Source organism: Musca autumnalis, unplaced genomic scaffold, assembly GCF_047663935.1.
Source record: "Musca autumnalis isolate F117 unplaced genomic scaffold, ASM4766393v1 scaffold_4, whole genome shotgun sequence".
Lineage (NCBI taxonomy): Eukaryota > Metazoa > Arthropoda > Insecta > Diptera > Muscidae > Musca > Musca autumnalis.
The window spans coordinates 96,551,050-96,695,228 of NW_027411977.1; the positions used below are offsets into that span (position 1 = coordinate 96,551,050).

The following is a 144,179-nucleotide window of genomic DNA, read 5'->3' on the forward strand; positions in this document are numbered from 1 at the left end:
TCAAGCTGAAATAAACACAAAGATATAAAATGGAATTAATGATATGTTAGGCATTAACCCGGCGTTTACAAATGCCGGTATTGGCAAGACAATAGCAAAAATACAAACCTTTTTCACAAATACATTTATAAATTTTTAAATACATATGTATAGAGAAAATTATGAATGTTTGGTGAAAATGGTTTGTAACTTTGCTATTGTCTTGCCAATACTGTATGTGTGTAAACGCCTAGTAATAGGCAAACGTTAATTGATTCTCACTACACACGGTGGGCCTTAATTAATTTTAAATGGAAGGTGCTTACACCTCGGAAGTTTTTGCTGATCCTGAAACTACAATGCTCATAGATGAGAAATATCATGAAACAAAAAAAAAAAAAAAAAATCGCCGGAGGGATTTTAAAATAAATCGCGATTTAAGTTCACATTTTTAGGGGTTCTTTAGGTTTTCACGATTTTGCTTTGAAACCGCGAGATCTATGTAAATAGCACTAAAGCAAATGTTGTAGCAGAGAGCAGAGCACAAGATTGACCTTTATGATATTTTCGTAGGTTTTACCGTTTTTAAGATATGGAAGTTCAAATTGGGACAATGCACTGACTGTATCGTCCCCTTATAAAACAATATCATGCACAGTGTCCCTTAACTAACTTTTAATGAAAACGGCTTACACATGGGAAGATTTCACTGATTCTGAAACAGCAATGTTCATAGATAAGAAAAATAAAAAAATCAGAAAAAATCACCGGAGGGATTTTTAAATAAATCGCGATCAAAATTCAAAATTTTAGAGGTTTTTTAGGTTTTCACGATTTTGCTTGGAAACCGCAAGTCGTATCGAAATGAGTCTAAAGAAAATGTTGTAGCTGTGAAAATTCTCTCCAAGACTGACCTTTAGGTTTCTTCGTAGAAACCATTTTTGAGATATAGAAGTTTAGTTCAAATTTTTAGGTTTTTATCTTAAGTCTTCAAGATTTTGCTTGAAAATCGCAAGTCATACCAAATTGGGATTAAAGAAAATTTTGTAGCTGCGAAAATTCTCTATAAGATTGCCTGATTGAGTTTTTCTTAGGTTTTACCATTTTTGAGATATATACATACGTTTAAGTTGGGAAATTGCAGTCATTACATTTTTTTATAAGGAGACTTGTCCCAATTTGAATTTTCTCAATTTGAACTTCTATATCTCAAAAACGGTAAAACCTACGAAAATTTCATAAAGGCCAATCTTGTGGAGAATTTTCTCTGCTACAACATTTGCTTTAGCGCCATTTACATACAACTCGCGGTTTCGAAGCAAAATCGTGAAAATCTAAAGAACCCCTAAAAAAGGGAACTTAAATCGCGATTTATTTTAAAATCTCTCCGGCGATTTTTTTTGTTTCATGATATTTCTCATCTATGAGCATTGTAGTTGCAGAATCAGCAAAAACTTCCGAGGTGTAAGCACCTTCCATTTAAAATTAATTAAGGCGCACCGTGTACAGTTAGCATTCATGTCGCTGTGTTTATAGATGGTCTGTTCCTTTACTTTTAAAAATGGTAACAGTGGCAAAAAATGGTAAAAGTGGTGAATTGCTCTCATATAAATTGCGTGCTTTTTAAAGTAAAGGAACGCTTTGCAGGTTAAACATGGTAAGAAATGGTAACCTCAGGTACGTAAAGGAACAGAGCAAGAGCGTTTGCATATAACCGGATATAATAGACCAACCCACTTCGTTTAAAATGCCAATTCCATTGTATATAACGTTGTATATTGTATATACGTCAAAATAAATCCTCATAAAGAAGATTAACATGGCAAAATGGTTCTAATGCAAACGGCGTTTTATATTGATCTGTGATAACTTAATCGTCATCATCACTATTTTACACCAATATTGTAATGACTATTTCAAGGTCTGCAGTACTTTATCTGTATCAGATTCCCTTCATGTAGGTTTGGTGTTTTGCTTTCTCATGTGGATCAGGTCATTAGCTTTGTTTGTTGAATAATTATATAATGTAGTCTTAATTATATGTGTTAAATTGAACATTATTACGCTACTATACAACTATTTGTGTGGTGTAAATCATAATATTTATTTGAGTATCCAAGACAAAAATTACCGCATTCAAATGTTACTGATAATAATTGGTTGAAGTTTAACCCCCAGTTTATGTATTTCGAAACGAAAATGTGTGCGCATGAAAGACACCCAAACTTTAGTTTTTGAAATATTAGCTCTGTTCCAGAACTAAAAAGTTTTTACAATTTTTACCACTTTTACACATTTTGCGTTCCCGTACACAAAATTTATATGAAAATCGATTACGACTTTTACAACTTTTACGACTTTTACCACTTTATAAAGTACGGGAACAGGCCAATTATTTCATTTGCTTTTGCTTCAAAACAAAAAACAATTTAAAAATAAACGTCCAATCAAATTAATGTACAATTGTCAAATAAATACAAATTTACTTATAGCTATGTGTACATAAGGGCTATGTATTTTTTTTTTTAATTTTTTTGCAAATATTAGAAACAGCACCACATAGCCGTGTAGAACAAGGACAAATATTAAGAAATGCGTAGTAACTTCCCCTTCCCTTTCAAAAAGGTCCCAATTATTGCATACAGGTTACTTAATGTTTCTTTTTTCGGTCCATGTTTTGATATAGATAGCCACCGTAAAAATTACCGCCTTATTTCGGTATTGTAAAGATTTTAGCCCCATTAACAGGCAGAAATAGTATTTAGTTTCTTTGGGCCCTATATAACGCACTATGGGCCCAATGACAGGTTTTTGAGGCAACAAGTCACTGGACCTTTTTAATTTCGTCTCGATGTTTATAATGATCATAAAAATACATCTGCAAAATTTGGTAGGAATCGGTTCCGATATAGATATAGCTTCCATATATATGTTTTACCTGATTTTATCGGAATTTATATTTAAGCTGCCAAAAGGTCACAATTTGCATCCAATCGCTTTAAAATTTGATACGGTAAGTCCTGTTCAATTAAGAATCACGTATGTATATAGAAAATTCTTCAGGTATGCCATGATGTTCGAAATATAAATCCTCTGAAATGGCTGGACCGAATTTGATAAATTTTTGTTTGTAGATTCATTAGGTCTGAGAATATATCGTAAGGTTGTTTTTATACCGTGAGGTGAGGGCGAGGGACCTCCACCACAACGGGTTTTAGCTAACCGCGAAATCTCAGAGATTAATAGACGTGTTGGTATACAATACAACAGTAATTATGACTTCTATCATTAATTGAGGTTTTGGAAGTAGAATCCGTAATTTTGTTCTTCTTGTGATTGAATTTTATAAAATTTTACAATATAAGATGTACTATCTTTGACAGCTCGGTATGTCATCATAAAGCTTTGCCAGGTTGAAATGTTTTTCTTTTTGAGTGGTTCAAAGTGTTAAGAATCTAATCCCGTTACTTTTTATTCAAATATAACAAAACAAAACAACATTGTTCCACAACATCCCATACGGGACAAGGGAGACTTCTCTCATATCAATGAGTGCACCCCGATTCATATTAGCTCAATGATATGGGACCTACAGTTTATCGCCGAGTCCGAACGGCGTGTCCTACGACACCACTTGTAGAGAAGTTTTACATGGCTGAAATACTCAGGAAATGTCGCCAACATTACTTAGGGGTATTTTGCCACCGTTGAAAATTTGGTGTTGCCTAGTCGGGGAATCGAACCCACGACCTTCTGCGTGTAAGGCGGTTGTGCATACCATTGCACCACGGTGGTATCCAAATATTCAAATATATGACTTAAAAAATAGACCTTTTGTCTCAGAAACCTGCCATTGGGCCCATAGTGGAACGGTACCGTCCGATTTTAATTGTTTTCACGGTTTGAGCCACATTGTCCCATCGAAAGGTTTTAATTTGGTATATAGTCTTTGTTGGGTGTATAATACATTCCTGAGGAGAATAAGATCACGTTTTGATATAGCGCCCATGCACGGTGCCGGTATTTTGAAGTGGTCAGAAAATTTCTCCTCCTCAAATTGTTGTCATTGCCACTTTCGTAACAGAACAAAACTAATTATTTCATTTTAGTTCAGAACATGGAGGGTATAAAAGTTCGGCCCGGTCGAATTTAAAGGATCTTATGGTGGAGGGTATATAAAGCATGTCATTCCGTTTGTATTTCATCGAAATAATAATTTTAGACCCAACCAAATATATTTTCTTGATCAGCTTAAAATTCTAAGTCGGACATAGCTAAGTCCGTCTGTTGTAATCACGTTATCTTCCGAATGAATTAAGATAGAAAGCTTAAATTTTGTACAGATGTGTCATTGGTCTGAGCTAAGAGTTCCAAGATGGGTTATATCTCTCCACGTATAGCTCCCATATAAAGGAACTCAGGTAGGATTTCAGATATTTTAGCTCTAATTTGATATTTTAGATTCCCTGCAGTCAAGAAACTTCTCCACTAACTTTTGTGGTATAGCTTCCATATAACGCTACCTCTCGATTTTCGGAATTTTGAGCATTTTAGCTAATTTTTTTGAAAAACTACCCATAATTTGACATTTGAGGTTCTTAGTGGTCACAAAATTTCTCCACCTAAAATTGAAAAATGAAACTAATTATTCCGTTTTAGTTCAGAATATTTTTGTCGGAGGGCACAAAACGATTTTTTACTTGATAAAATTACGTATTTTCTTTCTATTTCTTTTAATTTTTCAAAACAAGGCCAGGAGAGTTAAAGACAACAAGTAAAAATTATCAGTCGGCTTCTTCTTCTTTATTTGCTTATTCGATTTTCGAATATTAGCGATCATACAATTACATAGTTTCTATTTTCATTAAATGTTATTTACACGCAGAAAAATTTATGTTAGAAATATGTTTGGATCCAAACAAATATATGTTTGGGACCGGCTGCAAACAAATATACATAATATGTTTGGGTCCAAACAAATATATGTTTGCAACATTTTGTAACATATCTCAAATTTATATGTTTGGGTAAAACATATTTTTTTATGTTAGAACATTTTTCTCATGGGTGGAGAGAGGATGTTTGTCAGCGAGAGTAATAACAGTGCTCTCGCGGCTGTGGACTGCTGTTTTATAATAAAGAGTTGTGTGTATTGTATAATAGAAGACGTAGAAGGGGGCTTTGGTGGCATGTATGCGTCAAACTCGTGTGTTTCTTGTTTAGTTGTTGTTAACCAACTTAGCTGGTGAAGAAGAAAAGATATGAATTATATTTTTTTCTTTCTTCAGTGTTTTAGTTGCCTTTGTAGAGTCAAGACGGTAAAGTGAGTGAATAAATCAGTGTTTTGTGTTTTCTTAAAGAAGTTGTGCTTTTTAGTAAATTAAATGCCCAATACATTTTATAATTGAATCGGAAAGTTGAATGGAATTATTTTATTGGACAAGGAAGAAATCGCATTTAATATTGGTAATTACATACATACTTATGTATATTTGAAATATGGCATATCCATATTTATTTATTACATTACATAATAATTTGATTCTAGATGCCGATTCCCCGCTGATGATTTCAACTATGAGGACAATTTGTTTTATTTCACAACTAAGGAGAAGCGTTCAACTACGTTTCTACACGCAGAAAAATTTATGTTAGAAATATGTTTGGATCCAAACAAATTTATGTTTGGGACCGGTTGCAAACAAATATATGTTTGGATCCAAACATAATATGTTTGGGTCCAAACAAATATATGTTTGCAAAATTTTGTAACATATTTCAATTTGATATGTTTGGGTAAAACATATTTTTTTATGTTAGAACATTTTTTTCATGGGTGGAGAGAGGATGTTTGTCAATGAGAGTAATAACAGTGCTCTCGCGGCTTCGGAATGCTGTTTTATAATAAAGAGTTGTGTGTATTGTATAATAGAAGACGTAGAAGCGAAGAAGGGGGCTTTGGTGCTTTGATGGCATGTATGCGTCAAACTCGTGTGTTTCTTGTTTTGTTGTTGTTAACCAACTTAGCAGGCGAAGAAGAAATGATATGAATTATATTTTTTTCTTTCTTCAGTGTTTTAGTTGCCTTTGTAGAGTCAAGACGGTAAAGTGAGTGAATAAATCAGTGTTTTGTGTTTTCTTAAAAAAATTGTGCTTTTTAGTAAATTAAATGCCCAAAACATTTTATAATTGAATCGGAAAGTTGAATGGAATTATTTTATTGGACAACGAAGAAATTGCATTTAATATTGGTAATTACATACATACTTATGTATATTTGAAATATGGCATATCCATATTTATTTATTACATTACATAATCATTTGATTCCAGATGCCGATTCCCCGCTGATGATTTCAACTATGAGGACAATTTGTTTTATTTCACAACTAAGGAGAAGCGTTCAACTACGTTTCTATATATTTTTCCTTTTTAAAAGTGTGACTATTTACAAATTATTCCAATCAGTTTTTCTTTTATTAACGTGTGTTATGTATTTCTTTAGAATTTTGTATGTACCTATGTGTTTGTTGTTCTTTTGTCTTTCAATAAAAAACCACAACATTTGTGTGTATACTATAGAGATAGCCAGTGAGTTCTTACTGAGAGCAAGTGAGCACACATTTTAAAGTGTTTTACATTCAATTTTACGCTCCCTGGCTCTCAGTAAGCGCCCACTGGTGCATGTGTTTGTTTTTTTTTGTGCCTTTTGGGTTTGTATTTTTGTGCACCCAAACATATAAAATGTTTGCACCCAAACATAAAATTGTTTCCACCCAAACATATATATCTTTGCACACAAAAATAAATATCTTTGCACCCAAACATATATATGTTTGCACCCAAACATATATATGTTTGCACCCAAACATATATTTGTTTCCACGCAAACATATATTTGTATGCAGACCCAAACATATATTATGTTTGGGACTGTTGCAAACATATATATGTTTGCTGCAAAATATGTTTGGGACATATGTTAGAGAGGCCGTTTTTTTTGCGTGTATATATTTTTCATTTTCAAAAGTGTGACTATTTACAAATTATTTCAATCAGTTTTTCTTTTATTAAAGTGTGTTATGTATTTCTTAGGAATTTTGTATGTACCTATGTGCCTCTTTTGACTTTCAATAAAAAACCACAACATTTGTGTGTATACTATAGAGATAGCCAGTGAGTTCTTACTGAGAGCAAGTGAGCACACATTTTAAAGTGTTTTACATTGAATTTTACGCTCCCTTGCTCTCAGTAAGCGCCCACTGGTGCATGTGTTTGTTTTTTTTTTGTGCCTTTTAGGTTTGTATTTTTTTGCACCCAAACATAAAATTGTTTCCACCCAAACATATCTTTGTTTGCACCCAAACATATCTATCTTTGCACCCAAACATAAATATCTTTGCACCCAAACATATATATGTTTCCACCCAAACATATATTTGTTTGCAGACCCATATGTTTGCTGCAAAATATGTTTGGGGCATATGTTAGAGAGGCCGTTTTTTTGCGTGTATGATTTGACTAAAGAGTTCTCTATTTCGTGATGTGTTTATAAGGTGGTCTGCGTTATGATATCCGGTCCATGGCAGGTTGTTTCTTTTCTACCTCTGGAATTTCTACCTTCTATATTTGCTAGGAGAATTAATTGGAGTTGTTTATATTTGGGATTCCTCATAATGTGTCCTAGGTATGCACTCTTTTGCTTTTTAATATGCGTTGTAAGTTCTCGGGTGCGGTTCATTCTTCTGAGAACCTCTTCATTCGATATGTGAGCTGTCCAGGGTATTTTTAGTATTCTTCTGTGAACCCATTTCTCAAATGCCTCGAGTCTTTTAATGTCTACAGCTTTAATGGTCCAAATTTCAACTGCATATAGCAATACTGACCAAATATAATTTTTAATGAATCTTGTCTTCGTTTCAATGTTTATGTTATGGCTTGTTAACACTTTTTTATATTTGGAAAACGCGTCCTTTGCCATATCTATTCTGCATTTAATTTCTTTGTTGTTGTCCCATTCCTCATTAATTAGAACGCCTAAGTATTTAGAACATTTTACTCTTTCAATAGTAGAGTTATGCATTTTTTAAGATGTGTCCGTGTGCGAATTCTTTCTACTAATCACCATGAACTAAGTCTTTTGGATATTAATTTTTAGTCCATATTTTTCGCTATATTCAGTGAGTCTGATCATAAGACTTTGTAGTCCCGACATAGTATCAGCCAGAATAGTGGTGTCGTCGGCGTATCGGATGTTGTTCATATATTTATTTCTGATTTTTATACTTTCTTGAATATTTAAAAATGCTTCTTGAAATATTTTTTCAGAGTATACACTCCACGTCAGTAGAATAGAACACCTACATTTTTGTTAATGTTCGCTTATTTATCCCAAATTGAATGAATCTTCGTTTTTAATTTTGTGGTGATTTAAAGTCTATGATGTTTTGTATCAAACACAGAAAAAATTATGTTTCTAGCTTTTCGCGAAATGATTTTCTGATCAATTTTCAGATAGTACTATGAAAAATAGGCATTTATTTTTGTTCATCAGGATAGAACAGTCAATTTATTTTCGCGAATTTGTGAGATATTAACGACGAAATTTCTTTCAGTCGATAAAAAAGGCTTTCTAATCATTTTCAGCCAAAGAAAACCTATAAATTACTCCGCGGACACTGAAATAAGAGCGTTGAAGGGTTTAAATTGACAGATATTTTAAACATTTCGGAATATCAATAGGAGTCGCGCAGTTATGTCATATTTCTTCACAATGAGATAGAATATGACACAGACAAGCTCGACGGATACAATCGAGTGCTTCGGATGGAATAAGATGGAACATTTTCAAAATAATTATGAAAACGTCAAAATTTCTCATAAAAAACCATGATGTTTTGATCAATAAAACGGGTTTTCCGCGAACAAGTCTGCCGTTTAAAGGTTTGGAAATATGCTCCACATTTAGAGGAAAATAATCTGATATGAAAACAACCGCTATTTTAATACACTGAGGGAAATTTTAGCTCATTTTCAAATTGAACACACCCTTTGGACTTTGAATTTTATATGTGTTCTTATTTCGGTGTCCGCGACTGTTCTCAACAGTGTTATGCTCCAATATAAATGGACCAGGTTATGCTCTCCATACCGGATTTTACGAATTAGTAGTTTTTTTAACTGAACTCGCAAATGTAAAAGACCCGTTTTCGCGGAAAAACACAGTCATGGAAATTGAGGTTTTAGGTTTCGTTTCTTGTTTTAAAAAGTACTACAATTTCTCTCAATGTATGAAAATAACGGGTGTTTTCGTATCAGATTATCTTCCTTCAAATCTGGAGCATATTTCCAAACCGTTGAACGGCAGACTTCTTTGCGAAAAAACCGTTTTATTGAACAAAAGTCATGGTTTTTATGATAAACTTTTAACGCTTTTCATAATTATTTTGACAATGTTCCATCTTATCAGCATCCGAAGCACTCGATTGTATCCGTCGAGCTTGTCTGTGTCATATTCTATCGTATTGTGAAATAATATAACATAATTGTGCGATTCCTATTGATATTCCGAGATGTTTCAAATATCTGTCAATTTAAACCATTTAACGCTGTTATTTCGGTGTCCGCGGAATAATTTATAGGTTTTCTTTGGTGGAAAATGATTAGAAAGCCTTGTTTTATCGACTGAAAGAAATTTCGGCGTTAATATCTCAAAAAAAAAAAAAATAAAGTGACTGTTCTATCCTGATGACCAAAATTAAATGTCTATTTTTCATAGTACTATCTGAAAATTGATCAGAAAATCATTTCGCGAAAAGCTAGAAACATAATTTTTTCTGTGTTTGATACGGAACATCATAGACTTTAAATCCCCACAAAATTAAAAACGAAGATTCATTCGTTTTGGGAAAAATAAGCGAACATTAACAAAAATGTAGGTGTTCTATTCTACTGACGTGGAGTGTATATTGAATAGTAGTGGAGATAAGACACATCCTTATCGAACTCCTTTCGATATCATTATTTCTTCTGTTGTATCTCCATCAATTTGGGCAGTTTGATGCCAGTATAAACTTTTTATGCATCTTATTTCTTTATCTTCTATTCCAATAGACTTGATTATTTCGATCAGCTTATCGTGTTGTACCATGTCAAAGGCTTTTTCGTAGTCGATGAAGCATATAAATACGTCCTTCTGAACTTCCCGACATTTTTGTATAAGAATTTGGATACAAAACAAAGATTCTCGTGTGCCTTTTCCTTCCTTAAATCCGAATCCTATTATGAATTATTTTAAGGAATATCTTTAATGTATGACTCATAAGGCTTATGAGTCTATAGTCACTGCATCGTTTGGCATGGCACTTCTTCGGTATTGCTATAAACGTGGACTTCAGCCAGTCTTGTGGAAATTGTCCTGTGTCATATATATGGTTGAAAAGTTTGGTAAATAGTTGTAGATTGTTTCCATCAATGAGTTTTAATATTTCTGAAGGTATCTCGTCAGGCCCAGCTGCTTTTCTGTCCCTCAAAGATTAAATGGCCCATTCTACTTCAGAATCCGTTATACTCGTTCCAGACAATATTTGCGTGGTTTGATTTTCGTAGCATGATCTTTTATCATCTGTAAAGAGCTTTTGTATATAGCCTTTCCAAATTATTTTTTCTCGCTAATTTCAGTCACTATTTCATTGCTCTCATTGTATAGTACAGCAGAAGTTGTTTTACGATATACACCAGCAGCTTCCTTTAATTTCTTGTGGAGGTTGTAATCATCGTGTAGGTTTCTCAATCTTTCTATTTCTTCGCACTGATTATTCAAATAAGCGGTTTTTGCAGCTCGTATGGCTGTTTGAATTTCTCTGTTGAGCTCCCAATACAGTTCGTAATTTGAATTTTTGTATTTTCGGCGTTCATCGATAAGGTGTAGAATTTCATCCGTCATCCAATACTTATTTTTTGGTTTTGTGTAGTTTCCCAGATCATGTTGAGATATGGTGTTTATGGTAGTTTTAACTCTTTCCCATATATTTTCAACCTCATCAGTATTAATTGTGTTCAGTTGCAAATTTAAGTTATGCGTTATATTACTTTTAATGAGGGGATTTGCAAGTTTTCCAATATCAAGATTTTTACGATGTGTTTTTTTGGATTTAGATATAATCTTTCTGCACAAATCGCTAGGATGTATAAAGTAAAAGACCTGATCTATATCTGGTAGATATATTTAGATGTGTAAAGTATGGACCAAATCTATCACTCCCTTCAAGAGTTTCCATGTGCACAAATTTTCCGAACATTTTTAAACTTTTGTGGTGGAGGTACACGAAGGAGTGGACCGATATGGCTCATTTTCGAAAGTAAGTTTGGACAAAATATTACGAAGGCCACATTTTAGACTGATTCGTTCGAGGGTTAACTGGCGCCCCAACAACTACACACGGTGTCATAGGAGTTTTTGTACCTTTCAGGCTATTTTCTCAGGAGGTATGGATTTGCCCCTGATAAAACGTGTACCTTCGTGTGGGAGGCAGTGAATATATGTTGTTACAACAAAAATCAAAGCGATTCGAGAGCAGGTCCTAAACCGAACTTTTCTAAAATTTTGTGTAGGTGGTACCCGAAGGAGGAAACCGATTGAGTCCGTAGTGGAACCTTAGTCCGTATTGGAACCTTGGGATTTTAGTGAAGTAGTTGAAGAACTCCCAAATAATTTTTTCTAATTTTTCTAATCAACCCAAAACATATATTTGGAACAATATTCCAACAGTAAGTTTTTATCTTTTGTTTTTGTTGTAATATGCAATTTATATACCCAATCTCTATAAATTGGGTTTCATACTTTTCTATGCATTGCCTAGATTCTTTAGATATTTTTAATTTATTTTTTAGATGTTTGTACGGAGAATGGAACAGGATAATTTGGATTTACCTCAAGATTTTTTTATTATTTGTTGATTTTTCGCGAAAATAAAAATAAGTTTAGTAAATATTTAAGCATCTACGAATTGATATGGAATGCTTTTAGCGATTTATGTATACATTTTCTCATACAAATAAATAAAATATTTAAAAATTATTTTTTCATTAAATGAGAATAATAACTGCTATAACTTTTGCGTGTATCAGGCTATTTTATGAACGCGAACGGATTTGAAAGCAAAATTTTTTTCTTAACCTCTATACCAAAAATCGCAGATGTGCTCGCAAAAAAAATTTTTAATTTTTTCAAATGAAATTACAAAAGAAATTTGCTTTTTTACCATATGCTTAGTTCTCCATATGAGACAAATATTACCTATCGGGCCAAAAAGTAAACAAATTTTCCTGGAAAAAGGAAAAATACAATTGAAAAATGTTGAAAATAATTACTGAATCATATTTAGATTAATGTTGGGGGATTCACTGGAAATGTCACTGACACCAACATGTTTTTTGTACACTTTTTTTAATTTGCCAATCATTGTGAGTGAGTGTAGATGACGACTCAGTGGGTAATATTAATTCTATATTTTTGATATGAATTTAAACATTTGTTATAATTGTTAGTTAATTCGGGTAATAATTGTGTCTACCATATCACATTAGTGAAAATTAGTCCATTTAATTGGATAATTCTTTCCGCAATGAAAAATATTTGAATATAAATACTGGTGTAGACATTGTAATTGTTTAACAGTTTCATTTTAGAACGCTAATAGACAATTTGTAAAATTAAGTGTAAAACAACAAAAATGTTGCCTATATTATATTTAACAATAATTTCATCACTCATAATGGTAATAAATAACAAAAATGTTTGTAATATTTAAATTAAATTTGTGAAAACAATTCGAAGGGAACATATAATAAACAAATGTGGACGACCGTCAAGTGTTAAAAAAACATTTTAATAATATATCCCAAGATAAAAGAGTGATATTTACAGTGACTGTCACTGAAAATGATGCAACCTGAAATAAAAAATGTAAACGTTGATAACTTGGAAACGAGTTGAGATTTTTTAACAATTCGAAAATCAATTCTTTAGCCTGAAAAGTTGTTTTTAAGATGGCATACAAAAATATTGCATTTACAGTATCGTTATACTAAAATTAAATTTAAATTGAGCATTGAAATTGATGTACCACAATAATGGATTAATAATTTCCAAATTTTTCGCTTTTTACGCCATTTTAGTAATCAGAACGGTGTAGTAATTGGTCCCCTATTGTAAAGAAGGAGTAGCAGGTAGTTTTCTCAAGAAGTATAGACTTGCCCCTGAAAAAACTTTTACTGTTGTAATTGAGACAGCGAATGCAAGATGCTTCAATAAAATGAAAATCCAAGTGATTCGAGAGCAGGTCCTGAACCTGAAATATATATGATCGGTCACTCCCTTCAAGAGTTATCGTGCGCACAATTTTTGAACTTTTGTGGGGGGTACTTGAACGAGTGGAACGATATGGCCTATCTTCAAACTTAAACTAAGCCTGTACAAAATATTACGAATCGGCAAATTCGTTCGAGAGTTATCTTGCGCACCAACCACAACACACGGTGTCATAGGGTTTTTTTGTAACTTTCAGGAAGTATGGAATTGCGCCTGATGAAACTTGTACCGTAGTAAAGCGGGTAGTGAATACAAGTTGCTACAGCAAAAACCAAAGCGATTCAAGAGCAGGTCCTAAACTGAACGAAATTTTGTGTGGGAGGTACACGAAGGAGTGGTCCATATTGGAACCTTATCTAAGTCTGGTAAAAATTTCATGATGTGCAAAGTATGGACCAAATCGGTTACTCCCTTCTATAGTTATCGTGAGCACAAATTTTTCGAACATTTTCGAACTTTTGTGGGGGAGGTACCGCAAAAATGAAAAGTTGGGTTGGATTAGCGACTATTGCGATATCTATGTTGTTTGACTTCCTACCTGCTTTACATCGTTGTGAACAGGGTTTCGGAGTCGAGGTATTTTCAACGGTGGCAAAATTCCCCCTCAGTAATGCTGGCGACATTTCCTGAGTATTTAAGCCATGAAAAACTTTTCTACAAGTGGTGTCGTAAGACACGCCCTTCGGACTCGGCAATAAAAAGTAGGTCCAATATCATTGAGCCAATATGAGTCGGCGTGCACTCATTGATATGAGAGAAGTCTCCCTTGTCCCATAGGGATGTTTGTAGAACAATTATATATATTAAACTAAAATTCAGCGCTCACATTTTGAACTTTGGAGTGGATAATTTTAGTGAAATATTTGAGATATATTGTGTACACCACTCAGCACGTAGGCAGATGGATGTTTTCTGGAACTGAAAAATTAGCAGGCGATGAGATTTCGTGCATGAAAATATTCTACAAAAAATGTTGCTAGGAAAATTTTATGTAGGGTCGGTCCAGTAGCACGAAAATCGAAATTGTCAAGTTTTCATTGTCCTTTATCAATTTTACCCGATCCTTCCTCATGAAAACTCTATGATTATGTATTTCATTAAATTTCGTATAAGCTACTGATTGTGTAGAAAACTCGGATACACATTAACTACATCTGTTTCTGGCGGATCCGGTTATTTGAATGTCTAGATGTAGACATCTATCATTGAGTATATAATGAATCCTAGAAGAAAGTTTCGCCGTTTGTCAGATTTCTGAGTTATGGCGGGATGAATCTGTCGTTGAACAACAACTAATTCAGAAGCGTAACCATTCGATTTTTTGCGAAATTTACCGAAATACATAAACATACGGTTTTTTGAGAAAGTAACGAGTAAAACTGATGAAAGACAATGAAAACTTGGCAATATCGATTTCTTCGAAATGGGAAACCTACATGTAATTTTCGGTGGATAATTTTTGTAGAAAATTTCATTTGGTTTTACTATTTGAGTTCAAGAACAAAAAGGATATGGAAGGAACTGAGCTAGAAGGACAGCATATTCGATAGAACGGTTCCTCATTCCATTTAACTGAAAACATGTCATCTAAAAATGATGAAACAATATCTCCAAACAGATATATAAAGCTATTTTCTCAATGATTGATGGGGGTCAATCAAAAATTCATTATTTCATAACTCAGAAATTTCAGCTATGGGATCCTTTGGGGTTCTCAATTGGGGCTTTCATTCCGAAAATGAATTTTTCCTCCCCCAGATTTCCAATAGAGACCACAATGTCTTTAATAGAAAACAAGAATGACTTCTCATAAAAAACAAGATAAGAACACCAATAGACCTTAGTGAGAAGACCAGTAAGACTTCTGACAAAAGATGTTAAAGGTCCAATCTTAATTCGATTGTCATATAACTTTACCTTTGTTTGCAAAAATGTAAAGAATCAATTGGATCAACAAAATAAGGATAAATAGACTACACTTCAGAGGATAGTAAATATCCTATGAATTGTCCTTTAAGTTAGTATAATATACCGTTTGCATATATGTTTTCTTATACCTTTCTTCTAAAATAAATAATGATTTGTAAAAAATGTACTTGTTCCAAATTTAATGTTGTATTTCTATAACGTGAAAAAATTTCGCCCGGAGTCGGAGTCGAGTTATTTTTTTCGACTCAGACTCCGACTCCGGCAACATTGCTCGACTCCGTATCGTAGACTCCGACTCCGAAACCCTGGTTATGAAAGTGATATTTTCTACTTTTATTGCTAGGTATTGGTATGCCCCCTTATAGAAGACGAAATAAAACGTTAACTTTGAAATAAAACGTTGACTCTGCCTAAAAATAAGTTTTTTACACATTCCGACCCCTGAATATTATCCAAAATCAATAGGCTTCTTCCCCTTCGGGACCCCCTCAACACCCAAAATTTGGCGTCGATACGATCACCTGATTACAAGGTTTAGATGGACAGACGGATGGATACACATAACCAGATCGACTAAGGTCGTCGAGATCGACTCTGAATCGTTATGCTCGTAGCCATGTCCGTCTGTTAAAATCACCCTAGCGTCCACAATAATTCAACTAGAACGCTATATCTTTGCACCCGATTATATCTTTTCCATATGCAGGTCAAGGTCGAAACTGTGCTATATGGTTTGGAATAGACTCCATACAACGGCACTTCCCGATTTTCGGTAGTTGGGGATTTTAGCTATAATTTGACATTTAAGATTCCCTGCAGTCACGAAACTTCTTCGCCAAAAATTGTCAATATAGGTCCATGTTTTGGTATAGCCCCCATAAAACGGTACCACCCAATTTTCGGAAATTGTGAGGATTTTAGCTGCATTTTTTGACCGAACTATCTGTTATTGGTCATATGAGGTTCCCAGTGGTTACAAAATTTCTCCGTCAATGTTTTGGTATAACGCCAGATTTGTAGTATTTTGGTATAATATTTTCAGACCGAATTAGTTACAACTTGGCGTATAAGGTTCGAAGTGGTCAGAATGCTTTTCCAGCAAAAAATTGTTCAATATCCCCCATATAACTGTACCACTCCATTTTGGGTATTTTGAAGTTTTTAGATACGTTTTCAGACCGAATTACGTATAGTTTGGCATTTAAGGTTTGAAGTGGCCACAAAACATATCCACCAACAATTTTAGTAATATGTCTACGTTCTGAAATATCTCTAATATCACGGTACCACCCGATTTCAGGTGTATTGACGTTTATATCTAAATTTTTAGACCAAATCAGCTATAATTTGGGATTTACGGTATAGACCAGTATCACCTGAATAGCCCTCATCAAATGGTACCGCCCGATTTAAGGTTTTTGGATGTCAATTGGGATTTTGGGTTCAAAGCGGGTAAAAAACTTCTAGACCTAAAATTGTGGGCATTAAAACTTTCGTAACAGAAAGAAAACGAATTATTTCCTATAAGTTCAGATAAATAGTTTATCGTGGAAGATATCAAAAGTTCGACCCGGCCAAACTTAACGTTTTTTCTTGTTATTCTTCTGGCGTTTGCCTTATCTATGGTGGAGGGCAGGGCTTTGGAGTCGGAGTCTAGCAAATTTTGCTGGAGTCGGAGTCGTAAAAAATGCTCGACTCCGACTCCGAATACATTTCCTATTTTTGAGATAATTATATCTATTTTTTTTTTGATATGTTGATGCAGAACAAAATGTTGGTCAAAATTTACCTTTTTATTTGATAGATCAGTGGTAACTGGTTATGTGCATACATCAATGTATAGGTTGTGAGCGTGAATAAAGAACACAAGGGAGGCCCAGCCTTATATTGGCATACATACATATCTCTCTGTAAACAGTTTACATCATTGGTGCTCGCTTCCTTACGGTAGCGTAAGAACAAACCTCACGTATTCTCTCTTTATTTCTGATATGCCATTGCTTAGCAATGGGGAGAGTGTCTTACCACTACAAATACACCAACGATTCTGAGCACCCGTGGTTTTCTTGTACTGAAGGAGACGAGTAGAGAAATCTAAACAAATTCAAAACACACATTCTGGGTTTACGAACCACAGTGTAAAAATACTTATTTACCTATAAATAATCCTTTAACAGATCGAGAGGGATCCCATATTCATAGATCCTTTTACTGAGTCGGAGTCGTGAAAAAAAGTGGCCTGGAGTCGGAGTCGTCCAATTTTTACCTCGACTCCAAAGCCCTGGTGGAGGGTATCAAAAGTTCGACCCGGCCGAACTTAACGTTTTTTCTTGTTATTCTTCAGGCCGTTGCCTTATCTATCTAAGAGATGTAATTTCAGTTCCATATTCATATCGATACAATTGGATGCAACATCTGTACCAACACATGCGTTTGATATTTCAATCTTTGGTACAATTATCGGATTTTATTCAGAGTTCAGTACATCCCGTCTTATGGGTTCCTTGATGTAGGCTTCAAGCCTCCTCCGTTTACGTGTGGTGGGTAATATTTTTAGCGTGCTGAGGAGTGCATCCATGTAGCAAGTTGAGTGAATTATTCTGCGAAGGTCAGTTGTGTTTGCAGCTTACCAATGTCTAGATTTCGTTTTGCGACAAATAATACTTTATTATTCACGTTCAACAGTTTGCTAATCTTAGCTGCAGTAAAGAACTGTTTCGAGTCGTTGTTTGATCATTGATCGATCGAACGTCTAATATACTTAATAGGAGTTTTCAATCTCTCTTTAGGTATTGTTGTATCGCCTTTCTCGTTCCATTACATTTCCTGCAAGGAACATCATAAATTGTATATTCTCTATAACGAGTCATTCTAGACTATGATTGGCAGACCATTTGTCGTCTTTTTTTTAGTTTTGATAGTATTGTGTTTTTAGTTAGGCTGGTTTTCTAACCCAATGCCAAACCCCAACCGATCTCAAGGATAATAGGCTGTTGGACATATTCCCGATACTACATTACTCGGATTTCCACCGTTCTCAATTTGTGTATGCGCCTGATATCACACAACTTTGCTTCACCTAGAGGCTTTATATATATTCTAGAATGTGAATGAATTTTTCAACTCTAACATCTAAATTCCTAAAAAAGTTATGATTGGTCTGTTCCAGAACTGCAAGAATATACTATTTTTTACTATAATTTCCGATGACATAAAGGAAAAAATTTTATCGTAGTAAAAATTAGTAGCTTCTTAGAGGTTCTGGAACCGAGCAGATGACTTTTTCACTGAAAAAGTTATCTATCATTCATTTCAACTCAATTGTCATCAAAAGAATATTTATTTTTGTCTCTTTGTTTATTTTTAGCCTCTGCACCTAGAGGCTTTATATATTTTCTAGAATGTGAATGAATTTTTCCACTCTAAAATCTAAATTCCTAAAAAAAGTTATTATTGGTCTGTTCCAGAACTGCAAGAGTCTACTATTTTTTACTATTATTTCCCATGACATAAAGGAAAAAATTTTATCATAGTAAACATTAGTAGCTTCTTAGAGGTTCTGGAACCGAGCATTTCAACTCAATTGTCATCAAAATAATATTTATTTTTGTTTTTTTTGTTTATTTTTAGCCTCTGCTGTCGTATCACAGACCACCTCCTCCTCCATTTCCCATTTATGTAACACCGCCATCGTTTGAGAAGGTGCCAAAATTTGCAGACGTAGGGCCATCAACATATTCGACCACGGAAACACCATTGTCAGTTTATTATCTCCAGTATAAGCAGAAGATGCGTATCTGGCCGTATGTTATTGATTCTTACAGTGAAAATGTGCCTGTGCCTCAAATCCAATACCCTTATCGACCGCCAAAATATGCGTATAATGGTAAAAAGTAAAAATAATAATAATAAACTTAATGGAATTTTTAGCTTAGTTTGCAGTAGATTTGCACCTTTAAAAATAAATGTAAACATTAAAAAATCAAATAAAACTAAAAATAAATTTAAAGTTTTATGACAATATAATTTTTGGTAGTTTGCAATTTTTGCATATTAAATTGTTACTAAGGCTATGACAAGATTGAGCTTTGATTTCATTACACTGTACAACACAAAAAATAATTACAAGATAATTCGGCCAGATTATGAAAGAGGACCGAAAAAAATGAGACACGTGTATCGGCGTTTTGAAAGTTTACGTCGAGAAGTAACCTAAATAGGCGTGGCAAGTTCCGCCCATTTCTATAGGTTTTGAAATATTCGACTTCAGATTCCTTGGAATCCTTGCATTTTAGGTATAAAGTGTCTTTGGCAATATTACTGACAAAAATGCGAGGTATCTTGTTATGAAAAAAATTAACCCTCATGCGAGTCACTAAAGGGGTCTTTTTGGTCCATTTTTTCAAAAACGTTTAAAAAGTCCTTTAAAATGAGATCGTATCAGATCAAAATATTCTACAAAATTATTTGTCATAATATTTTACTATAGGTCCCCGAATACACCAAAACTCTAAATCGTACCTAAAAGCCAGGAATCTGCCAAAAGTAAAATCACGTTTTAGGGTTAATGTTGTACTTTATCTGAGTTAATTAAGTTTTGTCCCACAAAACTTCATTCTAGATAGAAGACGTCAAAGACAAAAATATTCTCCATCAAATTTCAATATAAGTCGCCGAATAAATGAAATATATATTTACAATACATATCAAGAAAATATATACATCAAGTTTGCCAACAAAACACCCAAATATTTTTTGAATAAATTTCTTTTGTTCTTTTTTCGGGTTGATGCATGAAAGTAACATGAAATTTAGTTTTAGCCGAAAGTTGTTAAAAGGATGAATATTCTACACAAAATTTGATTATAAGTCCCAGAACAAACTATATATCTAAGTAAAACACTTTGTTAAGAAAATGACGTTATAAAATTAGATATTATAGGTAGAAATTATTTGTTAAACTTTTAGGGCCATTATTATACGTCTTCTTTTACTATTGGCTGCATTTGAAAACACAAAATAAATCAATTTGTCGGCATTAGAAACATAATTTTCACATTAAAAAATAATGCCAAGAAGGTCCTCCTTGAAATTGAATGATCACTTTTAATTTTAAGTTAACCGGAACGCTATAAATTTGTTCGAAAAATCCAAACTATAACAAAAGAATACTTGTAATAATGGGGGTTAGACTGTTAATTAAAATTTATTCCACACTGAGTCAAAATCTCCTAAAATATTCAGTCAATTGTATCAGAGCAGGAGTAGCTGCCATCATTAGAGTATGTATTTAGGACCATGCCAAAACCATGGATGTTAGGACACGTATGTTAGATATATTCACTGGACAATAGCCGTAGACTATCCCCACATTTTCACATACAATATCAGGAACCTATCACTTATCCTGATGACGTTATTTTAGTTTATAGTACTAAAATACGTAATTTTACAAAGTCCGATCTGGGTTGTCAATATTTTCCCTATATATATTCACCATAGGTATTTCAAAAACAGTTTGGATCGAGCACACATAATCTTCTGAAAGAATTTATTACCAAAAAGCATCAATAAAATATATTTTGTGACCGCAGATAACGAAAATGTGAATAAAAACGGTAGAATATAATATATAAAAAGCAAAAGCTTCGGGAGATGTTAAATATTATAGCTACAAATTTCTTTTGTTCAGAGACTCATCAAGAAATTTGATTTGGAATATTTCTTCTTTTGACACAACCCCCAAAAAATTAAGTATTTTAGGAGATTTTGACTCAGTATGGAATAAATTTTAATTAAGAGTCTAAAAGTTTAACAAATAATTTCTACCTATAATATCTAATATTATAACGTCATTTTCTTAACAAAGTGTTTTACTTTGATATATAGTTTGTTCTGGGACTTATAGTCAAATTTTGTGTAGAATATTCCTTCTTTTAACAACTTTCGTCTAAAACTAAATTGCATGTTACTTTCATGCATCAACCCGAAAAAAGAACAAAACAAATTTATTCAAAAAAAAAATATTTGGGTGTTTTGTTGGCAAACTTGATGTATATATTTTCTTGATATATATTGTAAATATATATTTCATTTATTCGGCGACTTATATTGAAATTTGATGGAGAATATTTTTGTCTTTGACGTCTTCTATCTGGAATGAAGTTTTGTGGGACAAAACTTAATAAACTCAGATAAAGTACAACATTAACCCTGAAACGTGATTTTACTTTTGGCAGATTCCTGGCGTTTAGTTACGATTTAGAGTTTTGGTGTATTCGGGGACCTATGGTAAAATATTATGACAAATAATTTTGTAGAATATTTTGATCTGATACGATCTCATTTTAAAGGAGTTTTTAAACGTTTTTGAAAAAATAAACCAAAAAGACCCCTTTAGTGACTCGCATGAGGCTTAATTTTTTTATAAAAAGATACCTCGCATTTTTGTCAGTAATATTGCCAAATACACTTTATACCTAAAATGCAAGGATTCCAAGAAATCTGAAGTCGAATATTTCAAAACCTATAGAAATGGGCGGAACTTGCCACGCCTATGTAGGTTACTTTTCGACGTAAACTTTCAAAACGCCGATACACATGTCTTCTTTTTTTCGGTCCTCTTTCATAATCTGTGCGGGGTTTCTTGTAATTTTAAAAAAAAGTTCAATTTTGTTGTACAGTGTTATTAATCCATTTGAAGATTTGCATTGGAATGTCAATCATGTGGTTGCGGAAACTTTTAACGGTTTCGAGTTTTCCTAATATATTTTAAGCAAACCGAAAGGTGATACCATTTCACAATGGTTATAATTATTTGTAAAAATGTGTGTATGTACTTAGCATAATTTTAATTACGATCATAGTACAATTTAAACAAAATGTTATTTTTGTTAAAAAGTAAATAAATGTTGTGGAGACCTAAACATAAAATATATATTTACCCTAAAATGTCTTGTAATAACAATAAAATAGACCACTATAGTCTAAATTATCAACAAAAAAATTTAATATCATCGTCGTCTTCGGTTGGGTCAAATCTTGTATAACAGTGTGAGGAGTTTGTTTTTGTTTTTATGCCCTCCACCATAGTATGGAGGGTATATTAAGTTTTTTTTTCAGTTTGTAACGCATTGAAATACTCATTTGCGACCCTATAAAGTATATATATTCATGATCAGGGTAAAATTCTGAGTCGATTTATGCATCTCCCTCCGTCTATGGTAATCACCCTAGGATCCGCAAAAATGGTGATATGACGCTGAAATTGTGGGAAAATTCGTCTTTTGTTTGGAGGCAGGTCCAGTTCGATGATGGGCTATATCGGTCCTCGTTTTAGTATAGCCCCCATATAACGGTACCCCCCGAATTCAGGTATTTTGACGTTTTTAGTCACATTTTTAGACCGAATTAGCTATAATTTGACATTTAAAGTTCCTAGTGACCACAAAACTTATATTCAAACAAGTAAAAAAGTATCAGTCGGCTTTGCCGACAGAGATATACCCTCAGCCACCCTCAGCCTATGTGAATTGAAACTTTCATCTACGGTCAGATCGAATGTACTTATGGTTTTTCATTTTTGGCCTTTCTTGGACATTTGGATTAGGATTGAATTTCAAAAGTGTTGCAGAGGAGGTACTTAAAGGAATGGACCGACAAAGTCCATTATGGAAATGGATCTTAATTTGGGATATATCGCCCACTAGTCATTTCAGTGGGTCATCGTATAACTTATGGACCAGTATGCCAGAAAGCATGGACTCGTCCACGGTAAACAAAATACCGCTGTAAGCAGGACAACAGCGAACAGCATCGGTATACATTTCCAAAGGATCTTCGAACAGACCTTAAACTGCATTTAAACACAAATGTTGATCTTTTGTGGAGAAGGTACCTCCATTTTAGAAGTTGAACTAAATTTGGACAAAATATTAGGAGATACGAAGTTTTGACCAAATTTTTTCAAGAGATATCGTGTATGCCATTTAAGTGACATTTTTTTAAATATTCGGGGGAACTACCGGAAGTTGTGGGCCTGTATTGCCTATGTTCGAACTGAAAGTATGACAAAATATCAGGAAGGCCAAATTTTGGACCAAATCGGTTGGGTCGAGAGTTATCGTGCTCTCCAGCCCTACATATGGTGCCATAGGGTTTTTTACACCTTTCGGGCTGTTTACTCAAGAAGTATGGACTGGCCCCTGCAAAAACTTTTACCGTTGTAATTGGGACAGCGAATGCAAGTTGCTTCAAAAAATCAAAGTGATTCGAGAGCAGGTCTTAAAATGAACGTATCCGTAATTTTGTGTGATAGGTACCCGAAGGTGTGGACAAACATAATCCATATTCGAACCTGATCTATATCTGGTAGACATATTAGGATGTGTGAAGTATGGACTAAATCGGTCACTCCCTTCAAGAGTTATCGTGCGAAAAAATTTTCCGAAGATTTTTGAACTTTTGTGGGGGAGATACCTGAAGGAGTGGACCGATATGGCTTAAACTATATTCGGACAAAATATTACGAAGTCCAAATTTTGGACGAACTCGGTTGATCCGTTCAAGAGTTGTCTTGCGCTCCAACCACTACACACGGTGTCATAGAAGTTTTTGCATCTTTCAGCCTATTTTCCCAGGAAGTATGGACTTGCCCTTAATGAAACATGTACCGTCGTAGGCAGGGCAGTGAATACAAGTTGCTAGAACAAAAATCAAAGAGATTCGAGAACAGGTCCTAAACTGAACTTTTCCGAAATTTTGTGTGGGAGGTACCCGAAGGAGTGGACCGATTGAGTCCATACTAGAACCTCATATAAGCCTGGTAGAAATTTCACGATGTGCAAAGTATGGACCTAATCGGTTGCTCCCTTCAAGAGTTATAGTTCGCACACATTTTCCGAACCTTTCCGAACTTTTCTGGGGGAGGTACCGGAAGGAGTGGACCGATATAACCCATCCTCGAACTTAAACTAAGTTTGGACAAAATATTACGAAAGCCAAATTTTGGACCAAATCGGTTCACCCGTTCGAGAGTTATCGTGCGCACCAGCCAGTCAGACAGACAGAATCGACTCCAAATTGTCTGAAACACATTTCGTCCAAACATACTTGGGGTCTAAAACCATTATTTCGATGAGGCACATTTTGCCCGTATGAAAGTGTGTATAACCTCGTTAGCATAAACGCTGAGGGTATAAAAATTATGGACATGGTATCTCTTGATTTTCGGTATTTTGAGAAATTTACAATTTTCAACCGAACTAGCTGTAATTTGACATTTTAATTTCTTAGTGGCCACTACATCTCTCCACCAAAAATTGTCGAAATAGGTCCATGTTTGGATATAGCCCCATATAACGGTACCTCCAGCTTTACGGTATTTTTAGAAATTTACCTACATTTTTCAACCGAACTAGCTGTCATTTGACATTTTAATTTCTTAGTGGCCACTACATCTCTCCACCAAAAATTGTCGAAATAGGTCCATGTTTGGATATAGCCCCCATATAACGGTACCTCCCGATTTTCGGTATTTCGAGGATTTTAGCTATAATTTTTAACCGCACCAGCTGTAATTTGACACTTGAAGTTCTTAGCGGTCACCACACCTCTCCATCAAAAATTGTCAACATAGGTCATTGTTTGGATATTGGCCCATATAACGCTACCTCCCGATTTAGGTAATTTTAGGATTTAAGCTAAATTTGTTTGAACTACACGCAATTTGACATATCGACGCCTCCAAACAATAGTATGCTAAGTCGACTTAGCATGTTTTCAAGTTCTTTACATTTTTATACCCTCCACCATAGTATGGAGGGTATATTAAGTTTGTTTTTCCGTTTGTAACGCATTGAAATACTCATTTGCGACCCTATAAAGTATATCTATTCTTGATCAGGGTAAAATTCTAAGTCGATCTGAGCACGTCCGTCCGTCCGTCCGTCCGTCCGTCCGTCCGTCTGTGGTAATCACTCTAGCATCCACAAAAATGGAGATAGGACGCTGAAATTTTGGGAAAATGCGTCTTTTGTTTGCAGGCAGGTCAAGTTCGATGATGGGCTATATCGGTCCACGTTTTGGTATAGCCCCCATATAACGGTACCCCCCGATTTACGGTATTTTGACGTTTTTAGCTACATTTTCAGACCGATTTGGCTATAATTTGACATTTAGGGTTCTTAAGTATCAATAAACATATATAACAAAACTTGTGGACATAGGTCCACGTTTTGGTATAGCCCCCATATAACGGTACCCCCCGATTTGCGGTATTTTGACGTTTTTAGCTACATTTTTAGACCGATTTAGCTATAATTTAACATTTAGGGTTCTTAAGTATCAATAAACTTATATAACAAAAGTTGTGGACATAGGTCCACGTTTTGGTATAGCCCCCATATAACGGTACCCCCAGATATACGGTATTTTGACGTTTTTAGCTACATTATCAGACCGATGTAGCTATAATTTGACATTTGGGGTTCTTAAGTGTTAATAAACTTATATATTAGAAGTTGTGGACATAGGTCCACGTTTTGGTATAGCCCCCATATAACGGTACCCCCAGATATACGGTATTTTGACGTTTTTAGCTACAGTTTCAGACCGATGTAGCTATAATTTGACATTTAGGGTTCTTAAGTGTCAATAAACTTATATAACAAAAGTTGTGGACATAGGTCCACGTTTTGGTATAGCCCCCATATAACGGTACCCCCCGATTTGCGGTATTTTGACGTTTTTAGCTACATTTTCAGACCGATGTAGCTATAATTTGACATTTGGGGTTCTTAAATGTCAATAAACTTATATAACAAAAGTTGTGGACATAGGTCCAAGTTTTGGTATAGCCCCCATATAACGGTACCCCCCGATTTGCGGTATTTTGACGTTTGTAGCTACATTTTCAGACCGATTTAGCTATAATTTGACATTTATCGTTCTTAAGTGTCAATAAACTTATGTGACAAAACTTGTGGACATAGGTCCACGTTTTGGTATAGCCCCCATATAACGGTACCCCCCGATTTACGGTATTTTGACGTTTTTAGCTACATTTTCAGACCGATATAGCTATAATTTGACATTTAGGGTTCTTAAGTGTAACTAAATTTATATAACAAAAGTTGTGGACCTAGGTCCACGTGTTGGTATAGCCCCCATATAACGGTACCCCCGATTTACGACATTTTGACGTTTTTATCTACATTTTCAGACCGATTTAGCTATCAATTGACATTTAGGGTTCTTAAATGTCAATAAACTTATATAACTAGTGGACATAGGTCCATGTTTTGGAATAGCCCCCATATAACGTTACCGCCCGATTTCAGGTATTTTGAGAATTTTACCAACAAGTTTTAACCGAATTATCTGTAATTTGAACATTTGACATTTGAAATTCTTAGTGGTCACCACACCTCTCCACCAAAAATTGTCAGGAAAGCCCCCATATAACGGTACCTCCCGATTTTCAGTAATTTGATGATTTTAGCTACAATATTAAACCGAACTAGCAGTAATTTGACATTTGAAGTTCTTAGTGGTCACAACACCTCTCCATCAAAAATTGTCAACATAGGTCCATGTTCGGATATAGCTCCCATGTAACTGTACCTCCCAATTTTCAGTAATTTGGCCATTTTAGCTACAATTTTCAACAGAACTAACTGTAATTTGACATTTGAAGATTGTAGTGGTCACCACGCATCTGCATCAACAATTTTCAACATAGCCCCAATATAACGATACTTCCCGATTTTCGGTACTTTGAGGATTTTACTTAAAATGTTTAACCGAACGTAGGTCCATGTTTTTGTATAGCCCCAAAACAAACCTCCCGATTTTCCGTACCTTAGCTTTATTTTTGGACGAACTTTCTGTAATTTGAAATTTAAAAGTCAACAAAAATTCTGCAACAAAAATTGTTCATTTAAGTTCATATTTTCGTATAGCCCAGATACCTCCGAACTAGCTGTTAATGACATTTGAAGTTCCCACGTTATGTACCGATTTTGGATATTTTGAGGATTCTAGCTAAATTTTTTTAACCGAATTAGGAGTTATTTTACATTAAAGGCTCCCATCAAAAACTCTCAACATAGACCCATATTTTATTATAACCCCTATATAACAGTACCTCCCAATTTCTAGCCCACCAAAAATTGTCAACAGTTAGATATAGGCACCATAAAAAAGGGCCTCCCGAATGAAGCATTTTATGTACATTATCTGACATTTTAACGTACTCACTTAAAGTTGGGGACAGGAATGAATATTTTATGGTGGAGGGTATGAAAAGTTCGGCCCGGCCGAACTTAATGCTTTTTCACTTGTTATATTTGACGTCCTTTAACTTAAATTCTGTCAAATTTTGGTAATAATCGGACAATCCGAACAGAAGTTATAAACAAATATTTACTTAGCTTTGTACTGAAGGTCAAAGAAATTTCCAAACTTTTAGAGCTTGTCCTGCAAAACTCACTGTTCAGAATTAGCAAACTATTATTTGGAGGTGTCGAACGTCCTTTAACTTAAATTCTGTCAAATTTTGGTAATGATCGGTCAATCCGAACAGAAGTTATAAACAAATATTGACTTAGCATAGTACTGAAGTTCAAAAAAATGTCCACACTTTGAGAGGTTCTCCTGCAAAACTCACTTTTTAGACTTAGCATACTATTATTTGGAGGTGTCGATATGAGGTTCCCTGCATCCATGAAACTTCTTCATCAACAAATGTTAAACAAAGGTCCATGTTTTGGAATAGCTTCCATATATCGGTACCTACTGATATTCAGTATTTTGAGGGTTTTGGCTACATTTTCTGACTGAATTACCCATAATTAGACATTTAAGGTTCCCTACAGTCACGAAACTTATTAACAAATTGTCTACATAGGTCCATGTTTAGGTATGGCTCCCATATAACGGTACCTACCGGTACCTATCTGACTGATATACCCGTAATTAGACATTTGAGGTACCCTACATTCAGAAAACTTATTCACAAATTGTCTACATAGGTCCATGTTTAGGTATGGCTCCCATATAACGGTACCTCCCGATTTTCGGCATTTTAAGGGGCTTAGCTAAATTTTTTAACTGAACTACCCGTAACATGACATTTGAGGTTTCCTGCAGACACGAATTTTCTTTAAAAAATATGTTCAACATAGTTCCACGTTTTGGTATAGACCCCACAGATCGGTACCTGCCGACTTTCGGAATTTTAAAAATGTTAAGGTTCCATGCAGTCACGAAACTTCTATACCAAAAATTGTCGACATCGGTATAGCCGCAATTATCACTGTAAAAAATTGTCAACATATGTCCATGTTTCGATATAGCCCCTTTAAAACAGTAACTGCCTATTTTCGGTATTTTTAGAATTGTAACTAAATTTGTTAGCTAAATAGCGGCAGTTTGATGTTTGAGATTCCCAGTGGTCGCAAAACTTCTAAGATTGTCATCGTCCATCAAACTCCATGTTTTGGTATAGCCCCCATACAAACCTCCCGAAACCTCCCGATTTTCAGTATTTTGAGGATTTTACCTTCATTTGTTGGCCGAACTTTCTGTAATTTGAAATTTCAGAGCTAACAAAAATTCTACAACAAAAATTGCTAATTAAGGTCCATATTTGCGTATAGCCCGGTACCTCCCGATTTTCGTTACTATGAGGATTCTAGTAACAATTTTTAACCGAACTAGCTGTTATTTGACATTTGAAGTTCCCATTGATCACAATCCACAAGAAATATTAACATTGAGTCTATGTTTTTGTATAGCCTCCATATAACGTTAATTACCGATATTCGGTATCACTATGCAACACTGAAAATGCAAACAACTTCTAGTATGCATTTTTTGAAAGTACATATTTAGACTACAAAAACCCTAGTAGGGTTTTGTCCTGTCAGATCCAGTTCGGTTTTTTGGCCTCATCTAAACCGGGCTAAATCTACACTTGTTTGCATTAATCAGGCCTTTATCTCAGAAACGAATAGGAATTTGGCCTTGCTGTCTTCGGTAATATTGTAGCCCTAAACTAGTAGAACTTATCTTTTGAACAGACCATATAAGAAAAACTACACCTAGGTCATCAAAATCTATAAAATATAGACAATTTTACATAATTGCTGAAAATCTGGTCAGTATCGGCTAAACTATTGGGAGTTGAACAAAGTAACCTTTTGCAAAAATCTTCTAAATAAAGTTCTCAACAATTCTTTAGAACAATCTGAAACTCTAAAATGTTTACTTCATGTTGTTTCAGCTGTATTTTGCATCATATTTTTTACAACACTTATTTCAAACACAGTTCACACCAACAGTTTATCACCGCATTTCGAATTTCACTACATTATTGACATTTTTATTAAATCGTTGTTGAAAAATGTGCTGAAAACAGCGACACCGAGGCATTTTACAACAATGACATATTCTGAAGAGTTGTGTATTATATTCCAGGGAATAATTTTCCGAAAGAAAATATTCAGAAACAAGTGAGCCAAGGCTATAGTCGGGTCGGGGCCGACTATGTGATACCCTACACCACTACCCCTGTTCATAAGCTTTTGACTAATAAAAATCAAAATATTAAAATTGGGATAGCTTAGCGCCTTTGCTCTGAATGTCTACATTAACACAGGTCAATTTTTTTGAAACTCATTTAAGTGCATCGACAGTACAACCCAAATAAAAAATGGAAAAGTGGGATGTATGCCAACCATCAATAGGCTTCTTTTTGTGTTAGACCCCCATCAACCCCCAAAATTTCGTGAGGATCCGATCAAAATTTCGTAGTGTGATTGCACAAAAATGGAAAAAGGGATGCATTACCGACTATTGCGATATCTCTGTTGTTTGACTACCTATGACAACCTACTCCACATCGTTGTAAAGGTGATATTTTCTACTTTCCTTGCCAGGTTCTGCTTTCGATATACCTCCTACAGAAGGGAGATATTAACTTTGAAATAAAACGTTGGCCTTTTTTCCAAATATTTTTTTTGTCACATTCCGACCCCTGAATAATATCCGACCATTATCAAAAATCAAAAGGTTTTTTCCTCTGTGGGACCCCCAATAACACCCAAAATTTCGTGACGATCCAATTAAAATTGCGACCTGTAGCGTGATTTCCAAAAAAGTGGGAAAATGTCATGTATTACCGACTTTTGCGATATCTCCGTTATTTGGATACCTACGCCAACCTGCTTTACATCATTGTAATGATGGGATTTTTTACTTTCATTGTCAGACTTTGCTTTTGGAAGGTCCGGAACCAAAGCTGTGATATTCGTCATTATTATTAAAATCGCAAAAATGAAAAGATGTGTTCTATTAGCGGCTTTTGCGATATCTTCGTTGTTTGACCACCTACGACAACCTACGTAACATCGTTGCAAAGGTGATATTTTCTACTTTCATCAGCAGGTTTTGCTTTTGATATACCCCTTTTAGAAGCAGAGATATTCGCTTTCAAATAAAACGTTGACTTTTTCTCCAAATAAGTTTTTTGCCCATTCCGACCTCTGAATATTATCCGACCATCACCAAAATCAATAGTCTTCTTTCTCTGTAGGATCCCCATTAGCCCCCAAAATTTCGTGACGATCCGATTAAAATTGCGACCTGTAGCGAGATTACAAAAAATGAAGAAAATGGGATGTATTGCCGACTATTGTGATATCTCCCTTATGTGGCCACCTACGCCAACCTACTTTGCATCACTGTAAAGATGGGATTTTCTACTTTCATAGTCAGACTTTGTTTTTGGAAGATCCCCAGCCGAAGCTGTGATATTCGTCATTATTATTAAAATCGCAAAAATAAAAAGTTGGGTTCTATTAGCGGCTATTGCGATATATTCGTTGTTTGATCACCTACGAGAACCTACTTTACACCATTAGAAAGGCGATATTTTCTACTTTCATGGCCATGTTCTGCTTTTGGTATACCCCATATTGAAGCTGAGATATTCGCTTTGGAAAAAAACGTTGTCTTTTTCTCCAAATAAGTTTTTTGCCCATTACGACCCCTAAATATTATCCGACCATCACCAAAATCAATAGGATTCTTCGTCTGTGTGACCCCCATTAACCCTCAAAATTTGGTGACGATCCGATCAAAATTGAGACCTGTAGCGTGATTTCCAAAAAAGTGGAAAAATGGAATGTATTACATACTATTGCGATATCTCCGTTATTTGGTCACCTACGCCGACCTAGTTTTCATCATTGTAAAGATGGGATCTTCTACTTCCACAGCCAGGCTTTGCTTTTGGAAAGTCCCCAACCAAAGCTGTGATATTCGTCATTATAATTAAAATTGCAAAAATGAAAATTTGGGTTTTATTTGCGACTATTGGGATATCTTCGTTGTTTTATCACCTACGAGAACCTACTTTACATCATTAGAAAGGCGATATTTTCTACTTTTATTGTCAGGTTTTGCTTTTGGTATACCCCGTATAGAAGCTGAGATATTCGCTTTGGAAAAAAACGTTGTCTTTTTATCCACATAAGTTTTTTGCACATTCCGACCCCTAAATATTATCCGACCATCACCAAAATCAATAGGCTTCTTCCCCTCTGGGACCCACATCAACATCCAAAATTTCGTGACGATCCGATCAAAATTGCGACCTGTAGCGTGATTACAAGGTTTAGATGGACAGACGGACAGACGGACGGACGGACGGACTGACGGACGGACACACATAGCCAGATCGACTCAGCTCGTCGAGACATTCATTTTGGTATATATAAGTATTTCGATGCGTTACAAACTTTTTGGCCAAAACCAACTTATAATACCCTCCCCACATAGTGGTGTAGGGTATAAAAATTACGGGTTTGGAGATACGGTGCGAAATGTATAAAAATTGTGGAATTTTTGCATTTATTTTGAAATTTGAGGCAATAAATGTAGTTTTCCGAGTTCATTATTTCTCCAAATATTTTATTCTTGTCCATATCTACAAATTTGCTTCAGAGGTCAGAAGAAGATTCGCATTGGTTTCAGAGATATAGCCCCGAATTTCTTTAAAACTCAATATTTAACCATGTTTAGATGGGGCCATAAAATCCGAGCTGGATCTGACACAACAAAACCCAACTAGGGTTTCTTGTCGTTTGGGTCTGTACTTTCAAAAAATCCTCAGTTCGAATTGTTTGCACAAGATCACTTTAAAAATGTTGCACAGTGTATTTTTAGTATTTTAGCTACAAGTTTTAACCGAACTAGGAGTCATTTGACACTTAAGGTTCCCAGTGTTCGCAAAACTTCTCCACTGAAAATTGTCAACATATGTACGTCCGTGTTTTTGTATAGCCTCCATATAACGGTATCTCCCGAATTTCGGTATTTTGAGGACTTTAGGTACAAACTTTAACCGAAATAGCCAGATTTGTGCTACATTTTTCAACCAAACAACCCGTAACACTATGCGACACGAAACTTATTAATCATATTTTGATACCGCAGCGTCATAGAATATCAAAAATAAGAAGACACGTGTCTCGGCGTTTTTCCTTATCACTTCAACTTTCGCGGTTATGGCCCCCAAAGACCTTAGGCTTTGATGTCAAAAGGGATCATTTTGTCAGGCACATATCTTCTAAACCGCTTGGAATTTGGGATTACTCGTGGAGGCAAGGTTGTAGCTCTCGCCCTAAAGAATAATAATTGTGAACACATAAAATCCATTCAATTTCATCTTCAAGGTCAAAATCGTCAAGGTCAAATTTTCATTATATTTTTATTCTCGGATTTTAGTCTGCAGATATCAAACCGATCAATCGATCGAATGAAGCAAACAACCAACTAGTAAAATGCTCCTTAGATATCCATAAACAACTTTCTAGAACATATGAACTCTGTAGAAAAGGTTCCTAATTTCCAAAATAGCTAAACAAATCCGATTTTTATCCCTTTTTCTCGGTTTCCGCTCCCTAGATACTAAACCGTTCAAAATTCAAGAAAACAATTAACAACAATAATGTAGCAAAGATATCAGCAAACAACTTTCTGGAACATTCGCAATGTTTATGAACGGTTCTTAAATGCGAAAATAGCCAAAAGCTTTTGAACATATTAGATTTTTAAACTTTTTTTCTCCTATTCTGGTCCACAGATACCAAACCGCCCAAAAATTAAGGATACAGTCAACTACAAAAATGTACCTTAAAGCAGGTCGTGTTGTGCGTGAAGGGCGGAGCTGATACGGCTTCATACGAAAAAACAACACGATTGATTTGAAATAAATGCTTTTACTCTTGTTTAGGTATTATTTCCAGCTTATGAATCTATGTACATATATCCATCAACTTGGGCAAGCGTGGTAGATTATAAACTTTCAATGTTTGCGAAACGGATGAGAGCGACTTTATTGAAATTTTGATTTACTTAAGTACTTAAGATGAGAAGCGAATAGTATTAGTTGTATAAAGTGTGGTATGATCAAAGATGTAAATTAATAGTACTATTTACAAAATATGAACATGGCTGCATTTTTAACCGTTGAATTCAAATAGTTAAGTCCAATTTACATATGCACATTAAATGATTTCGTTTTACGAAATCCTAGAAACAAATGAAGTGTATTTACATCTGTTTTTTTGCGTCATTTGCTTACGCACACAATCGCACATACACACGGATACAATAACACATACACACGCACACAATAATTTTAATTCCAAAAAATAAGAATTTCACAACACTAATGTTTACCAAATAACTTGACTTAATTCAAAATGGAAAAAAATTAATTTTTGCAAGTTTTTTAAACATTTATTTACACTTTTGTCATCGTTTGAGTATTTTTGTTTTTCTACAACACACACACACAAACAAAGACATCATAAAACAGTTGCATTTTTTGGTAGTTTATGACGAAAAAGCAGGGTTGCGTATAATATTATGGTGTTTTCGTGCGTTGTTTAGAATAAATGACGCAGCTATCGTCATTTAATTTTGTATGGTAAATGACGCAAAATGTTGCCTGTTTTAGCAAATAAATTACGAAAAAGTTGCTAATGTTAATTGGACATTAAACATATGTTGCGTAATACTAATTGAATTAGTGAAAACGTATACGTAAGGTATTAAAATAAAATATATACATAAAAATAATTTTATTGATTGCAAATTTTAGCTTAAAAAATCATTCCTAGAACCTTTGTATGTTCTAGAAAGTTGTTCATTGAAATCTTAGGTACATTTTTGTAGTTAACTGTATCCGTAAGTTTTGGGCGGTTCGGTATCTGTGGACCAGAATAACAGGAAAAAGTATAAAATATAATATTTTTCAAAATTTTTGGCTATTTTCGCATTTAAGAACCGCTCATACCCCCATTATTATAAGTGCTCTTTTGTTATAGTTTGGATTTACCGAACAGATTTATAGCGTTCCGTTTAACTTTAAGTTAAAAGTGATGATTGAATTTCAATGAGGAGCTTCTTGGCATTAACTTTGAATGTAAATATTATATTTTTAATGCCTCCAAATTGGTCTATTTTGCGTTTTCAAATCCATCAGATAGTAAAAGACCACATGTAATAATGGCCCATAGACATTTTGTATGTTCCAGAAAGTTGTTTGCCGATATATTTGCTAAGTTATTGTGGTTGATTGCTTTCTTGAATTTTGAAGGGTTTAGTGTCTATGGTCCGTGTGGAGTTATTTTTTTCCTTTTCTCTCCCATCGGACGCTTCCCCAGGTGGTGGATAGGGGAACGCTCATCAGATATGGCGGGTACCGCAAAAATAAAATATGCGGGGCGAACCAAAAGAAAATAGAAGGCAGCGTCTGATCAACAGTTGGCGGCGGCAAACAGCGTCTGAACTCCAGGAGGAGCGGCTGAATATGTAGAAGGAAAACTATAAACCCTCCAGATGGCAAGGGGAACCCGCTGAAGTACCTCTCTCTATTTGATTGCTTTCTTGAATTTTGAAGGGTTTAGTGTCTATGGTCCGTGTGGAGTTATTTTTTTCCTTTTCTCTCCCATCGGACGCTTCCCCAGGTGGTGGATAGGGGAACGCTCATCAGATATGGCGGGTACCGCAAAAATAAAATATGCGGGGCGAACCAAAAGAAAAAAGAAGGCAGCGTCTGATCAACAGTTGGCGGCGGCAAACAGCGTCTGAACTCCAGGAGGAGCGGCTGAATATGTAGAAGGAAAACTATAAACCCTCCATATGGCAAGGGGAACCCGCTGAAGTACCTCTCTCCCTAAAAACTATACAATTATCTATTATGAATGATGAAATAAATACACGGCCCTTAGTCTCCGGCAACACAAGGGTGCTAAGAATCCCCGGAGGTAAAAAACAACATTTTAGAATTGCTACATGGAATGTAAGGAATCTATGAAGCAGGAAAACTAGCCAACACTATTATGGAAATGAACAGATTAAACATCGATATACTCGGAAAAAGTGAGACCTGGTGGCCACAAAGCGGCGAATTTAGCTCCCAAAACATGAAAATATACTTCTCTGCCAACTTCAGCGAAAATCACAGAAACGGTGTCGGGATTTTAGTAAAAAATAACATAGCGCAATGCGTAAAGGGTTCTATCTTCAAATCGGATCGGACTATGCTACTTAAAATTAAATGTAAACCAATTGACATGAACATAATCCAAGTATACGCACCTACTGCGGACAAAGGTAATCATGAAATTGAAGCTTTTTACGAGGAAATTGAAGACTTACTAGGAATGACAAAGAGGCACGAAATTACAATAATTCAAGGCGATTTTAACGCTAAAATAGGAGCAGAAAAGTGCCAAGGCGTAACAGGAAACTATGGCCTAGGCGAAAGAAACGACAGGGGTGATAGACTAATTCAGTTCTGTCAAGAACATAAAATTATGGTAACAAACACAATGTTCTGCCTTCCCCCAAGACGATTATACACATGGAAATCGCCACAGGATAGAAGGGACAATATTGTGAGAAACCAAATAGATTTTATATTAATTAATGCCAGATTCGGATCCTCGGTTAAGAAATGCTCAACATATCCAGGCGCTGATGTTCCTTCAGATTACAATCTTCTGATAATGCAGTTGCGCACAAAAATTGTTACAAATAGAAAAAAGAATATCCGTCGTAAACTCAATGTGGAAAAACTTGAAAATACCACCTTGAAAGCAAATCTTCGAGATAATATAAATCGAGAACTAAGAAATATAAATACTGAAAACATTGACGACTTGTGGAACGCACTGAGGACTACGCTCAAACCCCTAGCAGATAATACCCTCGGATACGGCAAAAAATCCACACAGAAGGAATGGATGACACAGGATATTCTCAACATGATGGAAGAGAGACGAAAACATAAAAACATGAACTTTGAACTGTATTGGGAACTAAACAGGGAAATCCAAGTCGCTATACGCATGGCAAAAACAATCATATAAATAAGCAATGTCAGGAGATTGAAAAGCCGAATTTAGCTCCCAAAACATGAAAATATACTTCTCTGCCAACTTCAGCGAAAATCACAGAAACGGTGTCGGGATTATAGTAAAAAATAACATAGCGCAATGCGTAAAGGGTTCTATCTTCAAATCGGATCGGACTATGCTACTTAAAATTAAATGTAAACCAATTGACATGAACATAATCCAAGTATACGCACCTACTGCGGACAAAGGTAATCATGAAATTGAAGCTTTTTACGAGGAAATTGAAGACTTACTAAGAATGACAAAGAGGCACGAAATTACAATAATTCAAGGCGATTTTAACGCTAAAATAGGAGCAGAAAAGTGCCAAGGCGTAACAGGAAACTATGGCCTAGGCGAAAGAAACGACAGGGGTGATAGACTAATTCAGTTCTGTCAAGAACATAAAATTATGGTAACAAACACAATGTTCTGCCTTCCCCCAAGACGATTATACACATGGAAATCGCCACAGGATAGAAGGGACAATATTGTGAGAAACCAAATAGATTTTATATTAATTAATGCCAGATTCGGATCCTCGGTTAAGAAATGCTCAACATATCCAGGCGCTGATGTTCCTTCAGATTACAATCTTCTGATGATGCAGTTGCGCACAAAAATTGTTACAAATAGAAAAAAGAATATCCGTCGTAAACTCAATGTGGCAAAACTTGAAAATACCACCTTGAAAGCAAATCTTCGAGATAATATAAATCGAGAACTAATAAATATAAATACTGAAAACATTGACGACTTGTGGAACGCACTAAGGACTACGCTCAAACCCCTAGCAGATAATACCCTCGGATACGGCAAAAAATCCACACAGAAGGAATGGATGACACAGGATATTCTCAACATGATGGAAGAGAGACGAAAACATAAAAACATGAACTTTGAACTGTATTGGGAACTAAACAGGGAAATCCAAGTCGCTATACGCATGGCAAAAAACAATCATATAAATAAGCAATGTCAGGAGATTGAAAGATTGAAAAGCCTTCACGACGACTTGAATATCCATAAAAACTTAAAAGAAATGGCTGGTGTATACCGCAAAACTCATTCAAAAGTACTATATAATGATAATAATGATCCTGTGTTTGATACAGAAGAAAAAAAGACTATTTGGAGAGATTATATAAAACAATTTTTTACAGATGAAAATCGAACTTTTGAACAACGGACTCAACAATCCCTTACAGGAAATCCCATCAGTCGAAGAGAAGTTGAAACAGCAATAAACACTCTGAGCGATAGGAAAGCTTGTGGCCCTGACGAGATTCCTTCGAAAATCCTTATATTAATAGATGACGAAAACATCGCACTTTTAACAAAATTATTTAACCATGTATATGATACAGGTCGATACCCACAAGACTGGTTAAAATCTACATTTATTACCATTCCGAAAAAATGCAACGCAAAATATTGTAACGAACACAGACTTATAGGTCTCATGAGCCATGCCCTAAAAATTTTTCTACGGATAATTCACTCCAGAATATACTCAAAGTGCGAAAAAGACATGGGAACATCTCAGTTTGGATTTAAGGAAGGTATGGGAACCCGAGAAGCACTTTTTTCGATACAAACATTGGTCCAGAAATGTAAAAACGCACAAAAAGACGTATTTCTATGCTTCATAGATTACGAAAAAGCTTTTGATACAGTGTTACACGATAAATTGATTGACATCCTCATCTCCATTGGCCTAGACCAGAAAAAAGAGCATTGTATCAAAAGTCTATATTGACATCAAAGTGCACAAATAGAAGTGGACGGGGAAATGACAGATAGAATTGACATATCTAAGGGAGTGAGACAAGGGTGCATATTGTCACCTTTGCTATTCAATATCTACTCAGAAAAAATTTTTCATGAATCCATAAACAAAACCCCAATCGGCATTCATATAAACGGAACATTTCTGAACAACATAAGATATGCTGATGATACAACCTTACTGGCGCAAAGCATATCTGGACTCCAGAGCCTTGTGAATAAACTCGCAATACACAGCGAAAAATACGGTCTGAAAGTTAACATCCGCAAAACCAAATTCATGGTTATAAGCAAGAAGAATGAACACAATAATACAACATTGAAAATTCACAATACCTATGTTGACAGAGTTAAAAGTTTCAAATATCTGGGAGTTACAATAACTGAACAGTGGCAGTCCTCGCAAGAAATAAGATGCAGAATTGAACAGGCCAGAGAAGCATTTTCAAAATATAAGAGATCACTTACGAGTCATGACATTAATCTTGAAACAAAGATTCGTTTTATCAAAACATATGTCTGGTCAGTGTTATTATATGCAACGGAAGTATGGACAATTAAAAGTGCTGATATAAGAAGACTGGAAGTTTTTGAGATATGGATTTATAGGAGAGTACTCAAAATTCCCTGGACAGTCCATATGACAAATACCGATGTACTGAGAAGGATGCACTGCGAAAGAGAACTTATCTCAGTTATAAAAAGACGAAAGACTGCGTATCTCGGGCATATAATGCGAAATCAAAAATATAAATTGCTACAAAATATAATCCACATAAGGATAGAAGGAAGACCTGTTAGAGGAAGAAAGGAGACAACATGGATGGATAATATTACAGAATGGACGGGCATCCGAGATACTACAACCCTATTATCAAAGGCTAGAGATAGTAATGCGTTTGCAGACATACTAAGCAATCTTTAAACAAATATTGTATTTATAAGTATTTATAAAAACAAATCTATTTATAATTGTATTGGTCGCTAACATTCGGAAAACGAATTGGCAAATAAAGAAGAAAAAGAAGTGTCTATGCAGCGGAAACCAAGAAAAAAGGATAAAATTCGCATTTGTTAAGCTAATTTGGCCATTAAGAACCGTTTCTACAGAGTTTTTCTAGATGGTTGCTTCTAGTTTGATCGGTTTGATATGTACAAACTAAAATCCGAGAAAAAAAACCATAATGGAAATAAGACCTTGACAATTTTGACCTTGAAGATGAGGTCGAATGGATTTTATGGGTGCATAATTATTATTCTTTAGGATGAGAGCTAAAACTTTGCCTCCACGAGTAATCCCAAATTCCATGCGGTTTTGAAGATATGTGGCTGACAAAATGATCCCTTTTGACATCAAAGCCTCAGGTTTCTGTGGGCCCATAATAGCGAAAGTTGAAGTGATAGGGAAAAACGTCGGGACGCGTGTCTTCTTATTTTTGGTCTTCTATTACGCTGTGGTGTCAGAATGTGGCTAATACACCATGACTCAAAAAATGATACACAGTGTAATTTGACATTTGAGATTCCCAGATTGAAACTGTCAAAAATGGGCCGTGGCCAATGGTGGATTACTAACTCGGCGACTATATTGTTAACAAGGTGACACTAAAATACATTGTACATTGAGATAAAAGTGAAACCATACTAAACTATCATATTAAAGTAGATTTGAATTTTTATTTCATATTATTTCACCATATTTATTCAATTAAAAATCAAGCTAAAAGTATAAATTATCAAATATTATTGGTCATATCACAATGGTAACAATTCAATTGAAAGGAGTCCCATATAGGCAATCAAATTTATGAGGCAAGAAAGGAATTATTCACTAACTAACTATGTAAATGACCGACATAACAATGACTTAATGGGATCACTTTCCTATGAAAAACAAATAAGGGAAATTTTTGACAATAAATACGCCGTCAAACGAAAGTTGCTAAAAGTAAACAAAAGACTTAAGACACAAACGTTAAACGCAAATTCCACACAATTCTCTTATTCAACCTCAATTTACAAAAAAAAAAAAAAAAAAAAAAAAAAAACACAAAACTTCTAATAGCGAACGTCACCAAAGTTCTTTGCACACAATTCTTTCCATTTTAAACCGTTACAAACATTTTCTATTATTATGTAAAGTAAGCATGAAATATCTATAAACATATAGTTCTTTCTTTCTACTGCTATAAAAATATGGGAATATTAAAAAATGGGTTATTATGATGCATTAGCGGTAACACAAACACACCAATTTAGGAAGTTAAATCCATTTAAAAAAATCTAGTTTAGTCAAATCAAAATATCAGCACCATAACACCCAAGAGGTTGTTTGTTCGTTTGATGGTTGCGGAGTTCAAAAGAAAATACCAGAGTTATTACAAAACTTGTGTTAATTGAAATAACCGATGCTATTTCCGAGCCGTTGTCAAATGGAATGTAAAACATAAACAAATGGGAGATAATGTAAACATGTACATGTTTTGCCATAGCTCTTGACATGTCTCTGACGTCACATTGTTTGTTTAAGCGTGCGTATGCATGGGTTGGGTAATGGGAAATCGTTTAAACAAAACATCACCTGTTTTTATGTCGTTCTGCTTCTTTTTTATTTTCTTTCTTCATTTCTTCTCTGACAATGAATACCTTCTGTTTGTCGAGCAATGGGGAAATGTGCCAATAGGTAAGTGCACAGTTTGAGTGAGAGCCTTCTCTTTGCTGTTGTGGTTGTTTGTTATGTTGGACGATATTCAAGAGAAAGAATGAGTGAAGATTTCACAATGTGTCAACAGAATCAACAGAAGATGGAAGGTGGACATTGTAACAAATGAGTGTTGACAATATTGTTTGAGTTTTAATCGCTAGTTTGTCTAGCATTTAAACAAATGAATCAAAGAGGGCAATAGGTCAAAAATGCGATTTCAAAGGAAGTAAAAATTCAATAATCAACGTAAAATAGACTATTGAAGTTAAAGACTGTCCAAATAAAACAAGGAAAAAATCGTTAAGTTCGGAAGGACTGAACTTTTATACCATAAATATACACAGATACCCCAAATGCCTAAATTAGGCCAGGAAATTTTAGATACATTAGAACTGCGTTAAGTTCGGACAAGAACTGTAAGAACTGCGTTAAGTTCGGACAAGCCGAACTTGTTATATGCTCCATCACAAACTCCATTGTAGTAAATAGGAGCAATTAGTATCCTTAGCCCTTCCTCTTTTTCCTTGCAGGAGCAGGACATCTTAACTGACAATACTCTCTTTAAATAAGCTCATATGTATTGAATTATAGCTATCTCGGTTCGAAAATTTGGCAAGAAACCTCGAAATAGATAAAATTGGGATAGTTTTTTGAGAGTCAGTTTTCTATTTTCTGGGAACACAAAACTCCAATTAATAACCAACTATTGAGCCAACATATTCAAAATACCGAAAATTAGGAAGACCGTTCTATAGAGACTATGTTAAGACGTGGAACAATACCCTAAAATACCAAATTTCAGTCTCTTTGGTGAAATATTAAAGCCACAACCTTCAAAATACACTATGCAACACTGAAAATGCAAACAACTTCTAGTATGCATTTTTTGAAAGTACATATTTAGACTACAGTTCGGATTTTATGGCTTCATCTAAACTTGGCTAAATCTGCACTTTTTTGCATTTATCAGGCCTTTATCTCAGAAACGAATAGGAATTTGGCTTTGCTGTCTTCAGCAATATTGTAGCCCTAAACTAGAACTTATCTTTTGAAAGAACCACCTAAGAAAAACTCCATCCAGGGCATCAAAATCTATCAAAAAAAGTTCTAAACAATTCCTCAGAACATTCTGAAACTCTAAAATGCTTACTTCAAGTTGTTTCAGCGGAATTTTGCATCATATCTTTTGCAACACGTATTTCAAACACAGTTCACACCAACAGTTTATTCTCGCATTTCGGATTTCACTACATTATGGACATTTTTATTAAATCGTCGCTAATAAATGTACAGAAAACAACGGCATAAAGGCATTTTACAACAATGACATGTTCCGAAGAGTTGTGTATTACATTCCAGGGAATCTTTTTTCAAAAGAAAATATTCAGAAAACATTAACGGAGCTGGATCTGACACAACAAAACCCAACTAGGGTTTCTTGTCGTGTGGGTCTGTACTTTCAAAAAATCCTCAGTTCGAAGAGTTTGCACAAAATCACCTTAAAAATGTTGCACAGTGATATCAAAAATACCGTTCTATGAAGGCGTACACGTATAATGACAAATTTCAGGTGGGATATTGGCACCACAACCAGGGTTTCGGAGTCGAGGTATTTTTGGCTCGACTCCGACTCCAGGCAATTTTTTTCACGACTCCGACTATATTTTGGACTATATAGGCAAATGTGTTAGTTTTTCCTTACATATTCATTAGAAAGGGCATTCGTTCGAATAGAGTGCTTAGCCTTAAAAGGAGACCCACAGTTGTAAAGCTCAATAAAACCATTTTTCATGACTTTTTCGATAAAACTACGTATTTTTTTTGGCAGATTTTTTTCTTCATCTGAAAGAGAAAAATATTACGAAGTTTTGAGGTCGTCTACGAAACCACCGAATTGGTTGTAATTTGGTACATTGTGTCTCCAGAGGCTAAAAAATATTTCTACCAAAGTCCACGGTTTGGTATAGCCCCCATATAAGGCCCCATATAAAGTACGCGTCATTTTACTATATTTTGAATGTATTAGACCCATTTGACCACAGAATTGGTTGTAATTTGGTATTTTGTGTATTCAGAGGCCAGAGAACATTATATAGGTCCACGTTTTGGTATATCCCCCACATAAGGCCCCTTATAAAGTACGCGTCATTTTAATATATTTTTAATGTATTAGACCCATTTGACAAAAGAATCGGCTGTAACTTTGTATTTTGTGCTTCCAGAGGCTAAGAAACATTTCTACCATAAAATGTTTATATAGGTGTTTATACGTGTTGATATAGCCCCCATAATACAGTATCTCCCGATTTTCGATATTTTGAACGTTTTAGCCTCATTATCACACCGAGATGGCTGAAATTTGGTATTTAGTCTTCTTTAGGCGTATAAAACTTTCCCCCAGAAATTTGTAGGTATAGATCCACGCCATCATATAGCCCCCCCACCGAAATGGCTGAAATTTGTGGTGGAGGGTATAAAAAGTTCGGCCCGACCGAACTTAACGCTTTTCTCACTTGTTTTTTTTTATTGTGATAGCGTTTGCTTACCTTTATACTTCGAGCTGAGGATTGATGTTTGGGTATAAAAAGTTTCTTGTTGAAGAAGTTATTGAAAAATAACTTCGGTGGAGAATATCCACAAACAAGAAACAAGGGAACTGATGAGATCCAGTAGCGTGGATCGAAACTGTAGTATTCCCTGCCTTACCCCTTGGCAAACAATGCCAAATCTTTTCAACTAATAAAATAAATAAATAAAAAAATATTAATTATTAAAACAATATTAATATTAAAATATTAAAACAACATCAATGGGATTAAGCCAGACTATTTTGAAAAAAAAAAACAAAAAATAAAAAACCAATTGTCATATATTTTTGTGGCCGATTTCGAGAAAAACACAGTTTATATGCTGCATACAAAATAAAATAAATTGTTCCCATCCAACGCTCATACTGAGGCAATATTGTTCCGATCGACTTAAAAATTTGACCACATATTCTATGCTACATATTCTTTCTACTTTTTTCTCAAATTTAAAATTAGGGATCACTACATAAACTAAAATTCAGCGGTTAAAATTTTGAACTTTGGGGTGGAGTGGATATTTTTATTGAAATATTTGAGATATATTGTGTACACCACACAGCACGTAGGCAGATGGATGTTTTCTGGAACTGACAAATTAGCAAACGATGATATAGGGTCGGTCCACTAGGACAAGAAATCGATATTGTTATGTTTTTATTGTCCTTTATCACTTTTACCCGATCCTTTCTCATGAAAACTCTATGATTATGTATTTCATTGAATTTCGTATATTCTATTGATTGTGTAGAAAACTCGGATACACATGAACTATATCTGTTCCTGAAGGACAGATCCGGTTATTTGAATATCTATATCTAAAGCCCTCATTGAGTATATAATGAATCCTAGAAGAAAGATTCGCCGTTTGTCAGACTTCTAAATTATAGCGGGATGAACCTGTCGTTAACCAACAACGAATTTATGATGCCTAATTCAGAAGCGCGAATTTGATATATAGTCAATAGATTATGCAAAATTTACCGAAATACATAAACATATGGGTTTTTTTGAGAAAGTAACGGGTAAAAGTAATAAAGGACAATGAAAACGTGACAATATCGATTTCTTGGATATGGGAAACCTACATATAATTTTCGGTGGAAAATTTTTGTAGAAAATTTCATTTTGTTTTACTCTTTGAGTTCAAGAAAAAGAAAACGACATGGAGGGAACTGAGCTGAAACTGAAAACAGGTCATCTAAAAATGATAAAACAATATCTCCTACAGAGATATAAAGAAATTTTCTCAATGATTGATGGGAGCCAATAGACCTTTGTGAGAAGACCAGTAAGACTTCTGACGAAAGAGGTTAGAGGTCCAATCTTAATTCGATGGTCATATAACTTTACTTTTGTGTGCAAACATGTAACGAATCAATTGGATCAACAAAATAGGGATGACTAGACAATAGCTCGACTCCGACTCGTAGACTCCGACTCCGAGACCCTGACCACAACCTTCAAAATACCGAAAATCAGGAGGTACTGTTCTATGGGAACTATACGAAGTCGTGGACCTATATCGAAAAATTTCTGGTGGAAAGTTTTATACCGACAACGAAGACAAAATACCTAATTTCAGCAATTTAAAAATACCGAAAATCGGCAGGTACCCACGGTGCTCTTGAAACAATTTTAAATGGAAGGTGCTTACACCTCGGAAGTTTTTGCGGAATCTGAAACTACAATGTTTGTAGATGAGAAAAATCAAAAAACAAAAAAAATCGCCGGAGCGCTTTTTAAATAAATCGCGATTTAAGTTGACATTTTAGGGGTTGTTAAGGTTTTCACGATTTCGCTTAGAAACCGCATGTCCTATCAAAATGGGACTAAAGAAAATGTTGTAGCTATGACAATTCTCTACAAGATTGACCTGTATGGCATTCTCGTCGGTTTTACCGTTTTTGAGATATAGAAGTTCAAATTGGGACAATTCAAATTCAATTCAATTTTGTATCGCCTCCTTATAAAACAATGTCATGGCTGCAAATTCCCAACTTAAACTTATATATCTAAAAAAATGTTACAACTTAGAATAAGTTACTTAAGGCAGTCTTGTAGAGAATTTTCACAGCTTTAAGATTTTCTCAGGTCCCATATCGATAAGACTTACCGTATTCAAGCAAAATCGCGAAACTATAACAAAAAAACCTAAAAATGTAAATTGAACTTCTTTATCTCAAAAATGGTACAGGCTGGGAACAAATAATAAACGTCAATCCTCTAGAGAATTTTCACAGCTACAACATTTTCTTTAGCTCTTTTTCGATTAGACTTGCGGTTTCCAAGCAAAATCGTGAAAACCTAAAAAAACACCTAAAAATGTGAATTTTGACCGCGATTTTTTTAAAAATCGCTGCAGCGATTTTTTCTTGTTTTTGGATTTTTCTCATCTATGAACACTGCTGTTTCAGAATTCACAAAAACTTTCCCTGTGTAAGCGGTTTTCATCAAAAGTTAGTAAAGGCGCACCCTTCATGAAATTGTTTTATAAGGGGGCGATACAGTCAGTGCATTGTCCCAATTTGAAGTTCTATATCTCAATAACGGTAAAACCTACGAAATTATCAGAAAGGTCAATCTTGTAGAGAATTTTCATAGCTAAAACATTTTCTTTAGTCCCATTTTGAAAGGACTCGCGGTTTCTAAGCAAAATCGTGAAAACCTAAACAACCCATAAAAATGTCAACTTAAATCGCGATTTATTTAAAAAGCGCTCCGGCGATTTTTTTTGTTTTTTGATTTTTCTCATCTATGAACATTGTAGTTTCAGAATCCGCTAAAACGTCCAAGGTGTAAGCACCTTCCATTTAAAATTGTTTCAAGAGCACCGTGTACCGTTTTATGGGGGATATATGAAGTCAGGGACCTATACCAAAAACTTCAAGTAGAAAGTTTTATACCCCCAACGAAGACTAAATACCAATTTCAACCATTTTGGTGGGATATTGTGGCCACAACCTCCAATATATCGAAAATCGGGAGGTACCGCTCAATAAATATATCCTTTCTCATGATAGAATCTCTCAAATAAAACGCTAGCCGTTTAATTTTGCCACCATTTATAATTTAAATGCAAGCATTTTATTTGAGAGATTCCATCATGAGAAGGAATATATTTATTGAGGCTAAGCGACAAATTATTTCCTAGTTTTAAGTGCATTTCTAAATAAAACACTGAAAATTAGTTTTTTTAATTATATTATACTAGCTTAACCCGGTGCGCTTCGCTACCCCGAATAAGTGAAAAATAAATGAATGAGTCCTACATACGTAGGTCACATCTACAAATTTTATATACTCTAACACTCCTGAGTCCACTCTCTCCTTTAAAGAAGATAATTAAATTAGGAACAACAGTAAAATTGAGTACCTTAAGTTTCAGAATACTTGTAATTTATTTAATTCAAAGAAATAATTTGTTTTGTTCAACTTATTGTGACATCTTAAATTACTCTTAGGATAACTGCCTCTGTTATTGATAATTTTTACTCCAATAATGATATAGATATGTCATAATATGTCAATAATGATACAGATATTCCAAATCTAAACCAAATCGATATAATTTTATACATCTATTTCTAGGCAAAATTCCGTCACATTTCCAAATTTCATTGAAATCGGACGTATAAAGCGTGTTTGATGCATAAAATACAGGAAATCGGCCGAAAATATATATGGGTGCTATATCCAAACCTGAACCGGTTTCGATATAATTTGACACATTTATGTCTAGGCCAAATTCCGTTACATATTCCAAATTTCAGCGAATTTGGACATATATAGCGTGTTTGTGCATCAAATATGGGAAATCGGCCGAAAATATATGGGAGCTATATCCAAATCTCAACCGATTTCGATATAGTTTTGTACATATATTTTTAGACCAAGTTCCGTCACATATTTAAAATTTTATTGAAATTGGACATTAATAGCGTGTTTGGTGCTTAAAAAAGAAAATCGGATGAAAATATATGTATGTAGGAGCTGTATCCAAATCTGAACCGATTTGAATATAATTTGGTAATCATATTTCTACATCAAATTCCGTCATACATACAAAATTTGGAGATTGTATTTGTAACGGTTCTAAAGATATTTGCATACAAAATCTTAATTTTTTGGAGTTACCTCCGGTTTTGATGCTATATCTCCAGATCAAAAAATGATATAGCCTATTTTCATTCCAGGCAATGTAGCAATGTACCCTAAAAATGTACCCTAAAAACAAACAAACGTACAAACAAATTTCTATTTTATATATATGGGAAATGTTGTCAATTATTTCATATTCCATTTCCAAAAAAATGTTTTTTTCGCGCTACATTAACGATTTTTGGTACATAGGTTAAGAAAAAATTCCCCAGTACAAATCCGCTCGCGAGCAAATATTTTGTTGTTGGGGACAAATGTTATCGCGGTTTTACTTCTGCTTTTAAGAAAAAATTATTATAAAAACCCTAATTATTATTTATTGAGCACAATTGTCACTAAAAAGTTCTCACGAAGTGACGTCATTAAGTAAATCGCATTTGTAAAATGTTACTCAGCATTCGCGGAATTTGCAAAAAATTGACAAAATTTTAAATGTAATCCTAATTGTTTGAAAATATAGGTCAATTTACCCGTCAAAAATTTAAAAAAAAAGTTTTAAATAAAGACTTCACGGGGAATCAAATGCGACTAAACTTATAATCATCGGGATAGTACTTAGGATATTATTGCCAAAATAAGCACATATTTGTGTTACAAAAAAACAAATTTTGGTTCCGAATAATAGTTTTCACATGCATTCTAGAGTTGAAAATATTGGAAAAAATCTATAGGAGTACATCTTTTATTTTTCTTGAAACTCCCAAGAAAATGGGCGGATTTTGCTTTATCTACATTCACATAGAAGGTTTCCCATTGAGGAAAGTTATCGGGTTGTTGAAATAAATCATTAGACCTTTTAAACGGAAATAGAGTTCAAATAAACCGCTTTAACTTATATGCGTTATTAAAATATGTGTAAATCGCGTAATTATCAAAATCGTTTTGTCCGCATCTGATTTTGATGTACAGCAAGACCATATATTTTAATTTGTATATATTTTTCGAAATAAAATTTGGACGCTAAGGTGTAGCATCGGCTGCATCTTAGCATTAAAAAACCTATAAAACATCGCTAATTTGTGCAAAGTTGATACAATTTCGTTCCGCATCCGGTTTTAGTGTCATCATGAAAATCTGCATCGATATATACCTATTTCAAGGCAATCAGTCAGGAACCGTGGATGTAGCATCACACACACTTTTTGGGATAACATGAATGTAGTTTCCTTATCAGTGAAGTTTTTAAATCTCTGTTTCCGCAAAAAGGAAGATGCTGCACCAGTTTTTTCATAGAAGTGCAAGAAGCCGACAGAATACGCGATAAAATGCTCGATATTTTCAAAAGCAATATTAGGTGATTTTCCTACCTTGGAATTTCTCCTATCTCGCGTATTAGTATATGGATTTTAACGAATAATGATTTTTTAGATCCGCAACGTAAAAATCCAAAATTTGCAATCATGCACAAGTAAATCGAATGTCAATTGTACAAATTAGACCCGAAATATATGATTTTTAGAAATTTGTTCGCACAAAATTTTCGTATTCGGATACAGATTTCTCTGAAGCTGTGTAGGCTACATTCACGACACATATATCAAATAATTCAGAATCGTGAGTTCTTCATTCCTATATATGATTTTTTGAAAAAACGAAATTATAGGAAAATTTCAAAAAACACTTAAAATCTGGCTTCAAAATGTCAGCATCATTTAATGGTAGACGCAGATCAAATTTTGAAAAGTTATACATTGGTGGGATGATCCTTATTTAGTTGGCTTCTACTTTCACTTTGACAGGAAAATCGGGAAAAATGTGATTTAATCACAAATCGAGAGAAAACAAAAAAAGTCACGTTGGCTTCAACCCATTTTTACCCATTTTTTAACATAAATATAGCCACAGCTTCCACGCAAATCAACTTTGAAGGCCAATATTTTTTGCCAAGTCTAAAAACATTTAAATTGTACAATATACAACAACTATTCGCGAGTTATAAAGGGGTAAACCTTGGCTTCCACGATGTTAAATTTTCAATAATATTGCCTATATAGATTGTATTTTTTTGTTTGTTTGTTTTGTTTTTGGTTGAAGTTTCAATCTCATTTGATTGTTTTTATGTCTGGAGTGTTACTCCAATGGCTTAAACTTCATCATTACTCTCTATTACAGAGAGTAATGTTTTTTTCAAAACGAACTGACAGTGTTGCAAAATTTTACTGATCGCTACCAATATCATGATTTCATCCCGGCGTAGGGAATTATCAATTGGCTTCTCAGTTTTTGAAATGATGCCTTTTTAGCGAAAACCCGAACTCTTTAAGTGTCTAGTATTCTCATATGAATGAGAATCACACTCACTTTTCGGCTTTTCCAAAGAAACACCAAAATCAAAATATTTTGCAACATGTCAGCACGTATCAACTAAGAATTCATCGAATTCTGTGAGCTGAAAAGAACATCAACACAGTTGCCTGTGAGAGTAATAGAGAGTAATGATGAAGTTTAAGCCATTGGGGGTAACACTCCAGACATAAAAACAATCATTGTATTTTATTTTAAACTTTTTAGTAAGTAAATTTTTTTACCCCTGAGAACAAAATTATAGTCAATTTAGGCCGAAAATTTAGATAAAAACTTTAAAATGCCTGAACTCGTGTAGTACGAGTACAGTTATATAAAGGCTATACCAAAACCTATGTCCATAATTTTTTGTGGGGAAGTTTTTGTACCATTGGGGGCTCCAAATGCCAAGTTACAGCCAATTCTGGCTTAAAATGGAGATAAAATCCTTAAAACACTTGAAATCGGGGGCTATATCAGGGTCAGGGCGTTGCTGTGTATCTTTCACCCCTACGTCACTCAAATTTATTATCAGAGTTTATTCGGAAGATAAGTGTCTCTAATGTTTCTAAATTTTTGTCGGTATGTTCATACTTTAAAAAAGGCCTTCTGACATGTTTGGGGAAAACGGTTTTGGTTGTGTTAGTCGGAATAAGTGGAAGTGTCCTTGTCGGCTGACGGATACTTTTTACACCCTCAGCCTTTAGGCTAAGGTGGGTATATACACTTTGATACGATGAAAATGTGCCTCATCGAAATAATGGTTTTAAACCCGAAGTATGTTTGGACGAAATGTGTTTCAGACAATTTGGATTCGACCTAGCCATGTCCGTCCGTCTGTCTGTCTGTCCTGCTGGTTGGAGCGCACGATAACTCTCGAACGGATGAACCGATTCGGTTCAAATTTTGGCTTTCGTAATATTTTGCCCAAACTTAATTTAAGTTCGAAGATGAGCTACATCGGTCCACTCCTTCCGGTACCTCCCCCCAAAAGTTCGAAAATGTTCGGAAAGTTTGTACAGCGTAAACTTTCTACCAGAGTAATATGAGGTTCCAATATGGTCTCAACAGGTCCACTCCTTTGGGTACCTTCCACACAAAATTTCGGAAAAGTTCAGTTTAGGGCCATCTCTCGAATCGCTTTGATTTTTGTTTTAGCAACTTGTATTCACTGCCCTCCATACGACGGTACAAGTTTCATCAGGGGCAAGTCCACTTCCTGAGAAAATAGCATGAAAGTTGCAAAAAAACCCTTATGACACCGTGTGAGGTGGTTGGAGCGCAAGATAACTCTCGAACGGATCTGCCGATTCGGTTCAAAATATGGCCTTAGTAATATATTGTCAAAACATAGTTTAAGTTTGAAGATAAGCCATATTGGCCCACTCCTTCAGGTACCTCCCCCACAAAAGTAAAAAAAGTTCGGAAAAATTGTTCGTACGGTAACTCTTGAAGGGAATAGCCGAATTGGTCTATACTTTACACATCCTAGGTTCAAATATGGACTATATTTGTCTACTCCATCCGGCATCTCCCACACAAAATGTCGGATTAGTTCACTTTTAAACCTTATATCGAATCACTTTGATTTTTGTTGAAGCAACTTGCATTCGCTGCCTCAATTACGATGGTAAAAGTTTTTTTAGGGGCAAGTCCATACTTCTTGAGCAAACAGCCCGAAGAGTGTAAAAACCCCCTACGGCACCATATGTTGTGGCTGGAGATCCACTTCCGTAACGGTCAATGTCGATCCACACCTTTTAGTATCTCCTCCGCAAAACTTTTGATCTTTAATCCTAATCAAAATTTTTGTCGGTTCAAAGCCCAAAAATTTTAAAAATTTTAAAAATAAATACGTATTTTGGGAAAAAATTGTTTCAATATACACAGGCTGAGGGTATATCTCTGTCGGCCAAGCCGACTGATACTTTTTACTTGTTTACTTGTCTTTTAGTCTAAACTTCTCCTGCAGGGTATCGAAAAGATCATACGTCTGAAAGCCATATGAGCTTTGCAATCATATCAAAGTCAAACATGGCTTCGCCTACCCTTGAAGGCATAGGGTTGTCGAAGGTAGACTTCTAATCTAAAAGTAGATGGTAAGTATCGATGTGATTGTCTGGAATGTTCTTCAAAATTAGTTAATAGGTGAAGATTGACGGATTTGACGGATCTAAAATCGTTTTGATATGGTCAAACAGCCCGACAGATAAACCTTCGGCGTATGTGTGCCTTATACTATTTGAACCGGTTTACCGTCCATATTCTAGCTGCACGATATACATGCTGGATGCCAATAACGTTCATTCCGTTCATTTTTTGATAGAAATTTTACGTTGTATCTAAATTAGTGGAACGAACTTAATCTGGAAGAAATATTACGAGTTCCAAGTTTTGGACCAAATCGGTTGATCCGTTTGAGAACTATCGTGCTTAAAATGCAAGAAAACAATTTTGATATTTTGTGTAGTTTTTAATTTTAAGTTTTAAATTTAAATTGAAAATTTTTATTTTTTATTTTTTAATTTTAAATTTATAATTTTTTTATTTTAATTATTTATTGTATGCTAACGGGACACAAACCGGACTTTAAAAACGTTGACATTCTTGCACAAGAAAATAACTATAAAAGACGATTTACTCTAGAGATGCTCCATATTATTAATATACCTAATGACAAGAGAATTAATTATAAAACTGACACAGACCACTGTGCACATATGTATAGAAACGTAGTTCATAAATACCGACGAAAGCTCAGTTGACGTTGACATTAACAACACTATAGTCGCTCTTCTTCCATAAAATAAAAGTAAATATACTTTGTGTTACATTTATAATTTATAAATTGTTATAATAAATTTGTGTTTTTAAAAAAACAGATCCCTGAGGATGATTGTCGAAGACAATTGAAATATTGGAAATGATAAATAAATAAAATTTAAAGCCAACAAAAAGAAACAACAGCCTTTTTAATGACCTTCAGCCAAACCATCATCTACCAAAAGTAAAATTCAACAGGTCAACAATAACTATAAAACAACATTTATACAAAATTTTTAATTTTGGTTTTTAATTTTAAATTTTTATTTTCTATTATTTAATTTATAATTTTATACTTTAATTGATATTTTCAATTTTTTTCTTATTTTTAGTTTTTAATTTTATTTTTTTTTTAATTTTTATTTTTTAGTTTTTAATTTTTATTTTTTAATTTTTATTTTTATACCCTCCACCATAGTATGGAGGGTATATTAAGTTTGTTTTTCCGTTTGTAACGCATTGAAATACTCATTTGCGACCCTATAAAGTATATATATTCTTGATCAGGGTAAAATTCTAAGTCGATCTGAGCACGTCCGTCCGTCTGTGGTAATCACTCTAGCATCCACAAAAATGGAGATAGGACGCTGAAATTTTGGGAAAATGCGTCTTTTGTTTGCAGGCAGGTCGATGATGGGCTATATCGGTCCACGTTTTGGTATAGCCCCCATATAACGATACCCCCCGATTTACGGTATTTTGACGTTTTTAGCTACATTTTCAGACCGATTTGGCTATAATTTGACATTTAGGGTTCTTAAGTATCAATAAACATATATAACAAAACTTGTGGACATAGGTCCACGTTTTGGTATAGCCCCCATATAACGGTACCCCCCAATTTGCGGTATTTTGACGTTTTTAGCTACATTATCAGACCGATGTAGCTATAATTTGACATTTAGGGTTCTTAAGTGTTAATAAACTTATATATTAGAAGTTGTGGACATAGGTCCACGTTTTGGTATAGCTCCCATATAACGGTACCCCCCGATTTGCGGTATTTTGACGTTTCTAGCTACATTTTCAGACCGATGTAGCTATAATTTGACATTTAGGGTTCTTAAGTGTCAATAAACTTATATAACAAAAGTTGTGGACATAGGTCCACGTTTTGGTATAACCCCCATATAACGGTACCCCCCGATTTACGGTATTTTGACGGTTTTAGCTACATTTTCAGACCGATTTGGCTATAATTTGACATTTAACTTTTTTAAGTGTCAATAAATATATATAACAAAACTTGTGGGCATAGGTCCACGTTTTGGTATAGCCCCCATATAACGGTACCCCCCGATTTGCGGTATTTTGACGTTTTTAGCTACATTTTCAGACCGATGTAGCTATAATTTGACATTTAGGGTTCTTAAGCGTCAATAAACATATGTGACAAAACTTGTGGACATAGGTCCACGTTTTGGTATAGCCCCCATATAACGGTACCCCCCGATTTACGGTATTTTGACGTTTTTAGCTACATTTTCAGACCAATATAGCTATAATTTGACATTTAGGGTTCTTAAGTGTAACTAAACTTATATAACAAAAGTTGTGGACCTTGGTCCACGTGTTGGTATAGGCCCCATATAACGGTACCCCCGATTTACGACATTTTGACGTTTTTATCTACATTTTCAGACCGATTTAGCTATCAATTGACATTTAGGGTTCTTAAATATCAATAAACTTATATAACTAGTGGACATAGGTCCATGTTTTGGAATAGCCCCCATATAACGTTACCGCCCGATTTCAGGTATTTTGAGAATTTTACCTACAAGTTTTAACCGAATTATCTGTAATTTGAACATTTGACATTTGAAATTCTTAGTAGTCACCACACCTCTCCACCAAAAATTGTCAACATAGGTCCATGTTCGGATATAGCTCCCATGTAACGGTACCTCCCAATTTTCAGTAATTTGCCCATTTGAGCTACATTTTTTTAACAGAACTAACTGTAATTTGACATTTGAAGGTTGTAGTAATCACCACGCATCTGCATCAACAATTTTCAACATAGCCCCAATATAACGATACTTCCCGATTTTCGGTACTTTGAGGATTTTACTTAAAATGTTTAACCGAACGTAGGTCCATGTTTTTTAATATCCCCAAAACAAACCTCCCGATTTTCCGTACCTTAGCTTTATTTTTGGACGAACTTTCTGTAATTTGAAATTTAAAAGTCAACAAAATTTCTGCAACAAAAATTGTTCATTTAAGTTCATATTTTCGTATAGCCCAGACACCTCCGAGCTAGCTGTTAATGACATTTGAAGTTCCCACGTTATGTACCGATTTTCGATATTTTGAGGATTCTAACTAAATTTTTTAACCGAATTAGGAGTTATTTGACATTAAAGGCTCCCATCAAAAACTCTCAACATATACCCATGTTTTATTATAACCCCTATATAACAGTACCTCCCAATTTCAATCCCACCAAAAATTGTCAACAGTTAGATATAGGCACCATAAAAAAGGGCCTCCCGAATGAAGCATTTTATGTACATTATCTGACATTTTAACGTACTCACTTATAGTTGGGGACAGGAATGAATATGTTATGGTGGAGGGGCCGAACTTAATGCTTTTTTACTTGTTAATTATTAATTTTTAGTTTTCAATTCTAAACTTTAAATTTAAAATGTTTAATTTTCGATGTTAATGTTTAATTTTTTAACTTTTTGTTTTTAGTTTTTAATTTTCAATTGTAAATGTTTAATTTTTCATTATTAATTTTTTATTTTAATTTTCAATTAATTTGGATATAGCTCCCATATATATTTTCGGCCGATTTCACATATTTTCTACACCAAACGCACTATATACATATGTCCGATTTCGATGAAATTTGGAACGTGTGACTGAATTAGGCCTAAAATAAATGTGTCATATTATATCGAAATCGGTTTAGATTTGGATATAGCTCCCTTATACATTTTCGGCGGTTTTTAAGTATTTGCTGCTCCAAACAAGCTATATATGTATGTCTGATTTTGATGAAATTTGGAATGTGTGACTGAATTCGGCTTAGAAATAAATCGAAATCATTTCAGATTTGGATATAGCTCCCATATATATTTTACATATTCACAGAGGTGTAGGGTATAACATATCTCCATTTTAAGTTTTGAATTTAAAATTTTTAGTTTTTATACCCTCCACCATAGTATGGAGGGTATATTAAGTTTGTTTTTCCGTTTGTAACGCATTGAAATACTCATTTGCGACCCTATAAAGTATATATATTCTTAATCAGGGTAAAATTCTAAGTCGATCTGAGCACGTCCGTCCGTCCGTCCGTCCGTCCGTCTGTGGTAATCACTCTAGCATCCACAAAAATGGAGATAGGACGCTGAAATTTTGGGAAAATGCGTCTTTTGTTTGCAGGCAGGTCAAGTTCGATGATGGGCTATATCGGTCCACGTTTTAGTATAGCCCCCATATAACGGTACCCCCCGATTTACGGTATTTTGACGTTTTTAGCTACATTTTCCGACCGATTTGGCTATAATTTGACATTTAGGGTTCTTAAGTGTCAGTAAACATATATAACAAAACTTGTGGACATAGGTTCACGTTTTGGTATAGCCCCCATATAACGGTACCCCCCGATTTGCGGTATTTTGACGTTTTAAGCTACATTTTTAGACCGATTTAGCTATAATTTGACATTTAGGGTTCTTAAGTATCAATAAACTTATATAACAAAAGTTGTGGACATAGGTCCACGTTTTGGTATAGCCCCCATATAACGGTACCTCCCGATATACGGTATTTTGACATTTTTAGCTACATTATCAGACCGATGTAGCTATAATTTGACATTTAGGGTTCTTAAGTGTTAATAAACTTATATATTAGAAGTTGTGGACATAGGTCCACGTTTTGGTATAGCCCCCAATTAACGGTACCCCCCGATTTGCGGTATTTTGACGTTTTTAGCTACATTTTCAGACCGATGTAGCTATAATTTGACATTTAGGGTTCTTAAATTTCAATAAACTTATATAACAAAAGTTGTGGACATAGGTCCACGTTTTGGTATAGCCCCCATATAACGGTACCCCCCGATTTACGGTATTTTGACGGTTTTAGCTACATTTTCAGACCGATTTGGCTATAATTTGACATTTAGGGTTCTTAAGTGTTAATAAACATATATAACGAAAGTTGTGGACATTGGTCCACGTTTTGGTATAGCCCCTGATATAACGGTACCCCCCGATTTACGGTATTTTGACGGTTTTAGCTACATTTTCAGACCGATTTAGCTATAATTTGACATTTAGGGTTCTTAAGTATCAATAAACTTATATAACAAAAGTTGTGGACATAGGTCCACGTTTTGGTATAGCCCCCATATAACGGTACCCCCCGATTTAAGGTATTTTGACGTTTTTAGCTATATTTTCAGACCGATGAAGCTATAATTTGACATTTGAAGTTCTTAAATGTCAATAAACTTATGTGACAAAACTTGTGGACATAGGTCCACGTTTTGGTATAGCCCCCATACAACGGTACCCCCCGATTTGCGGTAATTTGACGTTTTTAGCTACATTTTCAGACCGATGTAGCTATAATTTGACATTTAGGGTTCTTAAATGTCAATAAACTTATATAACAAAAGTTGTGGACATAGGTCCACGTTTTGGTATAGCCCCCATATAACGGTACCCCCCGATTTACGATATTTTGACGGTTTTAGCTACATATTCAGACCGACTTAGCTATATTTTGACATTTAGGGTTCTTAAGTGTCATTAAACTTATTTAAAAAAATTTGTGGACATATGTCCACGTTTTGGTATAGCCCCCATATAACGGTACCCCCCGATTTACGGTATTTTGACGTTTTTAGCTACATTTTCAGACCGATGTAGCTATAATTTTACATTAAGGGTTCTTAAATTTCAATAAACTTATATGAAGAAAGTTGTGGACATAGGTCCACGTTTTGGTTTAGCCCCCATATAACGGTACCCCCCGATTTACGGTATTTTGACGGTTTTAGCTACATTTTCAGACCGATTTAGCTATAATTTGACATTTGAAGTTCTTAAATGTCAATAAACTTATGTGACAAAACTTGACTATAGCTATAATTTGACATTTAGGGTTCTTAAGTATAACTAAACTTATATAACAAAAGTTGGGGACCTAGGTCCACGTTTTGGTATAGCCCTTATGTAACAGTACCCCCGATTTACCGCATTTTGACGTTTTTATCTACATTTTCAGACCGATTTAGCTATCAATTGACATTTAGGGTTCTTAAATGTCAATAAACTTATATAACTAGTGGACATAGGTCCATGTTTTGGAATAGCCCCCATATAACGTTACCGCCCGATTTCAGGTATTTTGAGAATTTTACCAACAAGTTTTAACCGAATTATCTGTAATTTGAACATTTGACATTTGAAATTCTTAGTGGTCACCACACCTCTCCACCAAAAATTGTCAAGAAAGCCCCAATATAACGGTAACTCCCGATTTTCAGTAATTTGATGATTTTAGCTACAATATTAAACCGAACTAGCAGTAATTTGACATTTGAAGTTCTTAGTGGTCACAACACCTCTCCATCGAAAATTGTCAACATAGGTCCATGTTCGGATATAGCTCCCATGTAACGGTACCTCCCAATTTTCAGTAATTTGGCAATTTTAGCTACAATTTTTAACAGAACTAACTGTAATTTGACATTTGAAGGTTGTAGTGGTCACCACACATCTGCATCAACAATTTTCAACATAGCCCCAATATAACGATACTTCCCGATTTTCGGTACTTTGAGGATTTTACTTAAAATGTTTAACCGAACGTAGGTCCATGTTTTTGTATAGCCCCAAAACAAACCTCCCGATTTTCCGTACCTTAGCTTTATTTTTGGACGAACTTTCTGTAATTTGAAATTTAAAAGTCAACAAAAATTCTGCAACAAAAATTGTTCATTTAAGTTCATATTTTCGTATAGCGCAGATACCTCCGAACTAGCTGTTAATGACATTGAAGTTCCCACGTTATGTACCGATTTTCGATATTTTGAGGATTCTAGCTAAATTTTTTAACCGAATTAGGAGTTATTTTACATTAAAGGCTCCCATCAAAAACTGTCAACATAGGCCCATGTTTTATTATAACCCCTATATAACAGTACCTCCCAATTTCTAGCCCACCAAAAACAGTTAGACATAGGCACCATAAAAAGGGCCTCCCGAATGAAGCATTTTATGTACATTATCTGACATTTTAACGTACTCACTTAAAGTTGGGGATAGGAATGAATATTTTATGGTGGAGGGTATGAAAAGTTCGGCCCGGCCGAACTTAATGCTTTTTTACTTGTTTAATTTTAAATTTGTATTTTTTAATTTAAAATGTTTAACTTTTATTTTAAATTTGTAGTTTATAATTTTAAATTTTAATGATTTATTTAAAATTTTTAATTTTAATTTATAATTTTGATCTTTTGTGGTACCATCGAACTTGATCTAATTTTTACGAGGACCAAATCGGTTAATCCATAGCAGAGTCAATGAGCGCACCGACCAGACATACAAACGAACGTGGCTAAACTCCGAATTTAGCCAAACGGATTTCTTTCAAACTTATTTGGGTTCTAATAACATTGTTTTGATGATATTGTACCAAAGTATATATACCTTCATTAGCCAACAGGATGTATAAAAAGTAAGTCAAAACTATGCTGAGATGGATTGCCATTGTTTTAAATTATGACGATGCCCTGCCAGGAGCATAATATCCATTGCAGCACAACATTCATTTCATGTAAAACTTTTCTAAAAATTGTCACCTACAGTTTAATGGCCCTTCATTTTTTCTGGGATGTTTGTGGGAATTTATTTTGTGATGTAAAATATCTTAAACCAAACAATTTTGTAATAAAACTCTAAAAATAAACAATAACAATGCTGATTGATGGTAAAATTGATGCGACCCGATCATTCACACGCAGCATTGCCCTTTTACAATAAAAAATGAACGGGAATACTTAAAGGTGGGTCTATAATTGTCACATTTCCCGCACCATAGACTAATGTCTAGTTTAGCTTTTTTAACCCAGTTTGTTTAAAGACGATAATATTTCCGTTTAAAGTTTTTGTAGTTGACAACAATGAAACAAGTTACAGAAACACCAATAACATAAACAACAACCTCGTCCAAATGTATGCACCACACCAGCAAAGCTGATGGTCACTGTACCCCATATGGTATTACCAAATAAATTTTACAGAGAAAAAAGAGAGTGTCGGAGAGAGTTGAAGAAAGGTAGGTTGGTAGGTAGCTTAATGTCATGGCTGAAAGAAGATGTAAACTGGGCTTCATTGCTGCAGATATAACCAACAAGTTGGTGGTGAAGCTGGAAATTTTAGTCAGTTTTAAAAGATACCTCAAAGCGTAAAGGTGATAAAGTTTGGTTTAAACGTCGGAGTAAAAGGAGAAAACTCTAAAAAAGAAAAAAATACAAAACCTCGAAATATTTTTTCTGTTAATAATTACGTGAAGGCGCCTACAAAAGTGCATAATAATTTATTGTATTGAAATACACGAAAAATATTTGTGAAGCGAAAAAACGTAATTTTGGAAACAAAAGAAAAATGGTAGGTGAAATGTAAAAAAGAAAGAATTAAATTATAATTGCGCTCCCACAATTTAGAGTACAAAGATTGTTAAGCGACACATTTAGCGGCTTAAAAGACGGTTGTGCGTGTTTTCAAGTTGTTCGAAACAAACAAAACAAAAATGGTGAAAATAAAAGTTGGCAATTAGTTGAATGTTTTTTTTTCTTATTTCATTGGCACGAAAAACGTCTCATATTGTAGGAAATATTCAACCCGTTTGTGTTTTGATTTTTTTGTATATACCTATACGTATATATGCAAGTATGTATTTATTTATTGTTTATTTATTTGTGGTGCTGAATCTGATGAAATGAGGTCTTGTATGCTGCTGGGGATATGAATACAATGGGAGTTTAGCCAAAAACTGTAACTCCAAGAAATATGGTTCTTCGATAGATTCATAATCATTTATGAATTTGTCAATGTCAATTGGTTATTGCCAGTATGAATTTTGCACGGATAACAATTTACCTGTAATGGACTCTTAAAGACCGATGGACTTTGGAAGTTTGATGGATTTTTTAATACAGAACAGTATTTTAGTAAATGTATTGTAGCGGTATTGAACTATGGCACCTCATACTGAGTTTATGGGATAATGTAGCAAAATTAGCAAAAAGTGGACATTGGTCCACGTTTTGGTATAGCCCCTGATATAACGGTACCCCCCGATTTACGGTATTTTGACGGTTTTAGCTACATTTTCAGACCGATTTAGCTATAATTTGACATTTAGGGTTCTTAAGTATCAATAAACTTATATAACAAAAGTTGTGGACATAGGTCCACGTTTTGGTATAGCCCCCATATAACGGTACCCCCCGATTTAAGGTATTTTGACGTTTTTAGCTATATTTTCAGACCGATGAAGCTATAATTTGACATTTGAAGTTCTTAAATGTCAATAAACTTATGTGACAAAACTTGTGGACATAGGTCCACGTTTTGGTATAGCCCCCATACAACGGTACCCCCCGATTTGCGGTAATTTGACGTTTTTAGCTACATTTTCAGACCGATGTAGCTATAATTTGACATTTAGGGTTCTTAAATGTCAATAAACTTATATAACAAAAGTTGTGGACATAGGTCCACGTTTTGGTATAGCCCCCATATAACGGTACCCCCCGATTTACGATATTTTGACGGTTTTAGCTACATATTCAGACCGACTTAGCTATATTTTGACATTTAGGGTTCTTAAGTGTCATTAAACTTATTTAAAAAAATTTGTGGACATATGTCCACGTTTTGGTATAGCCCCCATATAACGGTACCCCCCGATTTACGGTATTTTGACGTTTTTAGCTACATTTTCAGACCGATGTAGCTATAATTTTACATTAAGGGTTCTTAAATTTCAATAAACTTATATGAAGAAAGTTGTGGACATAGGTCCACGTTTTGGTTTAGCCCCCATATAACGGTACCCCCCGATTTACGGTATTTTGACGGTTTTAGCTACATTTTCAGACCGATTTAGCTATAATTTGACATTTGAAGTTCTTAAATGTCAATAAACTTATGTGACAAAACTTGACTATAGCTATAATTTGACATTTAGGGTTCTTAAGTATAACTAAACTTATATAACAAAAGTTGGGGACCTAGGTCCACGTTTTGGTATAGCCCTTATGTAACAGTACCCCCGATTTACCGCATTTTGACGTTTTTATCTACATTTTCAGACCGATTTAGCTATCAATTGACATTTAGGGTTCTTAAATGTCAATAAACTTATATAACTAGTGGACATAGGTCCATGTTTTGGAATAGCCCCCATATAACGTTACCGCCCGATTTCAGGTATTTTGAGAATTTTACCAACAAGTTTTAACCGAATTATCTGTAATTTGAACATTTGACATTTGAAATTCTTAGTGGTCACCACACCTCTCCACCAAAAATTGTCAAGAAAGCCCCAATATAACGGTAACTCCCGATTTTCAGTAATTTGATGATTTTAGCTACAATATTAAACCGAACTAGCAGTAATTTGACATTTGAAGTTCTTAGTGGTCACAACACCTCTCCATCGAAAATTGTCAACATAGGTCCATGTTCGGATATAGCTCCCATGTAACGGTACCTCCCAATTTTCAGTAATTTGGCAATTTTAGCTACAATTTTTAACAGAACTAACTGTAATTTGACATTTGAAGGTTGTAGTGGTCACCACACATCTGCATCAACAATTTTCAACATAGCCCCAATATAACGATACTTCCCGATTTTCGGTACTTTGAGGATTTTACTTAAAATGTTTAACCGAACGTAGGTCCATGTTTTTGTATAGCCCCAAAACAAACCTCCCGATTTTCCGTACCTTAGCTTTATTTTTGGACGAACTTTCTGTAATTTGAAATTTAAAAGTCAACAAAAATTCTGCAACAAAAATTGTTCATTTAAGTTCATATTTTCGTATAGCGCAGATACCTCCGAACTAGCTGTTAATGACATTGAAGTTCCCACGTTATGTACCGATTTTCGATATTTTGAGGATTCTAGCTAAATTTTTTAACCGAATTAGGAGTTATTTTACATTAAAGGCTCCCATCAAAAACTGTCAACATAGGCCCATGTTTTATTATAACCCCTATATAACAGTACCTCCCAATTTCTAGCCCACCAAAAACAGTTAGACATAGGCACCATAAAAAGGGCCTCCCGAATGAAGCATTTTATGTACATTATCTGACATTTTAACGTACTCACTTAAAGTTGGGGATAGGAATGAATATTTTATGGTGGAGGGTATGAAAAGTTCGGCCCGGCCGAACTTAATGCTTTTTTACTTGTTTAATTTTAAATTTGTATTTTTTAATTTAAAATGTTTAACTTTTATTTTAAATTTGTAGTTTATAATTTTAAATTTTAATGATTTATTTAAAATTTTTAATTTTAATTTATAATTTTGATCTTTTGTGGTACCATCGAACTTGATCTAATTTTTACGAGGACCAAATCGGTTAATCCATAGCAGAGTCAATGAGCGCACCGACCAGACATACAAACGAACGTGGCTAAACTCCGAATTTAGCCAAACGGATTTCTTTCAAACTTATTTGGGTTCTAATAACATTGTTTTGATGATATTGTACCAAAGTATATATACCTTCATTAGCCAACAGGATGTATAAAAAGTAAGTCAAAACTATGCTGAGATGGATTGCCATTGTTTTAAATTATGACGATGCCCTGCCAGGAGCATAATATCCATTGCAGCACAACATTCATTTCATGTAAAACTTTTCTAAAAATTGTCACCTACAGTTTAATGGCCCTTCATTTTTTCTGGGATGTTTGTGGGAATTTATTTTGTGATGTAAAATATCTTAAACCAAACAATTTTGTAATAAAACTCTAAAAATAAACAATAACAATGCTGATTGATGGTAAAATTGATGCGACCCGATCATTCACACGCAGCATTGCCCTTTTACAATAAAAAATGAACGGGAATACTTAAAGGTGGGTCTATAATTGTCACATTTCCCGCACCATAGACTAATGTCTAGTTTAGCTTTTTTAACCCAGTTTGTTTAAAGACGATAATATTTCCGTTTAAAGTTTTTGTAGTTGACAACAATGAAACAAGTTACAGAAACACCAATAACATAAACAACAACCTCGTCCAAATGTATGCACCACACCAGCAAAGCTGATGGTCACTGTACCCCATATGGTATTACCAAATAAATTTTACAGAGAAAAAAGAGAGTGTCGGAGAGAGTTGAAGAAAGGTAGGTTGGTAGGTAGCTTAATGTCATGGCTGAAAGAAGATGTAAACTGGGCTTCATTGCTGCAGATATAACCAACAAGTTGGTGGTGAAGCTGGAAATTTTAGTCAGTTTTAAAAGATACCTCAAAGCGTAAAGGTGATAAAGTTTGGTTTAAACGTCGGAGTAAAAGGAGAAAACTCTAAAAAAGAAAAAAATACAAAACCTCGAAATATTTTTTCTGTTAATAATTACGTGAAGGCGCCTACAAAAGTGCATAATAATTTATTGTATTGAAATACACGAAAAATATTTGTGAAGCGAAAAAACGTAATTTTGGAAACAAAAGAAAAATGGTAGGTGAAATGTAAAAAAGAAAGAATTAAATTATAATTGCGCTCCCACAATTTAGAGTACAAAGATTGTTAAGCGACACATTTAGCGGCTTAAAAGACGGTTGTGCGTGTTTTCAAGTTGTTCGAAACAAACAAAACAAAAATGGTGAAAATAAAAGTTGGCAATTAGTTGAATGTTTTTTTTTCTTATTTCATTGGCACGAAAAACGTCTCATATTGTAGGAAATATTCAACCCGTTTGTGTTTTGATTTTTTTGTATATACCTATACGTATATATGCAAGTATGTATTTATTTATTGTTTATTTATTTGTGGTGCTGAATCTGATGAAATGAGGTCTTGTATGCTGCTGGGGATATGAATACAATGGGAGTTTAGCCAAAAACTGTAACTCCAAGAAATATGGTTCTTCGATAGATTCATAATCATTTATGAATTTGTCAATGTCAATTGGTTATTGCCAGTATGAATTTTGCACGGATAACAATTTACCTGTAATGGACTCTTAAAGACCGATGGACTTTGGAAGTTTGATGGATTTTTTAATACAGAACAGTATTTTAGTAAATGTATTGTAGCGGTATTGAACTATGGCACCTCATACTGAGTTTATGGGATAATGTAGCAAAATTAGCAAAAAGTGCACCTGAATTTTCAGAACTTATACCTCTGTAATTGGAGCATACAATCTTCCTTTTTGGGTGACGGGCATAGAATGCTATAATTCCAATTGTTGGGTATTGGTTTGTCTTTCCAGTTGCTGCTAATTAGCTGATGCAGCTTATAAGCATGTCACATCCGATTATGTGGTAAATCATCAGAACCTTCTGTCTTAAAATCTATCAGTTAGTTTAATGCTGTCTTGACATCATTCCGCTTGGACGGTATACATTAAATGCTATCTACGGGGAGTGATTCCGTGGCATCTTCAACATCGCTATCATAGGATAATATCGATTTGTTTGCAGGTTTTTTTTTTATTATTTTGCTCTTTTTTCTACTTTTTCGTATCGTCTGCTACTGCTGGCAGTTAGCCCTGTATGCCGCAGTTTTCTTTCAGAAGCAGTAGGTTATCCCCGGGTATTACTATTGCTTTGTTAGTGGAGGTTTTTGGAACCTATGTATGTGCGGTTTTGTGTCTGTTTGCATCATGGAGTTGGCAATAAATAACCATAGCGATGGTAGGTTATCGGTACGAGTATTGCTTTCCCACTTTCAATCGGGTGCGTACCTCTGCTGTAAGGTCTGATCTGGTGACATGACCTCATGAATAAAATCAACATTTTTATATCTAGTAGTGTATCAATTCGTTGCTGGATGCTCCACTGCGAATGCTAAATTTTCCAACAATTGTGCCAAATAAATTCTTCCATGGCCATGGCATCGATCATATGCTCTCTCTAGGTGCTCATAAATATATATATATATATATATATATATTTGATATATCCGCCCTTGTCTTCAATCGGGACATAAGTGCTGATAAGACAGTTGTTCTACCGCCAACCTATGTATATGTGAATAAGGGTGTGTATTAGGGTGATGACTTTTCGACTCTACGGAAAAGAGTGCCAAGTTTTAATACTACCTCCAACATAAGCTATCTATTCTGAGCCTGGAGGGAATAAGTGGTTTTCTTCCTGTAACCAAAGTACCAATTCCCACAATTTTAGGCGGTGGAGATTTTTGCCCACTGGGAACCCCAAGTGCCTAATTTTGACTAACTCGCTCAGCTAAAGACATAACGTGCTGGCCAATGTCCGCAATTTTTGGTGGAGAAATGGTTTCACCATTTCGAAACTTATATGAAAAATTATATAGATAATATCCCCCAAATACCGAAAATCGAGAGGTAGCGTTATATTGGGGCTATACCAAAACATGGTCATATGACCATCATATTTGGTAGATAAGTTTTTTTCCACTAGGAACTCTTAATGTCAAATTATCAGCTATAATCGGTATGGTTTGCCTGAAAATGTAGCTAAAAATAAAAATCGGCCGTTACCTTTGTATGGCGGCTATACCAAAACATGGATCTATGTTGACAATTTTTGTGGGAGCATCAAATGTTAAATTACTAGTAGTTCAGTCAAGAAATGTATTTAATATCCCCAAAATACCGAAAATCGGGAGGTAGTGTTATATGGGGGCTATAACAAAATATGGACCTATGTTGACAATTTTTGGTGCAGATGTTTTCTGACCACTGGAGATCTTAAACGACAAATTAAAGGTAGTTCGGTTAAAACATATAGCTAAAACCCTCAAAATACAAAAATCGGGAGTTAACACTATATGGGGTCTAGACCAAAACATGGACCTGGGTTGATGATATTTTGGTGGGGAAGATTTGTGACTGCAGAGAATCTCAAATGTTAAATTACAAATAGTTCGCTCAACAAATGTAGCTAAAATTCTCAAAATACCGATGTTATATTGGGGCTATACCAAAACATGGACCTATGTTGACAATTATAAATGGAGAAGCTTTGCGACCACTGGCAATCTCATATGTCAAATTACAGGCAGTTCGTTAAAAAATATAGCTAAAATTTTCAAAATACCGAAAATCCGCAGATACCGTTATATGGGGCCTATACAAAAACATGGACCTATATTGATAATTTATGGTTAAGAAGTTTCGTGGCGGCAGGGAATTTCTAATTTCAATATTACACGTAGTTCGAGAAAAAATGTAGTAAAAATACTTAAAATACCGAAAATAGGGATGTACCGGATGGGGGTTATACGAAAAAGTGGACCAACGTTGGAAATTTTTGATGGAGATGTTGTGTGACCGTTTGGAACCTCAAATGTGAAATTAAAGGTAGTTCGGACCAGAAATGTCGCTAAAATCCTCAAAATATCAAAATTCGGGAGGTACCATTATATGGGGGCTATACCAAAACATGGACCTGTGTTGACAATTATAAGTGGAGAAGTTTTGTGGCCACTGGCAATCTCATATGACAAGTTACAGGCAGTTCGTTCAAAAATGTAGCTAAAATGTTCAAAATACCGAAAATCCGAAGATGCCGTTATATGGGGGCCTATACATATATTGATGATTTATGGATAAGATGTTTCGTTACGGCGGGGAATCTCAAATGTAAAATCACACGTAGTTCGGGCAAAAATGTAACCAAAATACTTAAAATACCGAAAATAGGAGCTGTGTTCCTTTACTTACCTGAGGTTACCATTTGGTACCATTTTTAACCTGCAAAGCGTTCCTTAACCCCAAAAAGTGGTAAAACTGGCAGCAATTTTTAAGAGAGTGAGAGAGTAGAGAGTTCTGAAATGCCCTTCTCTTCTACCACAGGTTACCAGACAAATTTCTGCACGTAAAAAATGGTAGAACTGATTTTTTGACATTTGTTAGACGATTATTTCACAATGAATAAAAAATTATCGAAAAGCAGAAGAAAACGCTGACAAAACAAAATTAAAAAACTGTGAAATAAAAGAAGAAAATTGAATTTTTATGTTTCTTTTTGACATTGCTACCAGATCTACCATTTTTTCGTTCCTTTACATTTCTGGTAAAGATGGTCATGAGAAAGCAATTTTGACAGTTTTCTCTTTACCACTTTTAGCATTAAAAAAGTAAAGGAACAAAGCTAATGATATACCGTTATATGAGGTCTATACCAAAACATGGACCAACTTTGACAATTTTTGATGGAGATGTTGTGTGATCACTGGGAACCTCAAATGTGAAATTAATTGTAGTTCAGACCAGAAATGTCACTCGGGAGGTACCATTATATGGGGGCTATAAAAAAACATGGACCTATGCTGAACATTTTTGGTGTAGATTTTTTGTGACCTCTGGGAACCTTAAATGTCAAATAATATATAGTTCGGTCTCAAAAAATATAGCTAGAATTTTGAAAATACCGTAAATAGGGAGGCACCGTTAAATGGGGGCTACACCAAATCATGGAACTAGGTTGGAGATGTTTTGTTACCCCTGGGAATCTGAAATGTTAAATTACAGATAGTTCAGTCCAAAAATGTAGCTATAATTCTTAGAATACCGAAAATCGAGAGGTACCGTTATATGAGGGCTATACCAGAACTTGGACTGGATTAGTGACTGCAGGGAATCTAAAATCTAGAAACAGGTATATTGACAATTTATGGTAGGGAAGTTGTGTGACTACAACTCCTGTCGCAAGAGGGACAACCTTTCACAGAAATCCTACCTCTCCAATGAAAACCTAATTATTTAATTGCTTGCTTCTTCTGCTTAAAGTGACTTCAAAAAATGTCCATAAATAAAATAAATAAAAATTTTAAAACTATTTTGTGGTTAAGTTTTTTTCTATCGAATCGGCTTATATGCCATATTTTATCTAATCTTATGGAATGTGCAACCCAATATTAAACATATCGAAACAATGGAAACCAAAAGGTTGGATCAAAATATTGGAAGGTGTTGGCGTACTGTTCCCCTAAAAACGACTACTTTACTTATCTAAGATGAATGCGCAATTTTTATCAATTTTTGAAGAAACGAGTAAAAAAGTATCACTCGGAAATATACCCTCAGTGTGTGTCTATGGACAGATCAAATACCAACTACACAACGAAAATGCTTTACCAAAAAATGATGTATTAATGGGATTTTCTGAATTTTGTGATTCTTTTGGGCGTATGAACATGCCGACAAAATATGGATTTGGATTAAAGCTCAAAAGCTTTGCGGAGGTGGTATCTGAAGGAATAGAACGCATGGGAATTTTGGAAGTGCACATTATTTTAAGAGTTATTCCTTTCGAATAATTTCCGCCTACCAATCATTTCAGTTGGTCACAGTATAATTTATATCAGCAAGCATGAACTTGTCCACGAAAAACATAATATCTATGTAAATAGGACTAAAAGTAGTAGCTTCAGTAATACGAACCGACCTTATATGACCCGTTTTCGGACAAAATATTACGATATCCAAAGTTTGGACCAAATCTGTTGCTCTGTTTGAGAGATATCACACGTTCCATTTTAGCAAACATTTTTTAAACTTTTGCGAGCACTGGAAGAAGTGTATCGATGAGCAACATCTTCGAAGTTTATCTAAGATTCGCAGATATATTACGATATGCAAAGTTTGGAACAATTACAGCCCTGTGTGCATTAGCCACTACACTTGGTGTACGTAGTTTTTTTAAGTTTTTGGGCCATTATCTAAGGAAGCATGGACTTGCCCCTGAGATTTTGTTTGGGAGGGACCTGAAGAAGTAAACGCATATATATGTAATATATGTATATAATTGTTCCACAAACATCCTTGAAGGGACGAGGGATACTTCTCTCATATCAATGAGTGCACCACGATTCATATTGGTTCAATGATATTGGACCTTCTTTTTATTGTCGAGTCCGAACGGCGTGTCTTAAGACATCACTTGTAGAGAAACTTTTGAAATATTATGATGTGCGAAGTACGTATATGTGCGCCAAATCGAGAGTTATAATGCGCACCAATTTAGCGAAAATTGTTGATTTGTTATGGGGGAGGTATCCGAAGGCGTGGACCAGTTTGGTCTATCTTCGAACTTAAATTAAGTTTGAAAAAAAAAATCGAAATATCGGTTGATGCGGACAGCCATGGCTAAATCGACACGAAATTGTCTGTACGGATTTCGTCCAAATATACTTAAACCATTATTTCGATGAGGCACATTTTGGTCGATTGAAAGTGTATATTCCCTCGTTAGCCTAAAGGCTATTATCGATATATTTTCCCCCTTTCTTTGTTGCGCAGATGCGGATTGTTGTTTTTAAGAAACTGTTAAAAGTTCCAACCTTGTCACACAGACATCATTGGTACTCTGGATTTTCAGGAACAAACGTCAATATTAGGTTTTTGTTTTAATATTTGAAAACTGTAATTTCCCAATATTTATTTCGTTTTTAAAGTTTCATAAATGAATTTATGTTTTTTGTTTTATGGTCCATTCATAGTTTAACAGCTATTAACGTACATATGTCGTGTGTCTGTCCGTTTCGCATCACCACACATAGAGCAAGCATTGTTTATGACTTTACATTATGTTTGGTTTCCGATCCACACATTCATAACTTCAAAAAATATGGTTTTGTGCGATCTTATGTCTTTAACAACAAAGCACGTGCACTACATCACTGCTGAGACATGCAGTAAGCCCTGTTGTCTCATGTTATATAATATTATTAACATTATGAAGGAATGCAATGTGTTTAACACACACATTGGGGTTATTATCTACCAACACACACATACATACGTACATACATATGTACATACCTACTCGCATAGTAAGTGAAGAACTCAACTCAATATTTAATTAAGTAAGTCATACAAATCATAGATAAATGTTGTTAGATAAAGCCTGAATTTAACATGTTTAGATATGCAGAAGGGTATAAAATGTGCTAGTGACCCATATTTGAGGTGTGTATTTTGATTTCATGATTCACTGTGAAACAAAACAAAAGACTTAAGCAACAAACATATCAATGAAATTTGTAATACAAACAACAATAACAAGAAAGTTCAACCAAAGTTCATTGAAAAACAATAATTCTTTGATTTGAATAGAGAAATATTTTGGTTGTCTTCATGACCCCGATCTCTTATTTATATACAAAACTATCAAAGGTTGTGATTTTTGCTTACTTTTCTTTGATGTTTCAGTTATTATTTCTTTTACGAAACAATGTCCCCCGTCTAAATGTCACCAGAGAAATACTGCAAATGAATATATGATGTTAACTGTAATCATTTGAAATGTTGTTGTTCTTGGCCTTCAACATTGACCATTTTACAAAAAGAAACAACAAATCATTAGTGGGTACAAGGTGCGCACAGTTAGCGAAATGGTAAAAGACATATAAAAAAACAAACGTTGCTTCTTTCTTTAATTTGCTTTTCTTTTTTTAATTGTTTATTTTGGGGATTTGTAGTAACTTTCAAGCATGTGCTAATATCTTGCTCGCTGCAAGGTATGAAATCAAAACAAAAAAACTCGTTAATTTTTCTGATGTAAAAAATGACCGACAAATTCCACGAACATAACAATACCGTTATTTATAATGAAGTTTTCTCTGTCCAATGAATTGTCACTCGTTAAGAAGAAACCAATCTATACCTTGGGGCGTGCAATTTCACTCGCTTTTTATAATAATCCCCATTGAAGGAAATCAGTTTCATGGTCTGAGTTTATGAATGTAAAAATAACAAGTAAATATCGCTAAGCCACTAAGAAGCTCAAAAACATAATATTAGCTAATTTGATAAGCTTTTTTAGCTTGAATTTTTGTGACCATTAGGCCCTCAAATGTCAAACGACAGCTAGTTCGGTTAAATAAAGTCTTCCAAATATCTAAAATCGACGATACCGTTATATGGGCCTATACCAAAACATGGACATGTGTTGACAATTTTTGTTGTAGAAGTTTTAGGAATCACAAGTGTCAAATTAAAGCTAGTTCGGACAAAAAATGCAACTAAAATTGCCAAAATACCTAAAATACGAGATACCGTTATATGGGGGTTACACGAAAACGTTGACCATAGCTCATATTCTAATTTGACCTGCCTATTTAATAAATACACTCGGGTGCAAAAATGTAGCATTGTAACTCCAATATAGCGGATGCTGTAATGATAACAACAGACGAAAAAGCGGACTTGGCTAGATCCACTAACAATTTTTCACCTGTAAAGTAATTATTTAAATTCGTTACAAAAGTAAAAACAAATTTAAAATACCAGAAACTAATTATACCCGGATTTAGATCACAATATTCATGTGTTGACCATTTTTTAGACAATTTTTCTCAAAACTGATTTCCCAAAGTGAGAATGAATTAACTTTTGCCTATTAATGACTAAAATAATGTTAAATCCATTTTATAATAAAAAAAGGTTCCGCACAAACCACTTTGAAAAAATTTATTTTAGATAAATATCGGTTCACAGTGACATCAAACATTTTTCCAAAATTCTAAAAAATAAAAGCTTTTCGTGCGAAACCTTTTTTATCGAATCACTTTATTATTAAGATTTTATGTAATCTTATGTAAAAACTCATCAAAATATCATAGAGGGATATGAGGTTGTAAAAAAGTCATAACCCTATTGACCGTAATGCGTCGCTAAGAGTAAACAGCCCCTACATCTGGTCTTCGTCGACTTCGAAAAAACTTGTGATCGCCTAAATCACCAACTCGACCAAATTAGGACAATCGAGCTCAAAAAGATCAGAGACTATGTAAATAGGACAGAGATCCTAGACTAAGTCAAAAAAAAAGATAATCCTCCATAACCCAAAATTAGAGCGCACAACAGGCCTACTTATGGCTTAAGTGTATGTCCACATGGGCATGTGGTGATCTAGGATCACCCCTATTATCAACCTAACCTAACCTAAATCACCAACAAATATGGGGAGCTCTTCTCCGAAAGGGTGTACCCAATAAAATTGTCAATATACTAAGAGCTCAATACACTGAATTTCAATGCAGAATTCTGCATAATGGTACATTATGGGAACCTATAGATATTGTGGCCGGTGCACAGTGCGAAATATGGGACCTTTAGTGGAACTTTACTCAAGAATTAAAGTACATAGAACTAATGAGATTCTTGTTAAATTCCATTGCTAAGTATACTATGACAAATGCCTAATATTCAGTTTTGCGATTTACCCCGCAAAAAAAAACAAAACAAGCAATGCACTTAAAAGTTGCACTTTTGTTTTACTTACTTACTTAGACCGAACTAAGAAAATACCTCCAATTCTCTCTGTTTAGTGCTTCGCTTTCTGGAATACCGCGCCTTGTCGTCTCTTCATCCACGTGTTTGCGCCATCTATTTTTTGGCCCGCCAATTCTGCGAGCACCGCAATGTGGCACGTATTTATACGCCTTTTTAGCGGGTTCATCATCGCTCATTCTTATTATATGGCCTAGCCAACGCAATCGCTACATCTCGATACGTTTAACTATATTGATGTCGTGTTATAGCAGATACAGCTCGTGGTTCATACGATGTCGATATTCACCGTCAACGCAGATTGGACCGTAGATCTTTCGAAGAATTTTTCTCTCAAACACGCCAAGCACTGCCTTATCTGCTTGCACAAGTACCCAGGCTTCGGAACCATACATCAGCACGGATAGTATCAGTGTTTTGTAAAGCGTTATTTTTGTTTGACGAGTTGTGGCTTTGTTTTTGAAGTGCTTACTTATGTCAAAGTAGCATCTGTTGGCCAATGCAATTCTTCTCTTTATTTCACAACTGATGTCGTTTGTTGTGTTTACGGCTGTGCCGAGGTATACGAAGTCTTTTACTACCTCAAAATTATAGGAACCAACTTCAACAGTTGCTCCGATCTCAATGGACGCGCGTCGACACCATCAACTTGGTCTTCTCGTCGTTTACTGCCAGACCCACTTTAGTAGATTCTCCTTCGACCTTCACAAAGGTATCGGTTACTTCTTTTACTGATCATCCCATGATGTCTATATCATCCGCATAAGCAAGTAACATGTGGATATTGGTGTAGATTGTGGCACTTCTTTTGACGTTTGCCTCTCATATAACCTTTTCTAGCAGAATGTTGAAAAGATCACACGAAAGGTTGCCACCTTGCCTGAAACCTCTTCAGTCATGGCTTGGAATACCTTTGAACGTAGCGTGCTGTCGAAGGTTGCTTTATAACCGACAAAAAGGTGGTAGGTGTCGATCTGCATCTCTTGGGTCTTCTCCAGGAATTGCCGCAGGGTAAATATCTGGTCAATTGTGGACTTGCCAGGTCTAAAGCCGCATTGGTATGGTCCAATTATTTAGTTGACCATGGGCTTTAGTCGTTCGCACAATATCCCTGACACTATCTTGTAGGTGATTGGGAGAAGACTTATGCCCCTATAGTTGGAGCATAAAGTCTTATCTCCTTTCTTATGGATGGGACATAGGATGCTCAGGTTCTTCCTGCCAGATGGAGCTAACTAGCTGATGCATACACCTTATCAGCGTGTCGCCTCCGGTTTTAAACAGTTCGGTTGGTAGGCCATCAGCTCCTGCTGCCTTATTATTCTTCAACCGGTTTATTGCTGTCTTTACTTGATCTTGGCCGGGTGGTATACATTCAATACCATCTTCTGGGATTGGATCTGTGGTATCTTCGTCAACTTCGCTACTATTGGATACCAACAGTTTGGAAAAATGCTCTTTCCATATCCTTAGCACACTATCTGTATCAGTTACCAGATTACCCTGCTGGTCTCTACAGAAGGATGTGCCAGGTTCAAAGCCATCAGTTTGATGCTTCACTCTTTGGTAGAATTTTCGGACTTCATTATGTCTCATGTCACACTTCCGCTTTTCCATCTCTCGCTTTTTCCTGCGGAAAATGCGTTTCTCCTATCTCATTTTCTCCCGATACTTCTCTCGTGCGCTACGCGTTGCTACTGATTGTAAAGTAGCCCTATATGCCGCACGTTTCTTTTCGGTAGCAGCACGACACTCCTGGTCATACCATGGATTACTTGGTGGAGGTCTCTGGTATCCAAGTACTGATTTTGCGGCTGTTTGCATGGAGTGGGCAATGTTTGCCATTGTCCTGATATGTTATCGGGTCGAGAAGTGCTTTGATTAAGCAGTTGGGCCAGTTAAGTGGAATATGCTGTGGCTATCTGTTGTGTTTGCAGCCTATCGATGTCCAACTCCCGCGTTGTGTCTGTTCGCACTTTGTGTGCTACGTTTAGTCTGGTACGTACCTTTGCTGCAACAAGGTAGTGGTCCGAGTCTATGTTTGCACCTCGGAACGATCGTTCATCCAACACGCTTGATGCATGTCTTCCATCTATCACAACGTGATCAATTTGATTTCTTGTTTTCTGATCTGGAGACAGCCAGGTGCCCTTATGAATATCGAGATGATTAATTCTGGTACTGCTAACTACCATGTTTTTTGCAGCTGCAAAGTCTATCAGCCTCATACCATTGTCAGATGTTTCACTGTGGAGACTGAACTTCCCGACTGTTGGGCCAAAGATATTTTCCTTTCCAATTTAGGCATTAAAATCGCCTAGTATAATTTTAATGTCATGGGCAGGGCAACGGTCATAAGTTTCTTCTAAGCGCTCGTAAAATATATCTTTGGTCTGTTCTTCACTTTAACGTTCTTATGGGTGAACGCGCCGCACATGTTAGCTCACTACCTTTAACGGGTGTTAAAGGGGTTCGTCAATTTTAGATGGGTTTGTTTTTCTATTCTTTTATTTTTCATAGTAGGCTGTTTTTTCTAGGGGAGGGTTACTAACCTGACGTCCAAACTCAAGATTTTAACGTTTTTATGGGTGAACGCGCGGCACATGTTAGCTCACTACCTTTAACGGGTGTTAAAGGTGACACCAAGATAAATCCTGAGCTTTGCCATGTTAAAGCCGGTCAGGACCGTTCCATTTTATCTTCCATCCCCCACGTCATCCACTTTCGTTTTACAGTATTTATTTTCTATTTTCTTTATTATGTATTTTGTTGGGCTTTTCGTGGTCAGATTGCTTTATGACAATAAAAACAAGTTTTATTTCATTTTCTGCTCGACGTTTCGCTGGCTTTTTTCCAGCTTTTTCAAGAGCTTTTTATTGAAAATCTGGTAACAATTTTGGAAGAAATTTTAAAATTTTAATTACATTATTTTTCTATTGCACTTTAATTTTTTAACTTACATTATTTATTTTTCATAATCATCTATTATTATTAATATTAAAAACTGGACTCCACAACACATAATTAATATAATAAAAATAAATAATTAAAATAAATAAATAAATCACAGTAAAAATTAAAGCTAAATCACAGGTGTCGTTATGTTATTGCAATGGAATACTGAAGATTGGTTTTATCTTTGTCCTCTTTTGTGTTCATAGATATGTCAAGTCGTTGTTGTATACGTAGGCTTTCAAGTGTGTATCTCCTGTTTTGCCTTTTTTCTTTATCTAATATTTTGACATTTTTCCAATCAGCTGTATGGTCATTCTCTTTCATATGTTGTGATAGCGCGGTTTTTTCTGTCTTCTTTTTTACATCTGCTTGATGTTCACCCACTCTCACTGATAGCATTCGCTTTGTTGTGCCTACATACACCTTCCCGCATTCTTCCTTCTCGTTACCCTTACATGTGATCTCATACACAACATTGTTCTGGTTCATTTTTTCCTCTTTTGTTTTTGGTCTTTTGAATATCGTTCTCAATGTTTCGTTTGATTTGTGTGCTACCTTTGTTGTTGTTGTGTCTTTGATGATGCTTCTTAGGTTTTGTGTGTCCGTCAATTTTGGCAAATATGGTACACTGAAAAAATAATTATCAGTCGTTTCTTTTTCATTTTGGCAATTGTTTTTAATATTAATGTTATTTATTATGTGATTGATAACGTTAATTGGGTAACTATTTTTCTCCAATATCCCAGCGAACTTTTTTATGTTTTTCTTCAAAAATTTGTCGTCAGTTATATTTAACATCTTATTTAAAAGGCTTCTTGCTGTGTTAATTTTCATGTTTTTTGGTTGCGTCGAGTGATAGTTTATAATTCTTCCTGATGATGTTTCTTTTGTGTACCATTCAGTTAATAATTTGTCATCTTCTTTTATTATTAACATGTCCAGATATGGTAATTTTTGAAATTCTTCCTTTTCAATAGTAAATTTTAATTTTTGATGGTATTTATTAAGAAGGTTTAGTATCGTTTCCTTGTCTTTTTTATTTATAATTGCAAATATATCATCCACATATTTCGTAAGCAATTTTATTGTGATATTCTGTTCGTTGAGTTCTGCAATAACGTCGTCTAGTAGCGTGTCAAGTACGATGTTTGAAATCGTAGGAGATAATGGATTGCCCATTGGCATACCATAAGTCTGATGGTACATTTTGTCATTGCACTGGAAGTAGTTATTGTCCTTCAAAACGAAATTCAATATTTTTAGGAAGATTTGCTTTGGTATTTTGGTTGTTTCTTGGAGAATTGTCCATTTTTCCATGATGTTTTTTATGGCTAGATGTGTTGGTATATTTGTGAACAACGATACTACGTCAAATGAAACAATAATGTCGTCCTTGTCCAAGGTTATGTCTTTTAATTTTTCTTTTACTTCCATACTATTTTTTACATTATACGTTGGCGATACTAGTGTTTTCAGGATTTTTCCTATATATTGGGCCAAATTGTAGCATGGTACATTTATCGAGGATGCAATCGGTCTAAGGGGGTTGTTTTCTTTGTGGATCTTTGGTAGTCCATAAAGTTCTGGGGCTCTTGCGCCTATACTTGTCAATTGCGATTTTTCCCATTTTGTAATTATATCTTTATTCTGTAGTTCGGATACTAAGTTATTGTTTATTTTTTGAAGTTTCTGTGTTGGATCCTCTCTTATTATCTTGTACGTCGATTTATCTTCAAGTAATTTGTTGAGTTTTTCCGTGTAGTCTTCTTTATACATTATCACAGTCTTATTTCCTTTGTCTGCCGATGTTATGATTATTTTATTACTTATTTCTTTTAGATATTGTTTAGTATCTTGAAAAATCCCTAGTATAAATTTCTCTTTTTCGTTGTTATAAATATTTCTTTTGTAAGTTGTTATTCGGTTTGCTATTTTTGCCCTGGTTAAATTCTTTTCTGTGTCGTCTTTTAAAGTTTGAACCCATTGTTCAATGTCGGCTATAAGTGATACAGGATTGAAATTCTTTCTTGTCACTGGTAATGCAAATTTCTTCCCCATTGACAATATCCATTTGTGTTCTTTTTTGAACTCAAAATTAGTGCAGTTTACAAACCAGTCATCGTTTAAGATTATGTTGTATTCCGAGAATTTGCCATCCTTCAATTTGTTGATCTTGGACAAGTGTGTCTTTTTAGATTGTGCTCTTATATTATAGTATCAATCTGACCACGAAAAGCCCAACAAAATACATAATAAAGAAAATAAAAAATTACATTGGTCAAAAATATTAAACAGAAATATTTATTTTCGTTTTTCAAAATAGTCTGGCTTAATCCCATAGTCGTTGTTTTAATATTTTATTAAAACAACTTTAATTTATTAGTGGGAAAAAATTGGCGATGTTTACCAAGGGGTAAGGCAGGGTAGACTATAGTTTCAGATCTCGCCACAGATCTTCATCAGTTCCCTTGTTTCTTGTTTTTCAACAAGAAACTTTTTATACCCAAGTGTCAATTGCCCGCTCAAATAGATACGTGTGCAAAGAAACACTCTGATCGAGAATTTTTTTGGCACTACCTAAACTCGAGCAACATCACTTGCAAAAAAACCAAATCTTTCCCACTGCTATGCGTTAGTCGATTCTCGACAAAAAAAAAACACATATGTAACTAATTTGTTGGTATTGCATACTACAGCAATAAACAACATTTCGACGGTGCCCGGTCTCACAATTAGGAGGGTTGACGTTTTTTATTTGGGATGACGACTTCTATTTTTTTTTTGAGGACGGGCCAGAGGCCCTTGGCATCGCAGTTTAAATAATGAAATTAAGTCTGTTAACGAGAACCTTAGCTGGTCTCAAGTAAAAACAATAGCTAAAGATCGTAACAAATTTAAGGAATTTTGTACGGAACTATGCCCTTCTTAACCGACGCTAAAGCAGTAAATAATAATTATACGAAAAGAAGTAGATCTAAATATTCCATGAACACATGCTACACCGGGTAATATACCGGGTATTCAATCCCACGGCAGTGGATTCTTTCTTTTGCAGATTGACCCGAAACCCGAATGGAATATGCGTGTCCTCCCATTCGTCTATGCATCCATTCAAAAACTTCCAATCGCGTTACAGATCGAACTATTGATCGGAAATTTTTGTTGGAGATGATGGTTTCAAAGGAGAAGAAACCCCTTGATTTTGTTAATTGTCGGATAATATTCAGAAGTAGGATCAAGCAAAAGCTTCTATTGTCAACGTTTTATTCTTATGCAAATATCCACATACCATAGACCGGTATATTACGTTGTATGTGGTCAACAAGGTTCCCTTATCTGAAAGCCTTGATCCTTGGAAGCTGTTGGCATTAGTCCTCTAATCGTGTCGATTTGACTTCGACAATTCAAGTGCCACCGCAACGGTCCCATCACACCCTTTGTTCTGGTCGACAATTCAAAAGCCACTGGAACCGTCCAGTCACATGCCTTTTTCTGTTTAAGTATTCTACTTACATGCGTGGTTATGGCATGAAGGGTAGTTATTGGCCTATGCTGCTGCTTCTGTAAACCATTTTGGTGATTGGTAATTTGTTAACTTCTTCTAGGCCTCGAATGTCTTTGATCTGGTGAGAAAGGAGAGATCGGTCTGTAAGATTTTTTCCTTATCTTGCATGTTTCCCGGATTCCAGTAGCAGGACCAGGCATCTACAACGTCAGCACAGGAGGACTGTGGTGGTTTCGTCTTCGTGTGGAAAAGTTCGGATGCGACGCGAAACTTTTCTATTCATTTAATCACTTTCTGTTTGTTCCACAAATTGCATATTGAATTAAAAGGGGTATCTTCGCGAATCTGTCACAACATCGTCGTCAAATATGACGGCTCTAAACTCAGCACATATGTATGTATGTACATGTTCGTGTTTTTTATACCCTCCACCATAAGATGGGGCACTGACTTGGCCAGAAGGCGATCCCGGGTGCTCCAGTCCATCCAATTGGTCATTTCTTGGACATATTTCGAACTTTTAACATGCAAATATTATAATTTTGTCCATTGGACCACCAGTAATGGTATCGAGATGCATTTCTCGCTATGGAGGGTATATTTAATTTTTGACTTTTTCCTTGGGGACCACAAAGTATATGTATTACACTGTTGCACAAAATGGAACTCAAAGTCTGGGCGGTGGAAAATTGCTTCTGGAGATGAAACCCCTTGGTAAATATATATTAAGAGCCCATATTTTCTTTTGGAAAAATATTAACTGGAATGTAATACACAACTCTTCAGAACATGTCATTGTTGTAAAATGCCTCTATGCCGTTTTCAGTACATTTTTCAACGTCGATTTAATAAAAATGTCAATAATGTAGTGAAATCCGAAATGCGAGAATAAACTGTTGGTGTGAACTGTGTTTGAAATGCGTGTTGTAAAAGATATGATGCAAAATACCGCTGAAACAACATGAAGTAAGCATTTTAGAGTTTCAGAATGTTTTAAAGAATTACTGAGAACTTTATTTGGAAGTTTTTTGCAAAAGGTTACTTGGTTCAACTCCCAATAATTTAGCCGATACTGACCAGAATTTCAGCAATTATGTACGATTTTCTATATTTTATAGATTTTGATGCCCCAGATGGAGTTTTTCTTATGTGGTTTTTTCAAAAGATAAGTTCTACTAGTTTAGGGTTACAATATTGCTAAAGACAGCAAGGCCAAATTCCTATTCGTTTCTGATTAATTCCAAAAAGTGTAGATTTAGCCCGGGTTAGATGAGGCCATAAAATCCGATCTGGATCTGACAGGACAAAACCCTACTAGGGTTTTTTGTAGTCTAAATATGTACTTTCAAAAAATTCATACTAGAAGTTGTTTGCATTTTCAGTGTTGCATAGTGTTATTGTAGCTTCGTTTTGAGAATACATGTCTTCAGTCAAATCGATTGGCGAATCTTTTTGTAGAATATTTCATTCTTCTAACTCAATTCCTTTAATATCCTTTTGGTCCTTTATTTCTTAATCCGTAGTAGAAGTGCCACAAGATGAGGTTTTTAAACATCCAAATATTCCACAAAAATGTTGCTCAGAAGGACAGTTATGAGTTGTAGCGAAATGAATTCTTTCTTGACGAACTTTTTCACTCCCTAAAAATGCTGCTGCCCAGTGTTATTGATCACCATAAAATTCGGAATCCGTCCGTTCCTCTGCCCGCCTCTATTTTGAAATCAAGATATAGATTGCAATTTTTGAAATATTTATGATTCGGTACTCCTCGGATGTATGGTATTGAAAGTGGGTTATATCGGTCCACGTTTCGATATAGCTCCCATTGAACAATACCTTCCGATTTTAGGTATTTTTTAAATGTTTGACCCATTGTTCCACCGAAATGGCTGAAATAATCGTTGGGGCTACAAAACACTTTCCCAGAAATTTTTAGGTGCAGGTCAATGTGTTGATATAGATCGTATAGAACGGTACCACTCGATTTTCTGTATTTTCAAGGTGTTATCCGCATTATCCTACATAACTATATAAAATTTGGTGTCTAGTCTGCGATGAGGATATACAGCGTCCCTACAAAGAATTATCGGTGTAGGTGTACGTTTTGATATAGCCCATATGGGAAGGTACCTCCCGATTTTCGGTATTTTTTAAGTTTTAGCCACAATATCTGACCGAAATGAGCAAAATTTTAGGTTTTCAGGACTTTGCTTGGAACTAAAGTAAATGTTGTAGAAAATTTTCACTGTTAAAACATTTTATTTAGTTCCGTATCGATAGGGCTATCGGTTTCAAAGCAAAATCCTGAAAACCTAAAAAACGGACACCGATTTATTTAAAAATCTTTCCGCCGTTTTTTTTTTGGTTTTTTGATTATTCTCATCTATGAACTTTGTAGTTTTAGTAACCGCAAAAATTTCGCATGTAAGCTCCTTTCATTTAAAGTCAGTTTAGGCACACCGTGCAATACCCCTCGTGGTGGAGAGTATAAAAAGTTCAGCCCGGCCGAACTTAACACCGTTCTTATTTGTTTTTCCTTGGCGATATATCTGCTTCTGTTGTTTATTGCAAGGGAAACCAACCAAGGGATCATAGCCACTTAGACGTTTACACCGATATTAACCACTTATCCGCGGCTGTTCAATTATATGGTCATATATTAATAACTAATTTAAAAAGTGAAATTGATCAAGACCAATTCAAAACTTTAAATGTTGTGCGAAAAAAGACACACATAAAAAACTGATTGATTTTTAAGACACAATATTAACGAGAAGATCAAAATGATGATCATTTCAAGATGCGCTGTGATAATCTATTCAAATAAAAGTCGTAAAAGAAAAAAGTGAAATTCGAAGTTTATCACTTTATTTTTGAAATTAACACATTAGTTATGTCATTCCCATTGCGGCACGTCGGTTAAAATCAGTCTCGCACATTATTACACAATACTCGGGTATGGGTGTGAACAAAACTTTAAACAATAACAGAAAAAACAACAAAGCGCATCAGAAAATCAGAGCAGATGTTTTGTGATTTCACTATCTAAAAACGTTGGTGGTAAAAGTAAAGAATATGTACCAAATTCAAAATTCATAATGTCCAAATGAAATATTTACAAATTAAATTATGATAACCAGAATTTCGCAATAACTTTTTCCATTGTTTGTTTTGAGACACAGTTGAGTTATGACTCCCAACTAAGTTAATTTCCTGAAAACAAAATGTTGTATTTTCTTTTTTGCATAAATTAACAATTGCTGTTGTTATTTTCCATGATGTTAAAACGAAAATAGTAGGTGATAGTTTATGTTTGGACAATACACTCGATAGTACTTTGTGTGAGGTCCCAAAGTTAGATCGTGCATTACAGCTGATACTAATGGGCATCGTGTGGTGTAAAAACCTATAGCCAGGGCTAAAAAGTAACTCTGAATTGAATTATGTGTGGATCGTCGATAAGTCCTATTAAAGTTACATAGGCGGGTGGGTGACGTAGGTTATGAAAGATGCCAAGCAACGGCTCTGACCGGCTTTGGCATTACAAAGCCCAGCACTTATCTTCGTCCCTCTTTCATCTCAAGTGGATACTGGTGAACCTAGGGATCTGCCAAATAACCCGTTGAACGTAGTGAGCTAAAATGTGCCGCGCGTTCACCCATAAGAACTTTAAAAACTTGGGTTGGGTGTTGGGCTAGTAACCCACCCCTCCAAAATACATACTTCGAACTATGAAAAAAGCATAGATAAACTTACCCCTCTACGAGTAAATTGACGGCACCCGCAAACATTTTAAGGGCAATGATCTGCACATTGAATGTTCGAACTCTTTATAGGGAAGGTGCGTGAGTGCGTTAACACTGGTAGGTGTACTTTGCAAGTAGGACCGATACAAGAAATACGATGGATTGGTAATTTGGTTGCGGACAAGGGCAACTGAATGTCTCCAGACAAAAAAAAAAAAAAAAAACAAGTAAGCAAAGGCTATAGTCGGACGGGGTCGACCATTTGATACCCTACACCACAACCTGTAGCAATTAGCTATGTGCAAACGCCTTGCACGCTGAATGTCCGGGTTCGATTCCCATCAAATTGTCAACGGTGGCAAAATACTCCTTAGTATTGTTGGCGATATTTCCTGAGTATTTCAGCCATGAGAAATGTCTCTACAAGTGGCAACTAAGGACACGCCGTTCGGACTCGGCGATAAAAACTAGGTCACATATCAGTAACTTAATACGAATCCATTGATATAAGAGAAGCCTCCATTGTCTTTACTGGGATGTTTGTGGAAAAATATATACATATGTACATAAATTATACATTTCTAAAAAAATATTCGAACACTGGAAAATTCACATTTATTAGCCGCTCCTGCTACATCTTCAAATTGTCTTTGAATATCAGGTTCTGTTTTGGAATACACCTAAAATACGTGGAATCTGCAGGTATCGTAATATGGGGCTATACCAAATCAATTTTAGTAAGCTATGTTCTGAGTTTTGGAAAAGAACTTCTGGACTATTATCTCAGGAAGTATGACGTACCCCTGAAAAGGGACCAGAATAGGGACCGTGAAAACAACCTTCTTCAAAAAAAAAAAACATAATTAAAAAGATCCGATACGGGTCCTCAAACTGCGCTTTTCCCAAATTTGTGTGGGAGATACTCGAAGGACGGACCGATATAGTCCATATTCCAACCTGACACATGACTGGATGAAATAATACGATGTGTAAAGTTTCGACCAATCAGAAAATCCCCTTGGGAGATATTTTGCGGATTTGCGGCACAAGTACAATCTGCTGAAAAAACTCAAAACGATTCGAGAGGACTCTTAAATTTCTCCTTTTCCGAATTTTGTGTGTGAGGTACCCTATAGTGTGGACCGATATAGTCTTATCCAATCTATATCTTCAAGGAATATATGGCAAGTTCGGAGCAAATCGATTGCTCACTTCGCCAGTTATCGTTCACACATTTTTTCGAAAACAAATTTTTTGGGGGAGATGTGGACCGACACAGTCTACATTCCAACTTAAACAAAGTTTGGGCAAAATATTACGATGTATAAAATTTGGTTCTAATCGGTACATCCGTTCGAGACATTAAGAGAGACAGATGAGCGGACAGGGCTAAATAGACTCCAAATTGTCTGAAACTAATTTCGTCCAAACATACTTGGGATCTATAACCAATATTTCGATGAGACACATCTTTGGTCGTATTTTGTTTGTATCCCCTTACCCTAAATCCTGAGGTATAAAATAGGTGGGGTCGTTGCAATATTTGTATAAAAATCCAATTTGACAACTGAACTGAAAATTTCTTTGTCATGATAGAGACAATTTGTAGCATGGGAGGAAATTGTGGTTCTCTACACAAAACCCATTATATATTAGGCAGTAGGCCCGTTATCTAGCAGTCACATTATTGCAATTTGCATCAGGGGAAAGGTCAGTAGTTATTATTACATATGTAGGCTACTTTGAGGGTATATGCCCTCCAGGAATTAAAATATGGAACAAAATTAAAATTTGTATATTTTTCATACAAAGGTAATGGTCTTTGTCACCCGCTAAATAAATAATATCAGATCATCATGCAAAATTATAGGTATTTTCTTCTACCTAAACTCTTACCTAGTGCAAAATTTCGTGACTATTGAGCTATAATTGCGGCCTATTGAGTGTTAATTACTACACTACAAACAAAAAACTGGATATATTAGGCAGTAGCTCTGTTGATGACGTACATCAACGTAATCGACATCAGTGCAAAGGTCAAGAGATTGTCTTCCAAATATAACTCACAAGGGAAGAATGTGTCTTTCAGGAACAAAGATATAATCTGTATATTAACATTTTTCACAATTTTCACACAAAAGTTCTGGTCCATTTAACCCTCTAAATATTATCTGATCGCCATCTCAAATTGCAAGCTACTTCTTTGTCATATACTCTTACCATATTTATCGGACTATTATTGCGACCTACAGAGCAACTACAAAATTGGATAAAAATTATATTTTTGGTCCTTTTCACCCGCTAAATTTTCACGATCATCTCCAACAAAAATAGGGATCTATTCTGGTCTGAACCCTACAACTGATTACAATTTATAATGGACAGACGGACGGACGGACACACATCTCAAAAACCCTTTATCTCGTCGAGATATGAAGAATGGTATACCACATTGGGGATCTCCGACGAATATTTCGCGGTGTTACATGAATTTTTACCAAAACAAACTTATAATACCCTTTTCCACATTGTGGTATAGGGTATAATGAAAGTAGCTGACACTGGATCATAAAGTGATAGTTTATGTTTGAACCTACACTCGATAGTATTTTTTTTCGAAAAGTTCCTCCGGTTAAATGATAATCAGCTGATGCTAAGGACCATTTCGACTTCCGTCTGTAAACAACTCCGATGTTAGCTTTTCGCTTCAATGATTTATTCTTCATTTTGACTTAACGCTATACACTGATCACCATTATCTGGAATTGATTATGTAGAATCATTTATTACAAAAACGGAATAACGTAGAATGGTAGATGGCCCACTAAAGACATGAGGAGGCACCCTGTCGCAGTTCTCAGGGCAGCATTCTGACAGGTTTAAATATTTGTTCTTCGCTTTGTACTTATGTTCGCGGAACATACTGTCGCCGTATAGCTTACCACAGACCGACCTATCGCACTATATATAGGACCTTGTTCCTACATCTAAGCTTGACACAGATTGCTGTGGCGAATGTGACCCCTAGAATTTTGGGGTAGTTTGTGGTTACCCGTCACTAACCACAAACTGTCGACTGAAATAACTTGCGTACCTCTTCGGATCAGTCAGCATAACGTCGTCAAACTTGACTGAGGTCCTGTCTTCCTTCTTTCTAGGGTTCGAGAGTGACTTAACCATTGCCCACAATTCACTTATTACGGCTCAACGTTCTTAACGTTCAACTCTTCAGATAATTTTACCACTTGTTCCGCTTAAGCTCCCCGAACAACCTGTTAACATCTAGCGTCAACCCCCTGACTCTGCGGTCACTGGGGTTGACACGAAGAAGGTAATCACGCTCATTTGCTCATCGCATCTCCCAGGAAGTTTGGTCTCACTTCGGGTATTCGACCAGTAGGTATACGATGAGCACCTGCTGCAGTGAAGATGTCTCGGAACGTTAATTCTGCTACCCGAATATCAGAAGGTTTGAGCAGACCTCTGAAGCGGTGATTAGTGTACACTGTGAAACTCGGCGTTCAGAGGCGATTAAATTGGGCGATCTGCTGATGAAAACAATTATGGGGAGATGGTCTGAACCAATAAAAATGACGGGTTGCCAGGTGAAGTCATTTATCAGACCAGGTGACACAATGGTTATGTCTGGCGAAGTGTGACACTCTCCCCTAATTCTGGTAGGGGTGTCCTCGTTGACCATGCAAAACGTAGAACCGAATCCCATAATTCATGATGAGCATTAAAGTCCCCCAAGACCGGACGGGTATGACATTTTTATCGGCGGGATGTATACATCAAGCAACTCTACCTAGGCAGTTCCACACCTGACTGCTATAATAATAATTGTTCCACAAACATCCCATACGGGAGAAGGGAGACTTCTGTCATATCAATGAGTGCACCCCTATTCATATTAGCTCAATGATAAGAGACCTACTGTTTATTGCCGAGTCCGAACGGCGTGTCGTAAGACACCACTTGTAGAGAAGTTTTACATGGCTGAAAGACTCAGGAAATGTTGCCAACATTACTGAGGGGTATTTTGCCACCGTTGAAATTTTTGATGTTGTCTGGCCGGGGAATCGAGCCTGGCTCTAATGACCATGTACCGGTCATTAGAGCCAGGCTCAAGCAAGATAGGTCTGTGTAGAACAGACTGGTGCAGTAGGAAAGCTAATCCCCCACCTCCACTTCTGGGGCAATCCTTCCTCAGTACGTTATAACCATCACAACGCTGTAAGGTGCACTTGTTGTTGATCTTGTTTTCCTGCACCACCGAAGTCCACAATTTCTTCGATCTTACATCGGAGTCCATTGCAATGAAATTGTAAAAAGGATACATTTTCAGGGATTGGACTGCGGGGGTGTCGCGTAATCTGACGACGACTTACTGCGGCTGTGTTCACGGAGTATTGAACCTGGGTTTTTATACGTCCCGGAACGGAACAAAAGAATCCAATACAGAAAAACTATATAAATATAAACAGGTAACAACCGTTGGCAGGAACACGGGTGTTATTTGGTTCCAGGTCAATCCGGTATCGAAGAACTCGCCGCCGTGGGATTGAAACAAACAGTGTCATTCACGTACTTGAAGAACATCCCCCATCCATTGCAGCAGAAGTACATCGGCTACCAAGGCAAAGACGAGTGTTTTTGGTTCAATTAAGATCCAGACGATGCAGCTATCTTAACTCGTATTGGAAACGAATTGATAGAACAATGCCTTACACATGTCCTGCATGAGGTTTGGAACCGCACGACACCATGTATTTGCTTAACTGTCCAACTAAATCCACTCATCTGAATCCTGATTTTTATGGACACAGCTTGTCCAGGCTGCAGAATTTTTGAATGTGGACTCAGAGAAACCAGAACTAGATAACTGAAAAAATATACGAACGAACATATTTGCGTTCCTACAACAACAAACTGCTGCAAAAGAAACAAATTTAAAACAATATTGATATTTTGTTGCGGAGGTGTTCGAAGGATTGGATCGATATAGTCCATATTAAAACCTGATATATTTCTAGAAGATATATTACGATGTGTTTGGACCAAATCGTTTACTTTCTTACAGGTTTTGAGAACATTTTTGAAATTTTGTGAGGGATGTGGTAGCCGCCATATGCCATAACAGCGAACTTGATCTAAATTTGGTGCAAAGTTGGGCCGAATCGGTTAATTCTATCGAGAGTTATCGTGTGCACCAGACGGATAGACGGACAGGGCGCAATCGACTTCAAATTGTCTGAAAGTCATTTCGTCCAAACATACTTGGGCTCCAAAACAATTATCTCGATGTGACATTTTTGGTCGTATTAAAATAGCTTTTTTCAGGGTTAACCTTCTTTGTGAGGATTTATTTGACGTGTACCCAAGGGAAATGACATTTGAAACCCAGTGGGTTTGTTAAGTCCGGTCATATATAAGCGTAGGCCTAAAGATTGGGGGTATAAATAACTCTCCGAAAACTTATGTACCAAGCGAGTTTCCAGGTGATGGGAAAGTGAATAGAGACTCTATAAGGCACTGATACTACCCGTGGTAATATATGGTTACTTAGAAAGTTATACGGGCTAGTCTGCGTTGACGTGGAATATAAGACATAGACATTTAAAGTTTAACGACCATGTAATTGTACCCCACATTTATATATATTTTAAGATTGATATGAATAGAGAACCGTTTATAAAAAACTTAAAACGAAATATGATTATTATACCTGCCGATGTTGGTTACTTCAAAATTAACATTTCATCGTCTCACCTTGTTATAACATATTCAATGGTCAGATGATAACACACGTACATATATTATTTCTGTTTTCATTTTTTTTCGTTTTCTTTCTTTCTCTCGAACAGATGATAACGAAATCCCGAATTCACAAACTACTTTTGATAACCTTGGTCATTTGTTGTCTAACAACAGCTGTAAATGGTGCTAAAATCACAACAAAAAATAAAACAAAATCCGTTAGCAAAGATGGTGACGATGTGATAACAACAACAACGGTCAAGTCGGAAGTTGTTGCCGCAAATACTACAAATGCTGATAACACTGAAAATGATTCCGATGAAGATATCGACGATGATGATGCTGCAGAAAAAAATGCTGTACAATCATCGTCAGATGAGTCGCTTTTTAGTGTCTGGGGTATTGTTAGAGGCGTTTTAAATTGGATTAAAGATGACATTTCGGCCGGACTTTTTGATGCTGATGATGATGCTGCAGCCGGTAAGTGTTTTATTTTTATTTTCAACAATTACATTCATCAACATTTCATTAACATTTGAACTTGAAATGGCGAAATTACGATTTTTAATAGATAGTTTAATTATTGCTGTCGATTTTGGCATACGACTGTCGAATTTCATTTAGTTTAATTAAGAGGGTATGCAGTTGTAAACAAACATTTTTCCAGCTTTTATGCAACTCAAACTACAATCGATATATCCGATCACCTCTCTGACCACAATAGTGAATTTAACCATAATATGGTTATTGTTTAAACCAATATTGCAACAAAAGCTTTGTTTGCAACATCATGACAATGTTTTCAACACAATGCTAATCATATTCGTTTTATTAGATATTGTGTAAAATAAAAATATATTATTTATAAAAGGTATTAATTTTGAGACGTTTTTTTGTTTTGTTTTGCTTTTGTTTTCATTAATTGCTTGGCTTGGTTTGGTTCGATAGAAAAAACTGCTGCGACCGATGTATCTAAGTCAAAGGTATGGGGTATGGTAAATGGTGTTTGGAATTGGATTAAAGACGACATTTCGGCTGGTCTTTTTAGTGCGGACGATGACAGTGCAGTTTCCGCTGTTGCAGGTAAACATTAAATTATATTTTGTTTATTGTTAATTAGATTTTTTTAAAGATATTTGGTAGATTGGGAAAAGATTTAAAATAAGTTTCCGGTTTAATTTAAATTTAATTAAATCATTGTAACCATCAATAAATAGGTCGTATTTTTTCTTTATAGTTACAAAATGCTACGTGGTGCACACACTGGGAGTGTCACTCGAAATGTTTGGTATATTTTCATAATCTAGAAAGTATTTTTGTAGTATTAATTTGTAAGATCTGTAGTTTTTTCTAATGTCAACTTGTTATACATTTTATACTTTACAATTAACAAATATGTATTTTCTACCTCATTTATTCGTGTACATTTTCAAACCGAGTTATTAATTGAGGTATCGTACCAATTCCGAAATGCATGCCTACATGTGCAACGGCACATTCCAGAAAATGTCCTGAACACAGCACAGTGTCCAATTTTCCGTAAAACCTGGCCAAAAATCGAAAAAGAAATTATATCAATTTACACTAAATAGGGTCAAATATTGTTTATAGGATCCCACTGCGTGTATGTGTGTATGAAAAACAAGTAAAAAAGTATCAGTCGGCTTTGCCGACAGAGATATACCCTCAGCCTGTGTAAATTGAAACCCTTTTTTTTCACAAAAAACTTATTTTGGGCGTATGAACCGATAAAAATGTTGATTAGGATTAAAATTCAAACGTTTTGCGGAGAAGGTACTTAAAGGAATGGACCGACATAAACCATGGGGGTGCAATAGGGGGTTTTACATATTTCAGGCCATTTTCTCAGGAAGTATGGACTTGCAACTGAAAAAAAACTTTTACCATAGTAATTGAGGCAGCGAATGCAAGTTGCTTCAACAAGAAGTGATTCGATAGCAGGGCTTAAAGTGAACATATCCGAAATTTTGTGTGGGAGGTACCCGAAGGAATGGACAAATATAGTACATATTCAAACCTGATCTATATCTGGTAGATATATTAGGATGCGTAAAGAATGGACCAAATCGGTCCTTCCCTTAAAGAGTTGTCGGGCGCACAATTTTCCCCAACATTTTTGAACTTTTGTGGGGGAAGTACCTGAAGGAGTGAACCGAAATGGCCCATCTTCGAACTTAAACTAAGTTTGGACAAAATATTATGAAGGCCATATTTTGGATCGAATCGGCAGATCCGTTCGAGAGTTGTCTTGCGCTCCAACCACTACACACGGTGTCATTGGGGTTTTGTGAACCTTTCAGGCTATTTTCTCAGGAAGTATGGTTTTGCCCCTGATGAAACTTGTACCGTCGTATGGGGGGCCGTGAATACAAGTTGTTGCAACAAAAATCAAAACGATTCGAGAGCAGGTCCTAAACTGAACTTTTCCCAAATTTTGTGAGGGAGGTATCCGAAGGCGTGGACCGATTGAGTCCATATTGGAACCTCGTCTAAGTTTTGTACAAATTTCATGATGTGCAAAGTATAGAACAAATCGGTTACTGCCTTCAAGAGTTATCGTGCGCACAAATTTTCCGAACATTTTCGAACTTTTGTGGGGTACGTACCGGGAGGAGTGAACCGATATAACCCATCTTCGAACTAAAACTAAGTTTGGACAAAATATTGCGAAAGCCAAATTTTGGACCAAATCGGTTCATCCGTTCGAGAGTTATCGTGCGCACCAGCCAGGCTGACAGACAGACGGACGGACATTGCTAAATCAACTCCAAATTGTCTGAAACTGATTTCGTCCAAACATACTACTGGTCCAAAACCATTATTTCGATGAGGCACATGTTGCCCGTATGATAGTGTATATACCCTCGTTAGCATAAATGCTGAGGGTATAAATATATACGACTTCGGATCTCGCAAATAAATGTGCCAGCCGATCCGTTCATAAGATTAGAAAATATAGCGATTGTAAAACAAATGCCCTCCTAAATTCATAAAAAATATATAGCCTTTTTTACCACGGGACATTCTTGAACATTTTCTAAAAAATTTTGATGAAATTAGGTTCAGAAGTTTTAGTAGTATAATGTATTGAATAGAGTAGGCGTGTTTATTAGTTTTCAAGATATAACATATTTAAAAAGGTGGGCTTGGTCGAATTTTTTGTTTTGCACTCCAAGTATGTACATATGGCCGGAAACAAAACCCCATTGTCTCCCAAAAGTAATGCTAAAACCGATATGGTCATAAGGTTTGCATATATAGGTTTTAAAAAAAGAAGGTGGGGAAGGTATCCCACCTACTCCGAAATTCATAAAAATATCCATTACTTTGGCAAACCTTGAATATTTGCTGCAATTTCCATGAAAAACGGTTCAGTAGTTTTGGAGATATATAGCGTATTCTAAAAAGTAGACGTGGTCGGGTCTTTTGTTGCAAAGATGTTCCTGTACTAATTTTAAAGGCGATGGTTGCCACCGTGGTGCAATAGTAAGCACGCTCCTTACTCACTAAGATCACAAAATGTCAATTTTCAGTCAATTTGATTAAAAAATGTGGCCAGAAACCTTAAAAAGCCTTTCAATGGAAGGTACAGTTACTTAATTAACTGGCCCATTACAGACAGAGTTCGAAAATAAACAGTACACTAACATAGTGTACCGCTCCGAGAACAGTATCACTAAAATATTTTTAGCGTTAGTGTTCCGGAACACAAACACTAAAAAATATTTTAGTGATACTGTTCCGGAGCACAACGATAAACGTAGTGTTCCACATTTTGGTACACTAAAAACGTTGGGTACCGCAGTCGGAACACTAAAAATCGTAGTGCTCCGCAGTCGGAGCACTAAAAATCGTAGTGCTCCGCAGTCGGAGCACTAAAAATCGTAGTGCTCCGCAGTCGGAACACTACAAATCGTAGTGTTCCGCAGTCGGAGCACTAAAAAATCGTTGTGTACCACATGTCGGAACACTAAAAAATAACGTAATGATAATGTACCACACACGAGTTTATTATGATTTGCGAGGAAAATTAAATATTTATAATTTTTGAGATAAATCCATGTATGTATACATATTAATTAATAACGTTGGGAACTTAAGTAGAAAATATGAAAAACATTGATTCGGTTGTTGTACTATGGCGCACTACAAATTGTAGTGTTCTGACTGTGGATACATGAGTTTATTATGATTTGTGAGGAAAATTAAATATTTTATCATTTTTTTAATAAATACAAATTAAAAAATAAAATTTGGATCAATAAAAATCGTAGTGTTCTGCTGCGGAGCACTAAAAATCGTAGTGTTCTGCTGCGGATCACTAAAAATCGTAGTGTTCCGACTGCCGGATCTTTAAAAATCGAAAGAATGGAACAATAAAAATCGTAGTGTTCGGCTGCGGAGCACTAAAAATCGTAGTGTTCGGCTGCGGAGCACTAAAAATCGTAGTGTTCCGACTGCCGGATCACTAAAAATCGTAGTGTTCCAACTGCCGGATCACTAAAAATTGTAGTGTTCCGACTGCCGGATCTCTAAAAATCGAAACGCTGTTAATTATAATTTCTTAGGAAAATTAAATATTTTATGGGTTGTGGGACGAGTAAAAATTAATAAATATAATGCACGTGTTTTAAATTAGTTACAAACGTTGAGAGCTTTAGTAGAAAATTAGGAAAAAAAATCATCATCATTAATTGATGAATATTGTTTCTTGTACAAATGGCAACAGGTACAATTTCCCCAAAATAATAAGTGTGTGGTAGTATTTATCCCGAAATCATAAAGTTGACTTTAAATGTACAATCCTGCTTGCGGAAACAGGTACAATTTCCCCAAATAATAAGTGTCTACAAACGTACAAGTCTACTTGGGAAAATCCACATACTTTCTTCAACTGAATTCACTGAGGAATTTTGTTTTTGATACAAAAAGTTACAGGTACAATTTCCAAATATTTCATTTTCCTAAGAAAACATAATTCCTTTGTTATTTTTTAGTATTCCAACACGTGGTGCAATACGATTTTTAGTGATCCGGCAGTCGGAACACTTAAAATTTTAGTGATCCAGCAGTCGAAAATAAACACTATGGTATCGTACCGTACCGTTCTGTACCGTACCAAGGAGCACTAAAAATCGTAGTGCTCCGGCAGTCGGAACACTAAAATTTTTAGTGCTCCGCAGTCGGAACACTACGGTTTTTAGTCCTCCGCAGTCGGAGCGCTACGATTTTTAGTGCTCCGGCATGCGGTACACTACGATTATCGTTGTGTTCCGGTACAGTATCACTAAAATATTTTTTAGTGTTTGTGTTCCGGAGCGGTACACTATCGTAGTGTACCTATCCACCTTGGTACGGTACAGAACGGTACGGTACGATACCATAGTGTTTATTTTCGAACACTGATTACAGAACATTTGTTCCATAGACCGAACTAAAAAAAGATCTCCAATTCTCTCTGTTTCGTGCTTCGCTTTTTGAAATGCCGCGCCTTGTCATCTCTTCATCCACTTGTCTGCGCCATCTATTCTTTGGCCTGCCAATTCTGCGTGCACCGCCAAGCGGCGCATATTTATACGTCTTTTTAGCGGGTTCATCATCGCTCATTCTTATTATATGGCCTAGCCAACGCCTTATTGATGTCGTTGTATAGCAGTTACAGCTCGTGGTTCATACGACGTCGATATACACCGTCAAAGCAGATAGGTCCGTAGATCTTTCGAAGAATTTTTCTCTCAAACACGCCAAGCACGGCCTTATCTGCTTGCGCAAGTACCCAGGTTTCGGAACCATATATCAGCACGGGTAGTATCAGAGTTTTGTAAAGCGTTATTTTTATTTGACGAGTTGTGGCTTTGTTTTTAAAGTGCTATTTTAAGCCAAAGTAGCATATGTTGGCCAATACAATTCTTCTTTTTATTTTACAACTGATGTCGTTTGTTGTGTTTACGGCGGCGCCGAGGAATGCGAAGTCTTTTACTACCTCAAAATTATAGGAACCAACTTCAACAGTTGGTCCGATCTTAATGAACGCATTGCGCGTCGACACCATCAGCTTGGTCTTCTCGCCGTTTACCGCCAGACCCACTTTAGCAGATTCTCCTTCGACCTTGATAAAGGTATCGGTTACTTCTTTTACTGATCGTCCCATGATGTCTATATCATCAGCATGGTGTAGACTGTGCCACTTCTTTTGACGTTTGCGCTCGTATAACCTATTCTAGCAGGATGTTGAAAAGATCACACGAAAGGCTGTCTCCATGCCGGAAACCTCTTTTGGTACAAAACTGTTCGGAGAGGTTCTTTCCTATTTTAACTGAAGATCTTGTGTGAGTTAGAGTCATTTTACAAAGCCGAATGAGCTTTGCGGGGATACCAAATTCAGACATTGCATGGAATACCTTTGAGCGCAGCGGGCTGTCGAAGGCTGCTTTATAATCGACAAAAAGGTGGTAGGTGTCGATCTGTATCTCTTGGGTCTTCTCCAGGATTTGCCGCAGGGTAAATATCTGGTCAATGGTGGACTTGCCAGGTCTAAAGCCGCATTGGTATGGTCCAATTATCTTGTTGACCATAGGCTTTAGTCGTTCGCACAATATCCCTGACACGATCTTGTAGGCAATAGGGAGTAGACTTATGCCCCTATAGTTGGAGCATACAGTCTTATCTCCTTTCTTATGGACGGGACACAGGATACTCAGGTTCCCATCGTCGAGTACGCGTTCTTCCTGCCAGATGGAGCTAACTAGCTGATGCATACACCTTATCAGCGTGTCGCCTCCGGTTTTAAACAGCTCGGCTGATAGGCCATCAGCTCCTGCTGCGTTGTTATTCTTCAGCCGGTTTATTGCTGTCTTTACCTCATCTTGGCCGGGTGGTATACATTCAATACCGTCTTCTTGGATTGGATCTGTGGTATCTTCGTCGACTCCGCTACTATTGGATACGAACAGTTTGAAAAAATGCTCTTTCCATATCCTTAGCACACGGTATCAGTTACCAGATTACCTTGCTGGTCTCTACAGGAGGATGTGCCAATTCCAAAGCCATCAGTTTGATGTTTCACTCTTTGGTAGACTTTTCGGACTTCATTCTGCCTCCTGTACATCTCGATTTGTTCACACTCCCGCTTTTCCATCTCTCTCTTTTTCCTGCGGAAAAGACGTTTCTCCTCTCTTCTTTTCTCCCGATACCTCTCTCGTGCGCTACGCGTTGCTACTGATTGTAAAGTAGCCCTATATGCCGCATTTTTCTCTTCGGTAGCAGCACGACACTCCTGGTCATACCATGGATTCCTTGGTGAAGGTCTCTGGTATCCAAGTACTGATTTTGCGGCTGTTTGCATGGAGTGGGCAATGTTTTGCCATTGTCCTGATATGTTATCGGGACGAGAAGTGCTTTGATTAAGCAGTTGGGCCAGTTGGGTAGAATATGCTGTGGCTATCTGTTGTGATTGCAGCTTACCGATGTCCAACTTCCGTGTTGTGTCTGTTCGCACTTTGTTTGCTACGTTTAATGTGGTACGTACCTTTGCTGCATCAAGGTAGTGGTCCGAGCCTATGTTTGCACATCGGAACGATCGTACATCCAACACGCTTGATCCATATCTTCCATCTATCACAACGTGATCAATTTGATTTCTTGTTCTTTGATCTGGCGACAGCCAGGTGCCATTATGAATATCGAGATGCTTAAATCTGGTACTGCTACCATGTTTTTTGCAGCTGCAAAGTCTATCAGCCTCATACCATTGTCAGATGTTTCACTGTGGAAACTGAATTTCCCAACCGTTGGGCCAAAGATATTCTCCTTTCCTTTGGCATTAAAATCGCCTAGTATAAGTTTCTTCTAAGCGCTTGTAAAATATATCTTTGGTCTGTTCGTCCTTGTCTTCAGTGGGAGCATGAGCGCAAATAAAGCTGATGTTGCAGAATTTTGTTTTTAATCGAATTGCAGCGAGTCTTTCATTCACTGGGGCGAAGCTGGAGACCAGATGTTTTAACCACCGACCAACTACAAATCCGCAACTAAACTCATGCTTTGTGTCATGGCAGCTATAATACAGTGCGTCACCTTTAGGTGTTGTTGTGACGCCTTTCCCGTTCCATCGTATTTCCTGTATGACAGTAATGTCGGCCTTGTACTTTTCAAGTACATCTGCCAATGCGTAAACTGCACCTTCTCTATAAAGATTGCGAACATTCAAGGAGCACTTGAGATGACAGTTATATAGGGGCCAAATATCAAGATGTGGACTTATATTGACAATTTTTGGTAAGGAGATATGTACTTTTTTCCTAAAAAACGTTATATTTCAATATTCAGCTAAATCGGAAAATTATTGTAGGTAAAATACTGAACATATGTAATACCGTACGGGCAGTATTGTTATATGGGGTCTATTCCTCGGCGTCGCAGTTAGTCCTCTAAATTTCTGTACCATTAGAATAGTGGAACCCCGTGGAACTTTTTAGATATATTCTATTGAAAAATCTATATAAATAAAAATCAAATGTCGTTCGTTGGTAATGGCATCAGTTGAGGCTGGGCCGATATGGATAATTCTTTTTTTGACCACGCCCACTTTTTACAATTTTAATATTTTCTACAAAAACTACTGAACTGATTTTCCTGAAATTTCCATAGAGTATATAGGGATGGCCCCGGTGAAACTAGACTACGTATTTTGTTGAAATTTGGATGGGACGGGGTACTTCTCCTATACCCTATTTTTTAAAAATGCAATAATTACGAATGTATCGGGTTGGAAATTAATTTGGGAGACAATTGTAGTTTTGTCTCAGACCTTACCTACTTATTTGGGATCCAAATGCCCGAAGACGTAACACACAAAACCAAAACTTTACAGGAGAAGCAAAAAACGTTATAAAATTAAAAACTGTTTTACGGAATATTAATTTTATGAAGGCGAGTATAGGGGATGTTATCGAGCATATACGAAGGGGAATAAGTAGCAAAACCAAAACCACTAAATTGCTTAGTTTTGAGATCCTCCATTACAACAAAATCTGCGATATTATCCCATTTTCCGAAATGTCATTTCTTGAATAGGATCGTTGTTTTTGAACGTAGAAGCTTGAAATTTTGCCAGAGCATGTATTTTAGCTTTATGTATCAGATTACTTCAAGAAACGAATTTCGATTTCCATGTCTTCGGGCATTTATGGTGACGATATACAAAACTACTAAACTCATTTTCTTGAAATTGTCAGGGAAAGTACAGGAATGGCCCACGAAATGGGCTACATATTTTATTGAATTCCAGAAGGAACGCGGTACCCTATGCGATATTAAAAAAAACCCTATATTTGCAAATATTACGAATGTGTCGGTTTAAAAATTTACGAATTATTTTAAAATCAAGATACTTCATTGGGGCCTAAAGACCCGACTACGGCTGCTTTTCGAAATATGTTATACCTCCAATAAAACTGAACCGATTTCCATTAAATTTGCAGCAAAAGCTCAAGGTTTGCCGTTGTTATGTATTTTTTATGAATTTCGGAGAAGTTGAGGTACCTTCCCCTCGCCTTTCTTTTAAACGTTATATATAAGCCAAACTTATGATTATATCGCTTTTAACATTAATTTCGGGAGGCAATGGGGTACATATTTGGAGCCAAAATACTGTTGACCACGCCCACTCTTTTCAATACATTATTTTTCCAAAACGACTGAAACTAATTTCATGAAATTTTCAGAAAATGTTCAGGAATGTCCAGTGGTCCAAAATGCTATATATTTGTAGAAGAATTTCAGGGGCCTATTGTTTTATAATCGTTATATTTGCTAAACTTAAGAGTGAATCGGCTTGCAAATTAATTTTCGAGACAACGATCGTTGTGCCTCCGATCAAGAAAAGCGTGATATTTACAAATTTCCTTAAATGGTGAGGTTCAACGGTCCACCAGTCATGAAAAACAAAAAGACATAAGTCTCAACTGGCGGGAGAATTCGACTTGACCATTTTTTTACTTTTATAATTAGATCGCTTCAGGATAAAGACATAAATCCTAAACAGCATAAGAGGGCGAAAATAATCCGACAAAGTCCGTAAGAGAAAAGAAAGGTTAAGAAAGGTCAAGCATAAAATAAATAAAAGATTGTCTGAACCAAGGAATATGGGTTGCCAGGACACGTCATTTATCAGACCGGTTGACACAATGGTGTTGTCTCTCCGCTGGAGTAACCAATGCGGCTCTCAATTTGAAGTTTCCTCTTTGCACATTCATTTCCATTTTACCTTGGTGATGTCAGGCAGTTCCTTTTTTTTTTGTTTTTTCTGCACCGATAGTACATACTTTCCAGAAGTGTTGTTAGTTTTGCACAAGTTTTTTTTTCATATGAAATATGAACCTTAAATGCCGAATTACAGCTATTATTGCTTGAAAAAAGGAATGATAAATTTAATTATGGCGGAGGGTATAACAATTATAGGAAACCCTTTAGAAATCGCTTCGGTTCCTGAACTCTTTTCACCGAATTGACCTTCAAAACGCGTTTGGTATAATTAGTACTTTTAATTTTGCTTTAAAATAAGCTACCAATCCATTTCTTTAAAACTTATATGGCCTCACTTCAGCTAATGATGAAGATCTCTTCGTTTCTTGTTATACTTTCACTACTACAACAAACGAAAACAATATCATAAAAATATACGTTTTTGGAATATTGCCAAATTAGAAAATTTTGTAATGATGAATGTAATAATTTGTTGCCAAATTTTAAACTTTCCACAAAATCAAACTCATTAATAATAATAATAAAATTAAGCAATTTGAAGTAAAGTTCATATTACACCTTTACGACGAAAAAATCTTTATTTATACGGCTTTAATTTCACTTTTATTGTCCAAACATTATTTGCACACGATTGATTCAATTTACTTGGAAACTATGGTTGAAAAAAGCCTCTTTTTAAAAGTAAACCAACGCTTGACTTATTTTCTCATCTTACAGTACGTTGCCAACGTTGGTTGGCGTTTTGCCACCATCAAGGCAAATATTAAAAATTTTTTAGTTGAAATTGTTTGAAATGAAATCCATCATAGCAGAGTGGTGAATCATCACCAACCATATAATATGGTGAAGAAATATACATACATACATATATTGGTACATATGATTGTTTTAAATTATGATTTTGTTTTAAAATATTTCAGGTGCCAATTTTTTAAATGAGTATAAAAATATTTGAAACTGAATACCTTTTAAATGTAAAATGTATATGAGGGAACAAAGTGGGAATGTTCGTTGCATGTTTTTTCATATCGTGCTTTCTGTGCCAACATTTGGGACAAATGTTATACCCTTAACATTGGATTTTCATCATTAAATAAACGTATTTGCATTTATTATAATGTGATCATGACATTGATGTCATGTAGAAATCAAAACCTGAGATTATATTTGGAAAAGTATTTTACCATTGGGAATTAACCATACTATTGTTGTAGGCTAAAATCGTCGTGAAAATAATATGGTCACCGCGAGAGAACATCCTAGTGAGGTATATCAACTTAAAAAGTATCATAAAGAGATTTATACCCTCGGCCTGTGAGTCATGTTTGTATATTATTACGGTTACTGATATTTAATTATTTATTTTTATTTAAATGTTTATTATAATAACAAATTATAATACAATTATAATTACAAAGCCCTATCATCAAAGGCTATCGGCTTACTTATATTTATACCCTCCACCATAGTCTGTAGGGTATATTAAAATTGTTTTTCCGTTTGTAACGCATTGAAAAATCATTTGTGAAGTCTATTCATTCTTGATCAGGGTAAAATTCTGAGTCGATCTTTGCATATCTGTCCGTCTGTTTTAAAGTGATTACAACAAAATGAAGATAGGACGCTGAAATTTTGGGAACATGCGTCTATTATTTGCAGGAAGAAGCGTCTTTTGTCCGATAATGGGCTATATTGGTCTACCTTTTGGTATAGTCCCCATATAACGGTACCTCCCGATTTTCCGAATTTTAAGGATTTTAGCTACAATTTTTAACCAAACTATCTGTAATTGACTAGGTCTAATTTGACATTTGAGGTTCTCAATAGTCACGAAACTTCCCCACCAAAACTCGTCAACATAGGTCCATGTTGTGGTATAGGTCCCATATAACGGTACCTCCGATTTTCGGTATTTTGAGGCTTTTAGCTACAATTTTTAGATGTTCTAGCTGTAATTTGACATTTGAGGTTCCCAGTTACGAAACTTCTCGGCCAAAAATCGCCAGAGTAGTTCCATGTTTTGGTATAGCCCCATATACGGTACCTCGGGATTTTCGGTATTTTAAGGATATTAGGTACAATTTTTAACCGAACTGGATAAAATTTGACATTTGAGGTTCCCAATAGTCACGAAAGTTCCCCATCAAAACTCGTCAACATAGGTCCATGTTTTGGTATAGGTCTCATATAAGGGTACCTCCGATTTTCGGTATTTTGAGGATTTTAGCCACAATTTTTAACCGAACTGGCTTTAATTTGACATTTGTGGTTCTCAATAGATGTGAAAGTTGTCCACCAAAAACCGTCAACATAGGTCTATGTTTTGGCATAGCCCCCATATAACGGTACCTCCCAATTTCCGTATTTTGAGGATTTTAGCCACAATTTTTAACCGAATTAGCTGTAATTTCTCAGTGGTTTTGAAACTTCTTCACTAAAAATCGTCTTCATATGTCCATGTAACGGTACCTCCCAATACTGGGTATATTGAGGATTTTAGCTAAAATTTTTAACCGAAAATCAAATAATATTTGACATCTGAGGTTCTCTGAGGTTACAAAAATTCTCCACCGAACATCGTCAACGTAGGTCCATGTTTTGGTATAGCCGCATAGAATGGTACCTCCCGATTTTCGTTATTTTAAGGATTTTAGCTACAATTTTTAACCGAACTGGCTTTAATTTGACATTTGTGGTTCTCAATAGTTATGAAAGTTGCCCACCAAAAACCGTCAACATAGGTCTATGTTTTGGCATAGCCCCCATATAACGGTACCTCCCAATTTCCGTATTTGAGGATTTTAGCCACAATTTTTAATCAATTAGCTGTAATTTTACATTCGGGGTTCTCAGTGGTTTCGAAACTTCTTCACTAAAAATTGTCTTCATATGTCCATGTAACGGTACCTCCCAATACTGGGTATATTGAGGATTTTAGCTACAATTTTTAACCGAACTAGCTGCAATTTGACATCTGATGTTCTCTGTGGTTACAAAAGTTCTCCAAAAATCGTAAACATAGGTCTATTTGGTATAGGTCCCATATAACGGTACCTCCCGATTTTCGGTATTTTGAGGATTTTAGCTAAAATTTTTAACCGAAAATCAAATAATATTTGACATCTGAGGTTCTCTGAGGTTACAAAAGTTCTCTACCAAACATCGTCAACGTAGGTACATGTTTTGGTATAGCCGCCATAGAATGGTACCTCCCTATTTTCGGTATTTTGAGGATTTTAGCTACAATTTTAGCCGTACTAGCTGTAATTTGACATTTAAGGTTCTCAGTGGTCGCGAAAGTTATAAAAAAATCGTCAACATAGGTCTATGTTTTGGTATAGCCCCCGTATGACGGTACCTTCCGATTTGAGGGTACACCGTTTGACGGAACTACCCGTAATTTGAAATTTGAGATTCGCAGTGGTCCCATAACGTTCCCACCCAAAATTGTCAATATAGTTCTCCTTTTAGGTATAGGCCCCATTTAAGCTGTATTTGTTGACCGAACTTGCTGTATGTTTGGACGAAATTCGTTTCAGACAATTTGGAGCCGATTGAGCCATGTTCGTCCGCCTATCTGTCTGGCTGGTGGGCACGATAACTCTCGAATGGTTCAACCGATTCGAACCGAATTTTGCACTTCGCAATATTTTGCCTAAACTTAGTTTTAGTTCGAAGATGGGTCATATCGGACCATTTATTTGGGTATCTCTCCCCCAAAAGTTCAAAGTCTGGTAGGGAACAATCGATTTTCTCCAAACTTGGCATATCATATTATTCCTTCCAGATATATACATATAGGTTTCGAATATGGACTATATCGTTCCACTCCTTTTCGTACCTCCCACACAAAATTCGGAAAGAGTGAAGTTTAAGTGTTCCTCTTGGATTTGTTTGAAATTTTTTTCAGCAGGTTGTCCTTGCAGCCAACTTTACAACGGCACAATTATTCTGGGACGCAGGTTCATACTTCCAGAGATAACAGCTTTAAAGTTTCAAGAAACCCGGACGCCACCAACTAAAATGGAAAATCCGCAAGATAACTCTCGCAGGGAGTTTCTGATTGGTCCAATCTTTGCACATCTTATTGCTTCATCCATTCATGTGTCAGGTTGGAATATGGACTATATCGGTCCCGTCCTTAGAGTACCTCCCACCCAAAATTTGTGAAAAGTGCAGAAGGTTGTATTCACCGTCCCTATTACAACGGTAAATTTTGTCCCGAATTAAGTCCATACTTCCCAAAGGCTGCAAAAGACCCTTCCTGAACATTATAAAATAAATAGTGTGCAAGATAACTCTCAACATTTTCAATTTTTTTCCAGGTTGGTTTAACGTAATTTAATATTTCGAGTTTTCTCTGAATCAGAAGTTTGCTTACTAAAAATATTATTTGGTATATCCCCACATTACCATATCTACAGATTCCACGTATTTTGAAGCAAATTCGTGATACAAAGTTAATATATTTTATATACGGCATAATTATTGTATTTGCTTCCTTTTTTTTGGTCATATGCAATACCCCCAGCCTCTGTCAGCACAGGTGGCTGATACTTTCTCACTTGTTTTTATTCATATTTTATTTATAACCCCATAATTATATTTAATAATTTTTTACTTTCTTTAATCATTACAGAAGGACGTTCCGATGGCAGTGTGGAGGCCCGTACATTTGGCAAAATCCGTCGTCTTCAAATGGCCCTTATTCCGATTATCTTCAAATTTGGTGTACTCACAGCAATGGTGGCCTTCCTAGTGGGTATTGGTTTGAAGACTCTATTCCTCGTTAAAGTCCTATTGGCCATGAATGCCTTGGCATTGTTGGGTAAATTCTTTACACTCAAAACACACTTTGCCCCACAAATACAATATTCTGCACCACCAAGTTGGAGTCCTCATGTTGAATATTCTGCTCCTCCCAGCTGGAGTTGGTCACCAGTACAATCATCTGGCGGTTGGTCATCTGCTCCTGTTCATGATCACGGCCACGAACACGAACATCATCCCAGCAAGGAAATTCATTTACACATTCATGGTGCCCAGGCTCAGTCACAACCTAAAGCTGAAACTTATACGGCATATGTAGCAAGTCCATCTGCATCAACCTCGTGGCAACGTAGTGATCCCTATAGTGCCTATGAACCAAATCAAAATAATGATATAACAGTCGAAGCCACAAAATCCATACCGATTAGTCTAAGCACAGATGGAAGCATACCCGCAAATCATCGAATGTTTTAGAATACTGCTGCCGCCTAATGTAAATCATAATAGGAGCTAATCATCACTTAAAGCGATTGTGATTTCCATTAAGTTATAAATTATAGTCACTTGGAACTTTATTTTTGCAAAAATAAGGAACTTAGGAGTGTTAACAAATTCAAACCAGGGACAACTTTATATTGAAGTCTGTTTTCGTTTTTTGTAGGTTAGTTAATTTATGAGCAGATAATTATAATTGTTCTTGTACATACCTACTAGTATATTTATTTATGTAAATCTATTGTAATTTATTTCTATTTATGTTTAGCATTAAAAATTATTAATAAAGCAAAAGAAATTAAAAAATAGACATTTTATATAATAAGGTCATGCAATTACGCTAATGTGTTGTTCTTGTAACTACTGCAATATAAACAAGTGAGCAAAGGCTATAGTCGGGACGGGGCCGACCATGTGATACCCTACACCACTACCCCTGTGCATAAGCTTTTCACTGGTAAACATTTCTTTTAGGGAATATAAACTGACTACCACCAAAAATAATATGCCTCTTTGTCTCTGGGACCCCCATAAGCAAACAAAATTTCGTGACCATCCGATCAAAATTACGACCTGTTGCTTGAATGGAAGAATTGGATGCATTACCGACTATTGTGGTATCTCCCTTGTTTGACCACCTTCTCCAACCTGTTTTACACCAATGTAAAGGTAATATTTTCTTCTTCCATTGACAGGCTTTGTCGTTGGAATACCCCTACTAGAACCCAATATATTCACAATAAAAATGGGATGCATTACCGACTATTGCGATATCTCTGTTGTTTGAGCAGCTACGACAACCTACTTTACATCGTTGTAAAGGTAATATTTTCTACTTTCCTCGCCTAGTTTTGCTTTTGATATACCTCTTAAAGAAACAGAGATATTGGCTTTGAAATAAAACGTAGACCTTTTCTCCAAATAAGTTTTTGCCCATTCCGACCCTTGAATATTATCCGAACATCATTCTTCCTCTGTGGGACCCCCATTAACCCCTAAACTTTCGTGACGATCCGATTAAAATTGCGACCTGTGGCGTGATTACAAAAAAATCGGAAATGGGATGCATTATCGACTATTACCATATCTCTGCTATTTGACCACCTATGACAACCTAATTTACATCGTTGTAAAGGTGATATTTTCTACTTTCCTTGCCAGATTTTGCTTTTGATATACCTCTTAAAGGGACAGAGATATTGGCTTTGAAATACAACGTTGACCTTTCTCCAAATAAGTGTTTGCCCATTCCGACCCCTGAATATTATCCGACCATCATCAAAATCAATAGGCTTCTTTCTTTTTGGGACTCCCATTAACCCCCAAAATTTCGTGACCATCCGATCAAAATTGCGACTTGTAGCGCGATTACAAAAAATCTGAAAATTGGGTGCATTATTGACTATTTCCATATCTTTGCTATTTGAACACCTACGACAACCTACTTTACACCGTTGTAAAGGTGATATTTTCTACTTTCCCTTCCAGGTTTTGTTTTTGATATACCTCTTAAAGAAACAGAGATATTGGCTTTGAAATAAAATGTTGACTTTTCTCCAAATAAGTATTTGCCCATTCCGACCCCTAAATATTATCCGACCATCACCAAAATCAATATGCTTCTTCATCTGTGAGACCCCCATTAACCCTGAAATTTTCGTGACGATCCGATCCATATTGCGACCTGTAGCGTGATTTCCAAAAAAATAGAAAAATGGGATGTATTACCGACTATTGCGATATCTCCGTTACCTACGCCGACCTAGTTTGCATCATTGTAAAGAGGGGATCTTCTACTTTCATAGTCAGGCTCTGCTTTTGGAAAATTTTCAATCAAAGCTGTGATATTTGTCAATATAATTAAAATCGCAAAAATGAAATTTGGCGTTTTATTGGCTACTATTGCGATATCTTCGTTGTTTGATCACCTACGAGCACCTACTTTACATCATTAGAAAGGCGATATTTTCTGCTTTCATTGCCAGGTTTTGCTTTTGATATACCCCATATAGAAGCTGAGATATTGGCTTTGGAAAAAAACGTTGTCTTTTTATCCACCTAAGTTTTTTGCCCTTTCCGACCCCTAAATATTATCCGACCATCACCAAAATCAATAGGCTTCTTCCCCTCCGGGACCCCCATCAACATCCAAAATTTCGTGACGATCCGATCAAAATTGCGGCCTGTAGCGTGATTACAAGGTTTAGATGGACAGACGGACAGACGGACGGACGGACGGACTGACGGACGGACACACATAGCCAGATCGACTCAGCTCGTCGAGACATTCATTTTGATATATATAAGTATGGGTCTACGACCATTATTTCGATGCGTTACAAACTTTTTGGCCAAAACCAACTTATAATACCCTCCCCACATAGTGGTGTAGGGTATAACTATTTGCGACGAATGTATCAATGCTTACTTACTTAGCTGGCCCATTACAGAACATTTGTTCCATAGGCCGAACTAAGAAAAGATCTCCATTTCTCTCTATTTGTTGCTTCGCACTCTGGAATACCGCGCCTTTTCATCTCATCATCCAATTTTTGCGCCATATATTACTTGGCCTGCCTATTCTGCGTGCACCGCCAAGCGGTCCGTATTTAAACGCCTTTTTAGCGGGTTCATCATCGCTCATTCTTATGATATGGCCTAGCCAACGCAATCGCTGCATCTCGTTTAACAATACGTTTAAAAATATTGATGTCGTTTTATAGCAGATACAGCTCGTTGTACATGCGACGTCGATATTCACCGTCAACGCAGATTGGTCCGTAGAGCTTTCGAAGAATTTTTCTTTCAAACACTCCAAGCACTACCATATCTTCTTGCGCAAGTACCCAGGCTTCGGAGCCATACATCAGCGCGGGTAGTATCAGAATCCAGCAGGATGTTGAAGAGATCACTCGAAAGGCTGTCTCCTTGTCTGAAACCTCTTTTGGTACCAAACTCTTCGGAGAGGTTCTTTCCTATTTTAACTGAGGACCTCGTGTCAGTTAAAGTCATTTTACAAAGCCGGATGAGCTTTGCGGGGATACCAAATTCAGACATGGCTTGGAATACCTTTGAACGCAGCGGGCTGTCGAAGGCTGCTTTATAATCGACAAAAAGGTGATATGTGTCGATCTGCATTTATTGGGTCTTCTCCAGGATTTGCCGCAGGGTAAATATCTGGTCAATGGTGGACTTGCAATGTCTAAAGCCACATTGGTATGGTCCAATTATTTCGTTGACCATTGGCTTTAGTCGTTCGCACAATATCCCTGACACGATCTTGTAGGCAATAGGGAGAAGACTTATGCCCCTATAGTTGGAGCATACAGTCTTGTCTCCTTTCTTGTGGGCGGGGCATAGGTTGCTCAGGTTCCAATCGTCGGGTACTCGTTCTTCCTGCCAGATGGTGCTAACTAGCTGATGAATACACCTTATCAGCGTGTCGCCTCCGGTTTTGAACAGCTCGGCTGGTAAGCCATCGGCTCCTGCTGCTTTATTATTTTTCACCCGGTTGATTGCTGTTTTTACCTCATCTTGGCCGGGCGGTATACATTCTATACCATCTTCTGGGATTGGATCTGTGGTATCATCGTCTTCGCTACTATTGGATACCAGCAGATTGGAGAAATGTTCCTTCCATATCCTGAGCACGCTATCTGTATCTGTTACCAGATTACCTTGCTGGTCTCTACTGGAAGATGTGCCTGTACCAAAGCCATCTGTTTGATGTTTCACTCTTTGCTAGAATTTTCGGACTTCATTCTGGCTCCTGTACATCTCGATTTTTTTTACACTCCCGCTTTTCCATTTCTCTCTTTTTCTTGCGGAAAAGACGTTTCTCTTCTCTCCTTTTCTCCCGATATCTCTCTAGTGCGCTACGCTTTGCTACTGATTGTAAAGTAGCTCTATTATCGGGACAAGGAGTGCTCTCATGAAGCAATTGGGCTAGTTGAGTGGAATATACTGTGGCTATCTGTTGTGTTTGCAGCCTAGCGATGTCCAACTTCCGCGTTGTGTCTGTTCGTGCTTTATTTGTAACGTTTAGACGGGTACGTACCTTTGCTGCAACAAGGTAGTGGTCCGAATTAATGTTTGCGCCTCGGAACAAGAGTACATCCAACACGCTCGATGAATGTCTTTCATCTATTACAACATGATCAATTTGATTACTTGTTCTTTGATCTGGAGACAGCCAGGTGCCCTTATGAATATCGAGATGATTAAATCTGGTACTGCTAACTACCATGTTCTTTGCAGCTACAAAGTCTATCAGCCTCATACCATTGTCAGATGTTTCACTGTGGAGACTGAATTTCCCGACTGTTGGGCCAAAAATATTCTCCTTTCCAATTTTGGCATTAAAATCGCCTAGAATGATTTTAATGTCATGGGCATAGCTACGGTCATATGTTTCTTCTACGCGCTCGTAAAATATATCTTTGGTCTGTTCGTCCTTTTGTTCAGTGGGAGCATGAGCGCAAATAAAGCTGATGTTGAAGAATTTAGCTTTTATTCGAATTGCAGCGTCTTTCATTCACTGGGGTGAAGCTTGATAACAGATGTTTTAGCCTCCGATTAACTACGAATCCGCAACCAAACTCATGCTTTACGTCATGGCAGCTATAATACAGTGCGTCACCTTTAGGTGTTGATGTGATGCCTTTCCCAATCCATCGTATTTCCTGTATGGCGGTAATATCGGCCTTGATCTTTTCAAGTACGCCTGCCAATGCGAAGACTGCACCTTCCTTATAAAGAGTGCGAACATTCCAGGTGCAGATTCGCAGATCATGGTCCTTAAAACGTTTGCGGGGTTCGTCAACTTTAGAGGTGTTTGTTTTGTTACTTTCGGAAAATAGCCTTAAAGGTGCAAAAAAGCCATATGACACCGTTTCTAAAGGTTGGAGCGCAAGATAATTCTCGAACGGATCTGCCTATGTTGCTCAAACTTAGTTTAACTAAGATGAAAAGCCATATCGGTCCACTCCCCCACAAAAGTTCAAAAATGTTCGGAAAAATTGTGCGCACGCTAACCCTTGAAGGGAGTGACCGATTTTGTCCATTGTTTGCACATCCTAATGTACCTACCAGATACAGATCATGTTGGAATATGGACTATATTTGTCCACTCCTTCGGGTAGCTCCCACACAAAATTTCGGATAAATTCACGTTAAGACCTGCTCTCGAATAGATTTGATTTTTGTTGAAGCAACTTGTATTCGCTGCCTCAATTACGACAGTAATAGTTTTTTCAGGGGCAATTCCATAGTTCTTGAAGAAACAGCCCGAAACGTGTAAAAACCCCTATACCACCATATGTAGTGACTGGAGAGCTCGAACCGAATACTGCGTTCGTCCACACTTTGGATATCCTTCCGGAAAGGAAATATTCGCTAAAATGGTACGCGCGTTATATTATAAACGCAGCAGCCGATTTGGTTCAAAATTTAGATCTTTAAATATATTGTCCAAAACTTAGTTTATGTTCAAATGTGAGCCCGATCGGTCAAATACTTGGGGTACCAACATTTTTGTGTGGTTAAGGGTCTGTTCGAGGATCCTTTGGAACTTTTTACTGAAGGTTTTCCTAGTGGCCCTGTTTACAGCGATATTATGTTTTTCGTAGGCAAGTATGGTACAAAAGCCCTATCTGTTGATATCCCCTGTAGGGATACGTAATCGATGTCAAAAATCGACTATTCGATCTTTCGATTTTTACCTTCAACGGAAAAGTCGACTTTTCGATCATTGGATTTTCACCTTCAACAAAAACGTCGATTTTTCGATCTTTCGATTATGATCAAAGTCGACTAAAATCGATTTTAGAGCCTTTTTGATACATATCGCTGTCAACAGAGGGTTTATTACAATATTTGTCATATAAAAAATGATGGGTAAGAAAATCTAAAGTTGACCATGAAAGGTCGACTTTTCGATTTTTCTATAACCAAAGGTCGACTTCGATTTTTAGACTTTTTAAACCAAAAAGTCGACTAATCGATTAATCGAAAGTCGACTTGCCAGTTATCGGTAATCAGCTGATAAGATAACGTGTATTTTGTTTGGCTCTGCAATTTTTTTTTGATAAATTTGATTTATTTACTGCGAAAAATCTAACTTTTCGGCTATGAACGTTAAGAAACGGCGACGATACTGGGGAAATAACCCGAAATTCAAACAAGTCAAATATTTCGACTCCTCTTTCGTTGGTAACAGATTTCAGGCTTTGTCCGAGGATGACGATGATGACACATCTATAGAGAATGGAGAAATTGTTTCGAAACCTGTGAATTATCCACCAATTACACTGTGCAACAAGGTTTCTGTGCGGTGGAAAATTCCTTTTGGGGATGAAATCCCTTAATGAGTTTATTAAGAACCCAAAAGGAAATTGTCCCCATAGGTCAAGTTTCTGAGATATCGCGCGATGAATTTTTTGAATTTTCGCATATGATGCTTGAGGAAATAGCTTTATATCTCTGTTTGCCGTTATTGTAGCTTCGTTTTGTGATTACATGTCTTCAGTCAAATCGAATGGCGAATCTTTTTGTAGAACATTTCAATCTTCTAATTCTATTCTTGTCATGTCCTTTTCGTCCTTTCTTTCTTGAACCGTAGTAAAAGTACCACAAGATGAGATTTTACAGCATCCAAATATTCCACAAAAATATTGCTCAGAGAATTTTAGGTACGGCTCTCATTGACAACTAATCGATATTGTCACGTTCTCATTGTCCTTTTTGACATTTACCCGGTTTTTTGTTGAGAAAAAACCTATGTTTTGTTTTTCTGTATATTCGTTATTGGTTATGTCTTGGTAGGTAGACATACCCATTGGTTATCGCTTATATTGACATCTGGGATGTATCTGAAATATTTACCATATATAGCTTCCGAAATGCTGAACACGTTAATGACAAATTTCTTGGAGAATTGATCCGGTTATCTAATATTTTGAACCGGATATAGCGATATAAAACCCGGATTTTGTACCGATTTTAAGTAACCGATTAAGCTTATATGTATACCATTAGAAAGCTAATTAGATTGTCAATCAGGGAAAATAAATTTTTTGACAGCATCTTACCTGAGTTCGGTGCTAAAACAAAAAACCCCGTATTCTTGAACCGTTTTTAAGGAAAAATATCACTGCGCGTAAATATGAAGATCAAAGCTTGGTGGGTGAAATATTCTTTTTGCCGATGAAAGTCGATGAAGTTAATATTATGAACCCGGAAGGACAGTTATGCCGTAGGTCAAACTTCTGAGTTATAGCAAAATGGAATTTATGTTACGGGTTTATTGTCGTGCTCTTTAAGTTCATCAAGAATGTATGCATCACGCCATAACTCAGAAGTATGACCTATGGCATAACTGTCCTTCCGGGTTCATAATATTGACTTCATCGACTTTCATCGGCAAAAAGAATATTTCACCCACCAAGCTTTGATCTTCATATTTACGCGCAGTGATATTTTTCCTTAAAAACGGTTCAAGAATACGGGTTTTTTATTTTAGCACCGAACTCAGGTAAGATGCTGTCAAAAAATTTATTTTCCCTGATTGGCAATCTTATTAGCTTTCTAATGGTATACATATAAGCTTAATCGGTTACTTAAAATCAGTACAAAATCCGGGTTTTTTATCGCTATATCCGGTTCAAAATATTAGATAACCGGATCTATTCTCCAAGAAAATTTGTCATTAACGTGTTCAGCATATCGGGAGCTATATGTGGTACATATTTCAGATACATCCCAGATGTCAATATAAGCGATAACCAATGGGTATGTCTACCTACCAAGACATAACAAATAACGAATATACAGAAAAACATAACATAGTTTTTTTCTGAACAAAAACCGGGTAAATGTCAAAAAAAGACAATGAAAACGTGACAATATCGATTAGTTGTCAATGAGAACCGAACCTAAAATTCTCTGAGCAATATTTTTGTGGAATATTTGGATGCTGTAAAATCTCATATTGTGGTACTTTTACTACGGTTCACGAAAGAAAGGGCGAAAAGGACATGAAAGGAATTGAGTTAGAAGAATGAAATGTTCTACAAAAAGATTCGCCATTCGATTTGACTGAAGACATGTAATCTCAAAACGAAGCTACAATAACGGCAAACAGAGATATAAAGCTATTTTCTCAAGCATCATAGGCGAAAATTCAAAAAATTCATCGCGCGATATCTCAGAAACTTGGCCTAAGGGGAAAATTTCATTTTTGGGTTCTTAATATAGTCACTAAGGTCTTTCATCTCCAAAAGGAATTTTCCACCGCACAGACCTTGAGTTCCAATTTGTGGCACAGTGTTATTGTTGATACAGCGCATGATTTTGCAAAAATAATTGATTTATTTGGAAAGTCTTACAAATTTAAACGAATGTCAATTGGCACCAAGTAAGATTCAATGAAATTTAAATTGGTAATGTTCGGTATGATTAAAATGGATACTGACTCAATATTAAATGAATTCAGTGATACTCACAACATGCAGCCTATTAGTGTCAAAGAAATAGTCACTAGAAGATCCAATATTAACGACGCTATTTATATGATCGAATTTGATCGAAGACAAGTTTCAAAAAGGGAAGTAAGAAAGATTCGTTTTTTCAATGGAATATCGATTCACTGGAAAAATCCCCTCAAGGGAAACAAAGGCCTGACGCAATGTTCCAAATGTTCAATGTACGGTCATGGTGGTAAACACTGTTACAGAAAAGAAGTATGCCCGGCCTGTGCTGGTAACCATGATTATTCTGTATGTACATTGAGTAAGACCTTAGAAAACGGTCCAGTAGTTTACAAATGTTGCAATTGTACTAAGAAATGTCTTAGTAACATAAATCACAGGGCTGACGATCCCCGCTGTCCCTGTAGAAGTGAATATTTGCAAATTAGAGAAAAAATAACATCCAGATCCAATATTTTCTTACAAAACAGATATACAAAAACAGCTGTTAACAATTCTCAGCAACATGAGAGAGAACATGTAGAACCCGTTACACAAAATACGTATGCCGCCACTCGCCCTCTGGGTAAACATCTGTTCTCAGACACATTAAAGCGGGGTACACACGATCAGTTTTGACTGTCAGTTTTGCTCAAATAATCGGTTGCTTGCCGGTGTGGCCGTTCACTTTTGTCAGTCATCAGGCAACCACAAAATATTTCGTGGCTGCTGGACGGTTGGACAGTTATCGATAATTCCGATAAATCGACAGTCAAAACTGATCGTGTGTACCCCGCTTAAGAAGCAACAACAATGCAAAAAATATCGATAACGATAACGACATATCAAATGAACGTTTACTTGAAATATTTTTCGAAGCAGTGGATGCTCTCCAAAAATGTCAAAACAAATATGACAAATTGAGAGTATTGGGCATGATGCTCCAAAATGTTATATAAACAAATAAAACGAAGGTTTCACGTTATGCACTGGAATGCCCAAGGCATAACAAACATATCAACTATTTCACAATTAGAACATTTTGTCAACGAAAATAATGTTGACATTTTAATGCTAAATGAGACTTTTCTAAAGTCTAAGCATAAGTTTGAAATTGGCGGTTACATTGTGTACAGAGAGGATCGCCAAACGCACGGAGGAGGTGTTCTAATAGCTATAAAAAGAGAACTAAATCATGAACTTATGCCCAAGTGTCAAACCACTTGTATAGAAAATATATCGATTGCTATTAACATAAATAACCGTAAAGCAATATTTACATCAGTTTATTGTCCTCATTATTCCAATAACTTTAAAAATGATTTAGAGTTATTATCTAATATACATTCTGATTATTTTATATTTGGGGACTTAAATGCTCAACATATAAGCTGGAATTGTCTATCGAGTAACGCAGCTGGAAATACCCTTTTAACCACTCTCTTCAGTCAAACTATTATGTTTATAATCCAACATCATATACCCGCTTTGGTCAATCGTCTGCATCTATCCAACCTTCCACGATTGATATTCTTCTTTCAAATTCGAGTCTACCTTTCTCTTCCTTAGAAACGCATCCAGATATTTTAAATTCGGACCATGTTCCTGTTTCATTTCATATCAACGGCAATATTTCCTGTAACGTCTACTTGACCCCAATGTACCATTTAGCGAATTGGTCGGATATAAAACTGTGGGTAGTTGATAAAATTAAGTCAAATAACTTGGAATGTCAAGAAATAACAGTCAATAATGTAGAAATGATTCTGAATTCTGTTACAGAAATCATGCAAAACGCATATAACAAAATTCCAAAGATACAAAAGATATCATGGCAGAGAAAAATCTCCCAGTTTAGTTTAAATCTTATTCGTCAGCGTAACAAATATGAACGTAGACTACAAAGATGTTTATATAACAACGTTAAACTTGAGTTGATGGCTACCATAAAACAAATGAATCGATTAATTGATTTCCACATAAAACGTGATAGAAATCAAAACTGGGATAGATTCATATCAAAGCTTCCAACTGGTTCTAAGAAATTTTGGAAAATTTCACAAGCAATAAAAGGCAAAAAAATATCCTATTCCTGATTTAACTAATAATGGAGATTTATTAAGAACAAATGAGCAAAAGTCAAATGCAATTGCAGATGTGTTTGAAAACTCGCACTTACTTACCTTTAATAACCTGTCGCCTCTAGAAAGGAAAGTAAATTCTTATATTAACACGTTGGATACCAAACGTATAAATCTATCCGATATACCTTTAATTGAATCTGCTGAAGTATATGGTCACGTGAAGAATCTGAAGAATAATAAAGCTCCTGGTCTAGACGGTATAACCAGCATAGTTTTTAACAAGTAAAAAGTCGTTAAGTTCGGCCGGGCCGAACTTTTTATACCCTCCACCATAAAATAGTCTTAATTTAAATGTAATAATTAGGGTCCTTTTACAATTTTAGGTGGAACAACTTTTCGACAATGGATATACCCTTACTGTCTCCCACTATTGCTTAAATTACACTGTGAACACAAATGTTGGGGCAGAGATAATTCCTTTTGGAGATGAAAGCCCTTGGTGTGTGTATATTAAAAACCCCGAAGGAAAGATGCGCCGTGAGTCGAACTTCCGCGTTATGGCGTGATGAAGTTTTTGCAAGAGACCCTGTGAGCAATCATGAATTAGCATTATATCTTTGTTTGTTGTTTTTGTAGAGCACTTAAGCAACAGTGAACAAAGATATAACGCTAATTCCTGATGGCCCACAGGGTCTCTAACACAAATTTCATCACGCCACAACGCGGAAGTTCGACTCACGGCGGATCTGTCCTTCGGGGTACATAATATACTCACCAAGGACTTTCTTCCCCAAGAGGAATTTTCCGTGCCCTAGACTTTCACCTCCATTTTGTTGCACAGTGTTATCTAATCTAAAAAATGTGTACAGCAAGGTGAAAGGTACCACCTATGGGGCTATATCAAAGAGTCAACCTATCTTTAATTTTTTTGGCGGAAAAGTTTTATAGCTGCAGGGAACTTCAAGAGTCAAATTGAGGGTAGTTTCATCAAAACAATGTAGACCGTCAAAAATGGACCCATGTTGACGAATTTTAGTGAAGAAATTTCGTGACCACTGAAAATTCCCGAAAATCGGGAGGTACAGTTACATGGGGGGATATACCAAAACATGGACCTATATTGACGATTATTTTTGAATAGACAAAATTGTAGCTAAAATTCTCAAAATACCGATCATTACAGCTAATTTGGTTGAAAATTGCAGCTAAAATTCTCAAAATACCGAAAATCGGGAGATACCGTTATATGGGGGCTATACCAAAACATGGACCTATGTTGACGATGTTTCCTTGGAGATGCTTTATGACCACTGAGAACTTCAAATGTCAAATTACAGCTATTTCGGTTAAAAACTGTAGGTAAAATTCTGAAAATACCGAAAATTGGGAGGTACCGTTATATGGGGGCTATACTAAAATATGGATCTATGTTGACGATGTTTCGTTGGACATGTTTCATGACCACTGAGAACCCCACATGGCAAACTACAGCTAGTTCGGTTAAAAATTGTAGCTATAATTCTCAAACTACCGAAAATCGGGAGGTACCGATGTATGGGGGCTATACCAAAACATGGACCAATGTTGACGATGTTTGGTGGGGATGTTTCATGACCACTGAGAACCTTAAATGGCAAATTACAGCTAGTTCGGTTAAAAATTGTAACTAAAATTCTCAAAATACCGAAAATCGGGAGGTACCGTTATATGGGGGCTATACCAAAACATGGACCTATGTTGACGATGCTTGGTGGAGATGTTTCATGACCACTGAGAACCTCAAATGTCAAATTGCAGTTAGTTCGGTTACAAATTGTGGCTAAAATTCTCAAAATACCGAAAATCGGGAGGTACCGTTATATGGGGACTATACCAAAACATGGACCTATGCCCATATCCTTTGGGATATAAGTTTGTTGATCACTAGGAACCCTAAGTGCCAAATTATAGCTAATTCGGTCTGCAAATGTGGCGAAGAACGTCAAAATATCTCAAATCCGTAGGTACCGTTATATGGGGGCTATACCAAAGAGTGGACCGATATAGCCCATCTTCGAACTTGACCTGCCTATGGAAAAAAGACCCTCGCGTGCAAAATTTCAGCACTCTATCTCAATTATTGCGGACGCTAGAGTGATTACAACAGACGGACAGACGGACAGACGGACAGACGGACATGGCTAGATCGTCTTAGAATTTTATCCTGATCAAGAATATATATACTTTATAGGGTCGCAAATGATTAGTTCGATGTGTTACAAACAGAATGACAAACTTAATATACCCTCCATACTATGGTGGAGGGTATAAAAACATGCCAAACGAAGTATTTGCAATATTGGCAAAAGTTTTTAACTTTTGTTTATGTAGTGGTTACTTTCCTATAATTTTCAAAAAGGCAAAGGTAATTCCCATACATAAGAAAGGAAAAAATCCAAAGCTTCCAACTAGCTATAGACCAATCAGCATATTGAGTTTACTTGACAAAGTTTTTGAAAACATTATACATACCCGGATTCTTGATTTTGCTAATGCTAACAATATTCTCAACAAAGATCAATTCGGTTTCCGAAAGGAGCATTCCACAATCCACCGGATCAAACGAGTAGTAAATATCATAGACCGTAACAAGCGCAACCGAAAAAGCACTGGAGTGGTGTTACTGGATATTGAAAAGGCCTTTGATTCAGTGTGGCATAAAGGCCTCATTTATAAAATGAATACATTTGGATTTCCACTATACCTCCAGAAACTGATTCATGATTTCTTACGTCATACATCATTTATTGTTAATATCGAAAATGGATAATCCAGAGAAAGAATTATACCTGCCGGACTTCCTCAAGGTTCTGTCTTATCTCCAACACTTTACTCACTTTTTACATCTGATATATTTATTAGAGGAAATGTTGAAGCAGCGTACTATGCTGATGATACTGCTCTGTTATGTACTGGTAAGGTGTCTAACGCTATTTTTAAACGGATGCAGGAGATTTTAAAACGAACTATCGCATATTTTGAAAAATGGAAAATTAAAGTTAATGAGGAAAAGACACAGTCGATTATATTCCCATTCAACAAATCTCCCAAACGAGTTCCGAATAGAGTTCTCAATATCCAGGGGCATAATATACCCATAAATGATGAAGTAAAATATCTGGGTGTAGTTTTAGACAAGAGACTGACGTTCAGAAGTCACATCAAACACGTTTGTAGCAAGGCAGTTCGGTGTGGACGTGCATTGCACCCAGTTTTAAATAGAAGATCTGCCTTAAATACTGAAAACAAACTTCTGTTATATAAGATGTGCATACGACCCATTATGACTTATGGATGTGCAGTCTGGATCGACAAAGCAGCAAAAACATACATCAAGCAGCTACAGATTATTCAGAATAAAAACCTAAAAATTATACACAATCTACCTCGCAGATTTTCCACCGAACGTCTTCATTCCATATACGGCTATAAAATGATTGATACATTTATAAAGGATTTGATGCTGTCATTTCGGGATAAATGCAGAATATCTACATATGATTCAATAAGGAATCTTACATAAATTTATTATCACTTTAATCTCTTTGCGAATAAGAGCTTATCTGTGATTATTTAATTTTCTATTCCTTATATTTTCAAATAAATTATGATATTTCATAGGTTTTTTTAAAAACAATTTCCCTAAACTGTGATATTTTACATACTTATTATACCCTACACCACTTTGTGGGGAGGGTATTATAAGTTGGTTTTGGCCAAAAAGTTTGTAACGCATCGAAATAATGGTCCTAGACCCATACTTATATATACCAAAATGAATGTCTCGACGAGCTGAGTCGATCTGGCTATGTGTGTCCGTCCGTCAGTCCGTCCGTCCGTCCGTCCGTCTGTCCGTCTGTCCGTCTGTCCATCTAAACCTTGTAATCACGCTACAGGTCGCAATTTTGATCGGATCGTCACCAAATTTTGGGTGTTGATGAGGGTCCCGGAGGGGAAGAAGCCTATTGATTTTGGTGAAGGTCGGATAATATTCAGGGGTCGGAATGGGCAAAAAACTTATTTGGGGAAAAAGCCAACGTTTTCTTTCAAAGCGAATATCTCCGCATCTATAATGGGTATATCAAAATCAAAACCTGCTAATGAAAGTAGAAAATATCGCCTTTTTAACGATGTATAGTAGGTTGTCGTAGGTGGTCAAACAAAGAAGAAATCGCAATAGCCGCTAATACAACCCATCTTTTTATTTTTGCGATTTGAGTTATAATGACGAATATTACAGCTTTGGTTGGGGATCTTCCAAAAGCAAAGCCTGACTATGAAAGAAGAATATCTCACCTTTACAATGATTCAAAGCGGGTTGGCGTAGGTGGCCAAATAACGGAGATATAGCAATAGTCGGTAATACATACCATTTTTCAATTATTTTCAAAATCGCGCTACAGGTCGCAATTTTGATCGGATCGTCACGAAATTTTGGGAGTTAATGGGGGTCCCACAGAGGAAGAAGCCTATTGATTTTGATGATGGTCGGATAATATTCAGGGGTCAAAATGGGCAATAACTTATTTGGAGAAAAGGTCAACGTTTAATTTCAAAGCCAATAGCTCTGTTTCTTTAAGAGGTATATCAAAAGCAAAACCTGCTAATGAAAGTAGAAAATATCGCCTTTACAACGATGTACAGTAGGCTTTCGTAGGTGGTCAAACAACAGAGATATCGCAATAGTCGGTAATGCATCCCATATTCCGATTTCCTTGTAATCACGCTACAGGTCGCAATTTTGATCGGATCGTCTCGAATTTTTTGGGAGTTGATCCGAGTCCCACAGAGGAAGAAGCCTATTAAGTTTGGTGATGGTCGAATAATATTCAGGAGTCCGAATAAGCAAAAAGCTTATGTGGAGAAAAGTCAAAGTTTTTTTCTTATGCGAATATCTCCGCTTCTGGTATGAAAACCAAAAAGAAAACCCCCAATGGTAGAAGAAAAGGTCTCCTTTATATTGATGCAAAGTATGTTGGCGTAAGTGAGCAAACAACCGAGATATTGCAAAAGTCAGTAATATATCCATTTTTTTCATTTTTTGTAATCACGCTACCGGTTGGAATTTTGATCGGATAGTCACTATATTTTGGGTGTAGATGCGGGCCCCACAGAGGAAGAAGCCTATTGATTGTAGTGATAGTCGGATAATATTTAGGGGTCGGAAGAAGCCTATTGATTGTAGTGATAGTCGGATAATATTTAGGGGTCGGAATGGGGAAAAACTCATGTGAAGACAAATTCAAAGTTTTATTCTTTGTGAATATATCGGCTTCTAGTAGGGGTATTCCAACGGCAAAGCCTGTCAATAGAAGAAGACAATATTACATTTAAATTGGTGTAAAGTAGGTTGGCGAAGGTGGCCAAACAAGGGAGATACCACAATGCATCCAATTCTTTCGTTTTTTGCAATCACGCTACAGGTCGCAATTTTGATCGGATGGTCACGAAATTTTGGTTGCTTATGGGGGTCCCGAGAGAAAGAGGCATATTATGTTTGATGGTATTCGGATTATATTCCCTAAAAGAAATGTTTACCAGTCAAAAGCTTATGCACAGGGGTAGTGGTGTAGGGTAACACATGGTCGGCCCCGTCCCGACTATAGCCTTTGCTCACTTGTAGTTTGATATTCAAAACATTTTACAAAGAATCCAACTGTTGTAATACTATTTAGTAAATTCTCATAAATTTTAGCATTAAATTTGATATCAATAAAATTAAAAAAAAAGTCGACTTGCCTATCCCTAATCCCCTGCAAATTTTTGAGTTTTAACCCAACCCATATTTTTGTCGGATCATATTCAAAAAAATTTGGAAACCCCAATCTATACAACTTTTTTTTTGGAAAAAAATGTTTCACACCACACAGGCTGAGGGTATATCTCTGTCGACAAAGCCGACTGATATTTTTTTACTTGTTATCAGATTTTATTCTATTGAGACTCTCCACATAAGATATTCCGCCACAGCAATAAATCCGGCCTAATAAGACATAAATGCAGGGATTCCCGGGAAGTTTAACTCAAATATTTTTAACAAATGTAGAAATAAGGGAAAATAACCCATTTTAGTGTTAACGAATTTGACGATTTATCGGCATTTAGACTATTGACTATTTTCACTCAGATTATCGTTATCCTTGGCCACCAAAAATATTTTCGGTGTTTTTATACCCTAACCACAATTTGGAAAGTTTATTTTTCCCAAAATTCATGTGACACTGCGAAATATTCGTCATAGAACTCCCATGTGATATACCAAAATTCATATCTCGACGAGAAAAATAGATTTAACGATGTGTCTCCGTGTATCCATACATTTAAAATTGTTATCAAACGACAGACCGGGTTAGAATACAACATTATAATCGACAAAAATGTGGGTTCTGGGTTCTTTTAAAATAATTTGCTGCAAGGTAAATATCGTTGACCATATGCTTTAGTCGCTTACACAATAGTCGCTGACACTTCTTATAAGCAATAGGGAACATACGTGTGTCGATATGGTTTGAGCACACAGTCTTATCTTTCCTTCTTGTGGACGGTACACAGGATGCCCATGTTCCAATCGTCGGGTACGCATTGTTCCTGTCAGATGGTGGTAACAAGCTGATGATTATCAGCTCGTCGCCTCCAGTGTTGAATACGTTGTCCGACTTACCGGACTCCTCCTGCTGCCCTATTATTCTTCAGTCGGTTTCGTTGTCTTCACTAGTATTGGATACCAACAGTTTGGAAAAATGTTCTTTCCATATCCTGCACGCAATATCAGTACGTTTATTCCTTTGCTCGTAGGATATACCTGTACCAAAGCCATTAGTATGATATTACACTCTTTGATAGAATTTTCGGATTTTCTTGTGGTACATCTCTATATTTGACATTCTCGCTTTTCCCTTTCTCTCTTTTTCCCGTGGAAAATACCTATCTCTTGGGGTACATCTCTATATTTGACATTCTCGTTTTTCCATTTTTCTCCCGTGGAAAATACCTTTCTCATCTCTCCTTTTGTCCCGATACCCATCTCGTGCGTTACGTGTTGCTATTTATTTTAGAGTAGCACTATATGCCGCATATTCTATTCGGTAGCAGCATGACATTCCTGGTCATACGAGGGATGAACGATAACTATTTGGCCTAACAATGAAAACGCAAATATTTACCATCAACAACAGTTTTATTGTTTTCTTAAGTAGTCTCCAGCATGATTTATACACTTTTTCGTGTGCTTAAACCTATTGGCGAAGCATTTTTTCCCCTCAGAATGAGACACCTCCAAAACATGGTTTTTGAACGCTTTTACAGCATCTTCAGGCAACAAAAATCGTTGACCACACCTTTTTTTCTTGATGTGCTGGAATCAAATGAAGTCATTGGATTCCCAGTTAAGGTTGTACGGCCGATGACCCATCAATTCCACGTTTTGGCCGGTCAAACAGGCGCTGGTTTGAATCGATGTGTGAGAGCCCACATTGTCATGATGCAGAATGATTTGTCTTCTCTTGTTCGTTTTTCGAATTTCTCAGGGCACTTCAGGCAAACAAATTATTGTGTACCACTCAGAATTAACCGTTCTATATTTTTCAAGCCGTATAGTCGCCACACGGCCAGTGTTTCTGAAGAAACAGGCAAACTTTTGTTTCGATGTGCTTCATACATGAACAACATTCGTTTGATCTTGGCTCGTTTTCGAAGACCCGGACGGACGATTCCTGCTGTTGTTTAAGGCTCCTAATCATAGATCCTAGATTCGTCGTCTGTGGTGATCTTATAAACGATTTTATGCACAATTTCTTTGAACCAATTCACAGGGGCCTTTTTTTAAAGCGATTGTCCAATTTTGCTGGATCTAACGAGAAAAATCCATTTTTGCGGTCAGGTGTTTATGCAGTATCAAATGTTAGTTGGTGGAAGAAATGCCTCTATCTCACGGTATTTAACATCGCGATCTCGCAGTAGCAGTTCATGCACGGCATATTTTTTTCTGGCACAACGACCGATTTTGTGCGACCCTCACAACCTTCGTTTTTTGGTGAGTGCCGACCACGTTTGAATTTATTAAACCAGTTTTTCATAGTCCTATAGGATGGTTCTTTATCGACATATACAGATTTAATTTTATCGATACACATTTGCGGTGATTATCCACGTTGAAAATTGTGAAAAATTCTTGGACGAAAATGTTCACAAGTAAATTCCATGTTTTTTTGCAAAGTGATTTTTTTCAAGTCACTGTAAACAACACATAATAAGTATAGGCTATAAACTGTCAAACTTTCCAAAAAATTTCAAATGGCGCGTAACAATACGCGGTGTTCCTGGCCTAGTATTCGTGCAGCCCTCGTACGTATGGGATCCTTGTATGGATTTTTTGGTCTGAAGGCAAACAGATGCCCTTATGAATGTTGAGATCCTTAAATCTGGTGTTGCTAACTAACATGTTTTTACCGCTACGAAGTCTATAAGCCTCATTCCATTGTCAGTCGTCACTGTGGAGACTGAATTTCCCGACTATTGGGTCAAAGACATTTTCTTTTCCTATTTTGGAATTTAAAATCACAAAGAATAATTTTGTCCTTGAAGCAGCACTTAATGGAAGGTGCTTACGCCTGGGAAGTTTTTGCGAATTCTAAAACTACAATGTTCATTGATGAGAAAAGTCAAAAAACAAGAAAAAATCGCCGGAGCTCTTTTTAAATAAATCACGATTCAAGTTGACATTTTTAGGGTTTTTTTTAGGTTTTCTCGATTTTGCTTGGAAACCGCAAGTTCTATCGAAATGAGACAAAAGAAAATGTAGTAGCTATGAAAATTCTCTACAAGATTGAACTTAACGATAATTTCGTAGGTTTTACCGTTATTGAGATATAGAAGTTCAAATTTGTACTGTATGGCTACCTTATAATACAATGTCATACATGGAGCGTCTTAACTAATTTTAAGTGAAAACCGCTTACACCTGGGAAGCTTTTGCGGATTTTGAAACAGCTCTGTTGATGAATGAGAAAAATTCAAAAAACAAGAAAAATCGCTGGAGGGATTTTTAAATAAATAGCGGTCAATTTCACATTTTTATGTTTTTTAGGTTTTCACGATTTTGCTTGGAAACTGCAAGTCCTATCGACATGCGACTAAAGAAAATGTTGTAGCACTGAAAAATCTGTACAAGATTGACATGCATAATATTTTCGTAGCTTTTACCGTTTTTGAGATATAGAAGTTCAAATCAATCAATGAGACTAAAGAAAAAGTTGTAGCTGTGAAAGGTCTCTACAAGATTGGCTTTCGTATTTTTTTCCTAGGTTGTACCATTCTCGAGATATATAAGTTTGAGTTGGAAATTGCAGTCATTATATTTTGTATAAGGAGACGATACAGTCTCAAAAACGGTAAAACCTACGAAAATTCCATAGAAGTTAGTCTTGTAGAGAATTTTCATAGCTACAACATTTTCTTTTGTCCTATAGGATTTGCGGTTTCCAAGCAACCTAAAACCTTTTAAAAATGCCGACTTTTTTGATTTTTCTCATTTATGAACATTGTAGTTTCAGAATCCGAAAAACTTCCCTGGTATAAGCACCTCCCATTTAAAGTTTCTTCAAGAGCACCGTGATGAATATTTTCTTTGCTCGTCCTTGTCTTTGGGGCTTCGTATATAAGGCTGATATTGAAAAACGTATCTTTTGTGCGAATTGCGGCAAGTCTTTCATCCACCGTTTTGAACTTGGAGATGAGATGTTTCCTGTATATCTGTAATATCGGCCTTGTACTTTTCAAGTACATCTGTCAATGCGTAAACTGCAGCTTCTCTAATAGTGTCCGAGCATCCCAGGTACCGGTTTGCAGATCATGGCCATTCAAACGTTTGCGGGGTTTGCGGTTTTTACGTTATTACGAGTGAGCAGCACATGTTAGCCCCCTACCTTTAACGGGTGTTAAGGGCAGCTCCCCAAGTGACACCACGGGGAGTTCAGTGTCCACTTGAGTTGAAAGAGGAACCAAGATAAGTCCTGGGCTTTGCCATGTTAAACCCGTCCTTCTACGAAACGTAGGGTATGAAACACGTTCTGTAGAGGACCCACTAAGCAGGCAAGAAATGTGTGTGTGGAGGAGATTATAACATATAACCCTACCGGCAATCTGAAGTTAGTTTTATTTTATTATACCCTACACCACTATGTGGAGAGGGTATTATAAGTTGGTTTTGGCCAAAAAGTTTGTAACGCATCGAAATAATGGTCGTAGACCCATACTTATATATATCAAAATGAATGTCTCGACGAGCTGAGTCGATCTGGCTATGTGTGTCCGTCCGTCCGTCCGTCCGTCCGTCTGTCCGTCTGTCCGTCTGTCCATCTAAACCTTGTAATCACGCTACAGGCCGCAATTATGATCGGATCGTCACGAAATTTTGTATGTTGATGGGGGTTCCGGAGGGGAAGAAGCCTATTGATTTTGGTGATGGTCGGATAATATTTAGGGGTCGGAAAGGGCAAAAAACTTAGGTGGATAAAAAGACAACACTTTTTTCCAAAGCCAATATCTCAGCTTCTATATGGGGTATACCAAAAGCAAAACCTGGCAATGAAAGCAGAAAATATCACCTTTCTAATGATGTAAAGTAGGTGCTCGTAGGTGATCAAACAACGAAGATATCGCAATAGTAGCAAATAAAACCCCAATTTTCATTTTTGCGATTTTAATTATATTGACAAATATCACAGCTTTGGTTGAACATTTTCCAAAAGCAAAGCCTGACTATGAAAGTTGAAGATCCCGTCTTTAGAATGATGCAAACTAGGTCGGCGTAGGTAACCAAATAACGGAGATATAGCAATAGTCGGTAATACATCCCATTTTTCTATTTTTTTGGAAATCACGCTACAGGTCGCAATATTGATCGGATCGTCACGAAAATTTCAAGGTTAATGGGGGTCTCACAGATGAAGAAGCATATTGAATTTGGTGATGGTCGGATAATATTTAGGGGTCGGAATGGGCAAACACTTATTTGGAGAAAAGTCAACATTTTATTTCAAAGCCAATATCTCTGTTTCTTTAAGAGGTATATCAAAAGCAAAACCTGGAAAGGAAAGTAGAAAATATCACCTTTACGGCGATGTAAATTAGGTTGTCATAGGTGGTCAAATAGCAGAGATATGGCAATAGTCGATAATGCATCCGATTTCCGATTTTTTTGTAATCACGCCACAGGTCGCAATTTTAATCGGATCGTCACGAATTTTTTGGGAGTTGATGCGGGTCTCACATAGGAAGAAGCCTATTGATTTTGGTGATAGCAGGATAATATTTAGGGGTCGGAATGGGGAAAAACTCATTTGGAGACAAATTTAAAGTTTTATTCTTTGTGAATATATTGGCTTCTTGTAGGGGTATTCCAACGACAAAGCCTGTCAATGGAAGAAGAAAATATTACCTTTACATTGGTGAAAAACAGGTTGGCGAAGGTGGTCAAACAAGGGAGATACCACAATAGTCGGTAATGCATCCAATTCTTCCATTTTTTTGCAATCAAGCCCGTCCCGACTATAGCCTTTGCTCACTTGTTTTATAAATGAGGAACTTTTTGGTGTCTAACTTTCTGTAAAAATGCGACATTTGTCTAATATACAATAACAATTACATTGTTATCCTATTTGTATCGTATTCAGTCACCATTTAAAACAAGTGAGCAAAGGCTATAGTCGGGACGGGGCCGACCATGTGATACCCTACACCACTACCCCTGTGCATAAGCTTTTCACTGGTAAACATTTCTTTTAGGGAATATAAACCGACTACCACCAAAAATAATATGCCTCTTTGTCTCTGGGACCCCCATAAGCAACCAAAATTTCGTGACCATCCTATCAAAATTACGACCTGTAGCTTGATTGCAAAAAAATGGAAGAATTGGATGCATTACCGACTATTGTGGTATCTCCCTTGTTTGACCACCTTCGCCAACCTGTTTTTCACCAATGTAAAGGTAATATTTTCTTCTTCCATTGACAGGCTTTGTCGTTGGAATACCCCTACAAGAAGCCAATATATTCACAAAGAATAAAACTTTAAATTTGTCTCCAAATGAGTTTTTCCCCATTCCGACCCCTAAATATTATCCTGCTATCACCAAAATCAATAGGCTTCTTCCTACGTGGGACCCGCATCAACTCCCAAAAAATTCGTGACGATCCGATTAAAATTGCGACCTGTGGCGTGATTACAAAAAAATCGGAAATCGGATGCATTATCGACTATTGCCATATCTCTGCTATTTGACCACCTATGACAACCTAATTTACATCGCCGTAAAGGTGATATTTTCTACTTTCCTTTCCAGGTTTTGCTTTTGATATACCTCTTAAAGAAACAGAGATATTGGCTTTGAAATAAAATGTTGACTTTTCTCCAAATAAGTGTTTGCCCATTCCGACCCCTAAATATTATCCGACCATCACCAAATTCAATATGCTTCTTCATCTGTGAGACCCCCATTAACCTTGAAATTTTCGTGACGATCCGATCAATATTGCGACCTGTAGCGTGATTTCCAAAAAAATAGAAAAATGGGATGTATTACCGACTATTGCTATATCTCCGTTATTTGGTTACCTACGCCGACCTAGTTTGCATCATTCTAAAGACGGGATCTTCAACTTTCATAGTCAGGCTTTGCTTTTGGAAAATGTTCAACCAAAGCTGTGATATTTGTCAATATAATTAAAATCGCAAAAATGAAAATTGGGGTTTTATTTGCTACTATTGCGATATCTTCGTTGTTTGATCACCTACGAGCACCTACTTTACATCATTAGAAAGGTGATATTTTCTGCTTTCATTGCCAGGTTTTGCTTTTGGTATACCCCATATAGAAGCTGAGATATTGGCTTTGGAAAAAAGTGTTGTCTTTTTATCCACCTAAGTTTTTTGCCCTTTCCGACCCCTAAATATTATCCGACCATCACCAAAATCAATAGGCTTCTTCCCCTCCGGAACCCCCATCAACATACAAAATTTCGTGACGATCCGATCATAATTGCGGCCTGTAGCGTGATTACAAGGTTTAGATGGACAGACGGACAGACGGACAGACGGACGGACGGACGGACGGACGGACACACATAGCCAGATCGACTCAGCTCGTCGAGACATTCATTTTGATATATATAAGTATGGGTCTACGACCATTATTTCGATGCGTTACAAACTTTTTGGCCAAAACCAACTTATAATACCCTCTCCACATAGTGGTGTAGGGTATAAAAATGCGATAGGCAAATAACACTAACAATTCTGTATCATTATAATGTCTATATAATTTCCATCGGTGGTGCAATGGAAAGCATGATCGCTTTGCAATCTGAATGTCCGGGGTTCGATTACCGGGTCAGGCGACATCACATTTTTCAAATAACAAAATTAATATAAGCGACAATTCCTGAAAAATTCTAAAAACATGCTCGCATAAAATAATGAATTAAATAATAAAAAACCAAAAAGCCAAAAATAACTCAAACAAAGGATTAACGACACAACGGGTCAACAATAACAATAAATAAAAATAAAATAAAAAAATAAATTAAAGAAAAATATAAATAAATTTTTGTTCTTTATACCCTACACCTCTATGTGGAAAGGTTATTATAAGTTTGTTTTGGGAAAAATTCAGATAACACCGCGAAATATCGGTCGTAGATCCCCAATGTGGTATACCAATCTTCATATCTCGACGAGATAAAGCGATTTTGAGATGTGTGCCCGTCCGCCCTTCCGTCCGTCCGTCTGTCCATTATAAATTGTAATCAAACTCCAGGCCGCAATTATGGACCGATCGTCACGAAATTTTGCATGGAGGTCGGGTTCAGACCAGAATAGACACCTATTGTTATTGGTGATAATCCTGAAATATTTAGCGGGTGAAATGAACCAAATACATACTTTTTATCCGATTTTGTAGCTGCTCTGTAGGTCGCCAAAAGGGCCCGATCGCCCGAAATTTTAACTAAGGAAAGAGTATATGACAAAGAATAAGATTGCAATTTGAGATAGTGATCAGATAATATTTAGCGGGTTAAATGGACCACAAGTTTTGTGTGAAAATTTTTAATATACAGGTTATATATGTATTCCTGGAAGATACATACTGAGAAGATTAGCCGTGTTGTTGGTATTTGTCCAGTCTTCTATGTTTTTTATCCAAGTCATCTCTTTTCTGCCTCTGGTACGGCGTCCTTCAATGGTCATTTTAAGTATTGCCTGCAGGAGCTTATACTTTCCATGTCGCATGATGTGTCCTAAGTATGCCGTTTTTCGTTTTTTATAATAAAGTCAATTTGGTTTCTTATTATATTTCCATTTCTGTCCTGGGGGGATTTCCAGGTGTAGAGTCTTCTAGGTGGTAAGCAAAACAGAGTATTTGTTATTTTCATTTTATATTCCTGACAGAATTGGATTAGTCTGTCGCCTCTCTCATTCCTTTCTCCTAATCCATATTGTCCAGTAACACCGGTCACTACTTCTCGTCCAACCTTTGCGTTAAAGTCGCCTTGTATAATGGTTATCTCATGCTGTTTTGTTAGTTGTAGCAATTCTTCGATTTCATCGTAAAATGCTTCGACTTCTTCGTTACCTTTGTCCGACGTTGGTGCGCAAACTTGAATAACATTAATTGTAATTGGCTTGGCATCAATTCTTATCATCATGGTTCTGTCTGATTTTGGTACAAATCCTCTAACATATTTTGCTATACGGTCTTTTACAATTATTCCGAACCCATTCCTATGGGTTTTGTTGAGATTTCCTGAGTAAAACATTTTCGTGTTTTGCGATATAAATTTTCCACAATCTGGCCACCACGTTTCGCATATTCCAAGTATATCAATTTGGAGTCTGTGCATTTCAGTTAAGGTATTAGCTAGTTTTCCAGCTTCGTAAAGACTGCGTACATTCCATGTACCAATATTAAGTTTTGTTTTAGTTTTACCTCCGGGGATTCTTAGCACCCTTGTATTGCCGGAGACTAAGGGCCGTGTATTTTGGTTTGTAATCATAATTGTATGGTTTTCCAGGGAGATTACTTCAGTGGTTTCCCGTTGCCTTCTGAAGGGTTTAGAATTTTCCTTTTCTATATCCCGCCGCTCCTCCTGGAGTTCAGAAGCTGTTTGTGAACGCTCAGTGTGAGACAGACGTCGCATTGTTGTGATCAGTTCATCCGCCGCAGTTGCATATAACTTATACCGTTGACTTCCCTCGTTGCGGATTGTTCTTAGCTCCAGCGTTCACCATCGACCTTACCGGCATGGGTGGCCCTACCAGTAGCTACGCTACTGCCGGTATCGCTCTTAGGATCTTCACGCTTACTAGACCTCCCCATCGCGCTTGAGATAACAATCCATCGAGGACAATCCATCAATTTTTAAGCTTGTGTTAATGTTTTATTACTTATAAAAAATTTGTTATTTAAAAAAAGATGTAAATTGGCCTGGGAATCGAACCCGGGCATTCATATTGCAAAGCGAGCATGCTTACCATTGCACCATCCATATTATCGTATTAATAACTTTCTGCAGTGTCCAATGAGACACTCAAAAAAGTATCTAATGAGAGAACAGTTCTTCCCGAGAGCTTGATCTTTTTGGATATGAATGCTACTATCGCATTCGTTTGTGCAATCTAATTCAAGTGACTCATTTGACAGGAAACAGATAGCAGATATTTGCAGGGAATTGTTTATTAGAAGTGGTCTAGATTGATGTGTTGTGAAAATGTATTCTAATTTCTTCTGCGTACTTTCTTTACCAGCTAATGATGTCTTAAGAAATTGACTTTGCTTCAATTCGCTTATTGTTAATCACGGTAGCATAACATATATAATTAATTGATTTTAAACAAATTCTAAATGTTGTTTTCTCCTTAATATTGCATTTTTCAGAGAGACAATTTTATGTTCAACATCATTTCTTAAAAATTGTTAAACAAACACTCTGTCCCGCACCAACAAAACGAAAAATAAGAAAACAAATTATAATTGCTTTAGAAATATGACTGTGCTGTGAACAATTATTGAAATCGTATTTCAACAATAATTTCACTTTTGTTAGGTTACTAATAACATTGTGTAAAGAAAAAGAGAGAACAATTAACCACGACAAACAAAAGACTTAAGGCACGAACGCATCAATAGAAAGAAATTCGACGAGGGCAATGAACGAGTGTTTCTCACTGAACAATACTGGTAACCAATTTCAGTTCATTAGTTAGGCATATGTAATAGAAAAATTACAGATTTATCTGTCAAAGTCTTTCAACATAATTGTAAACTGAGGGTTATGAACAAACATTCAATTCAATGAAATGTCAATAAAATGTTACGAAAGCACAAATGCGGAAACAAAAGCATAATTGACAGGTGGCGCTGTATGAGGTAAGAAAAATTGTCTATAGACCATTATAAGATTGAAAGCTACATATGTTAGAAATAAACATGTAATGTTATTATGATGATTTATGATCATGTTATGGTTATTCCCAACAGTTGGAAAATGGAATCTTAAGTTTGTGCATTATGTTTCTTCAGCTACAAATTTGTACATAAAATGAAAGGATGAATAGGGGCGCTAAATTGACAAACACTGTTTATTACCAAAACAAATCCAGGACTATAGAATATTTAATTGAATTCCAAAGGTTTTTGTCAGGAAATTTTCCATGGCTAGGAAAATTTTGTCACATATGCAAGTATTCATCAACGTATTATTATTACAAACCTTTCCTACCCCTGTCCGACATGTATGCCTTACATAATTTTCTTAATTTTCTTGTATTGATCTCATTTTCTAATTTTCTACAAATATGACAGGTGATTTGAAAGAAAAGAACACGGACTCATGTAATTTTAATAAAGTCTGCCGTTTATATGTCCATCTAAAATCAGCACTGTTTAAACATTGTACAACAAAATTCATTTTTTTTTTTTCAAAATTATGGGAAAACCTGAGTAGATTATGAAAGTAGAGCTAAAATATGAGACACGTGTATCGGCGTTTTTTAAAGTTTACATCGGGAAGTAACCAAAGTAGGCGGCGCAATTTCCGCCTATTTATATTTTTATACCCTCCACCATAGTATGGAGGGTATATTAAGATTGTTTTTCTGTTTGTAACACATCGAACTAATCATTTGCGGCCATATAAAGTATATATATTTCTGATCAGGATAAAATTCTAAGACTATCTAGCCATGTCCGTCTGATGTAATCAATCTAGCGTTCGCAAAAATTGAGCTAGGGCACTATATTTGCACCCGAGTGTCTTTTCTCCATAGGCAGGTCAAGTACTTCCCGATTTTCGGTATTTTGGGGAATTTAGCCACATTTTTTTGACCGAACCACTTGTAATTTCACGTTTGGGATTCCTAGTGGTCACAAAATATCTCCACCAAACACCGTCAACATAGGTCCATGGTTTGGTATAGCCCCTTGTAACGGTACCTCCCGATTTTCGGTATTTTTTGACTAAACTAACTGCAATTGAACATTTGAGGTTCCCAGCGACCAGAAAACATCTCCACAAAAAACCATCAACGTAGGTCCATGTTTTGGTATAGCCCCCATATAACTGTACCTCCCGATTTTCGGTATTTTGAAGATTTTAGCTAAAATTTTCGACCGAACTATTTGTAAGTCGACATTTGAGGTTCTCAGTGACCGCAAAACATCTCCACCAAAAACCGTCAATATAGGTCCATATTTTGGTATAGCCCCCATATATCGGTCCCTCCCGATTTTCGGAATTTTGAGGACCTTAGCTACAATATTTGATCGAAACACCTATAATTTGATAGTTGAACTTCCGAGTTCCGGTAGTTTCAGGATTTTAGCTACAATATTTGACCGATCTACCTGTAATTTAACATTTGAGGTTTTCAGTAGTCACAAAATATCAACCCGATTTTCGGTATTTTGAGGATATCTCCACCAAAAACTGTCAATATAGGTTCGGAAAATTTGTGCGCACTTGAAAGGAGTCACCGATTTGGTCCATACTTTGCACATTGTGAAGTTTCTGCCAGACATAGATAAGATTCCAATATGGAATCAATCGGTCCACTCCTTCGGGTACCTCCCACACAAAATTACAGATCACAAAATTAGGATCAGCTCTTAAATCGTTTTGATTTTTGCTGTAACAACTTGTGCTCACTGCCCCCCATAAGACAGTAAAAGTTTTATCAAAGGCAAGTCCATACTTCCTGAGAAAATAGCCCGAAAGATGCAACAAATGCTATGACACCGTTTGTAGTGGTTGGAGCGCAAGTTAACTCTGGAACGAATCTGCCGATTCGGTCTTAAAATTGGCCTTCGTAATATTTTGTCCAAACTTACTTTAAGTTCGAAGATGAGCCATATCAGTCCACTCCTTCAGGTACCTCCCCTACAAAAGTTCAAAAATGTTCGGAAAATTTCTGCGCACAATAAATCTTGAAGCAAGTGACCGATTTGGTTCACATTTTGCACATCCTAATATATCTACCAGATAAAGATCAGGTTCGAATATGGACTATATTTGTCCACTCATCGGGTACCTCCCACACAAAATTTAAGACCTTTTCTCGATTCATTTTGATTTTTGTTGAAGCAACTTGCATTTGCTGCCTCCATTACGACGGTAAAAGTTTTTCAGGGGCAAGTCCATACTTTTTAAGAAAAAAGCTCGAAAGATGAAAAAACCCCTATGGCACTATATGTAGTGGTTGGAGAGCACGATAACTCTCGTACTGATCAACCGATTTGATCCAAAATTTGGCCTTCGTCATATTTTGTTCAAACTTAGTATCAGTTCGAAGATGAGCAATACCGGTTCACAACTTCTGGTACTTCCCCCTATATTTAAAAACAGTTCACTAAAATGGTATGCACGATATCTCTTGAACGGTGCAACCAATTTGGTCCAAAATTTGGATCTCTTAATATTTTATAAAATGGCCCAATTAGGGTTCAATTATATATCTATCGATAATATATCTGAGGGTATATATCTGTCGGCAGAGCTGACTGATACTTTCTTACTTGTGTTAGCTTATTTAGGTATCACTGGTCACAAAATATATCCACCTAAAATTGTGGACAGGAAAGAAAATAATTATTCCGTATTCGCTCAGAATATTTTAAGGTGGAGGGTATAAAAAGTTTGGCCCTGCCGAACTTAACGCTTTTTTACTTGTTTTGTTCTTTTTTCAATATTCGAGTTAAGATATCTTGGAATCCTTGCATTTTAGGTATATAGCGTCTTTGGCAACTTTACTTAGGAGGATGTGATATAACGGAAGTTTTGAACGGGTTTGGGAAAAGTACCCTTGCAGGAAAAACCAAAAATTATAAAACGTTAATTTTTATTAGATTTTAGGTCGAAAATAATTAAAATTATGAAATTTATAACGTGTCATTTATGCGTCCATAGCTGTTGATTGGAAGATCAATAGCTTCTACGGATATTACAATCCGAGCCGATTTTCACACATTTTTGTAGAATTCTTTATTTAGCCACAACAATGAACTGGTAACATTCTAAAAATCCCACAGAAATGGCTGAAATGTGGTATTAAGTATGAAACTTTACACCTGAAATTTGTCCGCATGGGTCCACGTTTTCATATAGCCCCCGTAGAACGGTACCTCCCGATTTCCGATATTTTGAAGGTTTTGGCCTCAACATCACACTTAAATGGCTGACATTTTGTGTAAAGTCTTGTATAAAACTTTTCACCTGAAATTTGTTAGTATAGGTATACGTCTTCATATAGCCCCCATAGAACGGTACCTTCCGATTTTCGGTATTTTGAAAGTTGTAGCCTCAATATCACACCGAAATGACTGAAATTTGTTATTTAGTCTTCGTTGGGGGTATAAAACATTCCACCTGAAATTTCTCGATATGGGTCCACGTCTTCATATAGCCCCCATGGAACGTTACCTCCGGATTTCTGGTATTTTGAAGGTTGTGGCCTCAATATCCCTCCGAAATGGTTGAAATTTGGTATTAAGTCTTCCTTGGGGGTATACAACTTTCCACCTGAAATTTGTCGGTATAGGTCCACGTCTTCATATAGCCCCATATAGCAATGATCTTTAATAGATCATGTACAAACAATCCCCATTCATAATTCATTGAAATAGTAAGTTCATTTGTTTGTCATTGCAGTTTGAATTTTATAAATTAACACCACAAACATGACACATTGCCACCTAGCGGCAAAGTTCGAACATAAGTTTTGTTTTTTAATAGTTTAAGGTTATGCCTCAAAGTATGCTTCAAATATCAATTGTTTGTTGACAAGATTAACTGTAGCACCCATAAATCATAAAAAATCAAAATGAACAAATATGAAGTAGGGATATATGTATATGTATGTACATCACGGCTGGTTACCCTGCCAGCATTTGGAAGTGAGTTTCTCACTCCCTTGCCTAAGACGTCACTCCGTAGACACGCCAAGGAAGATCGTTGGTTTATTACACAAACAATTTCTATAACATTGTTATGATTACCATTTATTGCGTATGCCGACACTTCGGAGTTACTTCTCAGCGGCTGCCAAGGCGATTGTTTACATTTATTTAATAATTCAACACATTTGAATAAATATTGAACATTTTTCTTTCTGATGATTTTATGAGACGGCGGTGCAGTGGTAAGCATACTCGCTTTACACTCTGAAGGTCCGGGTTCGCTTCCCAAGTCAGGCAACAAAACAACAGCACATTTTTAAAATTACAAAGTTAATGTAAAATAAAAATACAGTTGAACCTCGATTATCCGTGAATCGATTATCCGGGAACCTCCATTATCCGTGATAGAAAAGAAATGTTGGACTTTTTTTCCATTTCTTCTATTTTTCGTTATAAACTTCATTTCCCGGGAGTAAAAACACACTTTCCAATTAATGTGATTAAGCAAAGAAAAGGTAAACAAACGAAAACTGGAAATTCTCCCGTATTACACAATTTGTATATTTATGGTATCACAAAACCATGGGACAAAGTCAATTCAGATGAATCTGATGATGATGATATTATGTATCCTTCTAAAATTTGGTGGATTACCGTAACAAATTTAATAAAAATTGTAGATTTTCATATTATTGTACAATATTATGTCATTTTTACTTAAAAATATGTTCAAAAACTGCATAAAAGCATTGCCTCCATTATCCGGGAAAATCGATTATCCGTAATGCCTCCGGTCCCGACCATCACGGATAATCGAGGTCCGACTGTATATGTATAACCTATATATATATAAAATTGAAATTTGTTTGTCTGTTTGTTTGTTTGTGCCTTATAGACTCGAAAACCGCTGAACAGATCTTACTGAAATTTTTAGGGTACATTGCTACATGGCCTGGAATGAAAATAGGCTATATGATTTTTTGAAATTTAGCGTTGATCTGGAGATATAGCATCAAAACCGGAGGTACCTCCAAAAAATTTAAATTTTGTATGCAAATATCTTTAGAACTATTACAGATACAATCTCCAAATTTTGTATGTGTGACGGAATTTGATGTAGAAATAAATTTATAAAATTATATTCAAATCGGTTCAGATTTGGATATAGCTCCCATATACATATATTTTCGACCGATTTCCTTATTGTATGTACCAAACATGCTATTTATGTCAAATTTCAATGAAATTTGGAATGTGTGACGGAACTTGGTCTGGAAATAAACGTGCCAAATTATATCAAAATCGGTTCAGATTTGGATATAGCTCCCATATACATATATTTTCGGCCGATTTTCTTATTTTATCCACCAAACACGCTATATATGTCCAATTTCGCTGAAATTTAGAATGTGTGATGGATATTGGCCTTGAAATATATGTGCCAATTTATATCGAAATCGGTTCAGATTTGGATATAGCTCCTATATATATTTTCTGCCGATTTCATGTATTTGAGGCACCAAACGCGCTATTTATACCCAATTTCAATAAAATTTGGAACGTGTGACTGAACTTGGTCTAGAAATACATGTGCCAAGTTATATCTAAATCGGTTCAGATTTGGATGTAGCTCCCATATATATTTTCGGCCCATTTTCCGTATTTAATGCACCAAACATGCTATATATGTCCAAATTCGCTGACATTTGGAATGTGTAACGGAATTTGGTCCAGACATAAATGTGCCGAATTATATCGACATCGGTTCAGATTTGGATATAGCTCCCATATATATTTTCGGCCGATTTTCCTGATTTGATGCACCAAACACGCTAGATATGTCCAATTTCGCTGAAATTTGGAATGTGTAACGGAATTTGGTCTAGACATAAACGTGCCGAATTATATCGAAATCGGTTCAGATTTGGATATAGCTCCCATATATATTTTCGGCCGATTTCCTGTACTTTATGTAACAAACACGCCATATATGTATGTCAAATTTCGCTGAAATTTCGAATGTGTTACAGAACTTGGTCTAAAAATAAATGTGCCAAATTATATCGAAATTGGTTCAGATTTGGATGTAGCTCCCATATACATATTTTCAGCCGATTTCCTGTATTTTATCCACCAAACTCGCTATATATGTCCAATTTCGCTGAAATTTGGAATGCGTAACGGGATTTGGTCTAGACATAAATGTGCCAAATTATATCGAAATTGGTTCAGATTTGGATATTGCTCCTATATATATTTTCGGCCGATTTTTCGGGTTCAGCTAGTAAAATATAAATATAAAATATAAAAACTAAAATAAAACAAGTGAGAAGAGGCTATAGTCGGTACGGGGCCGACTATGTGATACCCTACTCCACTACCTCTGTGAATAATCTTTTCACTCGAAAACATTTCTTTTATGGAGATACGAAAGTTTTAACCTATCTGGCTTTTATACCAAATGACTTAAGGCGAACTGAACCAAAATAATTAATATTTAATTTTATATTTGACTACTGTCGACGTCACCAACATCAATAGGCTTCTATCTCTGTGAGAAAATTTCGTGATGATCCGATCAAAATTCCGACCTGTAGTGTGATTGCAGAAAAAGTGGAAAAAAGGGATTCATTAACGACTATTGCGATATTTCTATTATTTGACTACCTACGCCAACCTACTTTGCATAATTTCAAAGATGGGATTTTCTACTTTCTTAGTCAGGCTTTGCTTTTAGAAGGTCCCCAACCAAAGGTGTGATATCCGTCATTATTATTAAAATCGCAAAAATGAGATGTTGGGTTTTATTAGCGACTATTGCGATGTATTCGTTGTTAGACCACCTACGACAACCTACGTTACATTGTTGTAAAGGTGATATTTTATACTTTCATTGCCAGGTTTTGTTTTTTGTAGACCCCTTATAGACGCTGAGATATTTGCTTTGAAATAAAATGTTGACTTTTCCGCAAATAATGTTTTTGCTCATTCCGACCCCTAAATATTATCCGACCATCATCAAAATCAATAGGCTTCTTCCTCTGTGAGACCCTCATTAACCCTCGAAATTTCGTGACGATCCGATCAAAATTGCGCCCAGTAGCGTTATTTCCAAAAAAATGGAAAAATGGGATGTATTATCGAATATTGCGATATCTCCGTTATTTGGTTACCTACGCCGACCTAGTTTGCATCATTGTATAGGTGGAATCTTCCACTTTCATAGTCAGGCTTTGCTTTTGGAAAGTCCCCAGCAAAAGCTGTGATATTCGTCATTATAACTAAAATCTCAAACATGAAAATTTGGGGTTTATTTTCGACTATTGTGATATCTTCGTTGTTTGATCACCTACAAGAACCTACTTTACATCATTAGAAAGGTGATATTTTCTACTTTCACTGTCAGGTGCTTTTGGTATACCCCATATAGAAGCTGAGATATTCGCTTTGGAAAAAAACGTTGCCTTTTTATCCACATTAGTGCTTTGCCCATTACGACCCCTAAATATTATCCGACAATCACCAAAATCAATAGGCTTCTTCCCCTCCGGGACCCCCATCAACATCAAAAATTTTGTGACGATCCTATCAAAATTGCGACCTGTGTAGCGTGATTACAAGGTTTAGATGGACAGACGGACAGACGGACGGACGGACGGACACACATAGATCAGCTCGTTGAGACATTCATTTTGATATATATAAGTATGGGTCTACGACCATTATTTCGATGCGTTACAAACTTTTTGGCCAAAGCCAACTTATAATACCCTCCCCACATAGTGGTGTAGGGTATAAAAATAAATAGAAAACAAAAATGAAAAAATATATTTTTTTAATTCCAAGAACTATCGCGGCAGTGATCTCCAAGAAGTGTTGCTGTAGTGACTTCCAAGACGACACGCGGTCGTGGTTCATTTCTTCACAGCTGATGTCATTTCAGGGTGACTTCCGCGACTATCGCCTACAATTGTGCCTACAATTGTGCTAATAAAATTTTTGTGAACATGTAGAGTATATAGTAGCCGAAATTTTCAATAACTAACATGTTTCACAGAGCCGTTATAATATAAAACACTTATTACTCGCTTTATGAAAAAATATGAATATTTTTGGTTCAACAGAATAGAACTACCTTAAGAATTTACATAAATCTGTTGTCGTTGGGATAAATTTTTCAAAAAACCAAATATAATTTAAAATAAAGACCAAAACTATGCATTGCTAACATATATTGGGCAAAAAATGTATATTAGGGCATTAGAATATGAAGAAAATCAATGTTTAAAGCTTTAAAAAAAAATTTTTTTAATGTAGAAATCTGTTGAAATATTATTTTTTTATATTGGAAAGGCAGAAATTGGTGATATCTTTACCATATTTCCTTTCTTTTTGGTCTTATAAAATCTTTTGGTGAAATGTGACTTCTTTGTAATTTTGTTGTGACTGAAATTTATAAACACAATTCTATATAAAATATTATATTTATTAGAGTTCTAAACATCGATTTTCATCATATTCCAACACATACATACGTGGTTTAATAAGGGGGCCATCAGACCATCTGCTTTTTCACATGTACGTTGCCACTTTGGGTGTACTAATATACAGAACAGCTGATGTCATACATGTGAAAAAACAGATGGTCTGATGACGGCCTTATTAAACCACGTATGTATGTGTTGGAATATGATGAAAAAAATATGAAAATATGAACTATGTTGGTATGAAGTACCATGAATGTACCATGTCGTATGAACGGGTTAATTCGTATACGTAATTGTGAGAGCGAACAACGTAATTAAAGTACTGGTATGAACATGGCATTAGTAAAATAGACCATTGGCTTTAATAAGTTTACTATAAGATTCCATGCAGAAATTAGAAATCGGTGACGATAAAAAATTGTGGGTTTGGCCAGGAAAATCGATTTCTGAACTCTTACGTGTTTGTTTGTATATTTTATCAGCATACAAGGTGTAAACTACCCGGATGCCTGCTCCGAGCTCTTTTTGTCCGTGTCGGGATAGAGTAGATCCCCGGACCATAGATCTGTATCATCAATATCGGTGATATGTAATGGAAATAGGGAATGGGTGAATTTGTGAGGCTGCTCTGGCCTTAGTCGCCTGCAGGATTACTGCGATTGGAGTTATGTTGTTGCTTGCTGCGCTAGAAGATCTTCCTGCGTTTCTATAACTTCGTAGTCGTCGGCATACGAGACAACCCCGCAGTTTTCCCAACAACAAAAACGCAGCATCTAACACAACAAGTTGTTGTTCAGCGCCCCGTAAACGCTTCGTTCCTGCAAATGAAAAGTTCAAATAAAAGTTGACAGCACCCTTGCTATCGGTAGAACTTTACGACTACTTTTTTGGTCTCTAACTTATCAAAAATATTTTTAATTACCGAATTTATAGGCATTTTAATTTTCGAAACTAAAACAAGTAAGAAAAGTCTATAGTCGGACGGAGCCGACCATGGGATATCCTATACCACTATCCCTGGACAATCGCTCTCCACGGAACTTCTTTTCAATGATTGTGAAAATTGAATTATCAAATATCAGAGATGTAATGTATAATACTTATGACCAAAACCAAAAAGTTATCTAGCATGACAAAGACATTTTTGTAGCAGGAAAAGAGAATTTAGTTCACACAAACTAAAATGTAATGAAACCCACTTATGTAGTTCTACTACTTCCGTTGTTTAACCGCTGCGTTATTGAAATTTTTACCAATTTCACACAAAAGTTTTAGTCCATTTAACCCGCTATGTATTATCTGATCTTCACGTTGATTTGTACGCTTCTTCTTCATCATAAACTCAAACTTTGTTAAAAGAGCCGCTACAAAATTGGTTAACATTTTGTTTTTAGTCCATTTCATCCCCTGAACATTTCACGATCATCACCAAATCTAATAAATCTAATCATTTCTACACAGGCCCGAACCCAACTTCCTTAAAAAATTCGTTACAATCGGTCCATAATTGCGGCCTTAAACTTGGACGAATATTTCGTGGTGTTACATAAACTTTTGGAGAGACAATATGTAGCATGGGATAAAAATGTGGTTCTCTACACAGAACCCATTATATATTAGGCAGTAGGCCCGTTATCTAGCAAACACTTTATTGCAATTTACATCAGAGGAAAGGCCAGTAGTTTTTTTCCCATATGTAGACTACTTTGCGAAATATATATGTCCTCAAGGAATTAAAATATCGACCAAAAATAAAATTTTTAAATTTTTCATACAAAAGTAATGGTCCATTTCACCCGCTAAAGAATATCCAAATATAAAAATTTTAAGGTAAGGTATTTTTCAAAATATAAAAAGATTGTTTTTTAAGCGTTCGCCAATTTTTTTTAATTTATTTGTGTTTTGGTGTTCTAAATTTTTGATATACATATGTTTGCGCCATTCAGCAATTTTTTTCTCAAGAAATAATAAAACCAGTGGAAATTTCAAAATATTTTGGAAACGTTTTACATAAAAGTGTGAACTTGAATTGTCGAACGTAAAAGTAAATAAATTCTGTAGAGTTAGTATTTAGACCGAAAATATGATTTATGCCAAATTTTACGTCAATCGGACTAGAAATGAGCTTGTTAGGAGTTTTAATCAACTTCTGTGCAGACGCATGAAAAGTTGATAGGGTGGTCTCGCGGTCTAGCGAAAATTTTAAGCCTTTCGAAGACTTCCATTCAGACGTGTTTGAAATCAGCTATAAGTTAATTCACATTAAAATAAACAAACACTTCCGTGCTCTGCTGTTACTTTATTGAACATCATTTTCTTTCTTACCATTACTTAAATACTATTTTATTTTACTTCACTTATGCTGACATTATTAGTTTCATTGACTATTTTAATTTACTTCATTTATGCTGACATTATTAGTTTCATTGATTATTTTATTTTACTTCTTTATGCTGACATTATTAATTTCATTGACCATTGATGATTTCTGTTTATTGGAAAGTTAAGTTTTTTGTGGCTCATTGCATGAGTGCAACCTCAGCACAATGGTAGCCTAAATTTTTATTTCAACATTTAAAGTGGTGGAAATGAACTTTTTTATGGCTTAGTGCAATATCAGCACACGCGTAGCCTAAATGAATACTTTTTATCTTAACACCTCCCCTCTTGAACACGATCGTCCCCGGTCGTCATCTGTTCTAGAAATATGGTATTTGAGACAATCTCGTTATTTGAGTTGGCTCACTATGTTCATTTAATTTTGCAAGCGAAAAATTTATTGGTGCTAGGTTGATGGGATGATTGTTGTGTTTTACTTTATTGTTTTTTTTTAGTAACACGACAATTACGATGAGAGCTGAAATGGACAAGCCCATGCTTATTGCTGATCCCAATTTATCTCTCACATCCAAAAGCTCAATTGCTTTGGTATTGCTAAGATTTAGTTCATTAACCGTTTCTACAGTTAAAGATTTTTCTATTCTTTCTCCTGGCATCCTGGGTTGCAAAATGGGTGGTAGTGGCTTAGCAGTTGATATTTCAAAGTATCGGTATACTTTGTTTGCTATGCTTATTGAGTCATTGTTTATTTGAACAAAAATGTTCCAGTGAGGTTTTGAGGTTCGTTATTAAGGTAAATAGTATTGTTGAATTCATTTAGTAAAATTAATCCTGGTAGAATTTCCTCTACCGTAGGAATATCATTTCTTTCTTCCATCGTACAATTCGATGGTTTACTATTTATAATGCGAAATAAACAGAAATCATCATTTATAGGTTTTACATTATTATGATTACAAATTGTCAATTGATTGAATGTTTTACATGGTTTTTCAATGCCAAAAGTTTCGTTTTTACATTTTAGAAGTTCTCTAAATTTTATCTTATTTATAAGGTTGTTGTGTTTTACTGGTTTAATTATGAATTTATTGCATGATTCTGTAGTTGTACTGGATACGCTTACGATATAAACCAGTGAGTTATCATTTGAGGCAATTCTTACACTAGAGAATTCTATTGCTTCCTCAAGATTTATAAATG

At 35.9% G+C, this 144,179-nt stretch overlaps 1 protein-coding gene across 2 annotated transcripts; it reads left to right on the plus strand.

Moving 5' to 3' along the window:
* The first annotated feature begins 64,607 nt into the window (after positions 1-64,607).
* On the plus strand, positions 64,608-105,421 carry LOC141402173 (uncharacterized). 2 transcript variants are annotated; one of them, XM_073982991.1, is made up of 4 exons: positions 64,622-64,833; positions 89,674-90,046; positions 90,515-90,649; positions 104,490-105,311. In XM_073982991.1, exons 1-4 carry the CDS (start codon positions 64,831-64,833, stop codon positions 105,092-105,094), a joined length of 1,116 nt encoding a protein of 371 aa, XP_073839092.1. In that variant the 5' UTR covers positions 64,622-64,830; the 3' UTR covers positions 105,095-105,311. The 2 variants fall into 2 exon arrangements, with proteins under 2 accessions (XP_073839093.1, XP_073839092.1); XM_073982992.1 differs by lacking the exon at positions 90,515-90,649 and having other exon boundaries at positions 64,608-64,833; positions 104,490-105,421.
* The last annotated feature ends 38,758 nt before the right edge of the window (positions 105,422-144,179 follow it).

Coding starts and splice junctions, on each gene's coding strand:
- LOC141402173 (XM_073982991.1), top strand. Junction 90,047..90,514: donor TGATGATGATGCTGCAGCCG/GTAAGTGTTTTA, acceptor TTGGTTCGATAG/AAAAAACTGCTGCGACCGAT. Junction 90,650..104,489: donor TGCAGTTTCCGCTGTTGCAG/GTAAACATTAAA, acceptor TAATCATTACAG/AAGGACGTTCCGATGGCAGT.